Source organism: Drosophila teissieri, chromosome 2R (assembly GCF_016746235.2).
Source record: "Drosophila teissieri strain GT53w chromosome 2R, Prin_Dtei_1.1, whole genome shotgun sequence".
Classification (NCBI taxonomy): Eukaryota; Metazoa; Arthropoda; class Insecta; order Diptera; family Drosophilidae; genus Drosophila; species Drosophila teissieri.
The window spans coordinates 8,471,270-8,611,761 of NC_053030.1; the positions used below are offsets into that span (position 1 = coordinate 8,471,270).

Sequence of the window (140,492 nt, forward strand, 5' to 3'; positions counted from 1 at the left end):
TTGTAATATCTTTATAACATTAAACTGAAACCAACAAACAGGAAATCGTAAAAATGTTCTGTGTAGTGTTTTTTTTAACTGTTGGGATCCTGCGTCATGGGTATGCGTCCGCACATAAAATGTTATTGCGAAAAACTATTAAATTTCTCTAGAGATGAAAATATGATCAGAAATTTAAATCGATTTATTAAAAGCCGTCGCAGTTGTTCGTTCAAGTGATTGCAGTTGGTGCGTTACTTGGCCAAAAGGCAGGAGGACCTACAATTGCGAAAAGAAACATGTGTTGCCGAAGGAAAGTTTTGCGGCGAACACCGAAAAGGTTTCCAATGTGCGGCGATTTTTGATTGATGGGAGTGCAGTTTAAACAGTGGAATGCTATAGAGTGCTCTTACAAAGAAAATTTGAATATTTATTAATAAGCAAATTTTTAATTTTAAATTTGAGAGAAAATATAAATAGCATTTACTGGTCTAGTTAGAGTAAAATTATTTCTAAGCACAAATTCATAGTTCATTTAAAATAATTAAAATCCCACTGTGCGAAATTCCTTTTCCGAACCCATGGACATCCGCATCGGCAGTCATATTTCGGTCAAAAGTGGGGAAAACCAAATTTACTATGTACACTTAATGTCTAGACAAAGCTTCCCAATTACCTTATCCGATTACACGAAGATTTGCCCCACGAAGTGTTGCACGTTGACTACTAGAACTCCCCAGAAACCCGATCCAAAAACCCAGGCCGAAACGCACTGCTTTTTGGAAACCCTTGACCCGGCATGCCAGGAACTCTTCGGGAGAAATCTTCATGTTACTGCTACCGTTTGGCCCTTTTTTGGGCCATGGCCCAACCCTTTTCGCTGGAGCGGAAAATGTTGAAATAATTTGGGCAAAAGAAATATTCTCACACCTTTTGCTGAGTAAAAAGCACTTAAGTGCCTTGGCCAGGACTCGGGTTTTAATTGAAGTGCAGTCCAAAGTCCTTGTGTGTGTTTGTGTGTGTCGTTTTTCAAGCAGGTGTAAAGTTAAATCATAAAATGAAATTAAAATAAACCAAAGCCGAAGCTGAGCTGTAGCTAAAGCCAAACGTAATGAAGTACGGAAACACTCCACAAAAAAGGAAAGAAAAGGATTAAGCATGGGCTAACTCGACATCCCAAAGGGTTTCTCCCCTGGTTGGCTCCCCTGGCTCCCATAATTAGCAGCAAGTTGGCTAACAAATTTTTTGAGAAATTTTTCCACAATTTTTTACGTACATTTTTTATGCGGAACGCAACATTTTGTTATTGAAAAATTCATGAGCCTTTGCCCAGTGAATTGACACAAGGACCCAGTGGCGTGGCCCATGCATTCGAACCCCTTTTCCAATGAAAAAGTATGAGATTCTCCTCAATGTTCTTTTTAATATATTGAAAAAATAAAAATGTAGTAGGAAAAACAAAAATGGTTTTACTTTAAAAAAGGATACTGTATCTAACTTATCTAATGTGTTAACCAAACTCAACATAGTTCCGTGTGCACTTAACCCTAGGAAGCCGTACGACTCTGCCCTTGGCCTGCGCAAACGTTTTTGTCATATTACAATATAATTTATTAAAATTCTTATTTGCAACGCAAAGTACCTCCGCAGGATGAGAGAAGGAGACGGCTAGAAAGAGATAGCTGAAGAGCACAGGGTTATAAAAGCAAAAGCTACTCGTTAGTGCTGAATTTTTAATAAAAAGCCACACATGATATCTCTTATAATTTGATATAATAGGACTCATACTTCGTTGCTCTTGTTATTTTATGTGAGTGTAATTGCCTTTTGGTGGCCATTAAATAGATAAATCCCGACCAACCTCGCTTTTTGAGCTGTCCTTTCCACATTTGCATATGGAAAACGCAATCAAAACGCTCGAATGTCAACAAAACCGCTAAGTAAACTCAAACAGAATGGTCGTTGGGTGGTAGGTGGTAAAGTGGGCCGAAAACCCACCTGGAAATCCCAACATTTTATTCGATGGCCACGCATTCCTGTGAACTACAGCCAAATGCACACGCCCCCATATAAATATATGTCTATATGTATATACACGACTTCCGCCGACATTCAGATCCGGTATTCGATGTTTGTTTTTGCGGTTACGCCCCCGAAATCGACCGGCGAAATCGGGTGGGTCAGCGACTTTGAACGCAGGGTCAGGAACTGATGGTGAGATGTGAAAGTTCATGAGCTGTTGCAAAAATACATATCGTTCAAGGTAAGAAGAGAAAAGTTTATTCTCCTGATTTGTTTATGATTCCTTATGGGCACTAACCACTAAAATACTTTAGTTATATACATATTTGTATGTATGTTACTATATATGCATATAAGCCTTTTTCCACGACTTAGAAAATCATGTCACAAAAATAATTATTGATTAAATCATTATGGTTATTTTACCTATTGCACCACGCAGAAATAACATTGGCCAATTTCATTTGAATCGGAATTTTAAGAATAATTTAAAACGTGCTAATGGAAATTAAATATGTGCCAAAACAAAAGTCCATATAAGTCCAGATGCAAACAAGTGAACTGACCCATAAAATGTCAAGGTAAATATGAATCCGAAATTATTATTAAAAGCAAACATTTCTTTTTAACGAGCAAGTGCAAAGTGAAGAACAAATCGGAAATTATCAAAGAACAAAAATGCCACAACATAACCTACTGAGAAATATAGAATAAAAATTTGGACAGGCGTTTTCTTAAAAAACAGTTTTAAAATGGGTCAATAAACACCATGTGAATATAGCCATACGAAATTGATTAGACAGAAAATTCTTCGATTCAATATACTTTCCACCCTTCGAAACTAATTTGGTATGAGGAATTTTCCCAATTGTTCTTTCCAAGCCGAAGCACAACAATTTCCCCCGGAATCTTTCAAGTTCGAAGAAAATTAGCCAGACAAATGAGGCAAGAAAGAAAAACCAAAATGCCAGGAACAGGCAATTAAAGAGCAACCAATACCCCCATTTCCCAATCTTAAATCCTGAAATCCCGAATTTCCCCCCCGACCTGCGGGCAGGCAGCCAGGCAAACGGAAAATTCATTACAAACAAATTAACAAATAAATCAAATTTCAATACGAAAATTTGTTTGCGAAAACAATTTTGAGACGGGTTGGTAAGTTCTGGGGCTAAGTCTGGGCGAGGGGCATGGCTACACATACAAATCGCATGCCACGCCCCAACGCGGAAATCCAGCCCGGAAAAGGGGGCGGGATTGGGGGCGGGCGACGTAGAATCCGTTTGACTGACAGGCGGCAAATCGTCTGAAGCCCGGCCAGCGCACTTGAGAAATCATTTATCTAAATTAATTCCTGTCGTTTACATTTGCCAGAAACAAAAGGCGGAGTGGGTAGTTCTCAGGATGAGCGGGGATTTGCGTGGGGTAAGTTGATTTTAAATGCCAGAGAAAGCAAAAATCAAAGATTAAGACAAACATTTACTACTTGTCCGTTTTTGGGACGGATCCTGAGCTTGAACTGCCAATTGCCCGGAAGCAAGACAAACTCACGCCTCACAAACCCAAGCCCACTGGTAAATGACATGAATGCGCGTTTCTGTCGACATCGCGTTAATAACTCATTTCGAAATTCCACAACGAACTCCAACATACGTAGTACGTAACCCACAACTGACATACAACAAAAAAACCGGAATAACAATTAAAATTGTTCTTAGACTCGAATGGCAACATTTTCAACCCTTTCAACGAATCCCCAACTCAGTTTACCCCGTATTTTGAAACGCGACGGGCGGTTTTTCGTCCGAGGAAAAGTTTTGATACATCAAAATCGCGAGGGAAACGCGCGGTTTTTGACGTTAAGCTCTGGGAAAGATGAAAAGTTCCATGGAGAGTGAGAGTTTGCGCCAACAACTATATACAAGTATATGGAACTTAAATGAGAGGGAGAGTGCGATAGAGACTTGTACTTGCTGTTGAAATAATTGGTTCTGTCAGAAGCAGCAATTATAATGCCTAAGCCTCTCTATAAATGATATATCAAATGGAATATTTGATTGCACACTTCATTTGCTGTCGTCAACAATAATCTGGTATAACTTAGTTAGATAGAACAAGTTGAGTTGCAGCGAGTTTTTACAAATACTTTTACCCTATTTATGTTAATCTATACTTTAAACTACACTTTAACAACTAATTTAAAATATTATTTCATTTAAGATGCATCCTTATCCATCGTAGGAACTTTGTATATTTTAAATATTAGGTTAAGTACATTATTTGGCATTAATAGACTCTGTAAACAAAAGTAATTACTGTAATTAACAACATTAATTTATTCCCTTAAGCAAGTTTTGATGCGGAGGCTCCAGGAGAACATTATTCACAAACTCAGGAGTCTTGCGAGCATAGGCCACCACCAGTTTATAGGGAGATAGGAACTTCTGATCCTCGTTTTTCTCGCCCTGCTGCAAATTCATGGATATAACAATGTCTATGAAGTCGTCCAGGAACTGTTCGTGCAAATCTGAAGGCATTCGCTCCAGAAAAGGACAAATGGCCTTAACATTATCTGCAAAGTAAGCACGGAAAGTGAGTTAATAAATAGTTTTAATATGATTAGTGGTTTTAGTTTACCTTTCAGAGTCCTGACACCTTCATAAACAAACACCTCGTTGCGTATTTCCACATTGTGTTGTACGAAACCCACATCGTTTAGCAGCTGACTGAATTCCTCGCCAGGATTAAGACTATGGTGAAGCGGGGATATAAAACTCTCCACATCCTGCATATAAGGCGACCACTTTTCATTCGTTTTAAGAATCTTATAGACTTCGTACACCGGATTGGAGGCCAAAAAGGCCAGCAGGCAGTCACCACCCTCAGGCTTCAGGAGATTGTAGATGTTTCCGAGGGCGCCCTTCAGGTTTTGCACCCAATGGAGGCAGTAGAACGAGGTTACGTGGTCGAATCTGCCACTCAGCCCCTCGGGCAGCCGCTCGCAGCCAATGTCCAGGACCTGGAACCTGGTCCGCTCCTCCCGCTGGTAGTGCTTGCTGGCATAGTGCACCATCTGGCTGGAGATGTCTGTGCCCACCAGCTGTCCACGAATGGGCAGCAGTGGCCTCACGAAGTCCATGAGCACGTTACCGGAACCTGAGCCCACGTCCAGGAGGGCATCCTCGCCATCGGATCGCCACTGCAAGGTGGAGGCAAACTCGTCCAGAATCAGCTTGGCATCGTGCCTTTGCACCTGGTTGGCGTGCTGGTACAGAGCGGCCTGATTCATCTCGACAACTGATCGACGATTGGGGCCGATCTCAGCTTTATATACTCATCGCTCGTGATGTCACCAGTTCACAGATTCTAATTTTTTGCTCTCGCCACAAATCCCACTCTCCAGCTTGTGACGTCGAGCTAATTACGTACGCGTATTATTTATTTTTAAAGCTCTGTAATTTTATCGGTTCCGTTTGGGGAAAAAACTACAAAAAGAGAACGCGTCTACGACAGCTAGAAAATACACTGGTCCACAAAGTTCGAAGACGCACTCATAATGTTAACATTCGACAATTAGGTAATTTATTCTAATAGTTCCCAAGCAGCTAATATAAATTAACAAAGTAGATTCACTTCACTAATAAAACATATGTTAACTACTTTAAAATCGAATAATTTCGTTCATAACAAGCCTCGTGCCCATTTTTATCTTCAGAAATCGGGCATGGAAAGCTCAAGTTCTAGGTCAATGGAGCTTTGCTAATGCTTCCTTCATAGAATTATTATGACTTTTGAAGTACGTAACCAGGCATTGGCATGCAAATCACCAACGAACTTGAGCAACACCCCTGGAAGTAAATTCCACACGAAATTAGCATAATTTTCATGAGCAGTGTACCAGCCTCCAATTGAACAATGGAGATAAGCCACAGCAAATGAATGGGAATGCCCAAAAACGATCCTAATTTTCGATGAACCCGAAACTGCAGAAGTACAAAATGTTGTAGGTGCATTCAACCCGCTGAAGAATCAAAATAAGTAAAGTCAGTTCGATGACCTACCCTAAGATCGGTTCCAAAACCATCTAATCTATTTCTGGCTAAATATATACCAATAATTTGATGTTCGAACTTAAAATAGAAAGGGGAAATTATTATTTTGACGATACGGTTGAGCCCCCCCTTCGATGCTCCGGGAAATATAAATTCATTAAAAACATTTCATTTAGCTGCAAATTACATTTGTGTAATTGCTGGCAGGGCCAGAAAAGCTAGCCAGAAGCTCATGATATTTCAAATATTTCACATATGAGCAGAACGAGCGTTTGATGTCCCTGCGATATGAACATGAGTACATACATACTCGTACATATTCGACTCCACCACTCAGGTTCATATCCTGCATTCTCCAACACTCGGCACATCACATCCATATAAATTCATTTGCCAAAGTGACATCAAAAGCCCCCGCTCGGATTCTGTTTCTGGCTTAATGTGTGTGGGCGTTACGGCTGGTTAATTGCATTTGTCGCAGACTCTTTTTGGCCATATAGGCAAAGGGCTGAAAGGGGTTACTCGGCTCGAAATTACCGAGAAATAACCGAGAGCTGTCGATTGGCTCGAGCTGTCACAGAGCCACGGAAATCAATTAAATCGGACGAACCAAACCGAAACGACCAAACGGAGGGCTGCAGCATTTCGATTCACATGGGAGTTTGAGTGATTCGAGTTTCTTGGCTTTGAGTATTTTAACAAAGTTATCGGATATAAATCAATTATTCTGCGAGATGAAGTCGAGTCTTTGGGCTTAAGCTGGGATACACAGATTTGTATATCGTTTTGATAAATCGGTGCATTTAAAAAAGAAATATTTTTATAATTTAACAAGTAATTATATATAAGCATGTATGTATATTAATCCTGTGTGTGTAAAGCTAGTTTAGATTTACTTGTAACTTCTTGATTTATAACCATGAGATTACTTTCCAAAGCATTATGCATTTTTAATAGGAAATGTGACTTCATTTTTGTACATCAATTTCTGTAATCAGCATTTGCTAAGTTTAAAATTGTGAATCATTATACCTTTACTTAAGCAATTATTTATTATTATTATATTATTATTTACTGATTCTTTAAAAATGTTTTAGGTAACTGAGTTTATTGGTATATGTCTATGAACTTTCTCTAACTTTAAAATAAGGTAATTTACTTTTCTTAATATACATAAGCTTACATGAATGACTAGAATACAAACTAAATATAGAGGGCAAACTTAATGTAACTATTTACTGTTTAAAAGGGTTAAGTCAGATAAGTCAACATATATAAAACTCTTCCCTTAACCAAACCATTTCTTCAAAAATAGGCAACAGACGAAATAAAAAACCAGAAGGAAAAGTTGACGGAATCTCATAGTTTTATGTGATTTCCAATGGATTCACGAACACCATGAGCTCCTCATAAACCAATGAACAACCCTTGACTCCAACTCCAGTAGCTGCCCCTTTCTTCCCGAGAAATTATTCGCACTTGAAACTATTTAAATGTTATCTAACTGAACAGTAGACTATATAGCAAGCCGTTCTGGTTACTTGTGCATGTGGTATGGGGGTTGGCAGTAGAAACAACAAAAACTCCTGCATATGCTAAAATATCAAAATAACAAACACAGCAAGAAATTCGTATATGTTGGCAGCAAAGGGTTGAGGGTGAAATGAGTTTTTAATGTCCCACAGGGGAATTCTTCTTGAGCTAGAGACAACCACACATACACAGAGAAATATCTGCATCTATTCAAGGCAGTGTTTCAAATAAATCCTATTTTGGCTTAATTGGTCTAATTATAGATTGTTGTTCTATTGAACATTAAGCATCTGCATGTCTTGTTCATTTGAACTAATCAATCCCCATTCAGTAAGATCCTGGGCTATGTTTATCGTATGAAAGTTTATACCACCAGAAAGGTAATATATAAATAATAAAAGTGAAATTTTAGTTAATTCGTTTGCTGATTTCAAGAGCATTAAAATGTATGCAAATTTTCGTAGTGTAAAAGCCAGGATAGCAGAGTGGGCAATGCGGATTTAAAATACAAAGTAAACGGCGATTTGTTGTTATTGATTAGAGCGGACAGACCCAGACAAACATATGAGCTCATCCTTGGCTTCGCTTCATCTTCTCGATTTCCCCACGAAGATTCAAGGGGCGATTTTCCTGTCTCCCAAGACGACGATGCCCGCAAACTTGATGAGTATTTAAAAGTTTTCCATTGTGTGTTTGATGAATATTTAATTAAGCATAAAAGGAGCGGCGCAAGAAATGGAAGAACTTCGGCAAAGGGTTGCTACAGTTTCACTGTGTTTTTCTTTTGTTTTTCATTTCCTTTTCGCCGAAAACATCCTTCCCATTTTCCCGGCATTGTGTGGCGAGCTTAGAGAGTGCAAAAGAATAAAATAAAATCAATTAACGCTTCCTTGTTTCGATTTCGCTTTTGGCTTCCTGTTATCTTTTAATACACTTTCTCAATACAAATTGTACTAAACATTTTATATCTATATATATTAAACGGAATAAGTTATGTGTTTACAATTTTTATAAATATGTTTCCAAAATAAGTGTTTACTTTTCTAACATAATTTAATTTCCATAAAATTGTATTTTGAACCAGTTGAGTATCGAAATTGTGAGGAAAGGAGGCAAAACATATAAAATAAATTAATTAAATAAGGAAATACATATAAATATGAAGGATAAATATCAGAAAAAATAGGTAATTTGGGCTTTTGATAATTAAATTTTCAAATGTAATTTCTTATTGTGAGAGTACCCAGAATTCACCAGACTGATGCTTCTCGAGTGTTTATATAATTTTTATTATATCAGTATTTTACAAGCACAAGGCCAGGCTCAAAAGAGCAGCGAAAATAATTAAATAGTAAAGAAGGCAGTGCGCCGAAAGAAAGTCCCCTCCCTCCTCCCCCCACCAAAAATCCAGCCCACTCAACCCTTTGTGCCACTTTCTTCCCCACACATTTTTTTCCTTTGCCCGATGTTCGGTGCCCAAAGAAGCCCACAAATAGCCAAAAGCTAGCGAGTGTTGATGGCAGCCGCAGCCAGCGAAATCCTTTTTCATTTTATATATGTATGTATATGCATATTGCTTCTTATATTAATTTGTTTTTCTTTTTCGATTTTTTGTGGGCGTTGGGAAAATTAATTAAAAATTAAATGAATGAACGAACGCTGGGATAATGAGCCCCTAAGCTGATTTTGCGCTTAAAAGTATGCAATGGGAAAAAAATGTCGAGCTGCCCGAGCATGGCATTCAATAACAATTTCCACCCCCCTGCCACGCCCACCTGAGCTGTACAGGTATTTCGCCCACCCAACAACCCACCCACCAAAACAACAACAAAAGGAAGGAAAAACTTGCAATTTTTGTCGCATTTTTTTTGCTGCTGTTTGTATTTTATTTTCGTTTAATATCGACAAAGAGCCAGCGGAAAAGGAATCAGAGGGACGTGGGGGGGGGCAGTAAAAAGTGAACAGAGAAATATTGTGAAATTTTCTTTAACGTAACAAAATATTTTTATAAAATAATCAAGTCTTCCTTTTGGGCTGTTTTGTTTGCAGCAAATTATTTTTAGCTTTGTGCAAGAGCGAACGTGAAAACTGTGGGGCGTTTTTTTGTGTTGTTTGGGTGTAAATTAAAATCGCCCGCATTGCGCTTTTTTATAATGAGCAAATTGTGGGTGGGGCAAACCCAATACTGAAAGACAGAAATAAAATTAATTAATAATGGCAAAATACTTCAATGGCAAACCCACAAGAAGCGATGATTAAAGGAAAAATATGATAGGACTGGGGGAATTAAAAGGAATTCGGTAATTGATACTTTTTGGAGAAGAACTGTGCCATTCTATAGGTAAAAAATATCTATTATACCAGCCCTTGGCTATACTATTTTTTATTTGAATTACAAGTTTTTACTAAGCTGCCCGATTTGCTGGCAAAAGTTTCGAATTATCCTTGGCTCCGGCTATGACCTTATCCCACAGAGACTGAAAGTCAAAGTCATAGCACCCCTAAACCGCAAAACATTCCAGCTACGAACCCCCAACTAAATTTCCCCCTTCCTTGAAGAAATATTAAGACAAGGACAAGAAGGGCAGAGCGAGCACTATCAAAAGTCAATTACAATGCAATTATTGTTAGCCCCAGCCAGTGGAAAACCAGAAAACGTTTTCAAAAGCCATTGAAAACTTTAATTGAAAATATCAAATTATTTTCGAGTTAGCGTCAGCATAAAAAAGTCGAAGCGCTCGTCTTGAGTTCGATGAGGTTTCAAGGAAGTCCTGCGATACAGCCGACGATACACTTGTGTGTATGTAAACCATTAATTACTTGGCCAGATTGTAGTGAAAGAAAGTTGGTGGTGTGGGGGGAGGGGGCTTTAAAAGAAAGTTGCCGCATAGTCAAGAGTCAGGCCAAATTGTAATGAGTTGGCATTTTGTGAAATTCCCTGAGACACAGGCAGACCCCACTGAAATATCTCGTTGTAAAGTAGCTGAAATGACATTAAAAGGGCCAAACCAAGCTGAAAGGACACCCGCATCCTTATGGACACTAACCAGTTGGAAGGAAGAGCCAAAGAAAGGCCTACACACACATATGGACCTTCGCCCGAGCTGGGGATAATTCTTCCCTTCAACCCTTCGCCCATCGCTTCATAGTTTACAATCTTATTATCTCGGCTTGGCATCTCGAGGCCCACACTCAAACACACACATTTTCGTAAGGCAATTAAAAATCTTCACACTGTCGTCGATGTCCCATGTCCTTTTGCTGCTTTTCCTCCGCTTTTTGTCTGTTTTGTTATCCCCTCGGCCCAACTTGATTTTGTTTATTAAACATATTTTGCATAAAATTCACTTTATTTGCAGTTTATTTCGTAAGAAAATTATAAGGTTTCACACTCTCCCCCTTTTTCCGAGCGACACGCTTGATAGTTTTCCCCCCGGGACGAATTGCGTTTTGGAGGAGGGATAGTGTTCTTTATTCTTTGATTATGTTGGATCACGTTCTGCAGAAAGTTATTTGCTGGTGAGAGTGGTTTGTTTGCCTGGGATTTTAGTTGTTGAAGATGCATTGCTAAGACTATGAGACACAGATATGAATTTTCGGGATTCTGGAAATACTTACGGGATTAAGCAAACAACGATCAGTGCTAATTTAAAACAAGGAAGGAAGCTAGTTTTGCAAGTCGCAGTTCATATAGCCCTGCACGGCTTCATTTATTAAAAAAAAACATAAACTCGACTCCCCTGAACTTATATTTACAACGTGAAAGTTATGTTAGAAACGTACAAAAATCAGTTTCGTGATTTTATAATAAATGCAAACCACATTTTATGCTGCTCTTTTCTTGCAGCCAGCAGGGTAAATCTTAAATATATATTTTCTTCTAATTCCATAACCATAACCCCCGTTCATCGCATAATCCAATTTTGCCACCCCGCACCAGCATTTCACGCAACTCTTATCTAACAGATTCACTTCAGCATATTCCAGCAGCACCCCGAATGCATTCACACATGAAAATCCCATAAAAATTGACAATAATAAGCCACATATCATCATTTCACTCTCCACACATATGCACAGACGTACGTTCCACTCGATAAGAAGTCAGCAAGGCCTGGAAATCAACCAGAAATCGAAGGCTACCCTCCGAAACCCAAAGCCAAAAGCCAAAAGCCGAATGAAGGAGAAAATCCCATAAAAAACAGTTCAATGATATAGAAAAATAGATAAAGATAAATTTGCAAAAATAACAACAAAGGACCTCGGAGTGCGACAGGGGAAATGGCAAATGGAAAACGCGTGGCAGCGAATCAACTTTAAAATAAGCCGCACACGACACTTGAGAATCCCGAAAAAAGGAAGTCGAAGGGCACTCGGATCTTCGTGGTGTTGTCAAGTGAATAATGGGACAAATCCGCAGTGTAAATATGACACGTTGCAAAATGGCATTCGATGATAAAATAAAAAGGCATCTGAGGGGCTAGCTCCACACTCGAAAACAGGGCCAGGAAATTCGCAAACGGTCTGCATGTTATGTATGTAGAAGGCAAATATATTTTAACTGAAAGTGTTGAAATACAATATTTTCTTTAATTTAAAACAGTGTTTAAGATCAAGCAATATCAACACCATTAGGAGAAATACCAATTAATTATAATATTTTATTACTATTTTTGTTTATAAACGTTTTTTTAAAATAGAACAAAAATTATACATATTTTTGCTATTGTAAGTTATTTAAATTTAAATTAAGTATTTTTTTAAAAATAGCAATACAAAAGAAAACGCATTTTTGCAAGTGAACATACTCATAAACTCGCACATCTGGAAGGCTGAAGTCACTGACAGACGCACATCCTTCGGGAAAGGTGTTTTGACAGGGCAAGTCAGAAGTGCAGACACAACAACAAGGACGAAAAAATCAACCAGGAGCAATGGCAACAAGGGGTTAATATTTGTGCCGCACCCTCACCGAAGCGTATCAATAAAAAGATCGCTCCGCTGGGCATTCAAATTGTTTGTTTGATAAGCCAGTGTGAAGAAGTACGAGCACTGAGCCGAATTCTAGACTACTAAACCACGTTTAAACATTAATCTAAGTAAATTTTGTAGCTTATAATTTAATGAATAAAATACACTTGTTGAAAAAGAATACATATATTAAATTGTTGTTATGTGCTTAACATTCTCGATCATTCGTTACTATTTTTTTCAGTGTTGTAAGTTTTTCTGGGGCCAGACTTTTTTTTTACCGAAGTTAATACAAATATTACGCCTTTTTATGCTGAAAGCAAAAAGTGAACACCAAATGTGGCATAAACATTGCTTTTGGAAAAAGGGTTGTTGGCCACACCCACCCATTTCTTCAGCCGCCCGAGAAGCCGAGAAGTTATGACTTTGTGTCATTGAATCTTTATGTGTGCATTCGATATGCATTAAAATTCAATAATCATAAAAATAACACGCAAAATAAAGGGAAAATCCAGCACCCCGACTGAACAGCTCCCCCAATTAACCCTTGAATGGCAGCAAAGGAAATTGTCTGGCTCTGTGTCTTTCTGTACCAATATGAACGTCACATAAATCTTGGCAACACTACTACTAAGTCGCTATTAAGTAAAATTGACCACATATTTTATCTCATATGCGCACGCAACGAACGTATACGAAAATGGGGAGGGTCAGGGGTCATTCGAATGGTGAGTGGTGCGGGAGCTGGTGAGCCAGGACAATGTGCAAGTAAATTAAACCAAAGCTTCCAGAAAGCGCAAATTAAATAACTTTGGGAAAGGAAACAATTGAACTCGGAAGTTAAGGAAGTAAATTAACAATTAAATATGATAAAATGAAAGGGAAGTAAGAAAAGAAGAAAAGGAAGCAAGAGTATTTTTAAACATAACCGAACAAGCCTTAAAGTATTTTATTTTATTTTAGCGCTGCCTATTGATTGCTAACAAAATATGGTAAATTCTTACAATACGGGGAAAAATAAGATAAAGTTTACACAAAAAAAAGAAAGTATTACATAGGGGCTTAATAGATCAACGAGATTTGATTTGATATAAAAGGTATCAATATGGAATTTCATATATTTATGTTTTATGCATTAGTTTTTAATAAAGTGCCAAGAAACCATCTTTAAAAGTCCCGCCAAACAAACGGTGTAACCAATAAGCTATTTTATTTACCAGTCTGGCAGCTCAGCAGCATTTTTAGAACCAATCTAAAATACCAAATAATATCGATAGCGGCAATAAAATGCTCAGCGCATTTCGCTTTCTTAATATGTATTTTCATGTAATTGGAATTGCAAATATAAAGAGTTACACATTTTCTGTATAAAAAATAAGACAGATTTGATGCATTTCGCACCATTGGCAGTATCCACATATGCCGGCTCCTCTTTATCGATAGCCGCAAAGTAGGAAAACGCCTATCGAACTATCGCGAGTACGCCGCACTCGCAGTGACGTGTACTCTTTTTTTTTTAGCAAAATATAAGCCGCATCTCTGCACATAGTTTAGTTTAACAGAACCTACTGACAAGAAGCGTTGATTAAGAATTTGTTAAGATAAACCCGCGAGAGATAGACACGTAAGCGGTTTCACAAACTCAACAAAGATGAGGCAACTGGGTAAGTTTCCAAATTAACCAAATTTCCAAAGTAACCAAATTATGTTAATAATACATTTCAATACGCCCCCGCAGCGAGCATTTTGTTGCTGGCTTTTGTCGTGGGCGGCGCTAGTGCCTTCTATTCGCCCACCGACGGCGTCGTGGAGCTGACGCCCTCGAATTTCGACCGGGAGGTGCTGAAAGACGACGCCATCTGGATCGTGGAGTTCTATGCTCCATGGTGCGGCCATTGCCAGAGCCTGGTGCCCGAGTACAAGAAGCTGGCCAAGGCATTGAAGGGCGTCGTGAAAGTGGGCTCCGTGAATGCCGATGCGGACAGCACGCTGAGTGGCCAGTTCGGTGTACGTGGCTTTCCCACCATCAAGATCTTTGGCGCCAACAAGAAGTCGCCCACGGACTACAATGGTCAGCGAACCGCCAAGGCCATCGCTGAAGCCGCTCTGGCGGAGGTGAAGAAGAAGGTGCAGGGTGTCCTGGGCGGCGGCGGTGGATCGTCTTCCGGCGGTTCCGGCAGCTCATCCGGCGATGAGGTCATCGAACTCACCGAGGACAACTTCGACAAACTGGTCCTGAACTCCGACGACATATGGCTGGTGGAGTTCTTCGCCCCCTGGTGTGGTCACTGCAAGAATCTGGCACCCGAATGGGCCAAGGCCGCCAAAGAGCTGAAGGGCAAGGTCAAGTTGGGCGCCCTGGATGCCACCGCGCATCAGAGCAAGGCCGCTGAATACAATGTGCGTGGGTACCCTACCATTAAGTTCTTCCCTGCGGGCTCCAAGCGAGCCAGTGATGCCCAGGAGTATGATGGAGGACGCACTGCCTCGGACATTGTGTCCTGGGCCGGTGACAAGCATGTGGCCAATGTGCCAGCCCCCGAGCTCATCGAGATCACCAATGAATCCACGTTTGAGACTGCCTGCGAAGGCAAGCCCTTGTGCGTCGTGTCCGTTCTGCCACACATTCTCGATTGCGATGCCAAGTGCCGCAACAAGTTCCTCGACACACTGCGCACGCAGGGCGAGAAGTTCAAGCAGAAGCTTTGGGGCTGGGCCTGGGCTGAAGGTGGTCAGCAGTTGGCTCTGGAAGAGTCCCTCGAAGTCGGAGGATTCGGCTATCCGGCCATGGCTGTGGTCAACTTCAAGAAGATGAAGTTCTCCGTGCTCAAGGGCTCCTTCTCCAAGGACGGCATCAACGAGTTCCTGCGCGACATCTCCTACGGACGCGGCCACACGGCGCCTGTTCGCGGTGCCAAGAAGCCAGCGATCGTGTCCGTGGATCCTTGGGACGGCAAAGATGGCCAACTGCCCACCGAGGAGGACATCGATCTGAGCGACATCGATCTGGATAAGGACGAGCTGTAAGGCTGTATGGATCGGAGACCAAGACTGTGCGGCCCAAGCTCAAATTTCCACTTATTAAACTAACAAACACTTGCATTCTGAATGATATTCATTAGTCAGCCAGCGTATCTAAATATAAATAACTCTAATTATCTATTAGCTTTTTTTACCATCCTCACATAGATCTAAACGAATCGAAACCAGCGAACACATAAACTATGTACTACAAAATGAATAAACTGTGCAACAAAACGTGTAAATTATGGGTGTGAAGTGTTAATTGGGTTCGGAAAAGCGCAGGGAGTTGGTAATAAAGTACACAATGTTTCGTGCTTAGCGAGTTTATAAAATGCATTAGTTCTAGTTTGCCGTAAAAACAAATTGGTAAGAACTTTATACTTACATTTGAACTTTCAAAAGTTATTTCACTTACGTATAGTTTATTCTTCAGTTCTTTTATTGGAAATGAATCATCAAATGTATTTATGTTCTTCAAAACTCGATAGCAAACTGTCCAAGTATCAAAATTTGTTACCCAATGATTTATTCCAACATAGCGTTGTATTAATATAAATTCGTAATAAATCAAATACCTTTACGAACAGGATCGTTTCAAGTCGGTTTGCTTAGTTCATTACAACCCCAAACTCCAATAAAAAGAGTGAGAATTTCACCGTTTTACCGTTTGCGGCGGCAAAAGCATTTATTTTATGTAAAACTCACATAAAAATGTCCAAAAAGATTTGTATATAAAATTTGATACTCTTAATGCTAAATAACGTCTAAAAACGTATTTTGACACAATATATAGAAGGATACTCATTCTGGTCTAAATGCACAAACTGAAGATTGCTTAAATGTATTCGTGGCGGCAGATTGGCGCTTAAACTATGATTGGCATGGTATATTTATTAAGTACTTGGTTTCGCTTTAAGTACAACCTGTGTATAAAGGGACGGGAACCAGCATTTTGAAATGTATGCAAAAATTGGGAAATTCGGGGCATCACAAAGAGCTCGTGTGTTAATACGATTCGGACTCTGAATGCAAATTGGGTTGCGTGAAGACGGTACAAAAAGATCTGTGAATTCCCTGGGATTTCGAGAGAAACAACCAGGCAACGTGACTCAATTGCCACAATTTGGCTCTGTCCCACAAAAAAGAACTGAGAACAAAGCTGTGAGTAAACGGCTAAAACTACCTGCATGAGCAGCAATAAAAAAGGCCAAAGATGCAGGAGGGACAAGGAAAAAGGGCCAGAGGACAGGACAGGCCAAACTTGTTGAGCTCGGGATTAAGAGGAACAACAGATAAAGAAAGAGTCGGGGATGCGTAGGAATCCCAATTTACAATTATGAATGATTAATTCCCTTTCCAGCGAACTCCTCAACTGGTTATTGCTATGTACTCTAGAAACATCAAGGTAATGTTACGAAATTCGATAAAAATATGGGAAAATTCAAAGCAGCCAAATATCTTGGTGTACTTGTTTTAAAATCGGAACTTCTTATATGTTTAAAAAAGGCAAAGGGTATAAGAGGTAAAATTCGAGATATTTTTGAAGACCTAGGACCTAAATCTGTAGTCATACTAATGGATTTTGTTTCTGGCTGGCATTCAAGTCTTTTTCGAGTTACTAAATAGACGTACTACTAAACCACTATCCTCCGGGTGTCCACACCTCGAATCAGGCCAACGTATGGTGGTGTTTCTGGTCGGGATAGTTCTCTATGGACTGAATGGAGCGCGATGTGGCGGCGGTAATGGTTGAGGATACGTCCATAAACCGATACTTCTTCTCATCGCGACAGAGTAAGGGGTAGCAAATGATGCCGTAGTAGAAGACGAGGCAGAGAACGATAACGGTGAAGATGATGGCGATGATGCCGAATGTAGAGATTCCAGGTCGACTGTCTAGATACTCCTTGGCCGTCATCGGGGGCTGGGTGGTGGTGGGCGGCTCCGTGGCCTTGTAACCCCTTCGATTGTTCCGCGCTGCACTCGCACTGAAAACCAAGCAGCTGGCGCCTGCAACAACGAGATACGTTTTCGTAAAATCTGATCGCGGGGCGATTTCTTCATTTTTCTCCCTCTCTTTAGCTCACCTAAAACCAGCACACACAACAGGTACGAACTGCGCGACATTTTTAATTTATTTCGAAATCACGATTGAGCACGAACGCGCAGCGAAAACAGTTCGTTTGCCTTTCTTGCTTCTTGCTTTCTTCTCTTTTTGGCCACGAGAACGGGACGCAGACGCAGAAGCAGAACAGAGACTCGAGAATCACACAAAGCAACAAGAAGCAAGACAAAAACCTTTCGCGTTGCTGCTAGGGACGGACTGTCGTTGCTTATCGATACATGGCGATAACCTGCGCTGTCGATGTTTCAAATCGCAGCATTTGGAGAAAAGTTTTTCGTATTGTTTATGCCGAAATTTATAAACAAATATAATATAAAATCATTGAAATATAAAAATTAAAAGAAAAAATAAATATTATGGCTTTGTGGGTCTATGATTCATATATAAATCAGTGAACCAATTATATATAATAAATTTACGCTATATTTCATAGATGCGTGTTAACAAAATTTTAAGAATAATACTGTATATTTACAAAAAAATATATTATTATTAATAATTCATAACTATCGTCGCAACAAACGAATAAACTAGGCCTTCTGTAAAACTATTAATCCGTGACTATTTCCCTTAAAACGATATCATACCGTGACTTAGTCACGCCGCCTAGCAACCATCGACCATCGCCAGCCAGCACAGTTATCGATAACTCGACGAAAATTTGGTTGCCGAGCGTGTGTGCGCTGCCCTGTCCGTGTACACTTTATTTTCAATTGGTGAAAATTGTTATAAAACTAGCGAGGAAATATGTGAAAATAAGAAAAAGCCCAATCTCGACACTCGAACTGTGCGTGCACAATCGAATTGGCGACCTCCTGCTCGCGAAAACCAGATAAAAAGCATAAAAATAACAAAGGCGTTAGCAAGCGAACGACGGGCGAACGAAGGCAAATAGACGCTTTAACCAATCGTTCCCATACAGTTGTGTATATTTAGTCATTGCACCTGATTAACTTGACGCAAGTAAATGGAAGTATAAACTCAAAAACGGCCAACGCAGAGCAAAAGTACAGTGAAAATTGGTCGATTGTCGGCGCACGAAGACGAATACGAACAAAAGGAAGAAGAAGCGAACGAAACAAACGAGAAAGAGAAACGAAACGAACGGCGATTTTGCATTCGTGTGTGTGTTTGTGTGTGCTCGAGTGCGCGCGCGTGTGTATGTGTGAGGGTGGAATATAAACAAAAAATAATTAACAATACGAATATCAAGAACGATTGCTCTACTTGGCGCAAAGTAAAATGTCACATTTGCCACTGGATGCACGGGCCATTCTCCAGTATCTAAATGATTTGGGCTATAGGAACATATCAGCCGAGCAACTCCGTGAATTTCTAAAAGGTAAGCAATCCGTACTAGTGTGCGTGCGTGTGTGTGTGATTGTTTTTGGTTTGTTGTTTTTTATGCACAATGTTTTTTGGTTGCGGCTTTTCGGCTGAATTTCAAACGATTCGTCACCATTTCAATTTGTTTTTATTCACCCAACGAACGTGCGTACAAAGCACAGGCGAGAAAAAGAGCTGCGGCACAGCCAGAAATACGTTGCAATGGAAAAAAGGGAAAAATAAAAACGAGTATTACTTGGAAATTGTGAATAACACACTATACATACCCATGGCACAGTGGTTTGCAGCAACAAAATTCATTCGGACCACACATTTAGGAATAATCGAATAAAGGCCGCTCGACATCGAAGGAAAACTGCTTTTGCAAAAGTTCATGTTCTTTGGCATAAATACATTTCAGTGGAAAGCCTAACACATGGCTCTTGTGACCCCACTGTTCTGTGTGTTTTTTTTTTTGCTTTTGGCTTGCTAGTCATAGTTGTTGTTGCTGCTGCCGTGGGCCTGCTTTTCAGCGTTTGCCAGTGTGTTTCGGCCTCCACCACATTGTAAGCTTCATCCGCAACTTCACATGAATTTTATCCACGAACATACATATGTACACGTACAGCAGCGGGTAAAACGTTAGGAAAATGTCAATATATTTGAATTTAAAATAGGAATAAGAAAAATGATCTCTTCAAATATATAGATTTTAGTACCGAATGCTCAAAATTTGGACTGATCAAAATAACTATTTCGGTTATATTAAATTGAATGTGCTATAACTTCCACCGCAACTGTATACATGAATTGTGTGTGTGTTGTCTTTTTCCCCTCCTCTCTTTTTGTGTTTTGTGCGTTTTTCGTGTTATTTTTCGCTTTATGCTTTATGTCCTCCTACTCTTTCTTATTTTTTCCCCTTTGTTGTTGTTGCTACTGCGAACGCTTGAGGGTTGCCACTAGGTTTTCTTTCGTTTTTCTTTGCGCCAACGTTTCGTGTTGTAATGGCAAATATAAGGCGAGGGCAAAAAAAGTGCCAGCGCAGCGTGCTGATGTGCTCGTTTTTCGGGTTATATGTATATATTGACGCGCGTCAGTACTTATGGCTAGTCATATCATTTATTTGCAAGTATTTACTAGTGGGTGAGTACAGAGCGCGGCAGGGTTGCCGGACTAATTATCATTTTGAGTTTAATATCGGTCATCGGCCATTATGCCTTTGGCAGCTCATTCGCATTGTTTTTTGGCAGACGTAAAAAACCAAAACAACAAATATGAATGGAATGCGATAAACCACATATTGCGCAAATGAGCAAGAAAGAAAACGATAAGATATATATTTATGTATATTTGTTAGAAGTGTTTTTATAAAGTGAAATAATAATTGTAAAAATGTAGAAGATACAATTTTTCTAAAATATGTAGCTTATAAACAAGCACAAGCTTGGAATGACTAACTAAAAATAAATGTCAGACCAACAGTTAGGTTTTCCTTAAATACATTTTCTTGCACATGTGTTTCTTCGTGCCTGTTTTGTAATTTCGCCAAAGAAAGATTGTAAATATAACTGGTTTTTAATCAAATGCAGCAACAGAGTAAAATGTATGTTGCAGCTATGTCACCACCAATTTTTCCGCGTGCTGGCAACGCCTCGCTAAGCGAAGACCGACCTGGCAGCTCGATGCCGCAGCACAGCTGCTGCTTCTTCTTCTTCCACCCGCTTGGGTTGTGTTTCTGTGGTCCCATTTAGTTTGGAATTAAAATAAATTAACTCACACTTAACACTCGATGGCCTTTTAGGCAATACATACCGAAATGCATCCAAGTGCAGTTATTGATTTGATTTGTGTGTATCCGAATGCAAAATTGCATAACACACATCGGGAAACGTACAAGGAGCAAGAAGAAGAAGAACCACCGGGAGTAGGATTTCCTTCCCCCACAGTGATTTATTAGTTTTATTTCATTTCTCGTGGCAAATAAGTTAAAAACGCGGTTGGTGTTGGATTTCAAGCTACGGTCGAATTTTGAATAAATAAAGCAAACTTATTAAATCTATGGTTATAACTACAGCTTCAAACTGGTATAACTTCAACGTAACTCATATTGGAGGGAAAATTAATTAGTGCCGTTCTTGTTTTGATTAAAATGTTTTTAACTATTTAAAAAAAACACTGTAATAAGTTTATTTTCTTATTTGTTTAATTCAAACATTTTTTGTTATGTTCTGCTTTAAAATGTATTCTTGGGTGCAATTGGAAAATCTTAAGTTTCAATAATTTACACTATACATAAAGCTTACACTTATTTTTCACTTGATGTATTTTCTAGAAAATTCCTAATTCAATGCCTTTAATTTGTTAAAATTCGACTGTAGGTCAGCCCTTCAAGATACATTTTAATTAATGGCGTTTTCAACAATTTCTTTTCTCTTTAATTCTGGGTCCGTTGGCTGCAGCTAATTTGCGCCAGAAGGTATGCAACCGCAGTCGGACAAACAAAGCGCCAGCAGACTCGCAACAACAACTAGCCACTCAACAGCAGCAGCTTCCGCAACAGCAGCAACTCCTCCTAAAGTAAAGGTTATTAAGAGCAAACGCCCTCTGTGCCACTTTAAGTTCTACCTGGACATTTGCGATCATCAGTTAGCAAAGCGCATTGAGTCCGACATCAAGGCTTTGGGTGGACATCTCGAGTTCTTTCTCAGTGACGATATTACACACTTTGTCACTGATAAGCCAGAGATCATCAGCGGAACTCCCGGAACACCAGGTACACCCAGCACACCCACCAATCACTACCAACAAGATGATGGTTCGGCAAGAAAACCGAATCAGCGGCAATCAAGAGCGGATGCAATACTAAGTCGTGTGCGGAGGAGCACGGTTGGGGTGACAAACAGTGGCAATAGCACACCCACGACATCCCTAAAACGGAGCTATACCATCTGGCAGACGGATTACGCCCAACGCTTTATAAAGCGCATTCAGACCGAGCTTAAGCAATACCTTGAGGGTAAGAAGGAAGGTGGAGGAGCATCAGCATCAGCTAGCCCCCATCACATACAACTGAAAAAGCAGTATGTGAAGATCGAATCCGTCAAGCGTAATTATAGACCTTACTACCATCTTATCAAGCAGCCAGACGACTGGCCAAAGATAGATTTAAGCAGCGAAGACGGCGCCTTTCGACTACTAACAAAGTCGAAGACCAAGGATAAGGAGCAGAGCATGACCCGCAAGTCTTTGGGTTCACGCACATCACAGAAAGACAAACCAGCAGCTGGGGAAGAAAAGCCACTCCAGCATCCTTCTCTGCAGGAACTTAAAAAACAGTCTGCAATCCCGAATAGTCCGCGTTCCAATTGTCGCGAACCAATAGATTCGAGTGAAAAACAAGGTGGAGTTTGTGAGATCTGTAAATTGGAGTACGATATCCTGAATATTCATTTGCAAAGCAAAGATCACGAGCTCTTTGCAAAGAATTCGGATAATTTCCTGACTCTAGACACTCTAATTCGAAGTTCAGCGGATGTGAATAGGTTCCTGGAGGAGGAGCCCGCCGAGAGTGAACTTGACATGGATGTCGACGAATCGTTGAGTAATGAGGAGTTGCAGAGTCCCCGTCAGAGGCCATCGCCAGCGTTGCGCGAGAAGTCCAAGAGGATAACCAAGGGAAAGCATTCGTCGGAAAAGTTTCAAGGAGTAGCAGTGACGTCACCTCAAACGCCTTTCCCTGGTGGCAAGAAGGTCCAAGGAAATCTGCCTGGTAGTCTTTCTGAGCTTCAGCGTCAGGAACATCCAACAACAGCTGCAGCAACGCCGACAACGAATTCAGGGCGAAGAAAAACACAGAACTCCAGTCTGTCACCTCCTAAGAGAGCCATGTTGCCGCCTTCTTCTATTTATAAGGTTGTAGAAACCAGGGAGGAATGTGCTACGCCTCCCAGAGGCCGAGGAAGACCTCCCAACCAAGTGGATTCGCCCTCACTGATTGTAAAGTTCCAAAAGATCCGACAAACAGAGTTACAACGACTTAATGGAGAGGCAGAGAACTTTATGTTTCCCAGGACAGCGGTACCTACCACAAGGAGCAGCAGTGAGTTGCCCACGGATATCGATCGACAAACCACCTCGGATGTAAGAGGCAGATACAGTATATCCTCCGCCAGTCTCGACACCAGCACCAGCGAAGCAGAAACTAAGGAATCTTCAGGACTACCTACTTCTAGCATACGCAAGCGAGCTCAAGCAGTGGGAAGGCGAAGAAAAGTAGGAGGAGCAGCGGCGCAGGAGGTTTTCCAGCGCCAATTATCAACAGGGAGCAGTAGCAGCAATAGCAACCAGCAGCGCTTTCCAAGCGCCCCCATCCAGCCAGAAGAAGGGCCTCAACCGCAGCCACAGCCGCAGCTAAAGATTAAGATAAAGCAGGAGCAATTGGTGGCCACCAGGAAGAGCAGTCGCACAGCCACGGCTATTGTGACAGCAGCCACCGCCAGCAGTCATCAACAGCAGCAGCTAAGGCAGACAACTTGCCGCAAAATGGCCAATAAACTGGAGGATAGGATGGGGGATCTAGAAAAGCCCAAAATAAAAATAAAGAAGGAAGCTGTCGAAGTGAAGGAGTTGGAAGATCTGGAAGACATATTGGATAAAGAATTAGATGAGGAGATGGACAGTAGTTGCAGTAGTGGCAGCGATGAAGACTACATTGCTGGTACCCAACGTAGAATCACGGCAGCTCCTAGGAAATCAACGGATACTCGCGAACAAAGAGCAGCTAGGCGGCTTTCCAGGTTAACCATAAACCGTAGTGCCGGAGAGCTGGAGTTAACCGAGGTCAAAACCTCTCCGTCAAAAAGTCGCGCAAAGAGCCAGAAACCGTCAAGTCCCACGAAAAATAAAGTCAAACAGCAGAAGGCAGTGCCACCAGCGATAGATTTATTCTTTGATTGCAGTAAAAGCGAAAGACTTCAGGAAATGCAGTATACCTTCGAATCGTTGCCAAGTGGAGAGCTTTGGAATAGAGTTTTTCTGCGACAGGATGCGGGTGAAGAGAACTATTACACGTATTACGGTAGCACTAACTACAGGAAACTGCCCTATGAAATGGGTCCCATACCCATGGCCAAAACATTGCCAGCACACAGTTGTGCTTTATGTCGCGCGGCCAGCGAGGTGAAGCAGGATAAGGAAGAACAGATCAAGCAGGAAGATCAGAAGCCCACACCCAAGAAGGAAGTTAAGAAGGAGGAGGAAGTCCAGTCCTCTTCCTCCTCCGCGACCTACAAGAACAAAAAGCTCCACCTTCTCCAGCGTTACCAGCAGGAACAGGAGCAACTGCAGCAGCTGGAGGGAAGTTCCCTTACCACTGCCACAGCCAAATGTGATAGCAAGGCGAGCACCCCAGAATTGCTGGAAAGGGAGTTTGCCTCGGGTTCCCTGGGGGATAGAGTGCAGCTGATAGAGAGAGTCAGGAGCACATCCAGTTCAAGCTGCAGCAACAGTCAACGAAGCGGCATAACCTGCAGGAATAAGCAGCTGGCACGGATTGCCGAATTACCACCACGAAAATCCCCTAGAGAACATGCCTCCACTTTGGCTTTGGTCAGTTGCATTATACGGCAGCGTCAGGACTCACAAAGTAAAACGAACTCAGAAGCAGAAGAGCCACCCCCTCCTGTAGCTGCACCAAAGCTTAAAACTCCTATAAAACAGGAGCCAGTAGTACCTTCATCTCCCCGAACTACTCGTTCTCAAGCTGCCACTCCTGTCGAGGAACTTCGATTTGCCACCGAGATTAGCGAGACGGTAAAGAGAATAAGGCGGGGACAAAACAAATATGATCATTCCCCGCCAGCGCCAGTTCCTACGCCCGCAACTTCTTCGCCCGTCAGAAGTCGCCGCCTGACACCTGCGGCTCGAAGTGCGGGTCAGATGTATTCGCGCCGCTTGGAATTCTCAACCAGTCAAAGGCAATCCTCAGCGAGTGCGCTCTTGGGCAAGCGCAACAGAAGAGTGAATCCTCCGGTAGCAGGCACAGTGCGACCGACTGCCCAACATCTTTCCGGGACAAGTGCGTTTCGCGGAGTCCGCAAATTGCCCAGCAAGAAGGGCTTGCTCGAATACGAAATGGAACCGTGTGCCCTTAAAGCTTTGGATCAAGCCCGTCAGTATAGCAATCCTGGTTTCGTTGCCTGGCAGTTAGACAAATATCTGGAGCTAGCTGGCAAAGAGTACGATATGGAGGAAGACGATATGTCAGCGGAGGTGGACACAGAAGAAAGAGAACAAAGGCTTGTTAACACCCCACAAACTCCACCACCTACTGATTGCTTTACGAGCGAGTTTGACCTGTGTGATTTAATTCTGGGAAGTGCAGGGAGTGCAGACGAAGATGAAGATGTTTCCAGAGGAAACCCACCTGGTCCCGGTCGACGGATAAATAATCTCAATCTATATGCCAGCTATTATAGGAAAAAGAAGAGCCTAAAGTCCAATCGCACGGGCTGGCCAAAAGCTCAGAGAAGACGGAATGCAGGCGGATTAGGTGGCAGTCGATCGGTGCCAGATGAGCGAATTAATTTCCAGAAAATGGGTCTTGCTGAGCTTCACCCTATAAAGCAAGAGCCTATGGAGACGGAAGAGGAGCAGACCACAACCACCACAACAACTATGACTTCTGGGACGAGAGGAAATCTGCTTAGCAAAGACGATGAAGATGATGAAGGAGGCGGAAATTCGCCCTCTGGCGGATCACCTGCCGATGATAAACAGAATTCCCGGGAAGATGCCGTGATGACTCCGCCAGCGACCGATGTTGATGAACAGGCTGAACCGCAGGCGGACGAAATGGAAAGTTTGCCCGACGAAGATGAAACCATGGCGGATTCTGTGGATCAGCAGCAGGATGTTGAGGCGGAAATCGAAGCAACCGATGCGGATGTCGAGGAAGAAGAAGAGGAGGAGGAGGACGAAGATGTTTTCGAAGATGCCTACGAAGAGCAGGAGATCGGCATGCAGAAAACGGAGCCTCCTGAGAAAAGAGCTCGAATACCTTCCATATCTGTAACCACGCCCCCCGAAGCCTCTGCACAAAGCAAAAAACTCTTGCTTACCCTGCATAATGGTCAGCGACTTCAGGCCACCTCCACACCGAGTACCGGACAAGTTCAACAGCAGCAGAGAAGAACTCCCCAGCTAAACGGAAGTCTAGGCAGCTGCATTTCGCCAAGTGAGAAACTGGGTGACAATTCCGACATATTCACGGTATCCTCTGACGGCCTGGATACCGATTTGGATTTAAGCAACACCCAGGCAGGCGATTCGCACGAGCATTGCCCACACCAGACGACGCCGAAGCGGAAGTTTGACATCTCCAAGTATGCGCCACCGAATAATGGAAAGGCGGCGAGCAGTTGTGCCGCCGAAGCAGCGACGGCCGCCGTGAAGTCATTGGCCATCTCGCAGTTCCTGAAGAAGGAGGTGCGTGTCACCTGCAGGCGGCTAAGGGCGCCATTCCGACGCTTTCGATACCGTCGTTGAGCACCCTGTGTCATCTAATCATCATCCAGATCAAGAAACGCATCATTCAGCACCAATCACGTTTAGCTTTTAGTGTGTACAGCGACGAAGAGTAATAAGTTTCAGTTTTTAGGTATTTTTAGGCCACAAATCCCTCCAAAACCACAAAAACACAGCGATTTCGATTCAGTCATCTTTCCAGTTTTAATTTCTGATTCCATTTGGCGAAGTGAGAATTAAATGAATGATGGGTACATTAGAACCCATTTAATATACTCGTTTGAGAAAAAGCACCACTGCCAAAATTGTGAAAAGCGAATAGCATTAATGTTTTCTGAAAACTCTAAATGTCAAATCAAGTCCGTCAAATTTAATCGATCGTGAGCAGTTTTCATCCCATTTATCAGCTAAGTGTAGCATAATTGAAACTCACACAAATCACACACGGAAATACGTACATAAGCCTTAGTTTAATCTTAGTTTAGCTCAAATTCCCTGCCCCCCAAATAATTCTCATCAACCAATTCGGACTATTCCAAAATCTCTCATTTTCAACCTAGCCTCTAAGTAGTCAAGTTTCCATTTATCGTTTTTGTTTTTAACTGTGGAAATCACCTATTAAACTGTTTTCATTTTCTTAGCTATGTACTATTATCAAAGTCAACGCTCAAGCTAAATAAAAAAGAAGAAAAACGTAACTATGTAACAGAAGAAAAATAACTTTAAACAAAAAACCAAAAGCAATTGTAAAAATATTAAAACAAAGAGTAAATTAAATTAAATATTCAATTAAAAATACAAAAGAAAGTTTTAATTACTTGAATGCACATCGCATGGGTCGATAGATTATTGTAACTCTCTCTTCTGATCTAGGACAAAGTTTTATTTCCGTAGGCCGGTGTCAAGTTTTTATAACCTTTCAGATTCGGTTAGTCAAAGTAAATAATACTTTATGCCATCCTAATTTACCGCACCTATCTCACTACCCTATCTCATACCCACTATCCTCATTTCCCTGCTAATGACCACTTCTTTGATCCGATCCCATCCCAATATAGACTTGCGCAAGCTCATCAAGCATGAGGAACGCCTGGCGGAGAACGCAAAGGAGAGCGATTTCAGCGGCCTGCATAAACGCGGCACCGTCAGCTCGCGTGCCAAACTGAGTGTGGAAAAGGATAAGGAGAATGCGGCTCCATCGTGTCCGTGTCCATCTGCCAAGGAGAAGGAGTGCAAGACTGACCAGGACGATCCTAGGGAGCGGTCCGGTGGTGGGACCAGCTTTGCGGACTTAGCTCGCCTTTTCAAAGAAAAACTCTTGATGGATGCTTCCGTGCCTCCCATGGCGGCTCAGGATGCAGCTCTCGATAAGCCTCAGGTGAACGGAAGGCGTCGCAGCCGCAGCCAGACCCGCCGGGCAAAGGAACCTCCTATGTCTAGCAGCGAATCGGAAGCTAATGAAGACCGTGCTAGGATGCAACGCCGACGCCGGAGCAAGTCGCATCCTCGTAGCGCTTCCAATCGGAGATCTGCTGCGGGTAAGTTATCTTAAACACCATTTTTATGAAGCTTTAATTGTTATGCCCATCTTTCCCTATTTAGTTCGACAACGTGGGAAATCCAAGAACTGCGATCCGGTGTCATTATTTCATTACTACCAGAAGGAGTGGGCTCATTTTCGCAGCCAGATCCCCGGCGAGAATTCCCGCACCGGAGTACGCAACAAGCCAATGGGCCTGAAGAAGTGAAGATCATTTTCAATGCGACTATTATTTTTAAAATTCCATACTTCATTTGATTCCGCTGAACTGCAGTGATTACAGCACTTATTTATCCTTGTATTCATTCTTAACTCATTATTCTAAGCACTTCTTTAAAACAAACTGTAGAAGAAGAATAAAAAATCTTGATGTGTTTAACTAAAGGTTTAAATTTTAATTTGTTGCTGAATGTGTATGTAATTAGTGAACCTCCCCTCCTTTTGTAATCAAATATTTTTAGCTCCACGTGAGGTGTTCACATTTTTAGACCAGCTGTCAAAATTTTCATTTAAAATATTAGTTTTTCACCTGCTATTGGCAAGTGAACACTGTTGTTGATAAGAGGAAGAGTAGAAATGTTGGAGAGGCTCCGAAGATCCCAGATAAGACTGGATTCCTCCGCACCCATTGGAAACCGAACCACCACGATGCGAAGAACCCGTCGACTGAGCTTTAATATCGAAGCTAATGGCTTTGTGCCGCCGCCAAGGACTCGAAGAAGACGAAGAAGGGATCCATACTTTATAACTTATCCTCCGTTGTATGACCCCATGCAGATGGGACACCAATGGGGATTTGATTTCCGCAGCAACGAATTGCCCTATGCTTATGGAAATTTATTTGAGCCCCCTAACCGCTTAGATGCGGGTGAAAAATACGAATATGACACTGTAAGCTCGCTTCCGCCAGAAGAAACGTGCGATACCACTAAACCGCAGGTTGTTCATGAGCTTGGGGATGTGTTATTGGGATTAGACAGCTTATTGCAAGACAAAAAGGTCAAAATACTGGAAGAACTTCAAGAAAAGTCGAATAACACCGAGAATAATGAAGATCAAAGCTCTAGCTCTCAAGCCAGCCATCCTTCAGTTCTAAACCATGTTATGTGTGAAGCAATTGACCGGATAAACAACTATATAGGAAATTATTTGAAACAGAAGGAGATGCAAGTCAGCTTAAATCAAATAAATAACTTGCGGGGAAAGCTACCAGCGGTCCAGGTGTTTCAGCTGCCTGTGCAGCCGCTGATTGTTCAGTCGTTTCCACCGTATCCTTCTTTCGATAGCTATCCCCTACAGGAAAATGTTCTTCAAAAGAAATCTCATCTCGAACGCTTGCCTTGGTTGAAGGAGCGAAAACGCAAACGCCTGTCAAAGTCCACTACCTACGTGCACATGCAGAATCAAGGAAGTAGTACCGAGGATCTGCCAAAGATCCTGGAGGCGTCAAGTTCGCCGTTAAGAAGAAATAAACTCACACAAATCTTAGAAACATCCAAAAAGGATGCTGGCACAACCATGTGGTGTCCGAGGGAATGCTGTGGAGAACAGTGCGGTGCGCTTAGGAGGCAGGAAGACTGTTACTTATCACAAGAAAATACAGATATTGCGCATTCCCTAAACTCAACTGAAGGTTTTCCTCCTCCATGTCTCAAGGCCCCACCACCGAGTATTATATCAGACGAAGAAGTGGACGATCACGAAGAGTATTACCATTCTAATGGAGAGTCCATGTACCTACATGGTTCCCCTCGAACATCAAGTTATAGATCTAGCTGCGATTATCGCCAAGAAGGGGGAAACCTTACCTACTCCTATATGGAGGAAGAGGAGCAGGTGGATGATGATGACTGGTATCGAAGTGCTAGCGATAAGCTTGCTGAGTTGGAAGTGGAGCAGGACTACTATAGGGAATCGGAAAACGAAATGCTAAAGCACCTTGAACCCAACAGTGAAAATAGTTGTGTAAATATCATAGCCACTAGCGATATGGCGGTCAGCACTACGGAGCTCAATGTTGAAACTCAACGAACACCGATAAATATTGTGAGGATGTGCAAAGCGTCCTCCTTAAAACAGCAAAATAATCTTAGAGATGGAAACCAGAAGGGATCTTCTCCAGGAATCCATAAAGTTATGTTTGAAGATGTCCAATGCAACAAAGGAGTGCAGGTCCAACCAAACTTCATATCGACGGGAACGGATCCAATAAGGAAAGTATCTATTTCCACGATATCCAAGGTCAAGGAGAATTCAAAGCAACAAATAAAGCCAAAAGACAGGATCTATCAATCTATAAACATAAAAAGGCGCCACCAAGAGGAATAAATAATATAGGACCAAAATGACCGTAAAGCAATCTTTTACAGTTCTATCAAATTTAACAAATTTGAAATATTGTATACTTTCGACTCTCTTTCAAACAGATCTTCAAAGGGGCTTGGGCTAGGACGTTGGTAGTGATGAAACCCAGATGCTATTATGTTCTGTGAGCATCAGACTCAAAAGCCGGAGAAGAACGCCTGTCGCTGCAAGAACTGTGTCCTACGGCACTCCGATATACTTCCGTGGCCGGAGCCCATTGGATTCATGGCTGATCGCAAAAATGAGAAGGACAACACCAATCGCATGAACACATTTCAATCAGCAGACAGTGTGGTTACCATTGGAGAAACTAATGAGAAGCAGATCGATCAGTACAAAAACCACAACCATAATTTCAATGAAACGGCTTATACCCCAACTCGAAGTGGGGTCAACTCTCCAACTTACGAAGGGGGTCCTTCTCCCACTCAGCGCGGTGGCACTACTCCAGATCCCAATGAAGGTAATACTCCACCTCGAAAAGGACATTCACCATCGCGGACGACAACACAGCCTCCAGCTCAACCCACCATCCTGCTGATCGTAGTCAAGTGAGTAATTGGAGCTGGTTCTTTAAAAGCCATAAGGAAATATTTTTTGTAGCAAGAACGATCCACCACCGTATGGCCAAGGAAATAGTGCGGAATATCAAGGCCACCGATATTCAGATTTGGGACCAAGGGGATATCCAGGTCCGGGACCGAGGGGATATCCAGGTCCAGGACCCAGGGGATATCCAGGTCCAGGACCCAGGGGATATCCAGGTCCAGGACCCAGGGGATATCCAGGTCCAGGACCCAGGGGATACCCAGGTCCTGGACCCAGGGGATATTCAGGCCCGGGATCTAGAGGATATCCCGGTCCGGGATCTAGAGGACTTCCAGACTCGGGCGGTGGACCACAAAGGTAACATCATAAATGATTTGGGCATACAGAACTAAAAAATGTACCGTTAATGTGACTATATAATAACACTATACTTTTTAAATTGTTTAATATCAATTATGTTTTGTTGTTTAATCAGCAATTATTACCCACCGCCCGGACCTGGAAATGGAACTGGACCCAGAGGAAGACCAAGTACTCAGAATGCCCATGAACATGCCTACTAGTAAGTCATAAGACGTATACTGAATATTATTTATTATACATGCGGTTACCAAATATCTGCATAGTATAGAAAATATTGTTTAAGGTTTTTATACTGCAAAACTTAACTTTTTCACAGTGACAGACGCCGATATAGCGAAGCTAATCAGCCAGGCTGGAATAGGTAGAGTATAATTCTTAAATTCTAAAGGTAAAAACATACAAATTGGTTGTTTTACAGATACCGAGATGACTGGAGGGGGCAGCCAGGAAGGTAAAATATTTGCTATACTATTTAAATTTGATATTTATTCCATTCCTATTTCAGATACTCGGATGGTGCCTATGTCGGGGAGCACAATTTCACTCGCCAGCCCGAACCCCGAATAAATTGCCAGTGCCCAGAGTCTTCGGCTCCCTCCGAAACACAAGCATTTCGTCCAGAAACGGATAGTCACACACGCACCAAAAGAAGGAGCCTGAAGCGCCTGGTGGGCAGCGGAGTCGGATTTACTTGTAGTTGCCAAGGTCAAAACCCGATGGCAGGTAACCTGGGACCTCTCAAACACGAAATAGAAAATCAAGAGCTGGGAAAAAATGGAGGCATGGGAACACCACCCAATACGATCGACTATGTATCGGATAGGGGAAGCCCGCCGGATATCCGAGAAGTAATTGTGACCGATGCTAAAAACAAGACGTACAAATGCATACAGGTATGATGTGCGGCATTCGCGGTAGACCACACTGAAAACATCTTTATCTCCGACACAGGTTCCAATTTGTATCTCAACTGGGAAGCCGGATACATGTCGCTGTTGCAAATGCGCTCCAGCTCCCGACACGGGAAACGATGAATCCTTCGACGAGGACGCGGAGTGCACCTGCAATCAACAGGGCAAATGCACCTGTGTGGCCGGGAATGAGTTGCCCGAAGAGTTTGGCTGCGAGTGCGATCTCACCAACTTGGAGCAAACTCTACGAAAGCTCATACCCAACGCCGAGTGCTTGTGCTACTTGAAGAAGAAGCGCCGCAGAAAGCGAAAGAAGTGGTCCCCCAAAGTCTACTACGACCGCTTCGCCAATCCTCCTTTTGTCCTGAATCCCAAGCCTAGATGTCTGGAGTACGGGCGCAGTCCATACTACAACCCGTGCTTTAACTCCTGCAGCTGCGCACCTGTCGCAAAGAGCTGTTACACCTGTGACTACAACTGTGGAGGATGTTGTCGCTTTTGAAATCCCCCAATGAAGTTAAATTCCAGCAACCTGTACAGATCCTCAACACTTACTGAGCTTACGCCAGCAAGCTTCATATAAGTCGTTTTCTGCCGTCATTTGACACTTGTTGGGGATCTCTAAGGAAGCTAATAAAATACTAATAATTGGGAATTATAATTAAAGATCCCTTTATCAGAGAAATGTTTCCTTGTGTGTGCCCCTTTTGAGCCCCTTTAAAATTTTTTTTATTTTTTCCAATGCGGTTGCTTTTTCCTACCTGTCAGATAAATCCAACAATGTAACTGAACCTCTGAGCTGCCATTCTTGAATAGCGCTCCTTGAAAATGACTGGCCTTGCCAAAAGGCGGCGTACTGCTCAGCAAATCCTCCTGCGACGAGCCCTAGCCAAAAGTGTTAGCGGAGGGCATGTTTTGACCGAATCAGGGCTGGACCATGGTGGTGTTGTGGTATCTCCCCCTTCGAGAAGAGATTCCACATTGGTCGGCGAAATCCAGGAGAGATCCTCGTCGAGAGCACCAATGAAACTGCACAGGATTTTGGCATCCAGTCCGCTTAGAGCTCTCCGGGAGAGGAAGACGGCAGGAAATCTGCCAGGATGCGACCTCCAATCGAGGGACTCACGTTCGTGCGGGAAGCTAAAGCCAATTGGTATGTCTATTAATGCTGAGTACATACCACATACAAAGGTCTTACCTACTCTTCTCTTTCCAGAGGACAACCGAACTTTAAGTGGTCACAGCTTGAAAACCAGAGAACTTTCCAGGGGCAGCTCTCGGTCGCGACATAGTACCAGCAATTACCCATCCACCTGGCACCTTAATATCAGCAAGGCCAAAGAGGAACTGAAGAGAAATTCAAAAGGATCTCTGGAGGAAATTATCAATTGTTCGATTCTCAATCGCACCCCCTATGATCATCAGCTTAATACACCCCTCAAGTCGGATAATTCCTGCCAGTGCACAATCAAAAAGAGAGCTAGAAAAAGAGTAAAGAAAAACAAGGCAGTTTCTGTGGCCGAAACCCAGACAATCAGCGAAAATGAAATATGGAATTACTCTGAGGAAAGGAAATCCCCAGCTTCGGTTGGATTTCATATACTGCAGAAGAGGGTCAACAGTGGCGAGGATTTTAAACCAAATCGAATGGTTTCCAAAACACCATCAAGAAGTAGTGGCAACTCAAGGATTTCTTGTGGGTGTAAACAACACTTTTCAGGACCAACTCTCAAGAACTACGACAGTTATAGTCCCTCGGAAACGGACATTGAAGTGGGGGATGAGTACGAACCAAAGATCCCGTGCCGGTGTGATTATCTAAACAAAATAGAGAAGGTAAGCAAACCCCCTACAAATATTGGGACCAAGTGGGGCCTTAAAATGCCCAGCAATACGGAAGTCCAAGAATATATGGCTAGGGGAAGTCAAGAATACGTACCAGTGCGCCAAAGCAAAGATATGGATCAAGATAGGGGAGTTCAAAGAAGAACTTCCAATTCCCAATATGAAAATAAAAGAGGAAAGGTATGCCAATCAATAAGTTGTAAGGCAAACCACAGGATATTAAAGAGTCAGGGTGTGAATCACTCAGAAGTCTCGTACGATTCCTTTATTGAGCCACCGAAGGAATTTTACGAAAGAAATAAATTACCTACACAAACCAGCCTTTCGCTTGAAAAATTTGGTCATCGCAATAATAATGTGGAAAGTGGAGAAATGTTGGGTGAACGTGGAACTCAAAATGAATATCAAGACGACGTTAAAACGTATAGTAGAAACTCTCCACATTTGTATCAAACTGCAACCAATGAATATCCGTACTATGGTCATAAAGAATACTCGGCGAATGATTCGGATACTCCAAGAAAAAGGCACGACTCACAGGACAATTACAACCAGATGGATAAAAGGTCCTATAGACAAGGTATTATAAGCATATACGTGATTAAATAAGTTTTAGCTAAACTCATATAATATTTATTTCAGCTAAAGCCCCAGGACGATCTAAAAAAACTTCTCGAAGTTTTGATACTGAAGACTCATTCCGTGGTTCCTTTGAAATGGGAAATGGAAGATATGCTGACACGCGCAGTCCCAAATGCACTGTGGGTGTCACTCAGACATCAGCTCTGTTTTTGGAAGGACCCCGCGGAAATGATGCCAACTATCAGAAAATATCTCATAATGCTGCACTGCCCAGGCAACAAGTTCCAGGATTTAATCAAGAGCAACGAAGATCAGATAGATCCAAAACAGGTGCACGAAATCTGGAAAGTATCAATCAGTCCAATAAGGCACAGCAACCAACGCCAACTGGGTTAAGTTTAGTAACATCAAACACGCTTATAATTAAATCACACGAAGATCAAATCCAATCAAATTCTGTAGAGCTTAAAAAGCGAGAAAGGCAACGAAATCAGGATTATATTGAACCAGCAAAACCGGATAAGTCCCAACAGCCTCGTCTCGCTAAAAGAGAGGCTGTTAAACCACGTAATCCAGTTCAATATAAGCTACAAAAAGCAGAAGCTAAAAGTTTCAAACTTGTGCATTCCAATTCCCTTATAATTCAATCCCAGGAAAACCAATCCAGCTCATTAGAAATTGCATTGCCCAAAGTGACTGCTCCGAAAAATAAGAAGCCAATTTGCACGAAAAAACGAAAAAGTAGTAGATGTTGCAGTTGTTGCAGTAGATGTAGTTCTCGAAAAAGATCTGTGAAGAAGCCTTCAGCATACGAAAAGCCAATAAGCAATGTGTGTGAAAAATGCCCATCCAAAAGATCAGTTGCAAAGAATCAGGATGGAAAACGCAAGTCAATACGTAAAGAGCAAGTTCCAAAACATGGGGACGCTTGTGACGTGAGGGAAATTTTAAATATTCTCCAAAAAACCGTGGCAGGTCTCGAAAAGCAAATAAATTCTAGAAAAGGATTCGGACAGTGTGAAAATTCCAAGACTGCAGATGGAGGCCGACCACAACCTAATTCTTACAAGCGGAAAAATGTCCATAAACAAAGAGAAGCATTTCGTCAACCAATTAAACCTATCCAAAATCAATACTACGTTAAGGAGGATAGCTCTCCACAACTTCACTATTATGAAAGGCCATCGAATTTAGGTCATAAGCATGTTTACAGCAAAAGAGCTGCTTTCAACTTTGGAAACCCATCGAACACTTATCAATCTAATTCGAATGCATATTTTACATGCCCTTGTCCCTTAAAAAATGATGCACTTTACACACTTCAAAGCACCGCAATTAATGAAAGGACACCTCAGACCTCCTTTAATAATGGATCCATAGCTAATGAACCTTATACAAATAATAAATCATCTAGACAAACAGATTATGATTACCCAATGGAAATATGCGAACGAAAGAGTCAACCATATCGAACCCAGAAACCATTCAACGAACCTACCAAGTTTGTTACCGGCAGTCAAGGAAAAAGCAATTACCCAATAGCGGACAATAAGAATCAAAGCCTAAATGAGAGTTTTAATAGATCATGTTTGAATTCCCAGTGCATTAGAAATACTCCCCAGATGCAGAATTGTCAACAGAATGTTTCGACAAGCCAGCCAAAAACGGATTCACATTATAGCCAGAATTCAAAAACAACATCAAATTCAGAAAGACATGCTCCCAAGGAAATACGCATGGGTCAGCAATATTTTCCTGGACCAGAACATGGACAAAGAAATGGAGGAATAACGATTCAGGACCGCAATAATATTTGTCAAGAAACTTATACAGCATATGAAGGAAGTGGTGTTCAAGAGCCTGTACAAATATGTAATAATTCAACTTGCCCATATGCTTTAGAATACTTTAAATCATGGAACAGTCAGATTAACCCCAACTCGAACAGCCTTGATCAAACGGAAATCGCACCGAGATACAATCCTGAATTTCCAGATACGCAAACGGGAAGAGAAAATGGGATTGCGCCTAATTCAGAAATATGCAAACGACCCGAGCATTGCCCATATGAAAACAATCGAGGAGTAGTAACCTTCCAAGTCAGCGATCAATCCTGTAATACTCTTAATAGAGTCAAAAACTATGAAGACCCTACACAAGCATGCGATAATCCCTCTTGTCCAGAAGCCGGTCAATTGCCCAGTTCGTGTGAAAATCCAGTTTGCCCGAAAGTTAATAGTGCTATTTATTATTCTAAGGAAAACTACCAGCAAGAGGGCAACCCGTATTATTCAAAGGAAAACTACCAACCAGAGGGCAACCCGGACTCTGGTCTTAACGAAACTTTTCCAAAGACTGGCCCCGATTATAATTACGAAGACTTTTGCGGAAATCCATATTGTTCGGCAAAGAATACAATTATAAATGATACAGCTAGATCTGAACCAGGCGAAGATTGTCAGAAACCCAAAGATCCTTCGTTGGACTACGCAAATGAACCTGAAAGATATTCTAACAGGAATTCCCATAAACATCAGACCGATAAAGTTTTGAATCAACAAGTTGGTTCTAATAATCCTAGGAGCCAAAGGACTAAGCATTATTTCCAAGCTGCGAGGTGCTCACCAAATTGCCCTTTCAATCAAGGTGAAATAAGACACGGAGGTCCTCGCTTTACAGTAGTGAATAGACACAGAAGAGATAAAATGGTACAAGGACATCGAACCAGAAACGACGACGACTATGTTTTATGCGCAAATGAAAATAGTCCCGAAATACAGCGAACGTATAGGGAACCGGAAAATTTAGGAATTCTTCACAGATGTTCCCGTCCAGAAGAACCCAACTAGAGCAATACCCACAACACGAAGTCGAAGGAAATTCCTGCATTGAAGATTGTCCCTATCAAAAGTCTTTTCCCAATCCAAAAATTAGAAAGAACACAGGGGCTTCAACGTGCGCCAATTCGAGTTGTCCAGATAATTTAACATATAAAGTAGGTTCGAACAATGATATCCACTCTCCACAAAATAGACTTATATCCCGAACTTGCAATGTTGAAAAAAATACAAAAGGGAATAATTCTAAGAATTCAGATTGCACTGATAAGAAAGATTTCAATAATGATAGAAAACAATATCCAACAAACGCCAAAGTAGGCAGTTCGGAAAAGAAGTGCGGAAAGGAATTTTGTAAAAGTACAAGAGAAATTAATAGGACACGGAATGAAAGTGGATATGGGGATAGTAAGTCGCGTAAAATCAGTTCTGCAGGACGATCACCTCAAAGCGAAAAAAAAACTAAAGACGCAGAAAAATCTCCATTTCCAGAATACGAATTTCAGGAACATTCGGGATTATATGGTGAGAATTGTTATAATCGGCAGCGATACGAATATATTCCCCAAAATCACACTGCTTATAATTTTCCAGTCTGTGAGAATCCAAAATGCCCTGAAAGATTGGGAGAGCCTTTCCTCCTCAAAATGGGGAGATCGAATATATGACAAAGGTGCCCGGTAATGTACATTGTCTTAATAATCAGGGTACTTATAGAATTCCTAAAGAATGTGAAGCTACGATCAATAACTCACGTAAAGTGACTTCTGAAAGGCAGACAGCATATAGTGAACGAAACACAACCGGTCAAACAAATTTTCAAAGGAAAAATGACGATATGGAGGTACAGCGCAAAAAAGCCGCAGAGTTAAACGCTAAAAGTTGTAATCACCGGCTAAAAGCTAATGATCTTGAAGTATGTAATAATCCAACATTCCCAGATAGACTAAAAGAAACCGTAGGTAACTGTCATTGTCCAAAGAAAAAGGGTATTTATTGGACAAACGAAAAGATGTTAGAGGCTCGGGAAAAGGATCAGTGTGATGTAAGCTACGATTCAGAGTCATGTTTTGAAGATTGTCCCTACCGTCATCGAGTTCTCTTCACCGATCTTCGTAAATGCAAAAATAATTCCAAGAATAGGGGTCGTCAAAGTAGTGGAAAATCAGATGATTACTATAATGATCAGATTGAAACTAGAGTCTGCCACCCATGCAAGATTTATGTCCCTCTTAAAAAGGATCGTCAGGTACTCCATAGGCACTGTAATTTACCTAAGGCTGAAGCAAAACAAATGCACAAATCCAAAGAAAACTCGGTGGTAAGAACTGTCTGCATTACTCCTGAAATACCTGCACCAGTTTTTGCCCAAAACAGACATAATCCTCTAGTCACAGATCCCAGTTTAAACAGCTACGACAGGCATATTTTGAAAAATTTCGAAAAATTCAAAGAGGAGGAGAAAAAGAAATCTGGAAACTGTGCCGAAGAGTGCCCATTCCTTGGTATAATTGAAGACAAATCCCTAATATTGAAATCTTCCTCTGCTTGCATATGTGAAATAGAATCCCAAAATCACTTCATTTCATGGAATTGCAAAAGTGACGAATTAATAGAAGACAAAGATACGAAAGGAAAGAAATCGAAATCCTCCATATTTAGTAGTTGCTTGAAACCACCGAAAAATGATAATGAATCAAGGACTGAGCAGGGAACAGCAATTGGAAATGAAAAAGCTCTTTCTAAATCGAAACCTGAAGAAAAAACTCCTTCAAGATCGATTTCCAATAACAATAAAAAGGACACAACCCCTCCAGCGAAAAAAAAGGAGGATAGGGCTTCAAAATCTAGGGGACTTGCATGTTTTCAACGAATAGAAAAACCGAAGGAGAAGTTCAACCAAAGAGAAAGAAAATCCCCTTCACAAACAAAATCAGGCGGGTTTCTCTGTTTCAAAACATACCACAAACGGCCGCAGGATGAAAACTTGGAAGAAAAATCGCTAAGGGAAACTAATGTAAAACCAGCCAAAGCTAGAAATGATCAAAATATTATAGAAGAAAGCCGTAAAAAGTCCTCGAGCGTAGCGGATTTTTCACTTGGTGTAGAAAACCGCAAAGACCAAAGGTTTATGACAGACAAATAGAGGAAGTGCCCGCGGGTACAGACTGTACTTGTAGTCACCATCCACCTTACCACGATGAAGACGTTCCCATTCCGAAATCTGAAGATCCCTTCCGCTGTCCATGCGCCCCCGAAGAAATCGACGATGGCGAGGTTAGAGTCCTATATGACTCCAGTTTCCGATTCCAGAAAGAAAACTGCAGCTTGACAGAAGTCCCGAACTATACACATAACGATCCTCAATACGCAGGACAGAACACGGCGGAGATCAAGGAGCAGGAGGTCAGTTACTGTCCATGTGCCAGTGCCAATGGGTTCTACAAAATTGTGCGGTAGATATGATTGAGAGTTTCTTCGAAAACATGTAGATTTTCGAGAAAATTCTCAATCATAATTACTTAAAGTGGGCAACTTGAGACTAGTACCAAATTCATAATATTATTTGAATAAAAGTTGAATGAAAAAAAATTTTAATATTATTAAAAAAAAAATTAAAATCACAAATAATATAAATATAATATTTGAATAAAAGTTGAATGAAAAAATTGATCTTTTAATATCTATTACGTTGTAGCAACCAAATGAGCAGATCTGAAAATCAGCTTGACCCACATGTGTATCTATATACAATTTTAAAAACACGTTAAGTAACTTTCCATTCCGTTATTTAATATGCTTAGATGTTACATTAATGATCAGTTCTTCAGTATTTAACCGTAAAAACCGCCGAAACCACCAAATTCTTGTTGCTGCTGGCCAAAGTTTCCATTTCCGGCAAAACTTTCCTGCTGCTGCTGTCCAAAGTTTCCATTTCCGCCAAAACTCTCCTGCTGCTGCTGCTGTCCAAAGGAACCGAAACCACCAAAACCTGGTCCAAAACCACCCTGCTGTTGTTGCTGCTCAAGCCCGCTTCCATATCCACCGAATCCGAACTGGGGACGCGCCGAGGCTATGGCAAACAGAGCAAGCAGACAGAAAATCTGGAAACCAAATAATATTAATGAGTCTGTCTAAAATGTTTGAGAACTATGAAAACACTCACCAAGAACTTCATTTTGAAAATACGTTCAGCTTCGGTGAGACTGGAGTACGAGTATCGAGTATGAATCGCCTTCAAGGATAAAACTTCAACTGAGCTCATTTCTAGTGAGTCCTGGTATTTATAGGACACGTTTGGCTACCTAAGTGCAGCCTAACAAAGCAATGATACCAGGTACTTCACATCCTAAATTTCTCGTTTCTAGAGAAATTGGGTATACTAACCGGCAACAGGTAGAGTCCTAGAACGTCGGATCAACTATAAAAGAAGAAGCTGAGATTAGGCATGCAATTCTAGATAACGGTGTTTTTTTAGGTATGAACTTAAGTTGCATACTGTCAGATGGCGACCGATTAACAGCTGTCAATGATTATTCTCAGTTGGTTGCAATCGTCATGAATAGACCACGCCTGAACACGCTTGAAATAGTGCAATTTATTCGAAAATAATGTCTGGGAATACGATCGCCATACGTCGACAAATGTCATCAGAGCAGTTAATTCGATTAACATGGACCGTTTCGCACCGTTACTCTATGATAACTCGCATCCAGAGACGCCGTACGGTGCGTACAGAAGAAGCTATTGCTGCTGTAGAGCGTAGCATTGAGGAAGACCCGAATGAGTCCATCCTCCATCGAGCACAGGAATTGGATCTTGGTTTGCGTGCTTACAAAATCCAACTCGTGCAAGAATTGAAACCAAACGATCATCAAGCAAGGCGTAGATTCGTCGAATGGGCCCAAAACGAGATTGCTGTTGTTCCCGATTTTCATAAGCGAATTTTGTTTAGCGATGAAGCGCACTTCTGGTTGAATGGCTACGTCAACAAACAAAACTGCCGCATTTGGAGTGAAGCTAATCCTCAAGTGTATGTCGAAACACCGTTACATCCAGAAAAACTGACTGTTTGGTGCGCTGTATGGGCTGGTGGAATCATTGGTCCGTACTTCTTCAAAAACGATGATGGCCAGAACGTTACAGTCAATGGTGATCGGTATAGAGCCATGATTACTAACTTTTTCATTCCTGAATTGAACGACCATAATGTCCAGGACTGTTCACAAGACGGCGCAACGTGTCACACAGCTCGTGCCACAATCGATTTATTGAAGACACTTTGTGACCGCCTAATTTCACGTTTTGACCTGTGAATTGCTCCAAGATCTTGTATTTAACACCGCTAGACTACTTTTTGTGGCTATGTAAATCATTGTCTATGCGATAAGCACAAACGCTAAACCATTTGAAGACAAATTCGCGTTATTGCGATATACGCAAATATGTTGGAAAAATCATTGCAAATTGACGTCCAGATTGACTACATCCGAGCACCGTGCGTCATATGCAGAAATATTTAAAATGTAATGCCACAAGATTATCTTTCATGTCAATAAAATTCATGTCAATCGAATAATCCATCGTTGTTTTATTGCAATTTAAAGTTCTATACCTCTAAAAAAAACACCCGTTACATAGACGGAGTTTGTTTTCCTATCCCTAACGTCCACTCTAAACGTTATTTTTTATGTCTTGCGAACTTCCACCGCTTCAAAACGCACACATTTTAGACACAGTTAATTATTTATTTTTATTTTATTTTTTCCATATTCTATCGATATGTTACAAAATGTATGAAATTACTTGTTGAGTAACGGGTATCTGATAGTCGGGGAACTCAACTATACCGTACTTTTTTGTTAAATCTGTATTCAAAATCTGGTTATGCTTAACTTTTGATTATAAGAGATTTCTAGGACTGTACGAGAATAGTTCCTTTAATCCTTTAGTTCTGAACCCCATATTTTTTTAGCACACTGATCGATGAATAGTTTCCATGGTCCACAACAGACCCAACTCCAATGCCAGCCAGTTCTTCATTACGTATGCCGCCCATACAACTCTTGACCTGAAATACACGCTCTTCTGCCGTGCGATTATTGGATTCAATGCCCTGGACGAAGCTGCCCGTCAATCCCAAGAACTAACGTCCCCATGTGGACAAGGAGATCAATGGAGTAACCATAAATGCCAATCCTTTGGCGACGAGATAGAGTAAACACAATGGCGATCATACGCTTAAAATGAAGTATATTTAAAGCACTTAAGGTTACGCGATTTCTTCGATTACAGACTAATTGATTGAGAAACATCAAATATTGTGCAAAAGTATCTAAAGACTAAATCTTAACAAGTCAGCCAAGTCACAATTGTTTATAAAAAATTGCATTGTTTATGTATAACTCTCACGACGACTTTTGCACTTCTTTTGGAACTTAAACTAGACGGATGTATCAGATGTGTTTAAAACGACCAACTAGAAGGGATAAAACAAATGCTAACAAGAATCTCGACTACATGGACCTAGCGGATTATGTGGATTTGCCGTTTGTGAGTGATTTGGCGGGTTTCGGATGGTCCTTCATGTGCTGCTCGAACATGCTGCGAATGTCGGTCAGAGCCTGCGATATGTTCTGCGCGAAGCGATGCACATCCTGCAAAAAACAATTCAATTAGCAAGGCTTCATGTCATGAACCAGTGCTACCTACCGTTTGCTGGCACGTTGTCTTCGCTGAGATGTGGAAGAATATCAGGTTCTCTCCGGCAATAATGTAGGACACACCGTAACCATCATCGGCCACGGGCCCAAAGCCGCCTCCAGCACTGATGCAGTTCGGATGCTTCTTCAGGTCCATCTTCGGCGTCTGGCCGTGCGGAGTCTGACTAGTGGACAGGCGCCAGGGTTCGCTGAGCACCTCGTTGAGGAAGGGTGAATCCACCTCGAGGTACTTGGAGACCACATACAGGCAGAACAGATGCCTGTCGATGCCACGACCGCACATGGCATCCTGGTAGCCCAGCTGGTGACGATCGCAGGCAGCCTGAAGCATCTTGACACGCTCATCGTTCTGTACAGCAAGGATGTATGGATTAGCCAGTGATTCAGTTACATGTAATTCTAACATCTTACGGTTGTATTTGGGTTCTGCATGGCCTTGACCCAGGCGGAGGACTCAATGGTGCAGGGACGCACTGTCTCAGTTCTTCCTTCGCGGAACAGACGGGTCATGGAAGCCTCATATGTCAACGAGAAGCGACCGGCATCCCGGTAGTAGGCCAACTGCAGAGCCATTTGTATGTAGGCATCCGGTGAGATGCGGCACTTCTTCATGAAGCCCTTGCCGTAGTCCTGGTGCACCAGGATGCGTAGGTTCACCTCGTTGATTAGCTTAGTCACATCGATGGTGGCCTCTTCGATCTGCGCCAGGCAAGGCTTAAGATCCCAAGCGAGCCTGGTGGGTGTGGGTGGCTGGAACTCTGGGGTACCCTTTGTGTTACCAGATTCATCATATCTACAGGGTTACCAAGGAATAGGTTAGCATTGTGGAGAGATTTTTGGTGGGGGAAGGTATTGCAAGCATCGTAAATCAAAGTATTGTTAATTTTGTGTAATTGTTGTTAGTCACGAAAACAAAATAAACTGATTGTGTGCCTTTGGGTTGATTGGCATTCGTAAATACAGTAAATAAACGCAGTGAGGAATAAGTAAAATTATATACATGTCATAAATGAATAATCCCTAAAAAATTAGATCATTAAGTGTTTTGCACTCGCATACTAGACTTTGTATGTTTCAAGTTCCTTGAAGCTAGTATTTACTGTATGGCGAGATCATCAAAGCTTTTAGCACCTAGTGATCTCTCGTGCTCAACCCAAAAATTACTTGAATAGCTTTGCTTAGTGCTTGTGTGCTTTGTAGTTAAGTGTTTACCCATAAATATCATCACCAAATATATACTCCCACAGGTGTCCCAAAACCGGTGCATCGGCCCTATAAAAAAAGTGTAGATGGTGTAAATAAATTGTTAGGCCACAACCGGGGTTAATAAAAATAATAATTGAATTGGGACAATGGGTGATAGGTGATAACTGAACGCAGCCAACCGAAACCGACAAATTGCAGGCGGGCATAGGAATCTAAAATCATTACCCGTCCGATACAAGATCGTCGACGATCAGGTTCTCCCACATGTGTGAGGCGATGGCAGCGTCGGACCTTTTGGATTTTGGATAGTTTACAAATCGGTTCAGATAGTTGAGTATGGCAAATCGGATAAATTTGATGGGTGCTGAAAGAAGACATTGGGTGCAGAATGCCACTTACCAGGTGTGTTCGGCGTTGAAGCCAACGCGACCATTGGTGCCCACACAGACAGTGAAACACTTGTCAAACCAGCGGTTGTAGCCATTGCCGTGCAGCAGCTTCTTGCCAAAGTTGTCCAGCAGTTCCGGACGCGCCAAATCGAACTCGAAGGGCTCATCGTCCAGGGAGAGCACGAAAGCGGCCGACTCGATGGTTCGCAGAGAGGTTTGATTGGCTCCCCACGAGAAGAAAGTGTTGCGAGCCTCCGCCCACTTGGATCGGTTCCAGGCGGTCAGGGCGGCCAAATGTTCCTCACCCTCCACGGGAGTGGCTTTGCCATTCAGGATTTCCTCAATTTGCCTACAGAATAATACCAGTTAATAACTCTCTCGCTCTGTTAAAGTTGTATTCCAAGTCACTTACACCTGCAACTCGCAAGGACGCAGGATGCGACCCTTGTAGTAGATGAGCATCTTGTAGTAGCAGCCCTTGTGCAGAACCACAATGTGGTTGGAGTCCCTGTAGTGGATGATGCGATCGGTTTCCAGGCCAGGCACGCGTGCCGTGTTGAAGGTACGTTCGTACTGCCAAGAGCACAGAGGAATCATGCCCTGCACCATGATCTAAAAAGAATTAGAAAAGGTTTAATATAAGGGATACGCTAATGGTTAAGTAGGGACAAGTCTATGACCTACTTATACAAATATTCGTCCCAACAAAGCAAATGAATATGACTAATGCTTATTTAATGTCTGTATAAAGTAGTTAGAGAACTTCATGAACTGTGGCGTAAAATCTTTTGAATATATAGTAGGAATTTACCCTAACGCAAGTTCAAGTGTCGGTTCAAGCACACATTAAACACTATCTATACAAATATTTTATAAAATGTTATTCTAGCCAATTATTGTTACTCACAGGCTGCAGTTCCTGGTGCTCGATCAGCCGACGGAAGTTGAGGAGCAGGGAGATCACATTGGCCGCACGCGCCGCCTGTTTGTTGGTGAGGTTCATGAAGATCGCATCCGTGCCGTAGAAGTTGCTGTTCACGCAGAGGGGACTGCGACCACGAAGGTAGACGTACTCCTCCCACCAATCCGAGACGTAGTTGGTGGACCACCAGCTCTTGAGGATGAGGTACCACTGCAGCTTCTTGCCGATGGTCTGTTCGAATTCAATGGCCAGTCGCTCCATGCGCGTGTAGTTTTCATCATCCAGCAGCGGACGAACACTTCGCAGGTACCTGGTCATCGTGTCCTTAACGGAGGGCAGTGGCAGCCTGGGCAGAGATCCCTGGAAGCTGTAGAGGCCCGGCTTGTTCCAACTGGATAGAACCCGCACCACCGCCACCCACAACATGGTGGGCAGAGAGACGCGACTGCCAGGAGCTCTCGACTCGTACATCCAGCCCTTGTACATGAGCAGCAGCTTGAGAATGTATCTCATCGTGAAACAGATCGATAGCCAGACCACCAGAGCGGCGAAAAAGCAGGCGGTCACCTGCCAGTTGATTGTGTTGGAAGGCAGGTGCACCAGTATCCGATTGGTCAGATTGAATGGAGCCTGGTAGCCCGCGAAGTGTAGACCCAGCGCTATTGCTGAGATCAGCCAGAGGCTCTGGATGTGCGCCGGATAGACGCCATTGCGTACGCCGTTCTGGAAAGAATTTCCATATAATTTGGTGTCCATTTGAATTTCAGTAGACGCATGCGGTTTGTACTTACCCTTGCGCGACCCAAGCGCTTTTTCCAGGAACGTACTCCCGAATTCCACACCAAGTTGAGCACCTCGTGGTCATAGTTGATGTCGAAGCCCTCGTGGGTGATGGCAAACGAGAATGCCACGGCGGCATGGGCTTCAGCCATACCTGCAGGCTGCTAATGATATCCCAAGTACAAGAAAGTGCTGCGAGAGACAGATAATGGGTATACATAAGCACTAGGAAGAAAGTTTCAGCTAAAGTCTCGGGAAATCTACCGCTCAAACCTTGATTTAAGAAAAGATACAGGAGACACGCTAATAGAAAAACTCATATTTTCGCCAATTAAGTTGAACGCCCAGTTCTGACTCCCGATAACTTGTTTCTTTGTGGTCTAGATGGGTCGCAGTAGACATTATCTGATAAGGTGGAATGGAAATTGCCAGACATACACGCCGCCATGTGATTCACGAACAAAAAACATCTTGGTCAACGTTCTGCCACTCGCGCTTGAGTTGAAATGCGTTTTAGATTGTAGATACTTCACATTTGTATCTCTGTTTTCATAAGTGTTTTGTTTGGAGCCGCACCAGTCCAAAGTTCAATTATTGCGCGCTTTATATACATATATAAATTAATTAGTATTCAGCTTTCGATGTCATAACACTCTACATGCAACTGATGATTGACGTCACTGAGCGCAGCTTTATTCAGCTGGGGCTAGGGTTATCATCAGCGGGATTAACTATAGAGTCTGTCTGTGATTGCGGCTCTGGGCAGCAGTCCATCGAATGGATGGCATTCAGTTCTAGAACGGCCTCCAGTGGCAGGCTAGAAGCGAAGACAGAGTTCACCTTTCCTCACTCGCAAGATAATTGCTCCGATAAATAATTGGCAAGCTTCGCCAGCTAACTGCAGTTCTATACATTCACTCGGATTGGATTCGCTAATAAATTGCACAGCTATTTGATTGCTATTGTGTTTCGTTTGAGTGGCTATTCAACGTTTCGACGCAGCTTTGGAACTCGACTACGCTGCATACATGCACAAATATGTTTATTTATATATATCTATTTATAAAATGAATAAAATTCCCTCAACTTCTCCCAGCAAGCCCAATATTACACTCCGCTCTGATAAACTCTGATAAACGCCTAAGGAAAACCTTGAATCGATTTAAGCACCTTGGTGAAGGTCAGTGCATCCGATCGGATATCTATTGTCCAAACATATCAATAAACCAGAAAGACCACCAGCTCCAACTCGAAATAGCCACAACAAGATACGATACGAATTCATTTTCGTTTGACCCACTTTGTGGCGACGACTATGCGGCGTATGCTTAATAATAATAACTCAGCACCGACCACTACCGGCATTTATTTGTTTGCGTATCGGCGAGAGAAGCAACAATAACCACTACAAAAGCCACCTCAACATAGGAAAATAAAAAGCACACAAATAATGTATGCGCGATTTGTTTTCTTTTTTAATAAGATCTTGTTGTTTTTGCTGGGCACGAGGGGCCAAAGTCCACGAATTATTTTTTTCACACTGCGATCTCTTCCTATACGGGGTCCACATCTACAGTGTTAATTATATTGCACAAATTTAAATTTGAGCTATTTTCTAGATCGAGTGGGCTCGACCTTGTGCCTATATGTATGTATTTACTTGTGAGGGGGGCGGGTCCAATGCCGGGTTTTATGTAACCACTGAAAGTTCCCCCCAGCTGATAAGGTTTTTAATAGATTCTCCAACTATCAAAAACATGTGCCCGAATTTGGGTCACTTAAATGGGATCGAGATAAAGACCGGGGGAAAAGATCGCCAAGCGAAAAATACTAATAAAGAAGCGGTCCACGTAAGCCGCAAAAATGCAACCTTTGCGGATTATAAACCCATTGCTTTCGATTGCGCTGCGCATTGTTTACGCTTTTCCGACCTTCAGCTGGTGGTGGGAGATAAATAAAAGAGGAAAACAAACCTTCTAGTCGAATTAAAGCAATTCGCAAAACGTAAACTGTTTCCGGGTTGTGTTAATTGCACGGCGATGTGTGAGCGTGGTATTTATAAACGTTGTGGGGGAATTGGTAAATGACAATTGCGAAATCCTAGGCCAGATGCACACACGAAAATGATGGGGAACCTGGGGATGCTACGGATCCCCTTCTTATAAAGCGACTTGATCGGTTGGACGCCGAGCGTTGACTGAATCGACTGTGAGCACAACGCGTTCGTTAGGGTCTTAAAAGCACTCGGAGCGGAGCGCCGAGACAGAGATACTACAGCCCAGAGTCGAGTCGATGTGCTTTTCAGGTCTGGCACGGCGTTGTATGGTATGGTATAGTATGCTTGAGTATTGTTGAGTGTGGTTGAGTGTGGTATGGATGCGTCACGAGTCGAGAGGCTCGTCGTAAAGTGGAAGGGGGGTGCCCAAGTGTGTGGAGTGTGTTGACCGGCGATATTCCGGGAATACGGTCTCTTCAGATCGATAGGCCTTATCTTGTGGCGAAATGGATATGTGATTGGGCGCAATAAACACCTACAAGTGTGTGCATATACATATAAGATGGGTGTACTCATCGTTTGAGGGGTATGTGCAGTTAGCCTGGTTAATACGTCTCTTCAAAATTTGTTTTGAACTTGGCTAGACAAATTTCTAGGAATCTAGGTCGCCTATCAGTCCGCTTATCAAGATTCGATACAGATATATTGCAATTATGTAAAGGCGCTCATACTTCTTATAGGCCAACTCTCACTAAGGCTATAGCCTATGAACACATAGATTAATTCGATTGAATATGTAGATCAAAATGATTAGCATTCTAGTTTGCCTGGTTCAATAAAAATAACAATAAACAGGGTTAACAATTAATTTATTTTAAATCTACATACATAGTTGTAGATAAGATACTTTCCAAGTCTAAAGGGCATGATAAAACGAGAGGGTATTTGGTGCTATCCCATATATCTTTCGCTGTGCTATAAAAATAGCGTAAATAACTCATATTTGAGATTGCAGTCGGCACGAATTCGTAGTATCAGGGTTCATATCATAAAGATTAGGTTTAAAATTCGGCGAGGGGACTTTGACCTCACCGCAGATGGCACTGTATCTGCATGTTGTTTAGGTAAGCAACTTCAGATCTGAAGATGGGCTCTCCACACCTGTTCTTATCGCGGTTACATGGCGAGATAGCCTGTTTACTTGATAAACCCGCTGAAAAACAAGTCTTACATATACGATCTGATTCTATAACCGAAAACTGACCAATGAGCAGGCGTGGATAAGCTGCAATTGAGCAAGGCGATAAAACCTATCGCTCACTATTTATAGTTGAAAGTCCAATCATCGCAGTGGCGGGGGGCCTGTGAGAACTTTAGTGGTACGCAATTTCGGCGGTCTGATAAGGATTGCTCGAGCACGCGGTTCCGATAAGAGGTGAGTGCTGTCAGAATAACCTAGTGCAATCAGTGACGCGTTGGAAGTGTCTACCTGGCATAAATGTCGCCCTCTTATCGCACGACTGGGATCTTCGTACCCCCCGATGAAGATCTGCCCAGATTGGAGAATTTGAATTGAAAGTAACCACCGCGATGAAGACGATGAAAACGAGATGGTGCAGTAATCTCTCGGTGCTGTTGGTGGTGCTGTTGGTGGTGCTGGTATCTGTATCTCGAGTTTGGACTTTGAACCGCAGCAAACTTGAAATGTGCGGCGGCTACGAACGACGGAGGCAGCCACGCATGTCTAACGAGAGCGGTACAATCGAGGTAGGTGGCTCTGGAGGGTCGGGCTGCGAGGGGCGGCACAAAGGCGCTGGGAACCAGTTGCGACTGGGACCCCTTGCAAATCATTCACAGCTGCCGTGGCCGCGTGCTATCTTTGAGATACTCGACTACAAGATACCCGCTTTTACATTAATGCAAGTAAGTTTTTAGCAATGAAAGTACTTTGTAGGAATAAAAATATTTCTGAAGTACTATCGCACTCAAAAACGTAACACACTTTTGGTTGAGTATGGTCGTTAGAAACGGTCATAACGCACTACACCTAATACTTTTGTTTGACAACCATTTGAAATGCTATTTAACAGTTCAAAAAACGTGTAATTGCCATGCGATTTAAACAAGCAAATGATTGCTCAAATGATTTAGCTCTATACATACTCACTACTAATAAAATAATTACTATGACAAGTGAGAGAGTATGTTAAATGATTATATTAGGGTGTGTTTTAAAATAGTGTAATATCTACTAACTTTTTATGAATTATGCCAGAAATGAAGTTAATAGTATTTATGCCTAAGTTCGTTTGTGCTTCGTGATGTATTTAAAACACATATACCCTGTAAGTCTACGTTTACCGGGTATGAAAGCGAAACACTCAATGCAGGAGGTCCATAGCTAATGGTTTCGCTACTTTCCATAACAGTTAGCACTCGGATTCTGGGTTTATTATATTGACTTATTGTTGTTCGCTTGCGTCTGAGCTTTTCCTTAGCATTTTCCCTTCGAAATGAGAATGCCAGAAGGAGGGGAAGAGAGGCGCAGAGAGCAACACCTGCCCGTCTGTGCTGTGTATGTGGGTGTCTGTTGTGGGTTTGCTTTACAGATGTTTACGTCGAAAGCTCTCTCAGCATGTTTCGCTCTCCTCCCACTCAGGGAGAGAGCAACAGAGGGAGAGCGTGCCCCGTTAAGCCTCTCCGGAAACTCGTTTCGGACTTTGAACCGCTGCGATTAAAGCGTGTTTTGAAAAACACCAAACAACAACTATGTCTGCGTAACGAAATAAAAAAATTAAAACAAACAAACAGCAACAACGCAACTGCAGACTCGACGAGGGTTTTGTAATAAATACAGTGCTATTTGTTTAGTGACCATTTCGGGCAACAAGTTTTTACCAGATTTGTGACCCAATTTTGCCAAACAGGTTGTGGAGGCTTTAGTTTTTAGCTTTTCTGGGGCGGGGGCGGAAAAGGGGGCGTGGCCGAGAGAGTGCGTGAGTTTCTGGGGCAACGGAATTTGCACACGGCAAATTGCCCGCCAGACTTACATTCTTGAAACGGCAACCAATTGCAATTGCAGTCTCCTTCTTCAAATCAAAATGCTAAGAAGGGCGAAACAATAAAAAGCGCACAAAACGTGGCAAGCAACAAGAACAACACGGGAAGGACGACGGACGACAGGCAAATGCAAAGACGCGCGCGCAATGTTAATGTTGTAAGCGTTGCGGTGGCGAAAGAGAGACTGAAACTGCGCCTGAGAAGCAAAAGCGAAACGGAAGCAGCGGCCAAAGAAGAACAGCAACAATTCCACCATATGATCGGGCCAACAACAACAACTGCGGCCCAGTGGTGGCGGCTGAACAACTTTCAACAGGGTTAAAAGCCTTCAAACATCTGCACATGCCTGCATACATATAAACATTTGTACTTGGTTATGATTTAATCAAAATGTACACAACCATTTCAATGACTTTTTAGTTGCACAAATTTCAGGCGTACTCCAGGTACTCGTCTAGTTAATTAACTATTCCCCTTTAGGGTAAAGTTATCAATAAAATAAAATTGGTACTAATTGACTCTACATGTATGCTTATCGTGCTTCTAATTAGTAAAAGACAATGTGTTTCTGTTCAATGAATGAGATATATATGTGTCTTTAAATGGAACGCTTCCATCTTAATTAAGGTCTTAAGTAAACTGTCTGTTAGCCTACGTACGAAGTCCACTATTCGGTTGCAGGAGCAGCCTGCTCCTCCTGCTGGTCCTTCTCCTTGCTGGACAGACCGCGTATGCTGACATCGTAGACTACCTCCTCGATCTTCTTGACATCATATTTTAAGGCATCGAACCGCTTTCGCAGACCATCGTTCTTCAGGTTCAGCAGACGGAAGCCCGTGTTCAGGTCGCCAATAAAATGGGAGATATTCAGGGGACGTTCGTAGTCGCCCATGGTGACGGAATTGGTGGCAAAGCGGGAGAGTTCCGATGCCAACTGCAGGATGCCCAGTAGATAGTCCTCCACATCCAGGTGAAAGCCCTCAGACTGGCTGGTCTTCACTGTGGAGTAATTAACTATTATTTGGTATCCTAAGGCCCTTTCAAATCTAGCTTACATCCCAGCATTTCGGCCACTGTTTCGCGGGTGACCAAAAAGCCCGCCTCCAGGTAAATAACCAAGGCAATGAGGAAGATCAAACGCTGCGTAATGTAGGTCCAGTGATCGGAGTATCTGCAGAGGCGGAGAATTAGACACCCACAATAGACACCATGTATTTCACCATCTGACTCACCTGTAGTACTGCCCAGCTGGCACCAGTTCGGCCAATTTCTGGTACTTTTCGGCACACGACTCGATTTGCTTGCGGGCCAAACCGCAGGCGCCACTAACTAGTTTTCAAGGAAAGTAAATAAGTCATATGATAACTAAGCAAGCTGTTATTATTTAGCATAGTACTTACTCTGGCTCAAATCGCTGTGGATTATCTGCAGTTTAATCTGCGCTTCCTTGGCCAAATGCTCGATTTCGCGCACCACAATGCGGATGTTCTAAAAACAATGGTTTAAGATGGTGACTTTTGAGTAACTAAAGGATTACCCACCTCCCGGAGCTCCTGTTCATTGTCTATGTACTTTTGGTAGTTCGAGAAGATGTCCAAGTTCACAAAGTTCGACATTTTTACTTAATAGTTAGCTGCTTTTGTTGCTTGTTTATACCGGCGATAGGGATGGGAGTAAAGCCAAGCAATAATTCCAGCTATTGCTATCGATATGTCCAATTGTTATCGCTTGCCCCAGCCAGTGCTGGTTAACGCCCTTCTTGTCATCTGCAGTTTCATTAATATTGTTTTGTCCATCCTGTTCCAATTAGAATTTAACTAGGCTCGTGACAAAATGTCGTATGTAAGTGTTTTTGGGCTTAGGAAAGTGGATTAAGTGTAAATGCTGTCGTTCATCCACAGGGACAAGGCTATAATCCGTATGCCCAGCCCGCTGGTGGCTATGCCCCGCCGCCCGGAGCATTTCCGCCGCAGAACGCCCAGGTTTCTCCGCAGGCACAGCAATGGTTCGCCATGGTGGACCGCGACCGATCTGGAAAGATCAACGCCTCCGAGTTGCAGGCGGCCCTGGTGAATGGACGTGGCGATCACTTCTCGGATAATGCCTGCAAGCTGATGATAAGTAAGCTGAATCCCTCCCAAAAGAGGTCCCAAAGTTTCCACTCCAGGAACTGTGACGTCAGAAGGTGCACACTAATAATGTGTATACAGCAGACCCTTTATAAGACGAACATAAGTTCAACTAGTTTCGTTGGTAACATAGTAACACAAAAACCTGTTGTCTAGTAGACCTGTTGTATACCAAGAACCAATGAAGGGCACATGAGTATATATTTAGGTTATCCTGAAAGTTTATAATATGTAAGCTTTAGTCATGAAAGACTTAAAAATTCCCATGGTTCCCCTTCCCGAAACTGTGACGCCAGTAGGTGTGCACATATCTACAGAAGAGCCTCTATAGGTCGAACACCGGGAGTTGAGTCACCGCGAGTAGAGCTTTAGTTTCTGTTATAAAGGTTCCACTGTATTTATAGACTCAATTTAGGGTACATGCATATTTGTTTAGATCACCTGGAGCGGCAGACACTATTTCGTTTGTTTACCCTGCGACTTATGTATGTATGTTGTGTTTTTATCGCTTCTTTTTAATTTACTCAACAGGCATGTTCGACAACGATGCCAGTGGAACCATCGATGTTTATGAGTTCGAGAAGCTCTACAACTACATCAACCAATGGCTGGTAAAGTATTTCTTACATCGGTACTAGGAATTCTGACTTATTGTGGCATCACTCTTACAGCAAGTGTTCAAGACCTACGATCAGGACTCCTCTGGACACATCGAAGAGCAGGAACTAACCCAAGGTAAGCTGACACAACAGCTTAATCTCCACTTCCTTATGGAGTGTGAGTGGCCTTCACACTAATGATCACACTTGTTTGCAGCCTTCACGCAGATGGGCTTTCGATTCTCGCCCGATTTCATTAACTTCCTGGTGAAGAAGAGCGACCCCCAGGCCCACAAAGAGGTGTCCGTGGATCAGTTCATCGTGCTTTGTGTGCAGGTGCAGCGCTTCACGGAGGCCTTCAGGCAGCGCGACACTCAGCAGAATGGAACCATCACCATTGGGTTCGAGGACTTCCTCACCGTGGCCATTGGCTGCTCGTACTGAAAGAATTATTCAATGCAACCGCTCGCCGGGAATGCATATCCACAGTCTTGCACACACACTACAGCCATCAGAGGATGACCATTAATTCCGCGACTCGTGCATTTTTCCTCAAATTTCGACGGTGTTAGCTTTTTAATATGTAAATGAATCACTCCACAGTCATATTGCAATCTCCTGGTATCAGAATCAAATTTCAAAAGTATTTGTTATCGCAGTTCGACTCAATCATAGTACAAAGTCTCTTGCGCCTATTAATAAACTATACACACGTATTTTTAAAAATTAAAATATATGTGTTTTATTTAAAATGTAAACATTGTATATGAAAAGTTCATTATAAAATCATGTCTTATGCTAGCAGTCACACTGCCCACAGTTCGTAATCGTGTCTTCGTCGATCGGTGAAGATCACGTGATATGCAGTTAGGAATTATAATCTTATGTAGTATACAATCATAGAATATCGGGCGACTCAATGTGACGGCACAAAAGCTTAATGGTCAAATACAAACATTAATATCAGTTAAAACATTTAGGCATAATAAGTGTTTGGTTTTTGGTTTGGGAATCGTATGATGTTCCAATTTTTTTTGGTCATAGGTTAATAATTTTTAAGATACAAAAAACTCAGTCTTAAAGTCCATAAATATATGAAACGAATGTCTTCAGGGCGAGGAATAGTTGTTTTTCAATTGGTTAATGGCTTGTTTAGTAGCTAGTTCAATGCAATTGTCATCTAAACTAGTTCAGTCATAGTGTATCATTGTAAATGGCATCGATTGAGCTTATCGAGTAGTTACCAAAGGTTGAGTCTTAGTTGCTTAATCAAGCCAAGTCAAGAGATCGTTGGATGGCAGAGGGTTTTTGGGCAAGATGTTGGGAACTTTATGAAAATACGCACATGGCGAGCCCTGGTAAAATACTTATTTTTTCTGGACAACAGCGTGATGCGCTTGATATCTTAAATAGTAGAGGCCTTAGAAAATATTTGAGTGTTTGATAATATTTTGCACACGTAATCGTAGGTATAAAATTGACAACTCGTGGATCATAATTTTATACAATTTAAAAGTTACTAACTGATGCTTCAACGCATGTTTGCATCGTTAGAAAAAGGCCTTAAGACTACTTTGATTATATGCTTGATTAGATTGGTTTTCATTTGCTTACATTACATAAATTATTACAAGTAAACATTAAATATTTGGGATGACACATGAATGACAAGAAATAAAATTCGCAAATGGACAATCAAGACACCAGTCGTATAAAATGTAATATGTTAAATGGAAGCATCACTCGGACCCCGTACAAGTTTATTTGGTATCAAGCTCTCCCTTCCCATTGAAGTCGATGATCAGCTTGCCCTGCGAGTCATCGGACATGGAGCCGCTCATCCCGTTTTCGCGAGTCATCGAGTACTTCGATCTCCTCTTGCTGGGCAGCTGGGGCAGATCGGTGTGGTGTTTCCGCACATGGACACCGAGATTGCCGCGCTGCTTCGACTTGTAGGGGCAGTAAGGGCACTGGTGCGATGGCTCCTTGCCGCCGCACTCGACATTCTCGTGGCGCCGCAGTGTGGACTTCCAGCGGTACTTCTTGCCGCAGTGACGGCACTCGTAAACGGGCTCGCCATCCAAGCCGATTCCATTGGGACTGGTGGTGCTGCCATTGCTGCTGCTGCCCCCATAGTCGCTGAGGGTGAACTCCAGGTTGCGGAAGGCCTGATGGGCATCTAGAATCGAGTTGGTGGATCCTCCATGGGCACTGGCATTGAACATGCCCATGCCAGAGCCGTTGCCGAACTTGCCACCGCTCTGCTCCATCAGGTGAATGTCATCGAAGGCATGATAGCGACCCTCTTCGTCGTCCTCGGTCGAGTAGCCCGGTTCGTTTTCGCACTCCGAGTGGCGGAGGTCGCGCTCTTGCTGCTTGCGCAAGAGGTTCTCCAGAATCTTGGTGGGTGTAATGTCGTTCCCAGCGGCTCCGACATCGTTTTCCTCTTTGATGCGGCGATGGGGAGTCTGTTGGCGCAGGATCTCCTGGGCACGCAACTGCTGCTGGAAGCTGTGCAGTCCATTCCGCATCAGGGCCTCGGCAATCACGGCTGCCTGCGGCTTCGGAGTCAGAGCCACCGAACTATTGGCCACCAGCACCGATGTGGGTATGGCCTTAACAACGCCCAGTTGTTCCGTGGACGACGCCGCTGTCTTCAGGGTGAATTTGGGCCGTGGATGAAATGAGGCGGCGGCGCCAGCGGCAGCACCCACCACATGCGTAGCTGTGGCGTTCTGAACCCGCATCACTTCATCAGCATTCAAGTTTTTTGAGGCCGTCTCGGAGGCCGAACCATACACGGCAATGGCCGAAATAGCCGAGGGATCCAGGATCTCGCCGGATGTCGGGGAGACCTGGCGGTGCGGCTGCTCCGCCTTGGGCACCTTGGCCGACTTGGTCTTGTAGAATTCGAAGAGCATGTCGGATACCTCGGTAACGGACAAGCGCTTGCGCCGCGAGCCGGGCAACTGGATCTTCTGCTCATCCCGCTGCTTGCCATTGAGAATGCTGCGCTGGAAACTGCGCTGAATCTCGGCGGTGGAGGCCACATCGGGTGCGGTGTTCTCCTTCCTGCTCAAATCTGCAATTGGAAACATAGTTGGGATTAGTTATTTTAGTTTCTGGTTTTTGCGTTCGTATCACTCCGTCTGAAGTTCCTTCGCTTTGATGTATGTCAATCATTTTGATTGAGCTGTGGCAAATGAAAAAGCAAGTTGTAACTCTTGGACTGCTGGGATTAGGGCAAAAATGGTGTTAGATGAATGGCATGCAATAAATAAGCAAAATACACTACTAGTAAATAAATAAATAAAGCAAAACACATAATCTTTTTTTTTTTGAAAATAAACAAACAAAAGTACACTTCGTAAAAATTTTATTAATTTGGTAAACACATGTTTGGCATAAACAAATAAAATTGAAAAGCTCGGCAAATGAACACATTGAGTTTTGTTTGATGATGGATGTTGATGGTGTGGCTGATGTGTTGGTGGTTTTATGTGATGTGTGACTTTTTTTAACCAAAACCATTTTACAATAACTCATTACCTGAGTCATCTAAAAAAATAGAAAAAAATAGGTTAGCTATGTGTTGAAATGATTTATATTAGGCACTGGGTTAATCCGCAAATTGGTTGCACCTAAAAATAAAACAAAAATTGCATATTAATGTTATTGTTTGATAATGGGTGGAATATGCTTTTTCACTGCTTCTTATGTCTGTGTATTTATGTGAAAATAAAGCCTGGTATTAAAATAATATCTGAAAGTGCTCGAAAAACAGGCACATATCTAGACACTTATCATTGCCACCAGGAATATTAGAAAATACATTTGTTAACACAACACACTTTTAAAAGCACAATTCGAGTGCAGGCTGCTGTTTTCGCTTTTGGGAGTCGGCCTGGGCCGATACAATTAACTTATTTTAAGTTTTAAATTAACTTCAGTTTAATATCACTGTGGCTTTTGCAAGCTTTTTCAGCTTTGTTGCTGCTTTTCGCTGCTAATTTGCATCTCAGCCCACGGCCAACGCACCAAAAAGCGTCCACACGGCAACACAATCGACACTGCACTGGTTGTCTGGATCTAGCTTACGGATTCTCAATCCTCAAGTCTCGATTCCGAAACGCAGCTGCATCTGAAAATACTTCTCTGTCTGCATCTGTGTGAGAGTGTGTGCGAGTGTATCTGTGTGCGAGCGCGTGTGTATCTGTTGCACAGCAAGTGTAGCCTGCCTGCTTTTTGGGATCGGCTTCATTTCGAATCCTTGATTTATTTTCGGGTTTTCTACCTAAACGGCTCAACAGTTGTTGTTGTGGGTTGACTGTTGTCCCTTCTTCTCTTTCTATTTGTGGAAAACTGCAATGCCGAAAACTTTCTCTGAGAGGAAAACCACTCTCTGCTTCTCTAAGCGAGTAGAGAGAGTCAAAGCATTTCCAGCAGGCGCAGTAGAATACATATAAACACAGCTTCCGGTGGTGTTTTCCATGTTTATTTTCCGATTTCAAATGCATCTGTTCAAATTACATGTACGATGTTCAAGGTCAACGGAGCCAAAGTTGGATTAGATGCGTTTCAGAACCTAGATTAGTATCCCCTACAAGAAATCTTTATAGATACATTTTTGAATTTTAAACTTGTGGATTTGTATTTACTTAAAAAAAAACATGAGGATCGCCCCAAGCCCAGGATATTTTTATACTTTTTGGATCCCCACTAAAATTTCTGACATGACTAAACAAAATAACTTTCGGTTTCAGGAATATATGTAGATCAGTTTTTTTTAAATGCCTAGTTCAACAAAATGTACAACTCTAAGAAAACTGTTACACAAAAGCACTCTTTTTATATGTTTACAGTTGAATATAATTATTGCTTAGTATTTAAGTTCTCATATTCAATTTGTACCATATTAAAGATTAAGACTCTTAGACACAAACAAAGCCGTCTTAAGTCTTTTATAGTCGAATGTTCCGTGTCTAGTAATTATCTTATCATTCGTAGCTTTTATTCTATGAATCAGTTTATTGTTGATATGAAATGAATGACAAGATATAGAATGACTTTTCCAGAAAATTGTAATTTAAAATGCATTAGCAATCGACTGAAGAAAACTTAAGAACAGATAGGTCATAAATAGACGCACATATGTTGGGTTTTTCCAGAACTCCAGCTTGAAGACGCTTCCTTCTGGAAATATCTTTAGATGCACGCACACACACAATTATCTTGTCGATCAAGGTCTACCGACTATTTTCCAGGAATGTCCCACACAAATAGCTTGAAAACCAGCCCCTAAAACTTGTGTGTCCTGTGCATTTGGGTAGATACTTCGAATAGATCGGGCCAGGCTTTGCGAAGGCAAAGCCCAAAAGGAGAGACCGATAGGGCAAGCAGGCAAAATTGGAAAAATTGGAAAGATCGGGAAAATCACGTGGGAAGCCCGACTGCGAAAGCCGCACCAGCGGAGATACAGATACAGATACGTATATACACATGTACATAAATGTAGATACAAAGCAGGCAGCAGGCAAACTGGGTTCAGGCAGTGGAAAATGTGAAACTTATTTTTAGAAAAACACACAAACACATCAAATAGATCCTGATTTATGTGTGCGCAAATGTTTTTCCAATGCATTTCGGGATTTGTGTGGGCGAGAGCGTGAGATGCACGGATGGTATAGAACGTGTATCTATGAGATACATCTCTCGTTCGAGGACAAAAGACCCTGGAGTACAGTTAGTGTGTGGTTGGCCGACTCTCGAGGGAAGGAGTTTTCCTTTTGGCACTGCAGTGCAGATTCAAGGGCACCAACCACCCAACTATTGTTACCAAAACCTGTTTGGTTAAAGGATTATTATTATTCCTTTCGGGTATTTGCCGATCCATATCAACTTGTCTGGATTTCCGAATCCCAGTGCAGTTTTTACAGGAAAATTACAAAGACTGAATGGCTTTGAAATATAATCAGGTACTTGCCAGAATTTGCTTCCATTGTCTGAAACACATTTGCCAATTACCAGATAAAGTAGAAAGAAAACTGAAATAATACAAAAACAAATTAAAAAATAAAACATTAATAAATAAGGAATATACCAACCTTTTTTTAGAAAAAACGCCCCGGCAAAAGTCCACAGAAAACTTTAACGAAATTATATAAAAAATGAATACATAAATGAGGCATTAAGCACAATAAAAACCTTGGGTATTTTCTACCTCCTTTTAATATCAAGCTTTCTTTTTTATTAGCAATAAGTATAAAAACTGTTTAGTTGGACCTCGTTTACTGTATGGATAATAACCGCTACCTATTATCTACCTTATGATACAGCATATTATTTACCAGTAATTTCTAGTCAAAAATGCTTTTCCAAAAGAGTATGCACTTGACTTCACCTCTTAGAAATTGGGCAAGCTTTCACTTATTTAATAGGTATGCAACAATTATATTTTACGTTTTTTGGTCATTTAAATTTGGTTGAATTTCTTTTTAAGCCAAGTTAGTATTCATATGGACTCGAATAAGTTCTCGGAATTGAACTCTTTTAAATGATATAAATTATGTATCAATTGTAAATACAAAACTGTCAGTTCGGATAATAAACCATTTTCTGGAAATAAATTGGATTTAGTTGAAATGTTTGTTTTCAAGGTAAAATTGGATTCAGTTAAATAGCAAGCATTAGAGTTACTCCTTATAAACATGAACGAAATAGTTATAGAATGGTGTAGACTGACATGAAAAATACATCTTCGAATCCGAATGAGGTAAAACTGAAAGTGTGTCTAAATGAGCACGGAGTGCTCCTTGCGCATATGCTCGTTAAGAAAGGCCTGGGATCGACAGACGCGGGAGCAGAGTGGACATCGGTTGGACTCGTATTTGGGTGACCTCTTCGCTGCGTAGCGCGGAAGCTTGCGTCCGGGAACCAGGGCACTGTTGTCTATGTTACTCATGTTCTGGACAAGGTGCTGCAGCGATCTAGCCGTGGAAATGGAGGCCAGTTGCTGCAGGGCTATCATGGCATCCGAAGTGGCCATGGCTTTCTTGAGACTCGCCGCATTATCCAAGTCCGTGGGCTCCTCATTCTCCTCGCTCTGCTGCTCCAAACTGACCTCTTCCGCCTGTTTGGGCCGAACTGCAGCCACTTTCTGCTTTGAAGTGCTTGGGAGATCTGGCGAGGAACCGGAACTTTCCTGGGTGCGCAGATTGTATTTCCTTTCCACGGTGATCACTGAAACGAGAGAACAAGTCCCAGGAAATCAAAATAAAAATACAAATCATAAGACTTAACAAACGGAATTATGTAAAAGCTGAATGAAATGGAACATAAAATTAATTACTGCGCGAGATACATTCAAACAAATCAGTCCCATTCATACATACATACACGTATTTACATTAAAACTGAAAGCTATAAGCCAACTTAGAACTTCAAGAACTAATATAAAAAGATTCGCATTCGATAGGACAAGACATTCGCTTGTTTTCCACTATTTATTTACAAAATCCGTATATTTTATCTTTTGGCATCAACGAGAACTGGTCTAGTAATATTTATAATTATTTTTTGTAACAAAACTTAAATGAATTCATCAAATTCGTGCTCGATTTTGATCTCAGACGTAAATGGGTAGTTGGAATCGTCATCGGTGACCGCGGGAGTGGTCGTGGCCACCTCATCATCCATGTTGGCATCGAGCGACAAATTCTGTCCGCTCGTCGTCTTTGGCTTTTGCTTGGACAGGGGCTCTAGGAAGAGTTCGGCATCGTGAAGTTTCTTGTGGCGATTGAGGTGGGACCGTCGCTTGAACCACTTGAGGCAGAAGTCGCACTGGAACCTCTTGAAGTCCTGGCACTCCTCGCGCTGGTGCAGCATCAGTCGGCTCAGGGTGTTGTAGTAGCGGCCACATTGGCACAGGAGCTGATTCTTCGGGCCGTGACGCACGAAATCTGGAGACAGATAGGAAAAACAAAGATGGGAATGCGATTGCTTAGGCCTTTCCGTACAGCTAGCTACACTAGGCACACACTTCAGAGGGGTTTCAGTACAGACTAGTTTGATGAATACAAGGCTAGTGGTGATGAATACAACAAATTGGTTTTAGTTCGACATTTTTATTGGCTGATAAATGATTGGACTACTTAATGCTATACGAGTCAATTCAAAAGTATAGACCTTTTTCGGTTGATCCAGCCATCGATTTGCCTCCAGCCTCATGACCTCAATCCGCGTGTGTGTCCTAGAGAAAAGAGAGAATCCTATTAGTGTTGGGTTTCAATGTGTACATCGCTGTTGATTTAATGACACCGTCTTCGATTTGATTGTAAACATTTATTTATTCGTACTTTCACATACATGGTAAATACGCAGTGGTTGGTTGGGTAATGTTTTTAAAACGTCATCTAGGGTATCTAGGGTATAGTGTTCGAGTTTAAAATACTTAAACTTACGCTTGCTTGGCTTGAGCTGATGCGAGATTTGATTCTACAATTTGAGCAATTCAACTTGGCCTCGACTCGACGGCGCGTTTCGATACTCAGTCCAACTAGCTTAATGAATTATAGATTACATTTCGAGATCATAACTTTGGCTATAGTACAAACAGTTTACTGACTACTTGGGCCAAGACACATTTTGGGAGGTTTAGAAACGTGAATAGAAGTGCTTAGGTCGGTTCTAAAACACTATATACAAGGGATCACTTGAGATATATTCTCTTGTACATGAACTGATTTGCTACGTACTTTAGAGGAACTAAAATTTTCGAAACTAAAATGCATTGACATCCAAACAATTTTATAAACCCCCAAAACTATCTGTCGCCCGTATAAATTCATAGGTTTAGAGTAAGAATTCATCACACAATATGGTAACTCACAACAACAAGTGCTAAACTGAGACTACGAATGCTAAAACATCTTAGTATAACTCGATCTAGGTTCCAAGGATTGCCTCCCCGGAATCGGCATGTTTCTGGTTCATGTGCTTGCGCAAGTCCGACCTGTACTTGCACTTGTGCGGGCAATGGGGACATTTGAGATTCGGCTCCACGCCACACTCGTAGTTCTTGTGGCGCTTGAGGGATCCCTTGATCTTGTAGGTCTTGCCACACACATTGCACGCGTACTTGCAGTCGTCCTGTTGCAACGTCATGGTGGTGGCTGTGTGGATGATATTGGACATTCCGTTTATGTACAGCTTTTCCTGCGGCTGATTAACCGCCTCCCCATCACCGTGCATTTTTTCAATCACATAGCCCTCGTCGTCGAGCAGATGCTCCTCCTCATGCTGGTCGACCTTCATGGCCTCCAATTCGAGCTCCCGCTCAGCCTCATCGGCATCGGCCAGCAGCAAGCCGGACTCATGTGTGGACACCACTGTGGTGGTGGCACTCTGCGGTGCCATGGCAATGCTGGTGGCCCCGTACTGCATCACGTCGCGCAGGAGCATCTTGTCCTCCAGCCTGGAGGTGTCTATTTTGATGTACTCCTGGCGTGCATGCGTCTGCGGCTGCTGGATGGTCAAGTGCTGTCGATGTTGCTGCTGATGCGACTGATGTTGCTGCTGATGCGGCTGATGTTGCTGCTGATGTGGCTGATGTTGCTGCTGGGGATGCTGCTGATGCTGCTGCTGGTGTTGCTGCTTCACAATCTGTATGGTTGTAGCCTGCGGCTTGTGCAGCAAACTGGTCGTGTTGGTGTTTGTGGTGGCATTCTTAGTCAGCGCCGGTATGGTGTACTGTATATTGCCCACCGGATTACCCAGATCGTCGGGAGGCAGCTCCACCACCACAGTGGCTCCCGTGAGCAGACTTGACCCACCATTGCTCAGAGTGGTGGCCGTGGTGAGAGTCTGATTAGGTGCAGCATTCGCGATCGAATAGGGCACCGTCTCCAGAATAGTCCAGTAGCCATCTGCAAGAAGGCGGGGAAAGAGAAAAAGACACTGGTTAGTCATCCGCCGGATGATTAACTCTAGATTGGTTTCTATAATTACTTGTAAGCATTAACAAGTGTGTAAGCTGCAAGGCCGTCCAATTGGTTACTTGGATATGTTTTTGATTTTGGTGGAGAGTGTGGACTTGATTGGGGGATTATAAACGTGGGCTTGTTTGGGTTTTGCTTTCACGCATATATGATTCGTATGCTTTATTCTTAATTGCTTGCATTTACAATGTATTATTAAAACATTTACAAATTCTTGCTTTACGTTTGCTATGCTTCATAGGACACCAAGAACTATCATTACAGTCGTTTATGTGGTAGGTATATCGAATTTTTAAATGTATAACTGAGGAATATATATGTGTGTGTTTGATTAAACGTGGCAAACTAATGGCGCTTTAAGTCTTTGACTGCTTTGCATGCGAAAGCCCTAATTGCTGGCAAGAATATTTGAGTTTTGAGAACACCAACCACAGTAGAACTAAACATTTAAGTTTTCCATATAGTATCTGCATATAGTACGTATCGTTTTTGTGTGTATAAATAAAATGGTCTTTGACCGTTTTGCGGCTAACTTAAAGACAGTTAAAATGAAACGAAAAGTTAAAAAAACGGAATGCGCTCAGAGAAAACGGTATATAAATTAAAAGATAAAAAGTTCATTAAGTAATTTGTGCGGGAATGTGGACCAGCTTTTCCACAACAATTGGGTTCGGTTGGGTTGGGTTGGTTATGGTTTTGGAGGTTTGGAGGTAGCTACTACTTGGACAAGCAACTATTGTCATTATTCATTTGGTAAACATTTCACATTACGCCTCTCGAGCGGCTGCTCTCGGGTTGTCAAAACTCCGCTTCCTAGCCATCGTCGTCGTAGTCCTCGTCATCCTCCTCGCTTTCCTGCATAACCGGCACCGCTGTGATCGTCAGATCCCTGCCGGCGAAGTCGAAATTGATCTCGCAAAGGGCGGCAGCGACATCGCTGTCCATGCCGCCGGCATCTCCATCACCATCTCCATCTGGATCACCATCGTCGCCATCGACGGCCTCCTCGTCGTTGCTCATATCGTCCTCGTTGCGTATCACATACAGGCTCTCCTCGTCGTCCCTGGATTGCTCGTAGAGCATGCAGTGCTTGCGCTTTGCGTGCCGCAGGACGTGATCCTTGCGTCGCGATCGATACTCGCACGACACGCACTTGTACTTCTTCTGCTTGAGGCAGTACTTGCGCACATGCTCCTGCAGCTTCTGATGGGACTTGTAGTAGCGGTTGCAGTGTTTGCACTGCATGAAGGAGTCCCGATGTAATCCTCCGCCACCTCCGCCACTGGAAATCGCACCACTGTTCGACGTGTTTTTCGCATGGGAGATGGTGGTGCTGCTACTGGTGGTGGTGGTGGTGTTATTGTTGTTGAGATGGTAGCCGTAGAACTCGTCGTTAGCATTGGCAGTTGAGCCCGGATTGGCGCTGGTTGAGGTGTCCACGCCCAGAAGACTGCCAAGGATCGGGTAGATGTCTGCTGGTCAAAACACACGGGATACACACAGCATGGAGGTGTCGAATCAAAATAAAAGGAGAACAAACCAAAAAATTAATAGTGGGCCGATAGCTGAGCACACATCAACTTAAATTAGTTAAATTAATCAAATAATATCGAGAACTTAGTGTTTGTTGGCTTCTACCCAAGAGACGCTGAACGATGAATGTTGTTGAATTATGAGTCTAGTTGATTGAGTTGTTGAGTTTTGGTTCATTTGGTTCTGGTTGATGAAGTTTTAGCAGCTTTTGGGAGGCGGTTGATGATGTTTGTTTGATGAAGATGCGGTAATGGATGGATGACACAATCCCCAGCAGAGTTACACGAATGCACCACATATACAAAAGCCACTCAAGCACTTCTCTAAACAAAAGCATCGAAACATATGTACAAAAACAATAAGATTATAGAGATCACAAATCAAATGTCGGTGTTGTTGTGTTGGTGTGTTGTTGTTGGTGTGATTTTCAAAACTACAACAATACAGCAAATTAAATTACATATGTTCATATCATATATTTGGTTTTGTCAGTATAACTAAGCTCAGTTCACTTTCAGTATAATAACATTGATTAGCAGGTGGGGCCACTCAAGGTTTCCGCCGGTCTCCTTCTGAATTCTCCGCCCTTCAGTTGTTCCAATAAACCTAGAAAAAGAGAAAAGGTACTATTAGTTCGAGTCACTAATTATACAAGTATTTTACTGGATTCTTTCGTTGTTGCGCTGGAAAAAGAGAGTTTTGAAACAGCATTTAAAGGTAGTTTTGGATGTTTTCTATTTTTTAATATATTTTTAAATTTAGTATTTATTTCTTGTTTTGTTTTTGCCTGTTTACTTATACAAATAAATCGTTTTACTCGTTAAACATTTAAAATAGTTTTACAAATTTTGTTAAGGCGTTTTCTCGGCTTTATACACAATTACATAATTAAATTTACTTTGAATTCGTTCTAACATTTCTTCATTCCATTTAAATTGGTTTAAGCACACTTTTCATAGTCTAACTGGCATTTTGAATGTCGTTTTCATTTTCATAAATATATATTGATTACTATTTTCAATTTGTTAATCTAAATTGCAGTGCAAAAAGCAATGTGATTCATTGTCGTATTGTATAAATTTTTGTAAACTCTTTTCGTTGGCGCAATCTTAGCTAAATAACAAAATGTTCCAACTTCATCGGTTTGCATTTTCTTTTTTTAGATGCATTTTTACACATTTTTCTGCGCTTTGCTTTCATTTTCAACATTTACTATTCGTTAAGCGTGCGTAAACAGCAATCAACAATCATTTCTAACTTCATTTTTTGTTAACTTAAAGATACGTTTTACTTGATTTATTGTGTATGCGTGTGCTATTTATTGAATTCCCCATTTTGTATTATTAGTTTTTTGGAAATAATATTAGAATAAACAAAAAAAACGAACAGAAAATGTAGCTTAATGAAGAGAAACAAAATATCAGATTTTCTTAGATATATCTCGCATCTATTATTTATGTGTGTTGTTTGTGTATTGTGTGTGTGTGTTTGAAAAGAAAGCCTTTCTCTTGTCCATTACCCAACCTATTGCCCTCCCACTTCTCTCATCTTATCAGATCCGATCAGATCAGATTAGATCAGATCTGACCTATGCTTCGTTTCATTTCAATCACAATTAATCACATCGATTCCTTTATATGTTTGTATGTTTCTTTGTATCTATATGTAGATATATTTTGCTTTACATATAATTTTACATTCACAGCTCCTTGTTTACAACATTTTTTTAACGTGTATTTTGTGTGTTTGGGGTGTGTTTTGGGTGTTTATAAATCTTTGATATTGTTTATATAACAGAATAAGATACATATTAGTAGAAATAGAGTTATCTGGGTTAGTACAATTTCTCGAAAAATATTTCACGACCATCTCAATCTGTTCTCAAACTCGAACGAATCGCCTGCGAACGTGTTTGGGGTGTGTTTGGTGATTTAGTGTTAGTAAATTGTTAATCAAATTATATTGAAATTTATCACATGCTTTTTTTTAACATTTTAACTATAACGACTCGAAAGTGTTGCCATTTCGGACCAAATTCAACTGCATGGTCTCGTGTGTCTTGGATTTAATTACAATCGTTAATATTTGGTTCATTTCGAGTCCATCACATGCGCTGTTGATAAATTATAAAATATGCATAGTAGGTGAATCCATGTGCTTCGCCTTGCTCTTGTTGTAACAAAAATTAGATGTAATTAAAATTATTATGTTTATAGATAAATAAGAACCACAACCTTAGAAGATAGTTAATTAGATCGCATCTAGAATATTATTTATACAAAACGGATACAAATATTGAATTTCGTGTAGTGCTCTTGTTATACATAAATCTAACAAAATAATAAGCAAAACTCTCAAGAAACTGACTAGCGCAAGAAAGCGATTAAAAAATATACATAGTTATTAAAGTAAGAATCAAAGATGATAACCAAAGGTTTCTTTTAATTTATAACGAATTTAATTTAGAATTTCCTCACCTAATTCGAATACTGAATGATAAAAATTTTGTTTTTTCTTTTCTCTTCTTGTTTCGTTTCGTTTTTGTTATAACAATTTAAACAATTTCGTTTAATATTCGTACATATTTTTTGTGTCGATTTGTGTCGATTTGTGCCAATTTGTTGCCTGTTGTTTAATTTACTTCTTTATCACATTTTTTGTGTGGCACAAACTTTGAAACTGACAACAAATTATGGTATGCGCCCCCCTAAGTGATTTTCATTTTTTGTTATGTCAATATTTTGTTTATGAAGTACCTAAGCAAGTTTGTTATACATTTAAGCTCTTTGTTTGTATATCAACAATTATCAAAACTTCAATTCGTGTTTTTGTGTCTGTGTCTGCATGGGTGGAACAAACGTTCGTTAATATATCTAGATGTTATCGTTTTATAACAAGACCGCACTGCAATATCTTAGGATGCTCTTCCAATTTTGACAAAAGAAAATTATTTTTAACAAGGAAAAATATACAGTAATGATTACTATTAATTACAATGAGGACTATATTCATTATATCACATACCAATTTATATTTCTGACTGTGACTCGATGCGAGTTCCCCCAACCCGTTTACTTTGCCAATTTCTACCTCCTTTTTCACACTCCCATATGCTGCTCGTTTATATTTATATTAACGTTATTTAAAAATAATTAATAACTGCTTTAGTTTGCTTTAAAACGGTTTGCTTTGCGTAGAGGCGCCTGAACCCAAAGCCACGCTAATTTTGATTTGTTTATCTCTTTTTGGTCAAATTAAAATTCCGCTATCACATATCGTGGTTCATAATTAAAACATACTCGTAATTTAAAAAAACGTTTATGGAATGAGCACAAGATAAATTAATAAATTGTTTGCTTTGTTTTTTGTTTTGTTTTTGTTTTGAAAAAGAGTAAATAGAGATCGTTGAGTTTCTACTACTAGCTATAATTTGTTATATATAGTATATGCGTAATATATTGTGGCCTTTGGGGTGCGTACGCGTGCCTAAGCAAACTTTTAACATTTTTATCGATGTGAGTTTGTGATAATAAGCAAACAAAAAATGTGAAAAGGTAAAGAACGCCGACTGCTTTTCATATCAGTTTTTTTTCTTCCGTTTTTTTCTTTTTTTTTTTTGGTGCCCGTTTCGTATTGCACATGATCTAGATCTAGTCGATTCAGATTGGGAAACGCCTTCTCTGGGGTCTAACTTAAGCTCTACATGTTGACTCTGTCTCTGACTGTGTTTTCCGTGTCTCCCTATTGATATAATTCATATCGTTATCAGCATGAAAGACGCGCGAGTGTCCTGCACTAGAAATTATACTATAATTAATGTGAATGTTTTATATTTTGTTAGCGGTTGCGGTTGCGTTTGCTGTTGCTCTTGTTGCTGCTACAATAAAATGCATAATTTCCCCCATTTTCCGTATTTTCACCAAAATCAAGAAAAAGTTCATTGAGATCATTGAGTTTTCCTAAGGATTTACACACATCATGCAACATGCAGCGGCGCCTGGACTCTCGCGCGCCCCTCAAAATACATCGCCTGCTTCAATTCGTCAATTCTTCAACACCTCAATTCCTCGATTCTTGCCAATTCGAACCCAAAGTAATTAGAACTTCAAAAACTTCAAAAACTGTTACGGACAAAACTATCAAGATGGATTAAATGTGAACAAAAAAAACTTTAAAATGATCTAAGAATTAGAATTTGTTAATGTTCCTCTGTATATACATAGTTACGAGTTAGTGTATTTGTATATATATATATACATATATATATTTATAACTGAATATATATGTGTAAAAACGACTATATGTTTCAAGATCATTTGGAAAATTACACAAAACCGCGCTCTGGACTGGACTGAACTCTGTGTGATTAGGACTTTGGTCTCAGACTGAAGCAAACCCGGCACTAAGGACCCGAAACCTGGAAACCTGGAAACCTGTGGTAGAACCCTCTATTCTCTAGATCCCCGATATACCGATACCGATACTGATCCCGGATCCGGCCGGGCAGTCACTAGTTTGAGAGCCTGGCGTCATCGGAGGCCGTTGCAGCATTTGTTGTATCATCGATGTTGGTGGGTGCGCATGTGCAGCACGAGATTGTGTTTGTGCTTCGACTTCTTGTGACAAATGGGGCACTCGAACTTGGGCTCCACGCCGCACTCGAATCGCACATGTCGATTGAGACTGTGCGGCCGGGCGTAGGTGTTTCCACATCTATCGCAAGCATAGGCTCCACCTCCGCCACCGCCTCCACCTCCACTGCCACCGATTCCACCTCCTGCACCGCCGCTTCCTCCGCCACTGTTCCAGTTCCCTGCCACTGATCCACCAGCTGCTGCAGCTGCTGCTGCCGCCGCCGCCGCCGCTGCTGCTGCTGCTGCCGAAGTGGAAGCTCCTCCTCCGGCGGCTGTTGAGGCACTTGTGTTGTTGGCCGCCAGACCAGCGGCAGCCGCAGCGGCCACGAACTGCACAGCCACACTGCTGGCCGAGTCCTGGCCAGGACCACTGCTACTACTGTAGCGACGCGTGGGCGTATCGGGACGGGACACCTTAACCGGCACAGCCGGATAAATTAGCTGCGGCAGGGCTCGTCCATGAGGATGATGGCCGTGGTGAGGGTGGTGGCCAAGGGGCAGGGTGGCCGGAGCACCGCTTTGGGCAGCAGCCAGCAGTTTGGCCAGATCAATGCGCAGATCGCAGGGCTCCATGCTATCCTCGTCGTTGCTGTCGTCGTTATCGCCATTGCCATGGCGCGGCTGCGTCTTGGGCACCAGCAGGCTACCCGGACAGTGGGCGGTGGGCGTGACTCTGCCGCTTTCGTGCTCATTGTGATCCTCCTGACCGCTGCCCGGCTCGAACTTGATGACCGGCGTTCCAATGGGACTATTGTAGGGACTGGACTTGATGCCCAGCAAGTTGTAGCTGCGACGGTTGGGCGACAAACGGCCGAATTCTGGGAATAGTGGTTAAAATATAAAAATAGAAGAAATATCATTTTAGTTGGTTGAATTTGCAAGCTATTTTAAAGGATTTTTATCAGTTTTCTGTTGAGTAAAAATCATAATCAGACCTATTACTAACTGAAAATAAATAAAGTATGGAGTTTTACCGTAGTTGTTTAGAGTCGTTTGTTTACTTGGTTTTGAGTTAAATGTGTTGCTTTAGTGAGACATGGTGCTGTATGGAGTGGAGTGAACTGGATTGGAGTGTGTGTGGTGGTGTGTAGATGTCAGTGTTTCTGTGTGTATGTGAGCTTGTGTAAGTACGCTGCAAAATTAAATTTTTATTAAATATAAAATTAAAACACAATGAGTACATCGAGAATGTTGAGTAAAACACTTTAACGGAGCTAAGCAAAAATAAACATCAACTTCTTGTTCAAGTTACAAGTGATAAATGGCTTCAAAATCAAAGAGTATCTCCGATAATTATTTAAGAAATGTATGTTGGGTGGTTAGTGACAAAAACACTTAATAGTACTAGTGGAGGGCAGGACGCATTACTCGCAGGACTTGGAAATCTACTCCCGGTTTCCAGTGCCCGAAGTTTTCTCGTCTCGCTTTATCGCTTTAGAAATACGCATGCAATATTAAAATGTAATGGAAATCATAATACAAAAGTCAGGTAAAATTAAAAGGTATCGATAGAAGTATTTGGAAAAAAATATCTATACAAACTAAGTTTTTCTTTGTTCATTTTCATATTTTAATTTGTAAATAAATTAATGCTATGTATGCATTGTAATTTGTTTCACACGCTTCACAATCGCTAGGAGAAGGCGGATAGATAGATATATAGATATATAGATGGCTAGATAGGTAAAAGAAACTTAACGTTAAACCTTCGACAATACAAACGAATGGAGTAATACTAAAAAAAGATCAAACTACAAATCTAATAGGTCTCATACATTGTTATGTAAATTATAATTACTTCGTCTAACAAATACATATATATATAAAGTCTAAGTAGGATACATAATTATGCATATCTATAATGTATAATAGTATTTATATAGGTTGTAGTAGTTAAGCATGCAAACAACAATAAGAGAGGGAAGAGGCAACACCATGAATCGCGTTGTTTGGCTGGCGTTCATCAGTCAAGACCAACATCATCATCATCATCTTCATCATCAACATCACATCAATCCATCCACCTGAAATATAGATCTGATTAGTATAGATTCTAAGTAAGTGAGAGCATTGCCTAAAAACTGGTATTTTGAATGGGGTGGGAAAAGGTTGGAGAATATGGGGGATGTGGGGGATGTGGAGTGGCGATCGAGTTTTTCCTGGATGATGAGGAATGAAGAAAGGTTCTATATTAAAATAAGTACAACATGGGGTTTCGGTATTTTGTTTTTGACATTTGCTTTTAATTGTATTTCGAATTTTCTTTCGGGTGTGTTTTGGTTTTAAATACATTTAGCCGGCAATAATTACGATTCATCAGTTTATTGGAAATACATAGTTGTAATCGTACTCAATCAATATAATGGTATTCTCTCTTGCAACTTCATAGAGGTATTTGTCTTTTTTTTTCCTTTACATTACAATTTGTTAAGGTAATTTGATGGTACAACTCTCGGGTTTCAGTGCCGTTCGTGGTTCGTGATTCTGTTCATTAAATCTAACAATTTTCAAAGCATACATGCGCTGATGATATTTCGAATTAGGGTTTATAAACATTGTCTTTATCAATTAGGTTTAATTTTTGTCTAAAATTGAAAATATTATATCTCATTATCGTTTCGTTTTGACTAGATAATCATTTTTAGTTAATAATCATTATTATATAAGCATAACTTAGTGACCAGAAATAAAGTTTTTAAAAATGTTTCTAACAAATTAAAAAAATTATTGCGTATGCAAACATAATACAAAATCAAGAAGTTTATCATTATTTTTATAATTAAGTATCTTTGGAGGGGCATTTGCTTTACCTTCATGCCATGCATACAGTTAGGGTTTTTTATTTAAATTATAATATTATTACAAAATTTTCCCTTCATTTTATTTATTTTTTTGCTTGTAGTGTTCGTAGCACACCTAAAACAAATTTAGCTGATGACTAGTTTTATATATCTTCTTTTTGGTTTGGTTTCGTTTTTTTTTTTCTTTCTTTTTTCTGGGAAAAAATTTACACATATTTATAAAGATTAGGTTTAAATTTGTTGTGAGAATTTGCTAAAGCAATACAATATTCTTTGTTTTGCATGTATTTTTGTTCAATGTATTGCAAACTACTTCTAGTTTCCTCCACGGCATCACCGGCTTCGTTCAACGAAAATAAAGAAATCGCAAGGGGTCCCGGTCCCCACAGTTCCGATGGGCCCATAAAACTCAACTCGAAGGATTTACCAAGATTTGCACTAGCAGAATATTTGTTTCCAAAGCCGTTCCTTAGCCGCGGCCTGCGTTTTGTACAAGTCCAAGTCTCTCCTAAGCACTATCGTTCTGGAACACCAAGGTGTAGGTGCTGCTGGTGCTGCTGCCACTGTTGTTGTTGTTACTGCTGCTGACCGGAACTGCGGTTCCATTGCCAACACCCACAACCACAGGCAAGTTGCCACCGGCCCCGGGTTTCTTTTCCTCCTCGGCATCCTTCTCGCGGTCACGACACTTGGTGTTCAGGTGACGCTTCAGATTGCTGTGGACATTGGTGGCATAGCCGCACATCTTGCTGCAGAAGTAGCGGGGTGGCAGGCCGCACTCGTTCTTCAAATGACACTTCAGACTGTTCTTCCACTTGTAGGTGCGATTGCAGTTGCGGCACACCCACGGCTTCTCGATATCCGCATTGTAGATCATGTCGGCGGAGTGCTCCAGCGACTCCTTGCGTGTGCGCTTGTTCTGGACCAGTACGCGATAACGATTGTCGTCCGAGTGCGACCAGTGCAGGTCGAGATTCTGGCCCTTCACGGGCAGTCCTAACTTGTTGCTCATCAGTGTGCAATTGGTTGGGGTCAGGGAGCCACTGGTTCCCGCGCCCGACATCATCTGCTTGGGTGCCGAGATCGTCGTAATGGTGGCTGGTATGGCGGGCAACTTAATCTGCAGCGACTGACTGGTGGGCTGAAGCTGCAAGTGTTGCAGATGCTGCTGCTGCTCGAGCAATTGCTGCTGCTGCTGGGCACTTAGCACGATCTTCTTGACGGCACCCGCACTGCCACCTCCAGGGAGCAGAGATCCAGCCATTTGTTTCTCATTCGATTGTTTGGCGTGCTTTTGGGTCGCCGCAGCTGTGGTCAGTAGGTCGTCATCATCGTCGTCGTTGTCCATTAAATAGCTATCCTCGAACTCCTCGTTCTCGATCTTCACCGCATCATAGGTCCAAGACAACGGACTGCCCAGCTTCAGGTCATAGTCGAAGGTGTTCTCGTCCTCAATAGCCTCATTGCAAACGGCATCGTCTTCATCCTCGTTGAGCGGCATGCTTTCGGGGTTCTCGATCTTCACAATCACCTCGGTCATGGTGTCATCGATGCTGTCCAGCTCCACGCCAGCAGCCGCCAGAGCAGCGGCCGAGGCGGCATCCACATTGCAGTTGCTCGACGAGCTCTTGTTACCATTGTTCGCCGGCGTGATGCAGGCAATGGTTGTGCGTCCAATGCTCCCGATACGGGTCACCGTTTGGGTGAGCGTCTGGGTCAAACTGCTGTTGTTGTTGTTGATGTTGCTGCTGGCGATGGCCGCCGCCGCCTGCTTGGCTGCAATTGTTGCTGCTGCTGCTGCAGCTGCCGCCGTGGACGTGGTCGTGGATGTGGTCGTCGTCGAAACCTTGGGCCGGATCGGCGTCGACGTTTTGTTAGTGGTTTTAGCATCGCTTATGAGTGATTTTTTGGACTGAGTTAGTTTGTCTGAAGGTTAGTTGTTTGTCGGTTGTTTATTTTTTTGTTTTTTTTTTGTTTGTTTGGTTAGTCATGAAATAGAAATTGGGAATGGTGGAAGTTAGTAAATCTTGTCAATAAATGAGTGTAATCGTTGGATAATGAGTAAGAAACTTATGATGTGTCTGTGTGTGCTCAGCAACAAAACAAAATGTAAGACTGTAAAAAGAAAACAAAGTTATTGGAAAGTTCAAAAATAGGATAAAACCATAATATGTAAATGACAAAATCAATCAAATAATGCATAAATCAAGAAAATTGCAGACTGTGCGCTGTGTAAAATACCTGAGGGCTCGTCTGAGGATTTCTCAATGATGGATTTGTCGGCCAGCATAAGCCAATTACGGACTCGAATCCTGGACTCTCCACCTTCGTTCTGGCCAGCTTCATCTGAAAGTGTCAGGTAAATAGGTTGATTTCATTAGTAATCATATATTGAATACAAGTTATAAGCTATTAGTCAAATTTTTATGTGTACCTATACTAGATGAGTTTCCTAACCGTTTTTTATATTTCAATAATTTGTGTGTTTCGAAATAAAATGTTTCCAAAAATGAAATAAAAATAGTGTTATATTATAAAAAAATTAAAATCAATACTTACAAGCAGTAAATAAAATGATAATAAATCTGTGTGTAGAAAATAAAACTTATAGGCGTAGACATCAATAAAATATTTATCAACTCACTATTGCAAACAACTTTCGTTTCTTTTGCGTTTTATTACATGGAATTTGTATATTTTCACATTGAATTTGGGTTTTTTCATCAATTTACAAAAAAGTTTTACAAACAATTCATAGAAAAATTAAATATATATATTATATATATAAGGGTATGCTAAATCTGTTTGTTTAATGAGTATTTGTTGTCTTATTAAGTGTTTTATTTATTAAAAATTATTCTCTATTCATAAAGGTTTATGTTTTCCTATTGTTCAACAATATTGTTTTTTGTTTTTAGAAAATTTGGAATTTTCCACTTTTGCCATAATGTTTCGATTTTAGAATTTTAAAAATTGTTTCGTTTATTCTTCATTGTATAAAGAGTTGCTAAATTAGCCCAACACCGCAATTATTTAACCAATGTTTTTTGTTTAAGAACTTTAGTTTCTTAAAGAAATTATTTTATACGTAAGCATTCGAGATTTTTCGTCTTCCCCTTCATGTTCTATTTTTGTAATAAAGTTTTAAATAATCAGAGCTCTAAAAATAATTGTTTTTTTTTGTTGCACAGTTTTACTGGCCGCACATTTCTGCTTGGATATAGTTGATCTGTTCTTGTGAATGTTTGTAGTTTGTCGTCATTAGTTTGTTTCATTAAAGCTTAATAAAATCATCTATGGAATGTATTTCGTTGTAGTGGAAAGCAAGTAAATAAAAATAAATTACACTTGACTACTTATAAATGTGCAGCGTAAAAGTAAAAAATAAAAACACATATTCATATCATATTCATAAGTTATCAAAAAATAATAAATATAGTGCATGTGACGTATTTTGTGGCGGTGTTCTGTTGGTTGTTGGTTATTTGTTTTGCTTTGTTTTGTATCTGTTTCTGTTCCTTGATTTGTGGTTGCTATTGTGGTAGCTCAGCTACCAATTTTTGTCGCGATTTGTATAGTTTTGGAATTTGGGTCTAGCCCTCACTAAGTACCTGAGTTTAAATGTCTAACAAAAACCATTTAAATCCCGACCTCCCTCGGTTGGATGACTTTTGACTTAAATTCCTGCCTTAACCTACTTCATATGGCTTTAAACATTTACGAATATTGGTATATCATATATTTTAAAAGAAAATGTTTGCAGATTGCTTCTGTTTTTCCATCAATTTTTCAAGGCACTTTATCCGTTGACTATCGAACGTCTCGCCTCGCCTACATTAAATTCTATTATAAGTTGCTGAGCTTATCGAATGTATTGTATTCTCCTCTAGCTTAAGACATCGTCATAATAGCAAAATATTTCCACTTGAGGTAAAATGTTGTATGAAGAGGCTGGTTAATTGACTGACTGACTGACTGACTGGCTGTATGGGAACCTAAAATTGAATCTGTTTGGCACTCTGTACGGAATATCTATCTATGTACTTCCATTGGGTTCAACCGCATGTTCAAGTACATCCTTTGAATGTTCGGCTTCAGCTGATGTTTTGAAATCTCTCTACAATTCCCACTGGGATATTGCCTTTTAAGCCTAGGTTTCTTCTGTTCGCTGATGTGCTTGAAAAAGAACCTTTCTGGTTTAATTGATTGTTTAATTGGTTGTTTCTCTTTAACGAGTAATATCTTAATATGGTCTGAGTTTTTTATCCACTGAGTTTGCTACTGCTACGGTTACTGTTACTGTTACTACTTTATATATTAGTGTATATATATATATATATATATTTATATTCCTCTTGCTAAGCCTATTCTATTCATGAAAAATTCTTAACCGTTTCATTGTACAAGTTTTGTCTTTCATATTTACGATTTGTGGAATGTTGCAATATCTAAAATTGTTTTTGTGTAAAATCATTTTACTGATCACTTTGCTGTTTGCATGAAAAATAGAAATTATAGATTTTTAAATCGGTCTCGTGTAAACAATTAATAACAATAACAAAAAAATATTTTATGTGAAATGGCGTAAATTTTTGTGCTTTGCAACAAATTGTTTTCGGTCCATTCGAACAAGTTTTTTTTCGAAACATCCAGGCATCTTACAAAACTATTTCATGTTCGTTTTTTTTAAGATTTCTTTTTTTTGTTTTGTTTTAAGCTTAATTTGGCACACTGATTCCGTTTTCCCGAGAGCTTGGTGTGTGATTATTTATATTTTCTTGTAATTTTCTTTCGTCCTTATTATCCCTGATTGTGTTTTTGCCTTTCTCAACTCTAATAACTGATCAACTTTAACTCTTTATACAAGTCTTCTTCAATAGAGTGTCTCTCTACGAGAAGTGGGGATGCAACTCCACCCCGCTGACCAGAGCAGCTGCAGCCGCCGCCACGGAAACCGCCGTCGCTGTGGCTCCACTGCTGTCGCCATCCAAGCCGCCGGATCCGGCAAAGTTCTTTACATCCTCCAGCTTGAATTTCTCCTTGTGCATGCGCTCCATGTGCCGGCCAATGTGCATCTTCTGCTTGGCCCGGTAGACGCAGAATGGGCACTGGAACTGCGGCTCCTTGCCGCACTCCCACTTCTGGTGGTTGCGGAGCGAGGACTTCAGCTTGTAGACTCTCCCGCAGACGGGACACGGGTGTCCAGCACCGTTGTCCGCACCGCCCAGCACGCTGTTGCCGCCGCCACCGCTGTTGTTGTGGCCACTATTTGAGGGCGATTGACCTGATCCTGTGGACATGCTAACGCCGGCCGCCGTACTGCCGCTAATCAGATTGTTCATTGCGCTGATGCTGTTCAGGATGTTGATGTGGCATAGTCCAGCTGGGCCGCCAACATCCGCAAAGGTAACGGCTCCACTCAGAGTGGCCGGATAGTCGCTGCTATTCCCGTTCCCCGAGCTGACCTGATCCTCACCGAAACTCAACTCGGTGCCGGCCGCTGCGGCTGCCTGTTTCTCGGCTACGGCTTTCAGCATCAGGGCGGTGGCCTCCTCTTCGCTGAGATGCTTCAATTTCCCGCCGCTGCTGGTTTTTGTGGGCTTTCCACTGCCGTTTCCATTGCTGCTGTGATTGCTACCGCTGTGAGTCCTGGCGGGCGTTGAGGCAGCCCGGGGCTCACTTTTGCATCCCCCATCCGTGGGCGTCTTCCTGCCACTGGCGGTCACATCCTTGGCGGTCATACCGGCTGGGCCCTGCTGCTTGTCCACCGACAGGTCGGTGGGAAAGACCAGAGGCTGGACACCTTCTCGAAGGGTCACCAGGGGCATGGCCAGGCGGGCATTCCACTCGTTCCAGGTGAGTCCCGCTATACGCGTAATACTCAGATCTAGGTTATCATTTCGTTTCATTTATCACAAGTTCAAGCGTGGATTTGTGTTGTTTTGTGGAGTTTGTTTAGTTTACGTTTTATTTGGGGGCAGCGCACAACATATGAAAATAAAAACGAGAAAAGAAAAACAAAAGAAAAGAAGAACGAAAATAAATAGAATTACTTTTGACTGGACACAGGGACAACTGCAAGTAAAAACTCATTTAAATCGAAAAAAAAATCAAAAATAAAAAACAACTTAACACTTAGGAATTTAGGTGTTAAGTCAAGCTGGGCAGGTAACCAACACAGAGTGACACACACAAATGAGAGTGGAGAAGTTGGCTGGGGATGATCTGGATGAGGTGGACGCGCAAAGCAAATAAGTTAAATTAGTCAAAGCGTTTAATGGGTGAATATACACGTGTGTAAAACATGGTAAGGAAGTAAGCATTAGGATGTCGTGGCATGATTCAAAATTAGTGTACAAATTAATAAACATATATACAGTTAAAAGATAAGATAAAAGAAAACTCTCTCTCAATAAAACGTTGAGCAAATTAAGGCCAATTAGTGCAGGGTGTAAACATATTTATTTTAAAAATAAATTTAAAAAACTAAAAAGAGGGTAACTAAATTAATTGAACTGTAGCTGGAGAGTGCTGCTTGGGTGGGTTTTGTAGTTGCTGTTTGGATTTTGCTTGAACACATCGATAAACACGGCTGGGAATTTGGATTCAGGTTGTGGTTCAGGTACAGGTTCAGGTTCAATTCGGGTCTGGTTACTTTTTAGTGGCATACAGAAACGAACGTTTAGATTTTGGGCTCTTAGACATAATAAAGTATTGGAATGGCAATTGTTTCCCTTTACAATTTGGCATGTGGCATGTTTTTACTTAAGCTTAGCTCAATGCGGATGTCTGGCAGGATTTGCGAGTTCCAATCCCAGTTCAAGTCCCGGTCCAAGGGTCAATCTAAAAGAAAAGAGAAATATATTAGGTATGCTCGGAAAAGTGAAGATCATAAGTGTTAGCTAGCTAACATGGGGCAATCACTGGCTGAAGTCTCATCGGTCACCTGGAAAGAGAAATATGTTAGTATGAACTTTTTGCAATATAATATTCTACCTAGCACAAAGAGCAATGCTTCAAATTTGGATTTGTGGTTTTTATATTTTTTTATTTTGACCTTTTGTTTTTACAACTATTTTTCAAAATATAATTTCTATAGAATAAGTATTCATAATAAATGTTTAATTTCAATCAAATAATTGATTTACACACAAAAACTGCAAAAAGACATAATATGTATATTTGTTGTTCTAATATATTTGCTTAGATTTTTTTATATTAATTTTTTCTGCGGAAATATGTTTCAAAGGGTTCACAATTTACTCAGCTAATCCGATGTACATTCAATTTTACTAACTTCGAGTAGATTGTTAAGTTTTTGTAATTTACAGAAAAATAACTTCCGTACATTCATATTTTTGAATGCTATCCATATATTATATATATAAAGATTTGAAAACGCATTCTTACAAAATTATTTTTGCAAGCCTCCGATGTAGATAAGTTTACAATTTTCTCCAATTTTTGTATGTCGGTTAGTTTTGCTTAAATAGGTTACATGAAATTTATGTGCACCAACGTTGAATTGCAGTAAAAAATTTCCAGGACTTCAGTTAAGATTTTTCTACATAACTTAGCTTTGAATCAAGTTTTTTTTATATATATTTTCGCATTTTTTTGAGAGCACGCACACATACATACTGAAGTAAGTTTTCAATTATTCTTAATGCTAGTCTACTGTCCATTTATATAGTTGCTCCTATATTCTTTGTGTTATTTCCATGAAAATACTTGCACATTAATTAAAGTTCTTGTTTCCATTTTGTCGACATTTTGGGGCTTTGTTTTTTTGTAATTTTGAAAATTACTATGAATAAAAAGACTTACATAACCAATTCTGCTAAATATGAAGACATAAAAGTTAAAGCCTGATGAAATTAAATTGAGTGCACACAATGCTTGTTTTAAAAGTGTAACTTTTGAGAACCGAGTGGAAGTCAACATATAAACTTAATAAAAATAATCAACAAATAAGAACTTTAAGATTAATAGGGTGTACACGTGTATAAAATGATACAGAATAGTTTTAATAATAATGAAACTGGTCTTAACCTCAAAAATGGTTACTTCTTTACACCCAACAGATGTGTACTCACAATCCTCCCAACTTTCGCTTAGATCTTGCGGCCTCGTTTGCTCTCTAGCTGCGGCTTCTCCGGATGATGTTTGCGCACATGCACTCCGAGATTGCCCCGCTGCTTGGCCTTGTAGCTGCAGTACGGGCACGGATGACACGGCTCCTTGCCACCACACTCGACGTTCTCGTGGCGGCGCAGCGTTGACTTCCAGCGATACTTCTTCCCGCAGTGGCGGCACACATACCGCGACTCTGGATCATCGCAGGGACCCAGAGACGAGTCGCTCAGCGACAGTTCATAGGTCATGCCCGACGGATCGTGCTCCGACTCCTCCTTCATGGGACGAGTGGTGAGAATGGTGTAGCTCTTGCTCGAGTCGTGCATAGCTAGCTCTTCGGGTGTGATTGTCTCCACACCATCGTCGTCCTGCAGCTCAATGCTATGGTGCTGATGATGCTGCTGCTGGTCGTGATGCTGCTGGCTACTGCTCGACTGCACCACGGTCTGGATGTGATGCGTCTGCAGTTGGCCGGTATGGATGTGATGCGTCTGCTGCGTCTGTTCGTGCTGATGCACCGTCTGCAGCTCCTGCGGCTCGTGCTCGATGGTGGTGATGTGCGTCTCTCCGCCGGAGGTCTGCATATGCTCAGTGATCTCCGAGGGCGCAAAGCCAATGCCGATCTTAGTGCCGTCGGGCAGCTCGATGTCATCGATCTCGGCGTACTTTACTAAGTCACTTATGATCGCCGCCGAAGCATTGGGGTTGTTCAGATCGATCTCGCTAATCTCATACTTGGTGCCATCGGACAGCTCGTGATGTTGATGCTGGATGGGCTCATGGGTTTCCACGATCTGCAGGTTTTGTACCGTCGGCCCGATGATCTTTCCACGAGAATATCGTATCCTCGAGGCTATGGGCTTCGAATCGGCCAACTGCACATTGCGCAGGCCCACCAGGTTGATAGTCTGGCCCGGATGAGCCGTGATTATGCTTTGTACTTGGGTGTGGGTCGGTTGGACCGTCTGAAGCTGGTGGTGATGCTGCTGTTGGTGGTGCTGCTGCGAGGTCTGCGGCACCTCCTCAATGTGAATCGTCTGATGCTGCTGATGGTGCTCCTGGTGGTGCGGCTCCTGCGATACGTGCTGAATGATGTGATGGGGATGAATGATGGTCGAGCTCGTGTGCGCATGGTGTGTGGCAATTGTTGTGGTCGCCGGTATGATCTTTTTAATGTTGATAAGTTCTGGAATTGGAGAAGAATATAAAATGACTTATTAGTTAAAAACAAAATACAATGTATTCAATTTCCTAGCCACTTGTTCACATTGCATTTAGTCTGCTTGTTATCTAATTATTTCTAAAGTTGTTATTTATCTTCAAGAAAACTGTAGTTATTCAAACACTACTACTTAGTAGTACTAAGTCTCATTTGGTTAAATAATGTGGCAATCTTCTAGTGTTTCTCGATTATTACAATTACACGGTTGGTTGGCTAGTCAGGTTGTGGACTTACCGCATTCCGATGACGGCAACTTAATGGGCGTGCTGGTCAGAGTGGTCAGGGTGGGTTTGGGTTCCGAATGCGAAGCGGCGGCGGCGTTCAAGAGTTCCGTGATTGTGGGCGTGGGTTGTCCAGCCGGTCCGGTGACAGTAACTGCCGCTTGGGCCTGTTGCTGTGCCACCGCCTGGTTCTCCTCCAGCTTGGCAGCCGTAATGTTGCCCAGCTTCTTCACGTGCAGCACGAATCCATCCTTGTTCTGGGTGATGACTATGTCGTTGCTTTCCAGCAGGCAGTCGTCCAGCTCGAATTCATCCTGTGCTCCTTCGGTCTGCTCGCCCTTGTCCTGCTTGGATGCTGCAGAGTCGAACGAATAGTGGTTAGTAAGAGGTTGGGTTGCAAGAGTTTACCGCTTAGTGGAAGTAGTTAAGCTCAGCTCCTGTCACTAATAGTATCCTGTTGAACTTTTTGTTTTTTGTTTATTACATCTAAACTTGGTGAAAACAAGCAAACAAACTTCGGGTTCCGTATTCGTTTTAGTTCTTAAGCTATTTTCTTAAACTTAAAGCTTTATGTATAGGTGTGTGTTGGTGGGTTGTGTTTGCTGTACAGCACAATTAAATGAGAACCAAGGACAAACAAAATACCACAGCCAAAAAAATGAATAAAAACCGCGCCCCTAATAAGGCTTAACTAACTTAAGGACTACAGAAGAATTCAATAATGACACGTTTCAATTTTGGTTACAAAGGCATTTTTATTATCATTAGAAGTGGGCTCTGGTCGCGTCCCCTCTTCCCCCTTCTCAACTTACCTGCTCGAGATCGGATCTAAAACTAGTTATTAAGGTAATCAAGGAACTTTCCCCCCTTCGCCGAATCGAAGAGACCACGAACTAGTGATCGACTCGCCAAGGAGACTCCCCGTCTATCCCTGGCCCCATCGCTCGTTCCCACAGAACCCACAGAAGTATCACTAAAGTGCTCCGGATGCTGCGTCTTTACGTGCATGTTAAGACTGTGCTTGTAGCGCGCCACGTAGGAGCAATGGCGACACTTCTCCGTGGGCAGCTGACCACACTCGTAGCGGAGGTGCCTGGAGAGATTCTTCTTGTAGGTGTAGGCCTTTTCGCAGCGTGGACAAATGTGCGAGTTGTTGGACGGCGAGACATTGTTCAGCGAGGTGACCGATTTCACGGATATCGTCCAGGAGTTCTCTAAAAGAGTTACGAGAAAGAAACGAAATAGGTTAGCGAATTTCTAATATACAAAGTGAACATTTTTTGGACGCGAAATCAAATAACACTTGGGGACTGATGGAGAATGCTATATGTATGATATATGTATGCATGTTTTGTATAACCAACTACCAGTTCAATTGCGAAGCGATAGATAGTTACTGCAGCAGAAAGTTACATCGGTAGCTAGAGGAAAATTACAATCTAAGCTTAAACAAAAGGAGAAATCCAATCTTACCATTATTTCTTTCTCTTCATTCTTTAATATATTCTTTGTTTCAATTAAAAATAAAATCTAGAACTTGCTTTTAATTTGAGGCAATGACTTGGCCCACAGCTGCAGGTAGTACCGTCTACTATGGCGTAACGGTAGCAATGGTTTATGTTCTCCTTAGGAACAAACCATTGACCTGACTCTTGAACCTTCGAGATAGATAGTTCATCTGTAAGTAGGAAAATGGATTAGTTCAGGCAAACAAATACAGCGTGGCGACCCCCAAACTGCCCAGTAACAATTATTAAGGTGCTTGATTCTGTTATTTTGGGGTTTCAACATTTCAATATCAATCTTTATTATTCTTGTTGTTGGTTTTTCTGTTACCACTTTCTTCAAACAATGTGTATATAAACGATTCCATATATAATGCCATTTGTTCAGTTTTCGCAAAAATAACAATTTTCGGGGTTAAATGGTTTCTCGAAAAATTAAAACATAATCTCAAATGGCCTTAGCTTGGTTTTGGTTACATCAAATCTGGTTTTTGTGTTTTTCTCATTGTTTAATCCTACCGCTTGTTATTATAATTATTAATAATTATTAATTGGTTTTTGTTTTATTCCATGGTTTTAAGGTACTAACAATATCAGCTTCGTCAATGAAAGTTTTCTTGCTTTTTCTCTGTTTACGTTTTCTTATTATTCATGTTGTATAAATTTGTTTCATAATTTCGCCTTATCCGTGGTTTCGTTAACAATAAATATATGTATATATCATTTATCAATTTACTCGGTTTCATTGTTGTTAAATATTACGCTACAAAAAATAAACAACTTTCGTTACAATTAAACTTTTCTTACGGTTCTTCTTGTTCTGGTAATTATTGTTTTTGGTTTGATTATATATATAATATATATATATATATATTTATATATATATCCGTTAATCATTTTAGACTGTTATGGCAATTTCTTTGTTCCAAATACACTTTTACTAAAACGTTTTCTTGTCTGGTTGCTGTGTTTGCTTTGTTCAGTTTTTGTCTAAAATATATATATATTGGTATATGTATATGTCCTTGTATATATGTGTGTATATATATATATTTTTGGTTGGTTTCTTTGGAGTATATTTTGTTCATTATTTTGTAACTTACATAGTTAACTCTAATTTTTTTATGGTTTTTTGCAAACGGTTTTCTGCTCTTAGTCAATAAATATTAATTAACAATATAACAAAAGTTAAAACATAAAGAGTTCTCTGGTTAAATTAATGTGAAACGATATATGTTTGTATATGTAATAATAATATTAAAACAGTGTTATAACTAATTTAAAGAAAAACGATTTAACAAAAAAGTTATTGCGAAACATTCCATGTTTCATTCCCTTTATCTAAACTTTAACAGCAAAAATAATAATAATAATTTAGCTACTCGCAACAAGGTCTTAGTAAATTAGTTTAACAAAAAACATTATTCATACAAGTAAAGCGAATAATTCTCAATTAAATTTTTACTAATTTGAAAGCAATATTTCTTCTATTCCTTCAAAGAGTCCAACAATTTGTCTTGTTCGCTTGGAGGTTGGATTTGTGGTTTTCGGTTACAAAATGGTTCTTTAGACTATTCATTTCAAAAATTGACTTTGGCAAATAGCCGCACAAGACAAATTGTCAACAAACTTTTGAAGTATTGCACTTGTGGCAAAATTATCTAACCAAATTGAAGTAAATCAATCAAAATTTTGCCTTTGGTATTAGTTAATTACGGGGGAGGAGGTGAACATGTGCTAATACCGATAATTGACACTAAACTCACAAATCGGACCAACCGAAGGCTGCAAGGATAGTTGCCAAAACGAAGGATTTCTCTTCCAATATTACTAAGAATTAATCATTTTTTTTAGGCAGATCGGTCGGTTGCGAGTTTGGATTAGTGTCAAATCGGTCTTAATCTGCAGTTAGTACTTCACTATAATTGATTTTCATTCGTTTTTAGCTTCCTTTATACTGTGTATAATTTGTCTAGTTCATTCGAGTTCATATAGGTAGGTTTCTATTGCTGTTCTGTTTGTTCTCTATATTCTGTATTTTTATTTTATTTGTTTATTGTACTGTCATATACATGTGTCTTGCATATATGCTTAGGTTTATTTTCTGCAACCCAAAAATTAACAATCAACAAGCAACAAACAATATATTTCTTGCGCTCCTCCTGCTTCCTTACTGCGTTCCTAACTAGAAATTATGTTTAGTTGCCTCCTGCTTAGGTTATATATATGTATTCCGTATAATTTCAATAATTTATCATTTATCATTTATCATTTATATATATATATTAAAAATTTGTTTGATAATGGCACTCTCGTAGCATTTAGTTGTCACTTCTGCCGTCAAAAATTTCACTAGACTCAATCTTTGAACTCACAACAAAAATGTACTATAAATTACACTTGTCAACAGAATCGATTTTCATCTTCGAATGCAACAACAAATCATATTGGTTCACATATACATTTATCATGTATGAGTATATTGTTCGATCTCTTCTATGGCTTCTTCATCGTCGTCGTCTCTAAAGCAGCATTGAATTTTACTTTCAGTTTTGGTGGAGAATTTCTAATGGCACAAAATGTTCTATTTCTTCATATTTTTTTTTTCTTTTCTCTGGTAAAAAATCCTTTGACCGATTGGCACACACACTCGCACAAGGCTACGCACACACCCACACACACATACACGCACCTATATCATACAAATACAATTACTTTTGGCGATGTGAGTACACGTTACCAACATCTAATCCTCGTCACTGACTAACAATTTCCGTTTCCTTAATATCCTCTTTGTTCAACAGACAACATTTTTGCTAATATAGCATTATATATAGTTCTATATGTGTATATTTTTATGTAGATGTGGTTGTTTCCTCATATGTATATGTTTTGTATATATGTATATAAACTCTCTTTACTATTTTGTTGTTCTTGGAACCATGTAACAAATCTTCCTGCAATCCCTTTCGACCATCTGCCTCTGCTAAACACTCGTGATGCCTAACCAAAGTTGACTCTATGAGACTTAAAGTGTATTACTTGCTGGATACATACAGTGGGGCCTCTATCTGGACACTGGTTTCTTCACTCCAGAAGTATCACTGTACGTAAGCAGCGTGTGTGTTGGTGTGTCTGTGTACCTGGCATAATAACAACTTAAACAATAACATAATAACATTTAGTTATCTTTTGATGATCTTCTTGCTCTGCTCTTATTGTTTTTGATGTCATCCACTCGCATTTCAGGTTTAGTTAATTTCGTGGTTGTGTGGCATAACAAGAATCGTATTAATTATATTATATATTAGAAATATATATAATAGATATATATTTGGCAACAAATAAACACAGTACGTTTTGTTATATGCATTTCTGTTATTTTTGTTCTGTTTCTGTTCTGTTTTGTTCTATCCTCTTTCCATTTGTCGGTTGTTATATGTATATGCATTTCTCTCATTTGTTAATTTCACTAAGTTTTGCTTGGTTTAGTTTCTATATTATTTATATATTTTAACTAAAATTACGTAGTTTTGGTTAGTTTGACTAAAATTGTTTTGCTCTTAGCTTCCTTGCGTGTATGTTTTGTTTTATGTTTTCTTTAATTTTTTATGTTTTGTTCTTTAACTTTTGTTTGTTTGCCTCTCTGTTCTATTACTTAGTTTAGTTTCTTTTTTTTTTGTTTCTTTTCTTAGGTTTTTTATCTGGTTTTACATTTTACTAAAATCCTATAAAATGTTCACTGACTGCATTTAATATATGTGTATATATTGTTGTTCTAGCTTGTTAAATATTTCGTTTTTCACTTGCTCTTTAACTAAGTATTCCGTTTGTTTCATTAATGCTCAGTTTCAACAATAATTCTCATCATATATACTATATATATAGATTGGTTGGTTTTTTTTTTGTTTATCCATTTTCTTTATAAATGATGTGGCATCCAATAAATTCGTTTTGTTGTTTGTTATTTGTAATTGTTCTTGGTTTTATCTAATTGTTCTATATATCCTTTTGTTTGTTCTCATTGTTTGTTGTTGTGTTGCAGTATTGCGTGTGTTTGTGTGTGTGTGTGTCTAATATACGTGTATATAATCATGTTCATGTTCATCATTTCAAGTCGATCATCAGATCAGTTGATCTTCTGCCTATTGGGATAACGCTTATTCTATTTGATTTTAAAGAAAACATTATCTCATAAGTAATATTTGACACAGACACCGCTCTCAAGGTGTCGCTTTAGGTGGGAGCTTTGTGAAAATGCTTTGCCGCACATCAGACAGCGAAATTTTTTCTGTCCACCACATTCATATCTGGGGAACACGGAGTCATCGCATAAATATAGAGAGAGAGGCAGAGATAGACAGGTATCAGTATCAGTATCAGAATTGGTATCACAATATCATCAGACAGACCGACCACAGATCGAGGACTATAGATCCACAGATCCAACTGACTATATGGACACTCACCTGATATGTCGTTGCAGCGAGCTGGCGTCCTTGTAGCTCTTCAGGCAATTGAATCTCGGGCACTGGTAACGTCCGTCGGGATTTATGAACTTGAACAGATCGGAGAACTTGAGCTCGTACCAGTAGTCGCGGATCAGGGCTTGCGCCGAACTGGCCGATGAGCCACCAACTGGCGGTGGAGTTTGGCTCGAGTTGGATACATAGCTGCTTGGAGCTACAAATTAGATGTTTAGCATTTGTATAGAAGGAGAAGAAAGAGAGATACATTTCATGAGTGTCGGGATGATCCATTGGATTTTGCCATTGGCAAAACAAATCTGTCTTACACAACTAGAGCACATATTTCGTTTTGAAAAAGTAACAAGATTTCAGTAGGAAAAACGATTTTAGATATTTTAGAGTTCGTAAACAATTTTGTTCGTAAATAGAACGAATTTGGTAACGTTAACTTTTGCACTGAGTATTATAAATTAAAAATAGTAATAGTAATAGTAATACATTGGTGATATTTACAGTTAGTGTGTGTTGCGGGGTGGTTTGCTTGATTTAAATTTTTTGTATTTTGTGTGGGCGTGGCATGGTGAAGCGTGAGCAGAGCTAGCAGCAGTAGTTGCAGATTGGCTTGGTTTTATTTTTTGCTGGGTTTGCTTTTTTATTGATTGATTTGTTTTTTGTTTGAATGAGCGCTGTGGGATGATGACTGATCTTGACTGAAGTTGATGCATATGATGGTGATGCTTGACATGGGTCTGCAATGAAACATGTTTAGTAAACTGGACGGCAGAGAGACGAGGAGAGAGCAACCCACTAGATATACAAACGGTTTCTTGATCAATACAATTTTATTCGAGTTACAAAAATATTCATATTTATATATATGCATATAAAAAATACTTAGTTATGGCTCTGACATATAAAAATAGTGGCATTTTGCTTATAAATGTATAATATATATACGTTCAAATGACTTAAGTCGCTAGCTAAATATCATTTTCGCTTGTTTTACTCGTGTGTTCACAAAATTCGATTCACATTCATCAACGGTTCACAAAATATATAGTAACTGCTTAAGACTTGGGCTTTAAGTTATTCCTTTCTTCTTTGACTGCTCTGTAAATATATGCTTGTTATACATTTGAACTATGTGTTTGCGGCTGTTTAGTTAATAGTTTTAGTTAATTGTTTGTTGTACTTGTACTGTTGGTTGCGTTTCATTTGTATTCATTTGAGATCCTTGTCTGTTATCCTATCTGTTAGTCATAATCCTAGCTAGCAAAGGAACTTAGATTTTATGAACTTAATCCACAAAAGTTTAGTGTTAATTGATTTTCGTTTTTTAAATTGGAATTTCGCTGATTTGGCATGGCCTCTCTTAACTACAAACTAGACTATATCTTTTCGTTTTTGGTTTTGGTTTTTTTGGTTTCTTTTCTTAGGAATGCAAAGTGTGCGGGTCGCCGACCCCGAACTACTCTCAGTAGTTCATCCCCTCCCTGACTTAGTTTCGTTCACGTTTTCTCTTTGGACTTTTTGGCTTAGTGGACTATCAACTAAAGACTACCAATTTGAAACTTAAATTAACTTAGGAAAAAGCCAGACTAGCTGAAGCATAAGTTATGATTGCGAAAATTTCTGCGCTTAACTTAAGTCTAAACTACGAATGTTAAATAAGAACCCACACAAGTCGACTGCAATGATTTGAATTTTAAGCAGGCAGGTTGCTTGGTTTGTTGGTTGGTCGCTTGGTTGCTGCCCGCCTTTGTATGCCATCTACATAAATTAACCAAATTTATGCAAATCGTGTTTACCATACATAAAAAACAAAGTGAAAGCTGAAATAAGTTTTTTCCGCTGCCGTTCGATAAGCAAATGAGCTCCTGGGCGAGCTCAGTAGATCATTGCAGTCTGTCCTGGTTGGTTGGTTGGTTGGTTGGGCTTTGTTATAAGAACTGAATTTGTATGGAACTGAACTTCAAGGACTGGATTAGAGATGCAGATAATATGGTGTTTGGGGACCATCATCCCCCTATGCGGTGGCCTCCCATTTGGTGGCTATTCCCGTGGAGGCCTGCATCTGAAAGGCCAGCGGCAGGAAGTCCTTTTTCATTTTGGCAAAGTGGGTCTTGATGTGCTTGGTTAGGTTGTCGCTCCTCTTGGCCGCATAATTGCAGCTGGGGCACTGGAAGATGGGTCTTTCGGTGGTGAAGCGGCACTCGAACCGTCGATGGCGACTGAGACTCTTGCGGGTCTTGTACGACTTGCCGCACTGATCGCAGGCGTGCTGATACCAGGTTAGTACGAAATCTGCAATGTAGATGTGGGTGCGGGGCGGAGAGAGGGGCACACGAAGACGGATGGGTAAGTGAGTGGGTGAAAGTGATCGAGTTGAATTGGTTGATTGGTTGATTGCTTGATAGTTGATATAGAATGATACGTTTCCTGATCGTGTATGACTGACTGTGACTGTATATTTTTGATATCTGTATCTGTATTGGATGGACTCTTCTTTACACATTTCGATTTCTGTACTTTTTGAGCAAGTCAAATTTGCTAAGCTACAAAAAAATCAGGAAAAAATCATATGTAAATATTAAATAAAAACTCATAATAATTACGACTTAAAAAACATGTCAAGCATTCCAAAAACAAAAGGTTTATAACTATTTTGACGGGAAAATAAAAAAATATATATGTAAACATCGAGATTTCTTAGAATTAGAAAAGTTTAGCCCATAATTAATATATATTCGTAAAAAAAAAACCCAAGTTGAACCGTCTTAGATACTAGAAAAAAGTCTGTGTGAGAAAAAACATCAAGTGTTAAGTAATTTATTTTGGTTTTGCAAACATTTCATTGAAGGAGACACAAATATATTATCAAATAGAGAAAGATTAAGACTAGGAATTGGAATTGGAAAAACCACACAAAAAGCTCCAAGGACGCACACGCCCATACACTCGCCAAAAAAACGCACACGCATTTGAGACACAAAAAGCAGACACATGAGAGAACCCAAGCAAGAAAGTGGAAAATAGACACGAACTATGCTGAGAACATGCTTATAGGGCGATATAGTGCGCATCGGAACTTCAAAACAATCAAAAGGCATTGCAATTGAAATTGACACAATTCAGCTATATTTTACTTTAGTACCATCCCGAAACGCACTGTATCGCACCGTATGTACGTGTAGATCAAGTTGAAACCCAGACAAAAACAATTCGAGGCAAGATTTTACACAGAACTAAGATATATATCATAGAGTATATATATAAGAAAATATGTATGGTATATAATACTGTGACAGACTTTGTTTCTTGCAGATCGTTGCGCTGCAGCAGACAGTCGAGTTTTCCAGGACAAGATACGGTTCGGTCGGCTTCATAGATAGTAGTATGTGATAGTAGGTAGTAGATATTGGAGTAGTAGTGGTAGATGGAGTAGTGGGGTAGTACAACAGTTTTGTTTGTAGAGACATCTAAAAGAAATTTAGTAATAAAAATAGGTTAGTGAAAATTCGCACAATTTCCGGAGCAAAAAAAGATGACAACACTGAACACATGGGGGGATGGAAAACAAAAACATACACGAAAACAAAAACATTGATGGATCGTGGGGTATGAACAAAGGATGAAGTGGTGGCGATGGTAAATTGGGAATGAGAAAAGGCTATAAAAATAAAACTTTCGATTGCTGCAATTGAATTGAATACATAAATATAGTATATTTGGTGTATTTGGTGTTTTCGTAATTTATTCAATTAAAATATAATTCTCATTTTTGTTTCGTTTTGACTTTGGATAAATTAGGTTTTAAAATTAGGTATACATGCTAGAAATGTATAGTATAGCAATAACTTAACTAGGTCGTACATTTTGGTGGCATATCATTTGGAATAAGTGCGTTACATGTATAAATCAACCTGCATGGCTTCCTCTATTCGTAAGAGGAGAGTTAGGTGGTCAGTTGAGTATTTTGCGTTTTTTGGATTAAATCAAATTGAAATTACTCAACTTGTAGTAAAAGATTTGATATTCTCTCTTGACTTTTTTGGTTACATCTTAAATGACTAACAAATAGTTTAGATGCTGGACTCTTTTTGGGCAAAGTAATCCCATCCCTGTCATGCTGAAAAGCGTCTTATATGTATAGAAATTCGTGACGGTTCGAGTTAGTTATCGTTCGTCTTAGGAAAGATCCGTTGGATGATTCAACACTGTAATATTGACAAATTTTAAGACACATTTTGTCTAGGGGCGACTCACAAAAATACATAATTAAAATTATCTTCAAAATGGAATGTCTACGTTTGAGATTCTCGTACAGGGCAATACATAGAGTAAAAGGGGGCTTGGGGCAAAAACGTAAGAATACAGTATGCAAATACGCAGAGCCTTGGCTCTTGACAAATGAAAAAATTGAGAGATTCTTTTGGTTTCAATAAATAATATAAATAGCTAGAAAGAGCTTAGTTATTGTTATAAGCAAATGGCATCGTGTTCATCAATCGCTCCTTGAGCAATGAATTCGATATGATCTGTAGGCCCAGCTTCATGTTCCACTCCTCGTTCATCAGGTGCTGCACCTTGCTGGGCGTCACCGGTTCCGGCTTGATGCCAAGAGCTGCAGCAGCCTCGACTTGTGCGGCCAACGCTTCGTCATCATCTGCGTCCTCGGGTCGTCCTCCTCCGGATTCATTGTTGTTCTTGGCTTGGGCCTCAGCGATGGCGGCTGCTGCTGCTGCTGCGGCTGCTTGCTCCTCGACCACGGCTGCTGCGGCAGAAATGGCAGTGATGGCACCTGTCAACCCATACGTGGGTATCGGCATGATGTGCGGTGGCAGTGGCGAAGTGCATCGCGAGCCCGACAGATTCTCGTTTTCGTAGTTCTCCTTGCGCAGCGAAAGGTTCTCTGGTATGGGACTCTCGCAGCCATTATGGGATCCAGCACTGCCCACACTAGCCCCACAGTCACCGGTGGAGCCTCCTCCGCCGCTACCACCCATCTGCTGAAGACCGGCTAGACCGCCGCCGGACTTTAGGTCTAGCGAGCAGCCGAGAGAGGAACGCGAACCACTGCCCGTTGTCATCTGTGCAATTGCCGGCGGAATGCCGTGCTTGGAGACCAAGTGGCGCACCATGTGGTACTTGCGACGGAATCGAGAGCTGCAAAACTCGCAATTGAATCGCGGCGGAATGCCGATGCATTCGTCGCGCATGTGGCGCTGCAGATGGCGCTTGCGGAGATAACTCTTGTTGCAGACAGCACAGTGGAAACGCTCCTTGTCTTGATCCTGATCCGCATCATCGCTGCCAAAAACGCTGTGCTTGTAGTCGTACTTCAGGTCTGTTGGGTTCGAACCAAATCGAATCCCGACGATCGGTGGTTAGTGGTGTGGTGTGATGTGATGTGAATGGTGTGTATTTGTGTGGTTTTGGTGATGATGTCGATTTGGGTTTGATTATTTGTGATTTGGGAAGATTAAAGTCGTTTCGATTCGATTTGATTTGATTGGTTTTTGGTTTTGATGTTTTGTGGGGTTGTATGAAATGAAAATGAAAAGAAAATAAAAAGAAACATGTGTGAAAAATCATAAACAAGGTCCAGAATTATGCTTAATTGTAATTGCCATAAACAAGACTCAAATTTTCGCTTTCAATTTTGTTTATGAACTTAACTTAAACTAAACTTAAATGTTAACTTTTGTTGCTTTTGTTTTGAGAAGTTGAAGGAAAACTAATACAAATTATACAATTCAATGTCTAAATCAAGTTTACATAATGATACAAATTCTTTTTCAACATAAACTACTGGAGAAGCTACTCTAAACAATTGTCAAGAAAAACAATAATTAAAATAAATACATTTAAATACTTTCTATAACAAAAATACAAAAAATAAGATTAAAAGAACTATTTATAAGAATATCAAATACTTATTGGATAAAATGGTTAGCAATAGTAAACAAAACTTTTAATTTAAGGTTAAACCTTTTGAATTAACTAAAAACCTAAAAGTTTAAAACTTTGTTTTAAATTATTCAATTGAATTTTTATCAAACATTTTGATTTTTATATTTTTCCTAAAGGGGTTGTACTAAACACGGTAATAAATGTTTTCTGAGGTCTGGTGTGGTTGGTCTCCAAAGGTAATTCTGACATCATTGGCTCTAAAAAATACATTATTCAAAAATTTATATCGGTGATAAAAAATCAACTTTCATTTCAATAAATATTCGTACACATATATTTAACTTCAGATATTGACTTAGCAGAGACACAGAACAATAGAGCGAGATTAAACAACGTTTCTTAACTAGAATAAGGATGTTTTATGTAGATGTATACAGCCAATTTGATCTCGATCTTGGAATCACATTCCGCCTAAATCCTAGACTTTCTTCAGCTGATGAATGCCGTGCTTCTGCCTAAGGTGTAGCTTCAAATCGTATCGCCACGAACAGCTAAAGTTGCAGAACTCGCAATGAAACTGAACACTGGTCTTTTTGGCCGCCAAGGATGAGCTGCTATTGCCGCTACTGTTGTTGTTGATGTTGGCGTTGCTGGGGCTGCTTGTGTTGCCGCCGCTGGCAGAAATGTGATTACGTTGCGGTTTGTTGGCAGACGACGAACGTATGCCGCTATTCAGCAGATTGGCCAACTGAAAGGAGGCTGCTGCTGCAGACATGTGACAACCACTGCAGTTGCTGACGTTGCAATGGAGCTGCTGGTGCTGTTGACCGGTCACTTGCAAGTGGTTTACAATGGCCTCCGCCTGGCCAGAGTTTCCGCATTTGTACATTCTGCGTATCGTTACTTCTGGCTCGCATATCTCAGCAGCAGCACCACAGTTGCTATGGTTGCTGCTGTTGCTGTGGTGGTGCAAGTTCTGGTGATTGAGGTTCTGGTGGTTTGCTGTGGTGGCTGCGGTCTGATGCTCCGCCGGCTTCTTGCTGGCCGCACTGGCCGCTGCTATAACTGCCGTGGCATAATTACAGTAAAGCGTCCTTAAATCTGTAAGAATTGTGATTGGGTTTTTGTCTAAGATTTGCTGAGACTGTTTAACGATTCTTACAGAGAGTACAGAGTCATAGAAAGGAGTAGAGTGGAGAAATAGAGATATGGCGGGTGGTGTTGTGTGGTTCTGTTCGTGTTGTCCTCGCTGTACTATTATTTTTCTTTTTTTTTTACTTGATTTGATTGGTTTGGTTGGGTTTCATTTTTTACAGTGTGTTTTTGTTGCTTGGCTTATAACTAAGCTTTGTATTATGCAATATATAATGTGGATTAGGTTAACCGACGCCGCCATTACATGGATATACATTTTGCCGAAGTTAAAACTTAAGTTAAACTTAAAGGTAAACACAAAAATAATCAACTTTGGCACCAACAAAATGTTCGAGAAAATGTTATTTACCAAAAATTATCAAGAAATTAAATTACAATTGAAACTGGGTCTCAACTTGTTCCTATTTGTCTCATGCATCAATTGAAAAACGCATTTGTTGTGGTTTGGTTTATAAAAAACGTTGCATTTATTTTTAGTTAATAGCTTTCTCCTTCTTTATTTTATACAAAATATATATATATATATACTTTCTTTTAATATTATTAGATTAGTTCTCAACTTTTTGATTTAGCGCTGGAAAAAGAAATACTCATATATTTTGGTTGTGCGACAGCCAAATAAATGTATAAAACATATAAATGCAGGAAAAATAAAGGATTTTGCAAGCCAAAAGGTCAAAGTTCAACCGCTGCTCTTTGGTTAATTCAGTTAGTAGTAGAGATTTTTCAGTGGACAGGATAGCGTTCGTTACGCGTCTTTTACTCGAAATGGAGGTAGAGAGGAGACCCCGCCCCTCAGTTCAAACCGCTATCCCTCCTACAATCCCTCCCCGTTAAGCAGTTCAGTGGAGGAAGTGGAGGTGCCGCTGGCCACCACTGCAGCTGCAGCTGCCACTTGCTGAAGAGCCTGCTGTAGAAGGGCCTGCTGCCGCAGTTGCTGGCGGTAAAAGTTACTGGTGGTCGATTCCTCCGTTAAGTGCGATTGCTGGTGCTGCAAGAGTTCCTCCTCATCGTCATCTTCGACTAGTAGGCGTGCTGATGATCCTCATCCGCAGCGGCCACGGATCCATCGTCCAGCATGTCGACCAGATCTACTATTTCCGTCTCGGGCTTCTGATCCTCTCCTTCGACGGCAGAGGCTGCCGCAGCTGCAGCTCTTTGCTGGCGCTTAAACAGCGATCGCATGGCTATCTCCGGATGCTTTTTGCGTACGTGCTGGCGCAGATGATCTGCTCGCTTCGTGCGATGACCGCATACGGAGCACACCATGCTCTTTCCCTTGCCGCACTCTTGGCGCAGATGGCGCCGCAAGGTTCCGTGCCTTCGATAAGTTCTATAGCACTGCGGACACGTAAAGCTCTCCTCCTGACCCCCACTTCCTGCTCCGCCACCAATACCATTTCCGCCGGCTAATAATCCTTGAAGTGATCGAATTGCGGCGCATGAAAGTGGTGCAACGATCCCGATCCCTGGTGATAGTCATCGCTGCTGCCATCCATCAGTTCCAGCTTGCTGCCGTTTAGATGATTCTGCTGACTTGAGGACGAGTCGTCGATCAGCTGCAGGCCTGAAATTTGTTTTTGTTTTTCGTTTGGTATTTTCAGATTTTCTCAGTTTCGAATTCATTTTCTATAATTTTCCTTGCGATTTTCTTTTACGTTTATATAACGTTAAACGTTAATTTTTTGGTCAATCATGCGATTACTTCATTATCGAATGTTAAATTGGTTTCGTTTAGTTGTTTTTTTTTTCAAGGCAAAACAAGCAATTTGTTATGTTTAGTTTTTCAAAATGCCAGATTAGTTTCGAAAGCATTATTATTTTGGTTTCGTGGTAAATTAATAAATTAATTTCTGCTTGGCATTAAACAAAAACAAATTTCAAACAGGCATATATGTATAAAAAACAATTGCACAGCAGCATGGCAAATCAAAAGGAAGGAGCGGGCGTTAGGTTAAAGATTAATCTTAGGTGGAGAAAGACGTAGAAAGGTGGGGATTTTGACAGAGCAGACAGATACCTCGTCACGAGAAAGAAGTTTTCCTTTGTTGTTGTTTGTTTGGGTGTGTGATTTATGAAAAAGGAGCGTAAATGAAGGGCAAATGTAAGTGTGGATCTGTTTGTCGAGCAAGCAAAAATATAACATATACAGATATCATATGGCTTTATATGGTGGTTGATCATGGGACGCGCGAAACAGAAGTCGAAGAAACATTGAAGAAAAGAAGAGTTCCCAGGGTAATTCATAAATTGGCATCATTAGCTTAACGTTTTTAATGGCTCTTTTTGATCAGTCTAAAACAAATATTTGGTATTGTGCTTCTTGACCTTGCAATGCCGATTCAGCGAGTCCTTGCGCTTGAATCCCGCATCGCAAACCTGGCACCGGAAGTTCTCCAGCATACCGCACTCGAACTCCAGGTGCCGTTTCAATGCGGATAACCTGGTGTATGCGTTCGGACACTGTGGACACTGGAGCTTGCCATCGTCCCGCATATCCGCATTTCTCGCCAGATTCGCCGCCGAGCTGCTCCGCACCGTTGGCGGTGGAATGCTCTTCTTGGTGGTGCTGCTACTACTGTTTGCCGCCTTCCTCCTCCGCGATCGCAGCTTTCCACGTCGCAGTTGCACCACAGGTGTAACCACTGCAAGTGGTGGCGAAACTGGCGGCGATTCAACGGCCACGGGCGGCGGTATCGGTGGCGGCGGCATTTCGCTGTCATAGTAAAACATTTGATTCAAACTCAATTCGAGCAGACCTGCAATTAAATGTTTGAGCAAAGAGGAGATAGAGCAACAAAACACACAAAGTCACGAAAACAGAGAACAGAATGCAAAAAGCGAGCAATCGACAGACAAAGCTTTATATTTCAAACACACAAACTTCGAAAATCACAGTGTTGCCAACTCCACTATCTTAGCGTCAGATGTCGAGTCTTTGTCTAGTAGGTACATATCGAACCAAATGCATTTGTACAGAATAATAAACAGAAGTATACATAAACTGATAGTTATAGCGTTATTATTTCTTGATTGTTTCTGTTTAGTAATGGTTTTAAAATCACTTGAAAAAGCCGTCCAATTTTAGGAGTTTTTAAGTTAACTACACAACCTTAGTAAATGTTTTACAAATTTTAACAATTCTATATCAATCGCTAAAAGATACTCTCATTATCCCTGCTTTAAGCAATGTAGTTTCCAATGATCATAGAATGCTAAATACTCATCGAAGTCAAATAGCTAAACTACATCTAGCAGTCAGTCTATATCTACAAGTCATGAACACAGCATGCCTAATTTAAGCAATGTACTAAACAATTGTCTCTAAGTTAAGGATAAATGTACTTTTAAAATAATAGAAACTCTTGTATTTTCTACTTCAATTGATTGGCTTGTATAGTAAGTACGTAGAATAGTTTGCTGGCAACACTTGACTCCCTTCAATCACTCAATCGAATCCACTTCTAACCACTCCACCTGCTCCACTCAACTTCCACTTATTCGCGATGTGAGATACAGAAGAACCACAGGTTGAAAATCGAACCCAAGTTTATTGCAGTTTTCATGTGGGGTGGGGGTGGGGTGTGTGTTGTGTTCTAATATGATGAGTGTAAAGTACGGGTGTTTTACATCGATTACACTTTTATCCTTATATAACGAACTATTCCCTCTTTTGGGCGCCCTTGTGTACATAGTAGTAGTGATCTTGCAGCTTGAAATTATAGTGGAATCGACGGTCGCACATACGGCACACATACTTCTTCGGCTGGTTGCACTCTTTACGCATGTGACGCCTCAAGGTGCCCAGGACCTGGTAGCGACGTCCGCACGTCTGGCACACGAAAGGAGCACTCGCCGCATCCGACGCTTTGCCTTTCGATTTCGATTTGGATATGGATGCGGTGGTGGCCGATGCGGTTGTGGACGTGGAGGGAACACTTCCCCCGCTGCTGGCATTTCTAGAGGAAATGGAAAATCGGGAGGAAGAACAGCGGTTCATCATCGGCTTTTGGGTCACAGATTGATCATGAAAGGATCCGAAATCCAAGCGCCAATCGCTAGTCAAAATTTACCTGCACGATAAAGAGTTGGTTGCCATCGCCGTGCGCTTACGCCTGGACATCATGTGCGTTGAAGTGGCGGAAGTGGCTATAGCCGTAGCGATGGCTAGGGTGGCCTTTCTTCTGGCCAGACGCTTTGAGCTACCGCGCACCGCGGTGATTCTGGGCACAACCATTGTGTCTGCAACCAATGGACCAATATTTCAAATGCGGTGTGGGGACAGAAAGAGTTTGAGATTGAATTGAGGCACAAAGAAATAGACTCCAAAACCAAAAACAAATGAAAGAACAAACTGTGTAAGCTAATCCTCTTGCTGACAAACAATAGTTTTTAGAAGATAATCCACTTATGTCCAAATTTGGCTATAATTTAGTCATTTTTTATTCTACTATTCTATTTAAAGAAAGTTTTTATATCTCTCTTAATTGTTCATTGATTTGTGACAAAATCGTTTTTGAAAAAATAAATACAAAGTAGCACAATAAATTACACGCACGAAACACAGATCCTAAACACAAATTACTTCATAAGCATAAACAATACAACAACCTTAAAAAACCATTTCTTAGCAAGTTTTTAAATAGGATGTTAAATATTTTCTAGATTAATCTTTTTGCTGTAGAAAAAAGCTCTTTTCTGTGCTTACCCCAATCTTTCAAAATATACAATCTAAATGCAAGTAGAACAACAAATGTGGAAAAGGAGTAAGCGCAAGTAAGGTAAAAAAAAGTCCAGAAAAGACACATAAACCAACTACAACCAACTTAAGATGAAAATAATTTCTTGTACATAAACTACATAAAAAGCTGGAGCTATGTGCACTACTCGAAGGACACATGTAGAAATATGTTTACATTTTCGCAAAAACATTCACACACAACAAACAAAAGGCAAGGACTGAAAGTAAATAATTTGTTTTTGCGCTTGTGGTTTGCGTGATGTGATAAAAGCTTTGGACTCATTGCAAGTTATACAAAAAAAAAACAATATTATTATCTGGCGACTGTGCCTGTTTTGCGTGTGTATGCCATGTATGTGCCTGTGTAAATTGGGTCAAGGCCATGTGAACAGCTTTCAACTGGGCCAAAACCAGAAATAGGGAGGGATATAGTGGGTGTTTGAAGCGAAGAACTTATTTCATTTATAAACATTTGGCAAAATCAGGCAATACGATTTCAAGACTATCTAATTTACGCAATTAAGTTAGATAATTGCCATTTCTAAACTAGTGATTCATACTGTTATAATACAAATTGTGCTAGACATTGTGCTAAGCAAAATAAGTTTCCTGCAACCCAACAATTTTGATTCAGCACTGAATCAAGTCAAATCAAATGTCTCTAATAACGACGTTCGATAGAACGGATACTTTGCTTATACAACCTGAAGTCATGCAAGATTATAAATTCCCGTCATAATGAAGCACTCTACCAAAAGCACCGCGAATAAAGAGGTTTTTCGATCACCAATCAGCAACTTTCTGCGTGTGGAGAAATTCTCATCGAAAAATCCCAAACTTGATTATTTATGCAACCATTCGATTTAATTGTCCCAGAGAATCGCATCGTATCATTATTGACTTTACACGGATGCAGAACGACATTATAAAAATAGCAACGGCGAAGAAAACGGCGAAAACAAACAAAGTCAAGCAAACGAGATACATTCACACAGATATGAACATTAATATTACTGCTTCAGTCGTCAGTCCTCATCACCACCACCAACCTCACCCCCCGCTCATGTGAACAATGCTGATTAAAGAAAAAATTCACAACCTCACACATAGAAACACATTATAATTTAGCCGACCTTGAACTTGAACGAATGCTTCGGGCATTGTTGTAGCATTTGTTGTTCTTGCTGATTAACAATTAACAGAACGGGCGTAGAGAGAGAGATCGGGGCGGTTGGAATAGGATATGGGAGCTGAACCGCAGTTTCATGTACATTAAAATTAGATATTACTTTTTGGATGCCTCACCCCGCTAACGAGCGAAACGAAGAGTTTATAAATTAATTGGGCAAACGAGATTGTCAAAGAACAACTAACCAAAGGAGGGACACACAGAGGGGAAAAAAGCTTTTAAAGCTTTAAGAATTACTTGCTTTTAATGACCACTAATAAAGCAATTGGGGAAAACCCAATGATTTTTTGCATCGAGAGTATTGATTTTGCTTTTGGATCAGTTGAAGAAAGCGGTTTAACACTAATAATATATAGTTAAACTTCGTTTTCCACAAGCCTGGATAGTGTAGAGCAGGACCAAAATCCACATTTCTTGCACAAATGGATCTTTCAACGAAAAACAAACGAATGTAGAGTTTCCTACTATGTTGAATATATTCACTCATCAGAAAAATCAAAACATCAAAGATGTTAATTATCTTCTCCTCTGGTTTTTCATTTTGCAAACAGAATACATGTAGAAACGCAACAAATCAGTGGTCCATATGGATATGTATGTAGGGATTGGTGGAATTTCTTTCGAGAAATTGTGTTTTTCTGTGTTTGGTGTTTGTTTGGCAACGCTTCAAGCAACTTTGAAAAACAAACAAACGCCAAACGCAAAATTAAACTTTAAGAAAAATATATATACAGTGTAAATTTAAGGTGTACACTTAGAAATAAATCGGAAGAGTAGAAACTGGAGGTAACACTATAGCTTACCCTGGAAGTCCATCCACTCTTTATTGAAGAAATAAAGCGCTTGTAGATATTTTTTTTTTATAATAGACATTACCTGGAACGCTGTAAAATGATTTTGGTTTCTATGAGGTATGAATGTTGATCTGGGAAGGCGGATAAATTGGTATAACATGGAGGATTATTGGGAAGGGTTGAGGAGGATAGGATATTTCGGGAGTCGAACAAAAATGAACTTAAAATAAAAAATTTACTTCATTCTTGTTTTTCACTTCGCCCAACCGATACCGTTGGGCGGAGCATACTCACCTGAACACGCACCTGAGATTTCCGCGACGCAGTTGGATGCTTGACTACAGTTGGATCTCGTCGAGTTGCCCAAAGCTGCAAATGTACCTCACCATCTCGGATGGTTACTGCTTTGTTTTGGCAACGACTTGAGACCTTCGGCAGCTGATCCTCCTCCAAAGCGGCGATCCTTCAGTAGCAGGTTCCATCCGTTCAGTCATCGGGTTTAGTTTTTCACTTTTCACTTGACTTTAGTAAGGGGTTTTGAATGTTTTTAACAACGACGTACATCTCTAGTTATGGGAAAAAGAATCCCCAAACTTACGAAATGTAAACGCGTAGGAAAGTTTCGCGCGCGTATCTTGCATCGGAAAAACTTACAATCTAGCTTTAAAACTAAAAACAAATCCGTAAGGAAAATAAACAATCAATAAAAGTCCCGTCAACCAAAATAAAGCAAAATATATATGTATATATAGAGATAGTACTAAAATACAATTTAAAACTGCATGCGTATTTTCGTAATAATATGTAGAGTAAAAAAAAAAAAACATGTGTAAAAAACATTAGCACGCGCTGAGAGTTCTAGAGTAGACAATCAAAATGGAATGGCACAAAGTATAGTATGACAAATGAAAGATTGAATGTGTTCGTTTGCGAAAGTTCGTGGGTGTGGTGGGATATGCTTTGAAAATGCAAACAAAGTTAAGGCGAACAAACATAATCGAGTTTTGCTAGAAATGCTGGAAGTGTGGCCAAACTTTGCAGTCTTCTGACGCGACTGTACTGAGAGAGCTTTCTTTGTGAAGGGAAAACACATGTGGACGGAGCCCTGCACACTCACACACACGCACTATACACACAATGGTACACGCACACAAACAGCAGCTTACAGAGGGAAATAGCGAGCGAGAGAGATCAAAACGCACACAAATAGAACACTGTTGATACGTAAATTTAAACACTAACTTAAAAGATAAGGGCATTTCTTTGAGATTTCTGCCTAAGTCAATGCTGCAGTGTGGGTGGTTGTGTTTGTGGGTGAGTCAGTGTGACCATGGTTTATGAATTATTATGAAAGGTACTTTCAATTTATATTTCCTGTTTCATTACTCTGCAGCTAACGGCATAATGTCGGAAAGAGAGGATTACAGGTGGGGGGAGAGAGAGGAAGAAAGATAGGGCGAGCAACTAAAAATGTTGGGAATGTATAATTATGCGATTTATATATACGGTAAGGTAAAATAAGGCAAAATTAAGAGTTAATCAAACACCAATTGTAATGAAACGTATTACGAAAATTCAACAACAAATGATCATACATGGAATCATACATATATATATATAGATAATGATAAAATGAGAATGTTAGGGGATGTAGGTGGTTGGGTTTTGTGGTATATAGCAATTATATATGTTTGTGGTGTGTGAGTGGTAAATGTTTCTCATTTTCTTTTCAGAAGTGTGTGTGTGTGTTAAAAATTAATTATAATAGATATGTACAAAAAAAGATTACTAGTTATACGAATTATGTGTGTCATAATTAAAAAAATATTAGTTTTGTAAAAAATCATATTAAGTAAAGAAAGAGTTTTTAAGTAATACTTTCAACTTGCACAAATTATTCTTGTTTCGGGTTAATTTATCTGTGACGAATTGAGCGACGCAGGCAAAAACAAAATATTATCAAAACCAGCATTTCAAAATCTCTCATGAAAAAAACAACTTAAAAAAGAGTCGTAAATTCTTGCTCTACAATATACATTTTGCTGTTTTTCATATTGTTTTTTTTTTTCTCTGCGCCAAACTCTCGTTCACAAATCTTGTTATTTTGGGTTTGTATTTGTACTTTTTCTTGTTGCTTGCTTTTTTCGTCTGCTATCTTGTTGAAAATTATATTTGAACAAATTCTACGTCTTTTGCATATTTTTTCTTCTTCAACGTTTTAGAGCTTTTTTCGGAGCACGACTTTTGTAGTGTACATTAAAATGGGCAAAAAATAAATTTGTATATTTAAATGTTTGTGTGATAAAAATGAAGTTGTGACCTTGAAAAGTTGGATTTCAATCTTTAATCTGCATTTGAATTTAAGCTTGTTGTTTGTCGTGCTCGCTAGTTCGAAAAAACATCTCGTCTAATACTTCTAGGCTAAGCTATACTTTTTGCTTTTTCATTTGTTCATAGCTCATATTATCGATTTCAGAGGCAACAAACACTCACCTTGGGGATCCCGTTGCTGCGCATCCTGTGCCATTAGTCCAAGTTCATCCTGAGATCTGTCGTGCTGCCATGTTGCATATGCTATTGGAGAAAAAAACACTCATCAGTTAAAAGGAAACAAGAAGAAAAGTCTAATGCAAACTCACTTTGACTAGATCCTTCGCCACCCTGGCTGGTGCCGGCTGTCTGGTCCAGCTCTTCCATTGTCATGTCCTCCTCGTCCAGTGTCAAATCCTCAACGTTCTCATCGTGCGCATCGTCATCGTATTCGGCTTTGGGTTCAATAACCATTTCGGAGCCCACTGATGACACGCTGTTGTCTTTGATCTTATGTTTGTGATTCGACGACGATTTGTCCACAACGCTGGCCAGCTGCTTTACCACAACTCCGGCATGGACGGCGGATGCAGAGGCGGAGGCGGGATTGGGTCCGCTGGCGGCGTTTGATCCGCCAACGGCACTACCCTCGTCAATGTCCTCGTCATCGCCTTGGACGCCTTGGGCGCCTCCTTGGCTCTGGGCTTGTACATTCTCGGTGTTAATGGCATCGCTTGTGGTCTGCGCCTGCTGCTGATGCAGATGGGCCTGTTGTACGGCGGCCGCTGACGCAGATGCTCCGCTCGCTGGGGCGGCTGTCGAGGATGTTAGTTTAGCGCTTTCAGTCTTTTTGGTAACGTTGGTGCTGGTCAATGGCTGCTGTTGCTGGGTCGACGACGCTTGGCTGCTGGTTCCGGCTGCAGGTCCGCTGGACAGCTGGGTGGTGACCAAAGCGGAGACGGCCAAACCGGCGCCTGTCTGCTGGAGGATTGACTGATTCGAGGCGGCGGCTTGTAACACGGACGAGTTGGAGTTGTCGTGGGCATCTGCAAAAAGAAGAACCAATGTGTATTAAATAACTTTGTACTTAGGAAGAAAGAAAGATTTTTATGTCTTGCAAAGTGACAGCTTTAACCATAGTTTTACAATATGTATAGTAAAGCCATTTAAATGTATTAATTGTACCAAAGTTAAGATTTTTGATAAGCACGAGTTTCGTTTGAAGAACGTTCCCATATTTGCATTTTTTTTATATTTAGCAATATGTAAGATAATCCTAATCGCTTGACAACTCACCATTCTCCATGCTGCGACGTCGGACTTTTCGACGACGACGCGACGGACTCGATGAGCCCTCGCGTGAACCGGACACATCGCCAGACGTGTCCATCGCTCCGCCGGTGGCCAGTCGAGCCCGCTTCGTCTGCTCCAGTGTGTAGGCACCGCTAAGCTTACCGCCGCGATGATGGCCGGAGGACTCAGGCTTGGGGGCTGCTCCGCCGCCAGTGCGATTGTCCGACAGGCCCTTGATCTGCAGCGACTCGGCGGCCTTGAGCAGGGCGGCGAGCTGATCCTGCGAGATATTGACCTCGCCGCGGTACATGTAGTCCATCATGGCGCGCAGCTCTTGGTACTTGACATCCTTGAGTATAAAGATGGGATGTTTGTCGTACTGTTCTTGTAGTAAGGTCTGCGGAAAGTATATTTTTAACGTTAACAGAGTTTTGGGATGAATGTAGTTTGCTAATACTTACAGCAAAGTAGGGACTGCATGCTGACAGCACCACCTTGTGGGCCTTGAGAAATTTGCCCTCGGCGGCTAGCGTGCAATCGACTAGAGTCTCGTTCTCCAGCAACGTGTCGAACACGCTGATCAGTGTGCTCTGGTGGTTGTTCCACCGCAAACAAAACTGCTGATCGTCATCCATTTTGGTTTCTTGGGTGGTTGGATGGGGTTGTTGGAAATGGATCCTGGGGGTTTGGGCCCACGACCTTGGGGCCGAACGTCGCGCGCTCTCTCTGACTTGCTTTTTTTTTCGCCACTCGTTTTTTGATGAATATTGGATCAAACTTAGGTGTCTAAACAAAAAGTCAGCTTTCGCCTTTGGTTCTTTTTGGAGTTTTGTGTGTCAGCAGTTATGCTGCAAAGAGAGAGAAGACAAAAAACAAAATTAGTAACGCAAAAAACTCGCAGTAATGCGGCCCAAGGTCAAGTTCATGTTTAATTTCAGCGCAGCAATAACAATATCTTTTATCTCTTTTGCGCGCTTGAAATTTCAGCTAGATTATTATTGTTGCTTAGCATTCGCACATACACATAAGCCCGCAAATAAACACCCACAGCGACATACTTGTATGCAAATTTTGCACAGCGAGATGCAGTTATTTTTTTAAATTTCCGAGCGAGTTTCTGCTTCTTGTTAATTTTTCAACTTTGCTCTTTCCCTAGACTACACACGCTCTCGCCTAAAGAGAGAGCTAACGGATTTGTGTTACAGTTGCTGCTGCTTCTGCTTCCCGACTGCGTGTGTTTTAGTGTTGGAGATCGATGGACACGATAAAAGCCGAAGAGACTTCGTGACGACCGAAAAAATGAAATGAAATAAAAAAAACGAAGCATGAAACATAAAGAGGGGAAGTTTCGCAGTCGGCGTCGCTGCAGCGCAAACACATATTTGTGTCTGGGTTTTTTTCTCGTTTCCTTTTTCTCCGTTGTGGAAAATTTCACAAGTAGACACAGACGAATATTTATGAAGATTTTCATTTTCCCCCCTATCATCATAAACACCAACACACTCGCACTCGCTGACTGATAATTTTTAAAGTTGAAGTGTGGAGCAATCGTTTCAGTTTTTTATGGTGTGCGCATTTAAAAATAGAATGTTTTTCATTAGAAGCTCACAAACACACACGCACACAAGCCAACAAAGGCACCCATCATATAGATATGGGCGCTATTTCACAACCTCTCCCGCTCGCGATTATGCTGCTTCATTTCCACAAACCACACACACTTACTGTTGTGTTGTAAATAATTAGCACTGCAAAGGTTGGTTTTCCTATTCTAGCTCCGCTTCGGCCGTCGGATGTTGAATGTGTGTATGTAGAATTTAGCCAGCAAACCGCACGCGTTGCCTCGCGATCTGCCGCACAAAGCAGAGAACCAAACAAAATCCCCGAGCGCACGAAACCGAATGAAACGACGCAAATGTGACGGCGACTGAGCGACCCTCGAAACGACGCCTCGCTGCTGGCGCTCGATTTACGCTCTCTTTATCTCTCGCCGACGGCACGGACGCTCTGCAAACGAAGTTGCTGCCAGAGCGAGAGGACGGGAGCGAGCGAGAGTTGAACGTCGAGCTCTCTCGCTCTCTCCTGTTTGGGGGCACGTTATAAAATTGCCAAGTAGGCAAAAGGAGCGAGCGAGAGAGGGTAGGCAGAGGTAGGCAGCGGCAGCGGCAGAGGGAAAAGGAGCTCACAAGGAAAAAGGAGAACTGCAGCGGTAATAATCGTGCCAAAGTGAAATAACGGGAAATACACACACACTTTCACGAACACAGACAGGTAACGAAAATTGGCTGGAAAACGTTTATACTTTGATTTTTATGCGTTCATTTATGTGTGCTTCTAGTTTATTAGTTGTGATTTAACATGACTGGATACAACCAACCAGGGAATATAACATTGAAATGTCTACTTATGGAGAAGTACATAAAATATTACTGAAAACTAACTGTTCTCTGCGGCAAAGAGCAAGTGAGATGGCCATACACAAATGTCTACGTGACTAGAGGCTCCCTTTTCACGACCCTTTGTGTTTTCCAGTTTCATTTTTTTTTTTACTTTTCGCCAGATCCAGGCAAAAAAGAAACTAGACAGACGTGGGGGAACGAGACAGAGAGAATCATCCCCAGGCTATGCGAAACCAGCCATTTACCGTTAGGCGGAGGGATCAGTTTTACGAGATTCAGTTATACATACACACACACACGAACACATGGCCCATATGGAAGGAAGGTGCAAGGCATGCGCACAAAATACACATAAAGAAAAACTATTAAGGATAATGATGATCAATTCCATTTGATTAGCCAACGATTTCGTGTCATAAATTTACATTGCCTATTAAACAATCAGCAAAATACATTAACTCATGCTTTCATTTTGTAGGAACTCATATGGTGTAAGTGAAAATATCATTTGACCTGCTTTTTTTTTCTCCGCATGAATCACAGCAGAGAAACGGTGAAAAACGACATCCAGCCTTACCCCAATGATGATGCATTCGAGGGGTTTTCCACAGACACAAACACCAGTACGCAAAGAAATACATAAGTCGGACACAAACACAAAGAGAAGTAGGTAAAAACTGCAGGGAGGCGAAAAAGGATCTCTCTCGCTCTCCCGCTTCCTCTCCCTTTTTGGAAACGAATGACGCGCGCTCTTTGCACATTGCAAGGTTTTATTTTTGCGCAGATGGTGGAGGATTATGAATTGGGATCCTGTGACCGAACAGAGCGAGAGCGAGCTATGTAGCCAGTGAGTTTGTGTGCGTGTGCGGAAAAGTACAGTTGGACCCAAAGGCACCTCGCACTTCTTTGGGGTTCGGTTTTCCCACGAGAGAACCCACAACTGATGTACTAAATGGGGGTGGAGTAATGAGCACTTGGTGATTGGAGACCAAATCAAGAGAGTGAGAGACTGTGCTGAGGTCTACTATCAAACGATGTCCAAAACTGTGTTTTGCGGAGCATTGTTAGCGAAAATCTCAACTGGGTTTTCATCTGGCAACTGCATTTGAAAATGTCTGGCAAAAATAAGTCCAAGACACTGTGTAAACTGCTGTTGCAAATCGGTAATGTGTTGCAGGAGAAATTAAGATCATGGTTTCTGTTTAAAGCAAGTTGTGATAACAATGCCTTAAAGTGCTCCCAAAAAAAGTTGATTCTGAAAACCCTAAAATACCAGAAATTCTGTGTTGAGATCTACTATCAAACTACGTTCAAAATTATATTTTTACGAAACGTTGTTAGCGAAAAACTCAACTGGATCTTGGTTTAGCAACTGCCAGATTGTTTGAAGAATATTTAATGCATTTTTCACACTTTTTATGGGCGAGCTGCTGACAAATAATAATTTAAATCCCTTGCATAAACATGTATCTTGTGATGAGATCTACTATCAAACTACGTTCAAAATTTTCATTTACGAAACGTTGTTAGCGAAAAACTCATCTAAATTTTGTTTTAGCAACTGCTGGATCGCAAGAAAAATGAATAGTTTCACACTTTATAAGCTAGTTGCACTGAATGACCCAATCTATGCTTAATATTTGCTTGTGCTGAGATCTACTATCAAACTACGTTCAAAATTTTCATTTAAGAAACGTTGTTAGCGAAAAACTCAACTTTTGTTTTAGTCTTGCAACCGCTGTAGTACGAAAAACTGATGGTATATTTTCCGCAATTTGATTGGGTTGCTTTTACTATCGGCGATCAATGTCAGATGTTAGATTAATGTAGTTTCTAGCATGGAGCGTGAGCTGTTAAAAAAGCGTAGATCGGTATCGGTTTACGATGAATAAAGATAGGAATTGGAATTGGAATTGGAATTGCTACCATATTACCATTTCCATCCTTTTGTCATAAACTTGTTTTAGAATTCAGCCATTTGGCTTGGCCCAGCTAGGCTTCATTAATTCTGGCTTCAATGCCGGCAGACTTTTCGAGTGCCAGATGGAAATGAAAATGGGATGCGGTGATGTCGGTGGGAGGGGTAGGGGGAGCGGGATAATAACAATATAAAGGATGTCGGGCGATGTCGGTCCCCTTTTTCTAAGCACGCGCCAGACGGCAAAAGGTGAGCCCCGGGAGAACCGAAGCGGACCGGTTTGCTTTGCGGGAAGGTAGGAGGATGAGGGAGAGGGTCCTGTAGGCCGGCCGGTCCGGGTTTTTTGGGGTTGCAATCAACCCCTAAACTAAGCCGATCCCCCCTCTCCACTCTGTGTGCAATGTGCGCTTGTGTTTGCAGCGGTCTCCCTCCATTTTGTCGTCCTGCCGGCAGATGTTGGATCACAACTGTCATCCCCCGTCCCTTCTTTCGTTTTGGGCTCAGCACAGGAAGTGCCGCCAAAGTCTGGAGCCCTCTGCTTCAGAGTAATGAAAATTCTTGGCCAGCGACAGGGAGATGGAGAGAGCTCTGAACTTGGGAAGAACCATAATGGGGCTGCTTTCAAGACTTTTGTTCTGGGTAGTACAGCGGTACATGTATGCGTGTGTGTGTGTGTGTTCTGCTGTGCAAAAGTCAAAAGAAAAACCGGTTCGGCAGAATGTACAAGAACTGTGCCATTTCGAAAAACGAAACGGAGGAGCGGGTGGTCGCCCCGTTCTCGGCTGGCAAGTCGAGTTTTGTGTGTTGGTTTAGAGATCCGAGATCCGATCCGATCCGATCGTCGCTTGGCAGAAAAACCAGTTTAAGAAACTCATTTCATTTCATTTCACATCGCTGCCAGAAAAATTGCCAACACACACACTGGGCCGCCAGAAAAACAAATTTAAAATGGAAATAACTTAAGAATAAGGAGGGGGAGAAAGAGTGACAGAGAGAGAGCGAGGGCCACGGGAAAAAGAGTGTATGTGGAGGCCAAGAACAAATATAAAACTTCCCCCACAAGATTTGCATAAAGTGGAATCTTTTTCTGCTCGAACGCATACTCACACACGCACCTACACATGTGTGCGTTTGTGAGACATCAAATTTGTATATTTACGACGTAAAAATAAACTCGACGACGACTCGACGACTCTCGCACTGACTTTCAATAATTTAATTTCTGGCAGCTGAAAATGTTGCTGAATAGCAACGCAGAACCATCAACCAACACACACACACACACACACACACCATTGAAACTCTGGCGGTTCGAAGCCCAAAAAACGCAAAACTGGGGGAAAAACACCTCTGAAAACCCCACGTAGGCCGACGTTCGTCCGTCCGTCGCTCATTTTATTTTTATTTCTTTATACACCCTTTCTGCCCGTCGCCTTTCTGTTTTCCCCGCTCTGCACATGTAGCAGCAAACAGGCTGCAAGCGAAGATTGAGAAAAGCCAAGTCAAGTGTGCAATGTGCGAGGCCTGAATCTGAGTCAACATCGGATCGTGCGGGTAACCACCGAAAATAGGATTAGTTATTATAATTTCCTAGAAAGAAGCTGCGTTTTTTCCCAGCTGGAGTGCCAACGAATAGCACAATGTCTGCTTCTGAACGCATTGTTTATCATTGCACTACAATATAATGAAACGTGGATATTCTTATTTAATAAAAAAAAACTTAAAAATTTTTTCTTTTTGTATTACTAATAAATCTTGTGATCAAAGTTTTAGTCACTTTATACGTAATACTTGAAAACGAAGAATTGCAATGTGTTGAAACATAGCGTTTCCCATTTCCACGCTTCTTTTCCTTTTCCGCTTCGGTCGGTTCTGTTCGGCCGCAGAAAATGTCGTTTTGCCATTAAAGCAGCGAAAAATGTATAAAAACAACCAAAGCAAAAAACGTCAACCACAAAACTTGTTTTCTCGAAAAGCTATTTAAAGTGAATGTTAAGGGCTTGTTATGCGCGAATGTATCTGTATCTGTGAACGTATCTGCGAGTATTATACATTCGTGTGGGAGCGGAGGAAGTCGGTGCTTTGGTGAGGCTATCTATATCTATCATGGGCACCAATGTAGATCTGCCCCGCTGATGATGTCGTTTATTCTTTTTTTTTCTAGATTTGTTGGGCACGCTGCTTTGGTTGGTTTTTTTTGGGGTTTGAAGGGCATTACAACGACTGGTAGTTATGGAAGTTAACGATAAAAAAAAAAAACGGATTGATTGTTCAACGGTGCCGTAAAACTAGAAAGGGGATCTTTCGATCTTATGTTACAAGCTTAATACTTCAATTTATTCAGCTTCAATAAACCTAAGACCTAAGCTATCACAATTAAATCCAACTATATATTATTTTAGTTATAGTTTGTAAAATCACAAATTAAGTTAATTAGTTTCTTCTTATAAAAGGCGTTCTTCCATATTTAGAAGTATTTAAAATGAAGCCAACTACGTGAAAAACTTCCTTTAAAAAAGCCATATTAGTTTAACAATTTGGGTTTACCCACCCAAAACTTGTTAAATACACTGCCCAATTCAAGTGAAAGTGAAAAAAGTGAGCCACCGAAAATAATCAACAATAAACCGCGAAATAAAACGCACAAAAGTTCAATGAACTTTTTTGCTAATGGCCACAAAGCGAATAAGTAATCAAAACTAACAAAAATAAAAGTCGGCCAAAGAGCAGGCTACAAAAACGGCCGCTCATTATTTCCCTGCCTTCTTTTTATTTTTTTTTTTCTATATTTTTGCTGTTTACTGTAAGACAAGAACATTAAAAATAGTGGATGGATAATAAAAAAAAGTGCGACACATATTTTATTTTTTTGCACGTGCGTGTGTAGGTCAGAAATTCGATGCAAGGTCACGGTGTTTTAGAACGAAAAAAAATTGATGACTTGAAAGAAATGTACAAGTTTAAATTGTAAACAAAGAATTAAGGCAAGAAACCAAAGAGAAAAATACAGTTTCTGCTTTTCTACACTTGTTGCGCAAAAGCTTTTTTTATATCTCATTTATTATTGTTATTATTCTGCACATGTGCGTAGAATGTAAACAAATGAAACTTTTGCAAAAGTCGCAAGTGAAATTTGGCAACGTCGCTGCAGTCCCATATAAAAAGATTAGGCGACACGAAAATATGAAAAATGGAAATGTGTAAACGTGTCGAAAAGAAAACAACAAAAGCGGCGTAGCAGAAGTGTAGCACAAAGTGGAAACAAAAATATGTGGCGACTGCTCTCTCTCCCCTTCCCACTCCCCCACCGACATCTCTTGCTGAACCGTCTGGCTCTCCCAATTTTCTAAGTGTGTGTGAAAAGTGCAGAGAGGAAATTTCACGCTTGTTGTTTTTGTTTTTCGTGAACAAACATAAAAACGGACGAGGGAGTATGACAAAATGAGCGGGAGAGAAAGAAAAGGGGAGCCAAAAGAGCGAGAGAGCCTAGCATTGAACAAAATATTTTATGTGTGGGGGAAAAACCAAGATGGCGGCCACCAAGACTTTGGGAATCTATCGAAATGAAAAACGTGCTTTTTTCTAGGAGTTTAGAATAGAAATCAATTAACTTAACTCGTTCTTGACAATCTTTGTGTTTACTAATCACAAATTTTAACAAGCTTCTCTTCTCCACAATCAGTAATGAAAAGCTTATATAACTTTCCAACACACACACACACACACACTCACACACACATATGTACACGTGTATTTGTTGAAAACATTTTCACTGCAACACTTGACCTCATTTGCATGGAAAGTGAGCCACTAGCAGTGTGTGCGTGTGTGAAAATTAATGAAAACCGCCCGTCATTTACTTCAGCGTTGCATTTTGTGGGAAAGCTCTCCCTCTCCCGTTCTGTCTGTGCCTGTCTCTTTTCGTGCACTGGTGAAAAGCTTTCTCCCGAGAAGTCAGCATAGGGAAAAATCGATAGAATCACCACTGGAAGTATCGATTCGATATGCAAAAACACACACAATCTCAGCAAATAATTGCCAGGTACAGTTCAAATGCAAGTTCTTATTGTATATTATTAAGCGGTAGTTTTAACATTATTGATCAATTTTATATACACACCGAAATAGAATCACAGGCAGCACGTAGTCGTCAATAAACTTTGCACATATCAAATTTTGGTGTTGCTTTTCCAAGCCATATATATATGGTAAAATATATATAATACTAATACACACACACACGATAACGCGACGGGGGGAAAAGCAATAAAGTTGAATTTATTTTTACTGTATGTGATGGGGCCCTGTATGCATGTGTATGTATTTTCCTTTCCCGCTGCCGTGGAGAGCAGAAAGAAAAGAGTAGGCAGCAGCAACAACGCACCACACACTGAAAATTGCGGACGCGCGAAGCCACTGAAGAAAAACTGACGACTGACGCGACTTTCCGCTGGCGCTCGAAAAAACGAAAGGTGCCCAAAAGCAGAGACCCCGAAGAGCGCCGAGAGAGTTGGAAACGAAGCCGAAGCGAAACCCGAAGAGTGCGAATGAGAGTGTGAGTTCGAAAAATGAGTTGACGTCGCCTGTTTGCCTCCCCTCTTCATACATACGTGTGCTTTTTGTATGCTTGGCGCGCAGAGTTGCCAATTTACAAGAAAAGATCGACAAATTTGGGGGAGGTAAGGAAAAAGGACACATCATAGAAGATAATTATCTATTATCCATCCCTTAGATCAGCAGTTTACAAAAACGTTTTATTGCACTAACTAACAGCTAAAATATTTGCAAAATCAACAAAGTATAAATTGAACTATTGATATTAGGTAAAGAATTGAGTAAGTTTTACCTTTAAATTAGGTTTGTCATTTAAAATTCAAGATCACGCGGACGTTAAGTTCTCAAATAATATGCAAAGATTTTTTAATTTCACTATGCTTAAAGCCAGTCAAAAAAAATAAACCACTATGACATCTGTGCTATTTTGAAAATGGAAACGACAATGTTAAATATAATTAGAGAAAGAAAATATTAAGTGAATATTTATAATACAGAATTTTGACTTGCTTAGTCTCTAGGTGGTAATTAGTATTTGGCATTACGACTTACACGTGAGTCGTACGTACTAATTAATAAAGTTGTTTGATAGAACCTTGTATGCTGCAAGTGACAACGAATGAGGCTGGCAACTCTGATTGCACATACATATGTGGCGGAGTTCGAAAATATCATTCGCAGTTGGTATTGTGTTTGTTTCCCACCAAGGGGCGAGATTTTGTTGTTGCGTTAGCTTTTGGTTGCTCGATTTTTGTTTTTTTTTTTCGCAGCAAAGCGAAGCCATAATGTTCGAAATGGTAAAAATTACCGTTGCCGAGCAAGCTCTCTCTCTCTCCCGCTCCGACACCTCTCTTCCTTTCGCGCTGCAGCTGTTTAAGGGTGTGCGAGGGGGATGCAAGATGGTCTCGGCTTGTGTGTGTGTGTGCGTGTGCAATGCATTTCCCACTAAAAAGCGCAAATTATATTTTGTGCACTCTCCAAACGTTTTTATGATCGGCGTTGATTTATTTTTGGCTTCCAGCATGACTTCATCGCCGCGCGTTTTCTCTCTAATTTCTGGGTACAAATTATGTGTACCTAAATATGTACCTTAATTTTTAACGGTTTCATCGGGTTTTCGGCTGGAAAATTAACATTCCTGTGCGAAATTCTACACGCACGCCAAATGCTCTAACCAATACTAATTGATGCGAGGAGTGTCTCTGTGGCCAAAACATAAATTCTACAGATCTTTTCAGCGGCTACAGTGTGTACATGTGAAGTGAACGTATGGAGATGATAGTCCCCGCATAACATCACGTCGTTTGACAATCGCTCACCTGAATTTCCATTGGAGTTTTCATGGCAACTCGGTCACGTTCCCTTTCTCTCTCCCTCTCTCTCTTTCTCACACGTCGCACAGGAGAGGGGAAAACACTCACAAACACCTATGAATTATTATCTATTTCGTCTCTTTGCAAATGCAGTTGAACTTTAATTACAACAAATTATAGTTATGCACTCAACACAAAAACATATTTTACATCACATTGTAGTTTTTTCCGAATGTGTTTTTCCAATCAGTACTCCGCTTGAATTTATGCAATCCGCGCTGCTTTTTAAGCTACTAACAATTTTATCCTGATTTTTTATGTGGGTGGGAAAGCAACGAGAATTTAACGAGCGGAGCGACGACGATTTTATTCCTGAGAGTTGCCGTTTGTTACTGAAAAATCGCTGCAAAAAAGTTCGAATAAAAGTCGAAAAAAGAAATAGGCATTGAGTGTGTGTGTTTGTGTGAGCACGAAGTTTCTGCTTTTGTTGTTCTTTCTGCTGCATTCGAAAAACCGAAGATCGTTCGTGCGCTAGAACAAGTGAGTGCGAGCGGGATGGGGACACTCCACGATACAGTTGATTGCTTTTTGCAACTGTCTGCTTGGAAAAAAGCGTTTTACGGGGAAACGAGGGGAAGAAAAGAAAGAAGAAGGGGTGGTGGCAAAAGGAAGTCGCGCTAAATGAAAAGGCAAAGAAAATGTGGTTTTTTCGGTTTTTACATAAGAAAATATGGCATATGCATGGAGTTCTATGTACATACATACATATCTACGTACAAAGCTTTGTTGATCGCAAAATAAAACGTACAGTGCATGGAAAATGCTGGAAAAAGTTTTGTGATACTTACATATGAACATATTTTAATCATCGATAATTCGAGTTTTAAGTTACATGTCATATGTTTGTAATGACATTTGTATGTATACCTTCATATGTATGTAAATCATTTCTCAATATTTAGGTTGACTAATCATAATTTTATATAAATTTAGATGATATTGTAAATCATTACTTAAATAAATATGCACAAAAAATTTAACAAATTATGCACTTTCATGGTCGTAAGAAACACATATTTACATATGCACTTAATTAGTAATTAGAATTTAAAATATCAAGACCAACTCTTGGGGAAACAATATTTACATATTTTTCAATTTGTCTCTAAATAAACATTTTTTAAGAAGCTCACTAGCTACCTAAAATGATCTCACCATGGATGCAGAAATTAAAATTTGTAAATACATAAAAGCTAAATTAGGTAATTTTACTACAAATGAAATAAATGCTATTAGCTGAAGAAGATAATTCACCAGACACCTGTCATTATTTTTAGCGAGGCAATTAAAATTCCCGGCTGGGCCAGTAGAAAGGTGTCAAGAAAAGATTAAACTTTCAATTTATGGTTCCACTCCTTTTTTTTGCATTTTGCCATTTTGCATATCTGTTTGTTTTGCCAATTGCTACTTTCTAATAAAATCGTCAATGTACACGGCATACATACATACATACATTCGTATAAATCTTTGCCCATTTTTTTTTACCACCGTCTTGCATTAGCAATTGCCAAAACTTGATTTTGATGCTTAAATATAAATAATTACTTGATTTGAGCAAATATATGTACATACATACATATGTACATACATATGCATGTATAAAAAAGTCAGCACAAGACCATAATTACACGAAAAACAAGAACAACAATAATGCTTTTACACGGCGACAAATATGGCTTTTACTTAATAAGAATATTTTTACTGGGAAGTAGAATTTTAACTCATTTATTAAGCTAAGTATGTACATATGTATGTATATGTACATTAATAAAAATAATCAAATATTTTGTAGGAAGAGATGCACATAGTGTCATCGGACTTTTTTGGGGATTCATGTAAATTAAAGATCAAACAACCGAATTCGAACGATGTACATATGTATATTTTATTGCTTTATTATCATTATTTTTAATACATTTTTGGCAACATAAAAGTAACTTCTAGATCCATTTGTTTCTGATATCTATTAATTAATAGGCCATGAAAACAAACACAGAACTCGTTGGAACGGGAAAGGTGGTTTGAAAGATCTTTCATTAATTTTTTGTTGCAGTGTAGCGCTGCCGACGGCGACGCCCGCGCAGCAGCTTAAAAAGCTGCGCTCAAAGAAATTAACAATAAAAGTTGGAAATTTTGTTCAACGCTTTTTGTTTATTTTTTAATGCTTTTTTTGTTGCCTCTTGAATGACGAAGAAAATATTCGCCGAGCGAAGAAGAAGCAGAGGAACAAGAGTTCCAAAACTCGTTTTCTCGCATTCGAAATTCCAGTGTTCGTGTGCATGTTTGTGTGTGTGCCTTGTATTTTTGGCAACACTTCTACGCTGCTGTTTTTGTTGTTGGTTTGCCGCCTGGCAAAGTGAAAATTTATGCCGCACCCCGCTCAAAAAAGTAAAACACGACAAAAAAACCCAAAAAACTGGAGTCTGTGATTTCACACAACACACCAAAATTCGAAGCCATTTCCAAGCCAAGCCGCCAGCAAATAACCAAAAGTCAATATGTAATTGAAATTTTTTCCGCCTTTGCTTTTGCTCAACAATTTTCGTCGAACACATTTTTGTGGCTTTTCTTTCCACACACTTCGTTGCTTGCCCATGTGTGTGTGTTTGTTTGCCTGTGTGCGTTTGGTTGCTATTTTTGATTTCCATTATGATTTCGCGCCGCTCTTTTCATAGCTCCCAATTCCAATACCAATTCCAATTCTGATTCGAATTTTTGAGCTTCGCTTCGTTTTCATTTCGAACTCGAACTCGAAACACAAAATAGAATTAGCATGTGTCCCTTTCTCTATCGCGCTCTATCTCTCTCGCTCACTCTCTTCAGAGCAATTTTCGCGCAGAGGAAAAAATTCCAAGATAAGCTTTTTTATGCTTTTAATGACTTTGATCGTGTTAGACCTTAACTAAAAAATGCAACATTTCTACAGCCCGAATTCAAAGATATTTTGTACTTGGAGTTACGAATAAAATTACAAAGTTGTATATTAAAGCAGACTCATCACCCCGCTAATAAAGTAATTCATCTTGCGGTTTGCCTATCGAACTTTTTCCCAGTGTATGGGTGATGGATGGCCTGTGCTTTTCTAAAAACGCTCGCTCGCAATCGGAAAAGAACCCCGTAAGCCCCCGTTGCTCAGCTTCCCGGTCCGAAAAAATAAAAAAAAAAACTGAGGGGAGCACAAAAATTGAGGCTGCCAAAAATATTTGTTGTTAATGGAACTTTCTGGTTTTCTTTCGCTTGCAAATCGAAATTCTTTTCTTCTTATGCTCATTACTTTTTGGGTCACAGAGAGCGAAGGAGATACGCAGATGGAATTGGCAACAATAGCGACTTAATCCGAGTGAAAGGAAGCCAAACTCCCCCTGAAAATACCCAACATCATCACCATCACCATCATCATCATCGCTATCGGATTGCCAACTGCGCACATTTCCACTCCCGATCCGCCCAAGACCATCGATTTTCCAACCCTACACGAAAACCCATCGACCCATAGAGAACTGGAGTGGAACGAAGCTTTCCATACCCCGCACATCTGATGCTTTTGCGTTGGCATTGTGCAGATATAATCCGAACTCGATGCTGCTGATAAACTTAGGGATTAGCCTGGGAATGTGAGACTGCAGCTTTTGAAACCATTTGTGGGCTCTTTGTCATATCAGATATCATGATCATATAGTAGTTGCTTTAATCCTAAAGTTCCCACTCTTGGTATATCATATACTAGTTGGTTTCATCTAAAAACCCCGACAATTGCCCATAACTATGTACATACATATGTACCCATGGAACCAGGAACTATTTTCTTTCAAATCGGCAGTATAGTTCCAGAACAACATGACCTACAGATAAGATTATGGTGTTGCAGGTTATCTTACATTTCCTGGTGTTGTTTGCTACAACGAAAACCGACAAATTTACAAGAATCAAGAACTATTTCATGAACTTTTGACTCCTCTATGTGAACTTATTTACTTATGTAAGGTATTTATCTTTTTATGTACTTAGTGAGTATATTTATATACTTATTATTACCCTTACTAATTGAAACTCATGCTGCTGAGAAGATTAAGTAGCACATACATTGTATGTATTATATGTATGTGGACCAAATGCTTTGGCAAAACAAAGCAACAAAATTCGCTATACTTAAGCTAGGCCCGAAAATAGCCAAGTCCTGGGAAAACTCCCATCCCCCCTGCTCCTTTTTGTGGCAGCAAGGACGCGTTGTGAGGGGTGGGAGGATGCCCGAGGGGGTGCAGGCGTGGCGAAGGGAGGGTGGTAGGGTGGTCGGTTGGTCGTTTGGTCGGGTGGCTGTCTGGTAACGACAGGCGTTGCATAGCCCAGAAATCGAGCGGCAGCCAAGCATGATCCCCTCCGAGCACAGTTGCAACCCTATAGACCTCCATCCCTTCGAGCGGATGTTGCCGCCGCTCCCTCCCCGTCTGCGTCCCCCTCTCCGTCCGCTCCCCTTGTCCTTTTCCCATTTCCTTTGGGGGGTTGCTCGGAGCAAAGAGCTTTTTGAGCTCGCTGTCAGGACCAAAAACCAACCCCTAAAACCCCGAGCACGGTGAACGGGGGGGAGCGACCGTCAGATCACAAGCGGATGGTCGGCGGGTGGTCGGTCGGTCTCGAGTTCGGGAGGGTGCGAGGGTGGCACTGTCCTTTTTCCTTTCGGGGTGGAAATGCGAACGCACACACTCAGCAGATCCTGCCGCCAGGGGTTGGTGGTCCCACTTCGTCCCCCCTTTTTATTGCGTTTGTGCAAAAACGAAGCGAACCTAACCGAAGCTGAGCTGAACGTCAGCTGCGATCTCACAGGGGACTTGCCACTTGGCGAAAAGAAAAAACTGTTGAGTTGCATTCATCCCCTACACGGCGAATTAATCATGTCCTTGAAAGCGAGAAAATGCTACAACTTCGTCTAATGCTCGGGATTAAATTGTTTATCCGGCAGCATGGATAAATATCAACAACAAACAAACTCCCTTACAAGTATTAAGTTTGTATTTAGACTGTTCAATGTACTAGTTGAGTTGTTTACATCTGTTTAATTATTTTCATTGTAGCAATCAAATATTTCATTAAAGGCAAATGTTATCTCATGAAGTTATTATGATAATAACATCTGCAAAAATCTATTTTTTTTATATATTTAGAACTTGTTAACGCGTACTTTCTATGGACCATTATGCTGAAGTTATATTCCTTAATTTTGTAAAACTTTCTAGGTGTAAAGCTAATATTCTTCCGATCTTTACGATGATTGCTGGCATAATGGAAAGCTGTTCACTTGGATATAAGCCACATGTGCATTTACAGGTTTCCAAGTTTTACGATCCGTGGAGGCAAAATGAAAACATCCACAGATGGGCACTAAAATAGGTTACCGATCGCCGCTTTTGTTGCTCAGTGTGGAAACCGGGTGCATTGGATCCAGCTGTAGGATCCAGTTCCCCAAGGGTTGCATTCGTCGATTTTCCCGCCCTCCCCAAGCAGAAAAAAAGGGACACAAAAAGGAAAAGGAAAAAAACAGTGAAACCCAACAGCTGCAGATCAGGATCTGGGATCTGGGATCTGGGAGAAAAACCACCCCTAAGTATGCATTATGCACACGATCGCTGCACGCTCCCCTGATCAACTTGATCGATCAATTCCATGCCCTTCCCTTTCCCTCCCTTCCCCTCCCATCACACATGCCCATTCCACCCTTGGCCGCACGAACGAGCACACACACAGATACTCACCCATACGGAGGCAATGGGGTCGCCACTCAACTCCATTAAATTCAATTGACAAAAGGAAATGAACATGAGCATGCAAAAAGCGAAAAGCAAAAAAAAACACACACACAAACACATCCACGAGCAACGAAAAACAAATGCACGTATGATATACACGAAAAACAGATTAATGGAGGAACAGCACACAACACAACAATGGGCAGTAGGGGCGCATAGAATGGGAAAACTCAAGGCACTTTCGGGGGGTTCCTGCTCGCTTCTGGATGGGATCGGTGACGCGGGAGCCCAAACGCCGCACATCTGCTCTCGGCTTCGAGGCTTCTCCGCTCCTCGGCTCCTCGGTTTCCGATGGGTTGCATGTGCGGATGTGGATGTGGATGTGTATGCGGATGGGGATGCGGATGGGCATGGGGATGGAAATGGGGATGGGGTGAGTCTACTGTATGTTCTTGTGGCTTCTACTACACAAATTGTGGCCATGTTGCGCCCCCCGCTGGCTTCGCCTTTTGCATCCGCAATTTGCATTCGCATGTGAATTTCATCCGTGGGGGAAGCAAACAAGGCGATTACGATCCAAAAGTGATCGATCTTGAGGTACCCTAAACGTAAGACCCCAAAACATAGTAGTAATATTAACAACTATAGATTAATTTGTCCTTCAAATATTGGATTTGGTTTAAGATTCTGACTGTGTGTCTTATTTTAGATATGCTATACCTTCAATTCATTATATATTATTTTCTTTATACTAACAAACTATTGTTAAAGATTCCATCCAAGTGATCTTTAAAACCAATTATCAAGCGATCAAACCAAATACTATATTATAAATCTTCATATGGGCACAAAAAGTGTGAACTTATATGTAGCTCTAACAAAACAAAGACTTTGAAGATCTGATTGATTAGTGATTGAGTGTAGAAAAGTATGTATATATTAACAAGGAAGTTTATAGCCTTTTCCATGCTTTTCAAATAATAAGTATCACTCTCAGTTTGGATTTCCCATTAATGATGAAAGCTCTATGAAAATGTAAGTAGATGATCGAAGTTGAGGGCTACTGTATGATGTATTTAGCTCTTTTGCAACATGCACATTTAAACCCAAATGTTCTGGCTTTAACTTATCTAATTTCTGAAAGCTAGAGAAACTTTAGTTTCACATTTTTCGGCGTGATGACGCCATTCGCTGGGCACGTTTGCACCGCGGCTCCTTCAAGGTTAGCCCTCTTTTTGTGGCCCGGGGTGTAGAGTTGGCGTCCCACGCATTTTGCTCGCTCTCCTTTGCATTTTCTTCGTCGGCTGTCTTGTTTGTCACTGTGTGTGTGGGTGTGTGTGTGTGTTTGCATGTAAATGAGTTTCGAGCACAATACGAAAATAAACATTTTTTGTTCTTGCACTTTTTGTTTTTGTTTTCCCCGTGCAATTTCTGTGGCTAAAATTAAACGCGAAAAAGGAATTTGTATGGAACAGCTGTATTCGCCATTCCGCGGAATGGAAGTGAAGTGGAAGCCCAAGAAAACGAGAAGATGGAGGTGGGAAAACAAGGTAAAAACCCAGCATACTCATGCACTCAATCAGTGACTCACACATATCTGCGTTTTAACATGGCTTATTCGAGAAAAGTGCCACGGAAATCGAGTTAAATGCTTGCTTAACCCTTTTTTGCATAGCAATGTATTGGAACTTTATAACCTTTCAATTGAATAGAAAATATCGTGTTCAGAATAAAATGTTTGAGTAGTATTTATTGTCCTGTTTTTGAAGGATATTTAAATTAGTGCCAGAGTCTAAATAGATGTGTTTAAAAAATAAATATAATAACTACAAATATTATTTCACAAATATCTTTCATTGACTTTTTATGAGTATAATGCAAACTTTATATGGGTTAAAAGAAATTTGGTTAAGTCTAGAGATCTCCAGAGTTTGGCATTTAAAAAGATTGACAGACTTGAGGTGCGGCTCAAGTTTTCACTTCACCTCAGCTTCGGAAATGGAAAAAAATGTTGCCAAAAAAAGCAGCAGAAAACTGAAGGCAAACAAGTTTTTAGGTTTTTCGATCTTTGGCCACAGCTTCCAATTTTCATGATGTCAGCCAATTCTTCGCCAATTTTGGAGTAAATCTAGAGTAAAGCGCCTGGCATTGAAAACAACATTTATCAGGAAAATATACGTTATAAAATAAAATACAATAATGTAATTTATAGTGAAATTAAATCAATAGGTGCCAGAAATAACTACTTACTTAAAATTATTTATTTCATTCAGCTAATGGCCAATTTCTCGGGTTTCTTCGTTCCGCTAATTATGCGAAGAATTTCGGGATGCGCAATTATAGTTTCCAAATTATGACTGTTGCGGCTGCGGTTTTTTGATGAAACACGGTTATCGTAAGCACTTATTTTCGTACATGCTGAAAATCAAGTTTTGGCAATTGTTTTGGTAACAAAGAAACACCAAAGGAAAAAAAACAAAAGCCGCGAATAAAAGTTAATTACATATAAAAAAGATTTATACACACATAGAAAGTTGCATGCAAAAGGAAAAAAACAGCATGTTTAAAAATTATTTTGATGTTGAGCTTTTGGCGATCCCGAGCTATGGGATACATGAACACGTACAGTGGAGCTACCATAAGTAGGACTTGAACAATTTGCTGAAAAAGTGGTGGGCAAAGATCAAGTTGCCTAAATAACAGTTGTACTATTTATATATATTTGGGTATTGCGATTTACCTTAATTTTATATAAATCGTTTAATAAAGTTGGCTTAAAAAAGTATGAGGTCTTCAATTTAAACGTTTTCGGGCTTGCAAAGAATACTCTTCAATAAAGGTAATATCATAATTATTTATGATATCAGAATAAATAACTTTTATTAAAGAAATTAAGCTCTTTGAAATAATATTTTTAAATGACACTAAGTACATAGAAGGAAGAAGCAGGAAGATCTCATAATAGAGAAACCTATTGTAATGGATACAAGATTTACATAAAAAGTTCGGTTTTCAGGGCGTTACGTTTAGGGGAGTTGGACTGCGGTCCGGACATGTGAGTGTGTGAGTGTGTGTTGTACATTTTCGGAGATGGGTGTGGGCGCCTCACCGATTCGCCCCGAGGGCGCATCAGCAAAAAGTAATGCTTTGAAATGGAATACACGGCCAGACAATAAAGTAAATTTCACGTTGTCATGTCGGCCCACAAAACCTACAAAGCAACAACAAGAGGCAGTTGTAGGAACAGCCAAATGGTGAAACCCAAACCCAAAAAGTTCACTTCGGTTCGTTACAATGCGCCGATGATGACGATGATGATGATGATCCCCGAAGCCGAGACCATTTCCACCCCAAAAGAGGTCACTTTCAGGGGGGTTCAGGTTTTAGGGGTCGGGTGGCGGGAGGGAACATCGATTGTGGCAAATAGAGCTTCAGGGCCAGCAAGCAGAAAACTACCCTGAAAATAACGTTAAATGAGAGGCGTACGCAATCCCGCTATTCCAATTCCACATTCCACGCAACAACAACAAGCGAGCCCCAGATCGAAGGGATAAATGCGTGCGCTCTCTCTAACGCTCTCTCTCCCTATCTCTCTAACCCCCCTACGGCGCCTCTCTTTTTTCGGGGGAGTGACACAGAGCACGAGATCCACACGAGCCAAAATCGTGCCAAAAGGGGGTGAGAAAGCACGGGGGGATTGACAAAGAGAGTACCAGAGGGAGAGAGTAAACAAATGCGAGAGAGAGAGTCCGTGCCAAAGCGCCACGAAGTATGCTCATGTTTTGCGCTCTCATTTTCACCTTTTGCCTTGGAGCGTCTTTACTTTTCACTTGTGTTGCCAGGCGAGCTTTTCGCTTAAGATGGTGGGAGGAGGGACGAGGATGGAGGCGAAGGTAAAGAGATGGAAACGGAGAAGGATTTGTTTGAAGGAGCATTAGCTCATATGCTTAAAAATGGCTACTTTGTGGATGAAATGAACTCAGCTTTATAAATATTTAGAGTTTATGAATTATTATTATTATTTTATCTAGTACTAGCTTAAATGGATTAGGTTTATTGATCTACTTATATTATATTAATATTGGTTAAACCAGAGTTATTGTATTTTATTTTTCATAATATTTTTTTTTTCAGAAGATTTTATAGTTATAGTTTTAGAGTTAATTAAAATAGGTATACTATTATTTTGACCATAACTGTTTAAAGCACGTATAAGATTGAAACGGAGACTTTCGTATTCATAAACCAACTTTAAGGCACAGCTAATTTGTTGCCGCAATTAAATTGCACCGACTATTAAATCTAAATTGCAAACTGTTGGTAACTCTTTACCAAAGTTTAAGCGTTATGTCATAGCCGAGGTAAAAAAGGAATATGGAAATGGTGTCACTTTCATGACGAATCCACATGACATGACCTTGGAACTCTCATATTCAAGATGACACGTTGTTCGAATTATAAAACACAAATTAATATTAACCTTTTTGACTCTTTACATCAGCATTTCTAAGATCTTGAATTAGTTTTATGATAGATATGGTTCTTATGATATAACGTCTTTCAAATCAGCACTGAATAGCTAATTAATTAAGAAATCGAACTTTTAGGACTGCCTTCCCTAACAAAACCCCTTTTTCATTGTAGAATATTGAGAATCCAATGCTGATACGTTTCCGAACGATCTCCATTAGGTTGTAAGTGTTTCGATTGGCTTTTAATGCATCGATTGGGGATCACAGCTACTTAAGTTGAGCTGAATATCAAAAAAAGCACTAAAGTGCTACACCTATCGCCACAACTACATATGTACATATGTACTTAGACCCCCACTCATACAAACATACAGACATACATATAGTATGCACATATGCACGTGGATAGTTCTAGAGGCTAGCTCTCTACCTTTCAGTTAAACACACCTGGGCACTGCGGTTGTGTGTGTGGGTGTGTGTGTGTGTGCATCCATTGAAGGGCTTCGCTGCGAAAATGAAACACGTCAACAAAAACTGCAACTGGAATCCAGATAGCAAATGCCCAACAAGTGTGGTTGCAATTATATGTCCGTCCATTGACAAAATGAATGAAATATTGCTTAATTACTACTTTTTGGAAAATTTATTCATTTGCTTCGGCTCACCTTTGTTACTTATATTATTAACATTTTTTAAGTACTCAAGACACACGAGGGACTCTGTAAGTTTTGTTTAGGTGAATATAAATTATAAATCTCAGCATATCATTATAATTGATAATTGATTATACGTCTAAATCATAAGTCGAATGCGATCTTACAGCCATTGCCACTCAAGTAGAAACACATTCTTTATTGGATTAGTTTTAAAGTTCATTTTTGGCACGCTTAAATGTGTTAAATCATTTAAATATTCATGTGTCTTTGACGCCTCTATACAGGGATCATCCTACAATAAAAAGTATCTTTTATTTTTAATTTATTAATACATACTACTATTTTACTTTCTTTATAAAAGCTTAAACTTGTTCACTACTAAGTCTTAAGTGATAAAAATGAGCATATCTACTAGTTATTTAAAAAATATCTCAAGCTTAATAAACGTTTCCGCAACATATACGATTCATTTGCTATAAAAAATTCAAAACGTTGAGCACTTACAAAAAATACAACTGACTTTCCAAGTCAACAATGAGTTCCCAACACAGTGCATCATATGTAATCTCAGTTGGCAGTGTTGCAACTACAAGGTGCTATTGCGTTGGCCCCCACTGTACTTGCATACGAACTTTTTATCTACGCGTGTGTGCATAAGTTAGTAGGTAAAAAAGTTCTAGGGCAGGTTATAGTTTTAACTATTGCAGTTTTTTTTGCAAAAACCTCTAAAGTGAACATTAGATAATGAGCGCTAGAGCGCCCACGAAAGAGATAGCGATAGCCGAGGGAGAGAGAGCGATAGGAAGAGAGAGAGAGAGCTCGACTGATAAATCTAATGTTTGTCATGTGAAGCGAACCGCTTTTCAGGGCCTTGCAATTTTTATGCACTTATGACATGAAATTGCTGTGCACACACTCATAAAAGCTCTTCGACTCCCTCTCTCTCGCGCGCTCTCGCCCTCGCTCCCTCGCTCTCCCTCTTTTCGGCGGAAGGGGTGTCGGCAGGGGTGGCAGAAGGGGCGGGAAAAGGGGTGGCCAAGGGGTGAGTGCATGCGCACCATTCAAGAAATGCATCGCACTTGTCGCCCAACACGCGCACTAATACAACCGCACACACACACACACACACGCACACATGCACACACATTTTCTGCCCACAGACTTACATAAACTTTTCCATAGAAAAAAAAAATGTATAAACCTTCCAAATGACGTCAATCGCTCTGTAAATTGTGGCTTTTGTTAACTGGGTGTTGCTGCTGTTGTTGCTGATGCTGTTTTTGTTGTTGTTGCTTCCTTTCCATGCCAAAAACAGAAGTTTTTCGGCTCTTCGAGTGGGATGTTGTATGTATGCCCATTGGCAACGCTTTTATCTGCTTTGGGAGCCCAGTTTGTGGATCATCGACCGTGAAATCAGCGCTATTTATGTTTGTTCGCTCCACCGATCTTTCACAACTCAAATTTCCACCCAAATGCTCCAAAAGTGCTGAAGTAAAACTATTGATTCTCACATCGAATGTATTTACTTATTCTTACATGTGCTGATCATCAATTGCATAAAACATTCCAGACCTATAATTCACATGTTTTCAAATAATTAGACATAAATGCGGTAACTAAAGCCCGTTATCAATAGAAAATTGTTTAACAATGCCTCAATTGTCTTTGCAATTTTTATTTGTTTTCAGTACAACTTACAAGTATTCACTTCCTTAACTAGAGTTATTTACTTAATGACACTCAATAATTTTGTTAACGTTACAAAAAAAAGTTTCAAAAACAGAACCTTGTATGTGTTTCTGTGGTGAAACTTAGAAGATTACGCTTGTCATTCCAGTTTTGATTTAGAACCACTGGCGCCACCTGTGGGCCGCACTTGGCTCTTTTTCTAAGCAGCGCAGAAGGGCAAAAAGCTGACCTTAATATGCATTAATTGTTGCAGCAGCGCGGTTCTAATGCGCTCACTCTCATTTTCCGGCTCCCTCTCTCTTTCTCTCCCTCTCTGCCACTCTCTCGCCTCCTTTCTCACCTTCTCTTTCTCTGTGCATTTTCCATTTACGTGCTTTATGCTTTTTTTGGAGCAGCGCGCCGTTTCCATTTCGATCCCAATTGCCGTTGTTATTGTTGTTGTTGTGGCCTCTTTGTTGTTGTTGCTGTTGATGTTGTTGGTGTGGGGGATCTTTTGTTTTGTTTGTTTGTCCTTCTCTGTTGGAAAGTATGTATGTGTGCAAAAGTCACATAGCTTACATATACTCCTGCATAGCAGAGAGTAGGATAGAGAGAAGATGAATTGCTTATTGTAGCTTATCTTCATTCTGTCTTTTGTAGCTTTGTGGTATGTGGCTTTGTGTGTGTACTCATGATCTACGCGTCGTTAGTCGATTTATGAAAGCGAGCGTGTGCAGTTCTTACAATAAAGTGACACAGAAAATAAAACATCAAAGTGCCTATTTATTTCATGCTGGTCTGACAATATTTAAATATATAATTGAATTCCACAATAATATTAGCCAATTACCATAGGTTATGGGCCCAGACACAAAATAGCATTGAAATAATTAAGTCTTTGATTGTTAATAACAAGCTACAATAAAAAGTGAAGAATAATACATGTGTATATATATGTACATACATATATGCATTGAATTGCTAATATATGCATATACATATTTAATATAATTACATACATATAGTTGTATGGCAGTTTAATATGTGCGCGTCTTAAACGTTTATAATAATTTCACAATTTCGTCGCATACACATAAGCGTTTTTTTTTTTTCGCGCGAAAAACCGCGACGCTGTAGCTGGTGTCGGTACCAAATTTTTTTTTCTCTTCTTTCTCTCTTCTTATTCTTGCAGTCACCGCATTTCTAAGAAGACAAACGAATACAAGTTGTGTGTATTGAGTAAAAAGGAAGAATGGATAAAGGAAAGAGAAATATTAAACCTTTTGATGGGGAAAAATATTCAATTTGGAAGTATAGAGTGAGAGTGCTTTTAGAAGAAAATGATTTATTGAGTGTAATAGATGACGAACAAAATATAGTGAATGATGATATTAAAAAGGCACAAAGACAAGCAAAAAGCATAATTGTTGAATATCTGAGTGACTCGTTTTTGTTTCATGCAAATAATGCATGTACACCTAAGGAGATTTTTGCTAAATTAGACGAAATCTATGAAAGAAAAAGTTTAGCTTCACAACTCTCATTAAGAAAACAACTATTGGGGTTAAAGTTAAAGGGTGATACTTCGCTACAAAATCATTTCTATTTGTTTGATAATTTAATAACTGAGCTCATTGCGTCAGGTGCAAAAATAGATGAAATGGACAAAATTTCACACTTACTTCTAACTCTTCCAACATGCTACGATGGGGTCGTAACTGCAATAGAGACACTATCTGAAGCAAATCTGACTTTAGCATTTGTTAAAAATCGACTACTTGACCAAGAGACAAAACTAAAAAATACAAGCAAGGACACAAGCGCAAAAGTTCTTCAAGCGATAGGCAATAACCAAGTTAAAGAAATTAAATATAAAAACAAAGGAATGCACAAAAAACAATTGAAGAATAAATTTAAATCGAAGCCGAAATGTTTTCATTGTGGAAAACCAGGACATTTAAAGAGAGATTGTTTCTTATTGAAACGGCAGGCAGGAAATCTAAATGTTGGTAGTAATATTAGTGGACAAGAGAAGCAAGCTCAAATTGCAACAACCAATTCTCAACGAGGCTTTGCATTCATGATTAGAAAGGAAAACATAAATAAAAATATGGGGCTGATTGAATTCATCCTGGACTCCGGTGCATCAGATCATCTCATCAACGATATGTCGTTGTTTTCTGAACATGAAAACTTGCAAAATCATATTGCCATCGAAATTGCAAAGCGTGGAGAGTACATACATGCAACTGCAAAAGGAGTGGTTAACCTTACCAGTAGTGGAAGGGAAATAACGCTGAAGAATGTGCTGTACTGTAAAGAAATTCCACATAATCTATTATCAGTGAAGAAGATGCAAGATGCTGGAATGACGGTTGAGTTTAACCCGGATGGCATCAGAGTAACTAAAGATGGTAATCTAGCGTTTGATGGAACATGTGAGTACAATGTACCAATAATAAGATTTAACATGAATAGTAGAGTATACACATCAAAAGTTAGAAATAGTGCTGAGTATCGCTTGTGGCATGAAAGATTGGGTCATATAAGTGCAGGCAAATTCTTAGAGATAAAACAAAATGAACTATTTGAAGATATAAATATATTAAAAGACATAGAGCTAAATCAAGATCTATGTGAGGCTTGTATAAACGGCAAGCAATCTAGATTAAAATTTAATAAATTTAAAAACAAAGAAAATATCCAGAGACCTTTGTTTGTAGTCCATTCCGATGTCTGTGGGCCAATCACACCCTCTACTATTGATAATAAAAACTATTACGTTGTTTTTATTGATGAATACACACATTACTGTGTGACATATATAATTAAATATAAATCAGATGTTTTCTCTATATATAAAGATTTTATCGCCAAGAGTGAGGCTCATTTCAATTTAAAATTAGTAAACCTTTATATAGATAACGGTAGGGAGTATCTTTCAAATGAAATGCGTGATTTCTGTGTTGAAAAAGGCATAAGCTATCATTTAACGATTCCTCATACTCCACAATTGAATGGTGTGTCAGAGCGGATGATTAGAACAATCACAGAAAAGGCTCGATCAATGATTAATAGCTCTAAGCTTAATAAATGTTTTTGGGGTGAAGCTGTTTTAACAGCAACATACTTAATTAACAGGTCCCCAAGTAGAGCGTTGAAAGAAAAGAAGACACCATATGAAATGTGGCATAATAAAAAGCCAATCTTAAAATATCTTAGGATATTTGGTTCAACAGTATATGCACTTAATAAAATGCATAAAAGAAAATTTGATGACAAGTCAATTAAAACAATACTTGTCGGTTATGAACCAAATGGGTACAAATTGTGGAATGAGAAATCGAGACAATTTATGACAGCTAGGGATGTTGTGGTGGATGAAATAAACATGTTAAAGTCTAAGTTGGTACATGAAGAAGACTCGGAGGTTCAACTTGAAAGTGTTGATGATTCTTTAAATGAAGAAAATGAAGAGTCAGATTTTCCAATGGTGGAAAATGATGAATCTGTTGATTCAAGGATGAATGTACAACATAGTGAAAATTCCACATGTCTAAAGAATGCCGATCCAGTTATAGAAACTGGTGATGAAATAAAAGATAACAAATGTGAGCAAGAAATCAGACGCAGTGAAAGAAATAAAGGTAAACCTAAACTATCGTATAGATTTTTAGAAAAATGTCTAATGAATACTCAAGTCTGTTTAAATGATATTCCCAGTACAATTGACGAAATTGAATTTCGTGATGACAGATCTTTTTGGGAAAAAGCCATACAAGATGAACTTGATTCACATTCAGAAAATAAAACATGGAGTTTGGTGCAGAAGCCTAATAATAAAAACATAGTAGATTGTAAATGGGTTTTTAGTATTAAACAAGATGAGTTTGGAAACTTAGTAAAGTATAAAGCAAGGCTAGTAGCACGAGGCTTTACACAAGAATATATGACTGATTATGATGAGACATTTGCACCAGTTGCACGAATTACCAGTTTTCGATTTTTGTTGGCCCTTTCAAACCAATACAATTTACAAGTCCATCATATGGATGTGAAAACAGCATTCTTAAATGGAACACTAAAAGATGAAATCTACATGAAGGTTCCAAAAGGGTTGCCATACTGCGATGAGAATGCAGTATGCAAGCTTAATAAAGCTATTTATGGCCTTAAACAAGCCGCAAGATGCTGGTTTGAAGTTTTTGAAAATGTGCTTAAAGATGTTGGATTTGAAAATCTAAAAGTTGATCGCTGTATCTATATTTTAGATAAAGGAAATTTCTTAGATAATATCTATATTTTATTATATGTGGACGATGTAATAATTGCCACTAGTAAATCCGAAACAATGTCTAAATTCAAATCATACCTTCTAAATAAATTTAAAATGACTGACTTAAAAGAAGTTCGATATTTTATCGGAATTAAAATTGATAGAAATAAAAGTCAGATATGTCTCAGTCAATCTGCATATATAAAGAATGTGTTAAGAAAGTTTAATATGGAAGACTGCAATGCAGTTAGTACACCTCTCCCAAGCAAACTGAACTATGAGGCTCTACAATCTGAAGAATCATATGAGGCACCATGTAGAAACTTGATTGGTTGTTTGATGTACATCATGTTATGTACTCGCCCAGACTTAAGTACATCAATAAGTATTCTAAGTCGATATACGAACAACAATAATAAGGAATTATGGCTATGTCTTAAAAGAGTTTTAAGGTATTTAAAAGGAACTGTTGATTTGAGATTGAAGTTTGAGAAAAATGTACAGTTTAGTAATATTCTTATTGGATATGTTGATTCTGATTGGGCAGGAAATGAGACAGACAGAAGAAGTACTACTGGTTATTTATTTAAAATGTTTGAAAGTTGTTTAATTTCATGGAGCACAATGAAACAAAAATCTGTTGCAGCTTCATCCACCGAAGCAGAGTACATGGCCTTATTTGAAGGTGTTAGAGAAGCCTTATGGCTGAAGTCTTTATTGGTTGAAATTAAGCTAGAATTAAATAGTCCAATAGATATCTATGAAGATAATCAAGGTTGTATTAGTATTGCAAATAACCCAACTTGCCACAAGAGAACTAAGCACATAGACATTAAATATCATTTTACAAGAGAACAAGTTGAAAGTAAACTTATTTGTATTAAGTATATTTCTACAGATTTACAACTTGCTGATATACTTACTAAGCCGTTACCATCTGCAAGATTCATTACATTGAGAAGTGGACTTGGACTCTCAGAATGAATTAAAACATAATATTCTTGGATTAAACTACAGAGGAACCAGACTGAACTGGGGCTCGTGAAATAAAGTAACATTTAATTTAATTTAATAAATAAAACTGTTTATTTTATAATTTTGAATTTCTTACAAAGACGAAATAATGTTAATTTTTAGTTAAAATTGTTTGCAAAACTGAATTAATGTAAATAATATGTTCGATTGATCTGATTGGGTTTTACTGGGTTTCCCCAACTCCTCGCAGCGAATGCTGGATCAAAATTATTCCCCAGAAGGACATGCACAGTCTTGTTAGTAATAAAAGTACAGCAATGTAACTTTTGAGGTGGCGTGTTGGAAAGTATGTATGTGTGCAAAAGTCACATAGCTTACATATACTCCTGCATAGCAGAGAGTAGGATAGAGAGAAGATGAATTGCTTATTGTAGCTTATCTTCATTCTGTCTTTTGTAGCTTTGTGGTATGTGGCTTTGTGTGTGTACTCATGATCTACGCGTCGTTAGTCGATTTATGAAAGCGAGCGTGTGCAGTTCTTACAATAAAGTGACACAGAAAATAAAACATCAAAGTGCCTATTTATTTCATGCTGGTCTGACAATATTTAAATATATAATTGAATTCCACAATAATATTAGCCAATTACCATATTCTCTAATTGTGGAACCTGTGCGTGTGTGTGTTTTAGAGATGGCACTGCAAGTCGATGGGACTTTTTTTGGTGGGCTGTGTAAAGGGGGGAAGGGGGGATATGTTAAATCAATACTGATTAACTTGGATTATTTTGGGGAACACAGCGCCCACTTCAATATAAATATTTATAGGACCATTGAGTCCATTGAGTTAAAGCTATCTATGAAAGTTGTTAACGTTAACTGTTAAAGCTTACTTTGAAAACAATACATTACAACATAAAAACAAATTAATATTCATATGAACTAGTAGTATAATAGGTTAATTTACATTAATTTTTTTATTTATTTATTCACAACTTACTTTAACATAAAGTTTACTTAATTTATAAGCATTTTTTTATATAATTTATGTCTCAAACCAATTGTATTTCCCCAATCAATTCATTAAATATGGAAACACTTTAAAGATCCTCTTCAAAAGTTAAAAAATTGTATGTTCTAATACACTGTAAAGTATTTAGTAGTAACGTAAGGATAAAAATCATTGTTATGTATTATACATAAATATTAAATTGTGAAGGTGAGCCTATGTTTTTAATCTATTCTACAGTCTTTTAGATCTTCAGATCTCACGGATCGTCGCAAAAGATTCAGCTTCGTGACATGACAAAGTTCTCTCAATGCATTAAAAATATTTAAACTTGTGAAGGTGAAGCACATGTTTTAAATATCTTCCACAATATGTTGGGATAAGTATACTTATTTATGTATCTTCAGATCTTACGGATCTTCGTGACACGACAAAGTTCCACCCGAAACTCAATGCATTAAGAATATTTAAACATGTCCTGAATATCTTTTACAATATTTTGGGATAAGTATACTTATTTATGTATCTTCAGATCTTACGGATCTTCGTGACACGACAAAGTTCCACCCCCCGCTCAGTCCGTGGTGCAAGTATAGTGCCTAAGCAAGTGCGATGTGTGTGTGTTTGGGTGCATGTAGCATGTTCGTGGGGCTGGCGAGTGGGGTTATTCGAATGGAGTAGGGTGCGTTTGTGGGTTTGGCGGGGGAAGGGGGCGTGATTTCGGCGGCCTATGTGCGCCTATAATTATATGGCATACGTGTACATATGCAGTGTATGTACTTGTATATGTACTTGGACACAGCATAGCTGCGTGTTTTTCGGCGGGTAAATAGGGGCACACGTCAATTGCTGGGACGACCTCAATGGGGTGCCCCCTCCCGCCCCCTCCCAGCCCCTTCCAGCCCCCTTCCAAGGCCCACATTCGATCGATTTTTCCGCACTGGAAAATGGGAAAAGCGGGGCAATTAATTTCCCACCCGATCATGCTACAATTATGTGTGTTTGCTGTTGTTGCCGATGTTGTGCTTCACTATTCTATGGCCGCGGAGCTAGAACATGCAATTATTTTAATGTATTCGGCCTTGGGACTCATGAATGTCAATTGGCACGTAAGTTCTCCATTAGCTATTAGCTTTTACCCGCGGCTCCACGCATCCAAATGCAAATCTGTACGTATACAGATACATATCTAGATACATATATAGATAAATATGTAGATACATATATAGATACATAAGCTTTATAGTTTACGCTGCAAATCAGTCGTTTTGTATGCTAGCTTCGTTTTTATGGTTTTTTATGGGGGCTAGGCGACTCCCACCCACTCGCACACATTTATACAAATTGAGGCAGCGGAAAAAGTGCAACTCATTTGAATGGTTTCGCCTTCATTATGCAAATACGAGCACTGTTGGTGGCGAATATTTATTTGCTCATTATAAATACATCGAGTTTTCGGCATTTTAGCAATCATGACTTGCACGCACACGAGCATTAAACGGGTTTCTAAAACCCAGTGTAATGATCGAGTTTTATTTTATACATCTACTTTGAATTCGAAGGGAGTGCGCGCCAACATATCGATCAAACTCAATGCCTATCGATAGTTTCATAGCAACCAGCTTCCGATGAGCTCACTGTGTAACTAGGTGGCAGCTCTGCTATGTATGTTACATGTAAAATTTAATTTTAACAATTAAAAAATAATTACAAATGGTTGCAGAAACAAATTATAGATAAGTACGTAACGCATCTGATTTCTTAACTTGTTTTTGGTGTAAAGAAACACGTTCAACGTTTTATTTCATAGTTCAATATGTTTTAATAAAACAATTCTACAAACTAAGCAACAAAATCTATTTAACACTGCGAGCTGAAATTGAGGATTTCACATTTCCAAGAATGTTTTAAATGTTTTAAGATACATTATTTAATTAACATAGTCTGTACAATTACCTTATTTTTTAAATATTCGCTTGTTGCGCGCCGAAATCAAAGTCCGTAGCAAAAAAATCAATATAGCAAATACAATAGGTGCAAGCGGGACGACTAGCTGACACAAGTGGCGAAGCAAAGAAGACCCGATAAGGCGATGCCACCTAGTTATAAACTTATCAGAAAATGCATAAATAAATCAGTTTTTAACACAATGGAACATGAAAAAGAATTCAAACTCAATTTAAAAGCAAATAACCCACGGCTTAAAAACAGTAGGCAAGTAGATTTCGGCCTTTAGGCACCTTTTGCTACCTTGCAGCACCTTGCGGCGGTCTGGCAGCGCCACACGAAAATGGCGAACACGAGCACTCCGATGAACGACGAGCTGAAAAAATAATTATTATTTTAAATTCCGTTTTGCCAGCGAAATTCGGTGCGTGCGCGAAAAAGAGTGCGGAAAAGCGCGGTTGGCAAATTTAATCGACGCATTATGAAGCGGTCAAAGTGCGGCGCCAATGCAAATGGTTAGCCAAATGGCAAAAATATGTAGCGACAGCGTGCCAGCCCAGTAAAATCAAATAGAATCAAATTGAAGTTTCTTGCTTTGCGAATTATGAAAAACCAATCGCAATGCGTGTGTGTGTGTACGTGTGGTGCGTCCGCGCGTGTGTTAGTGAGCGAGCGTAGAAGCAGAAGGCGTAGCGCGAAATAAAAATAAAAACCGAACAATAATTGATTTAAAAAAAAGAAAGAAATAAACGGAAAAAGGCGAACAAACGAAAAACAGCAGAAGCAACAAAAAACACACGAGAAGCAGCTGCAAAAACAACACAAAACTGGCGGTCAATACGCATGCAGTACGATAAAAACACAAAAAAAAGAAACTAGAAGCAACAACAAAAACGCAACGTAACGGGAACTCTTTGACGTATTTCCTCTATTATTATGCAAAAAGGCAGGCGGCAAATTGCAGCAGCAGCGAAAATCAAATATAAATAGCGAAAAGGTAAGGACAGCGGCCCCACAAACTCAACTAAAAATAAGAGGCGAACATATTTGTTGTTTGCAGAGTGCAATAAAATGGGTGCAAATAAACGGGCAATGCAGAAGCTGCAAAATACTGCAAACCTTTCAATTGGTTTCAATTGGCAATGCAATTGTTCAGCATTGCATTTGCATTACACCGCTCTCCAACTCTCTCCCCCAGTCCCTCTCTCACTCTTGCTTACTTTGCGCTCCGCTCTTGCGCTCCCTTCGCCCCTTTTACTTTGCAAAGTTTTGCGACGAACAAGAACAATAATAATCAAAACAAAAATGTTTAAAATCCATTTTCTTTCGCCTCTCCTTCACCCACTCACTCATTTCACAGCGCGCTGTCATTTGTCTTGCGCCTTTGCCTCCCCCTCTTCTTCTTCTTCCCGTTGTGCCCCCGCCGTCGGTTGCTCCCCGCCACATGGCTGTCTCGCTCGCTCGCATGCCCACCATGCACGGGCGAAGAGGAGACGTAACGAAAACGAAGTTGGTTTGCCTGGAATGCCACAGTGGGCATAAAAGGGGTTTGCTAATGGTCACAGTGGGATACGTACCAAAAAAGACTGGATTATTTTGTATTATTTTTTATTAAATCAAGTAAAATCTGTATAAGTTTGCCATTTTAAATGTGCTACAGTTTTAGCCATGAAACTATGCAAGGTGCTTAAGCAATTGATTTTGTATTGAATTGTATAAATGTTTACTTGGTTATCGATTACTAGATTGCTAATAAAATGAACAAAAGTATATTCATTATTTTTTAAGGATGTCAGTTAAATACGATGCATTTATATTTCATTTAAACTTAAAATAATAGTATTATCATATTCATTAATGTTGTAGTATAGATCTAATTAGAACCAATAGGCCGCTCGTAGGTCAGGTAGGGTGTAGACACATAAAGTGCAGTAAAGAAATATTAAAGGGCAAGGAAAAGTGAAAAAGCAATTGCAGAGACTTACAAAAAATACGAACACACATTATCCATTTGCCAAATAAACATGCACAGAGGAAGAGGAAGACGGAAAGTGCAGAAGAAGAGACTCCAAAAGGCGGCAAACCGCTGCATGAGTGTTCGTGAGGGAGATGGCTACAATGGAACGAACAATAGCAGGAAAAAAACAACGTGGAATTGGTCTAGTAAAGTAAGAAGAAGAGCAACAGCAACGGGAACAAACGGACCGCATAATGCGCGATTAATGATAAGTCTCTCTGGGCGAAACGAGGAGAGAGAAAGAGAGCGGGAGAGAGGCCCGCCGATTTTCGAGTGGGTGGCAACACCTATTCTTCCTCTTTCTTACACACCTTTTCTTGCCGCGTTTTGTTTTGATTGCGACTCTTCTGCGAAAACGAAATGCAAATACAGTGGAGCAAAAACTTACAACTTACAACTGTCTATAAGTTAAGAAAAAAAGATGTTTGGAAAGTTCAGCTAATTATTATTTTACCATTTTTCTTAACTGGACTTTGAAAGTTGAAAATAGACATAAACTGTTTATTATAAACAACATTTATTTGAGTATCCACTGTATTTGTAAATTTGTAATGCAAAAAAAATCCCTTATCGGACTTATTGTTCGGCATAAAATTGTGGTTGCATTCTAGCCTCCGCATTGGAAGTTGCAAGCAAAAGTTGCCTTCTTTTTTCTCCCCCCTCTCCCGCTCTTCGCCACTCCATTGCCTCCCATTTTATTTGCACGGCAAGTTGCCTCTTCGAGCATCCTTTCAGCATTCCTATTATTCTTTTTTATGTTCCTTCCTTTTTTTGACAATGCCCCAACTAGCAAAAACAACTTGCAGCACCACAACGTGCCATTGAAAACGAGAAAGGGAATTCAGTTCGAAAACACAGGTTCCAGATACTCTATCTACTAATTTGAAGTTTTGTTTGAATGCAGGATAGTTTAATAGTGCGATGTATCCAAGAATATGTACTTGTCCAATTAAAAATATATAATTCATAATTCTACCAAATTTCATAATTATTAGTTTCGATATCCCTAATATTGCACTTATTGCATTTTAAAGTTAAATTTTTTAACTCAAAAACGTGTTTTAAATTGGAAATCTAGTGTATATAGAGCGTTTTATTTGTAAATACCTCTTCATTTAGTTGTAAAATAGTTACTATGTTATCATACCCTTCAAAAGGGCATGCGAAAATGAAGTTTCACTGAAAACTGGTTTCAGTTTCGGTTTTCTTCCTTCGGGCCTGGCCCAACA

The 140,492-nt window shown here is 40.4% G+C and overlaps 14 protein-coding genes, 1 long non-coding RNA gene and 1 pseudogene across 39 annotated transcripts in view; 8 read left to right on the forward strand and 8 right to left on the reverse strand.

The window, feature by feature from the left end:
• Positions 1-4,190: 4,190 nt before the first annotated feature.
• LOC122613286 (juvenile hormone acid O-methyltransferase) lies at positions 4,191-5,287 on the reverse strand. The gene is made up of 2 exons (XM_043787390.1): positions 4,636-5,287; positions 4,191-4,570 (listed from the first exon to the last, which is right to left on the reverse strand). Exons 1-2 carry the CDS (start codon positions 5,285-5,287, stop codon positions 4,329-4,331), a joined length of 894 nt encoding a protein of 297 aa, XP_043643325.1. The 3' UTR covers positions 4,191-4,328.
• An 8,759-nt stretch (positions 5,288-14,046) lies between these two features.
• Positions 14,047-15,820, forward strand: LOC122613245 (protein disulfide-isomerase A6 homolog). The gene is made up of 2 exons (XM_043787337.1): positions 14,047-14,218; positions 14,293-15,820. Exons 1-2 carry the CDS (start codon positions 14,206-14,208, stop codon positions 15,579-15,581), a joined length of 1,302 nt encoding a protein of 433 aa, XP_043643272.1. The 5' UTR covers positions 14,047-14,205; the 3' UTR covers positions 15,582-15,820.
• A 408-nt stretch (positions 15,821-16,228) lies between these two features.
• On the reverse strand, positions 16,229-17,888 carry LOC122613761. Its single transcript, XM_043788132.1, has 2 exons — positions 17,666-17,888; positions 16,229-17,588 (listed from the first exon to the last, which is right to left on the reverse strand). Exons 1-2 carry the CDS (start codon positions 17,703-17,705, stop codon positions 17,248-17,250), a joined length of 381 nt encoding a protein of 126 aa, XP_043644067.1. The 5' UTR covers positions 17,706-17,888; the 3' UTR covers positions 16,229-17,247.
• A 463-nt stretch (positions 17,889-18,351) lies between these two features.
• Positions 18,352-27,854, forward strand: LOC122612398 (protein chiffon). Of its 2 annotated transcripts, none has more exons than XM_043785979.1 (3): positions 18,352-19,045; positions 21,489-26,514; positions 27,612-27,854. In XM_043785979.1, exons 2-3 carry the CDS (start codon positions 21,508-21,510, stop codon positions 27,717-27,719), a joined length of 5,115 nt encoding a protein of 1,704 aa, XP_043641914.1. In that variant the 5' UTR covers positions 18,352-19,045; positions 21,489-21,507; the 3' UTR covers positions 27,720-27,854. The 2 variants fall into 2 exon arrangements, with proteins under 2 accessions (XP_043641914.1, XP_043641915.1); XM_043785980.1 differs by lacking the exon at positions 18,352-19,045 and adding an exon at positions 20,751-21,025.
• A 20-nt stretch (positions 27,855-27,874) lies between these two features.
• Positions 27,875-28,301, forward strand: LOC122614421. Its single transcript, XM_043788986.1, has 2 exons — positions 27,875-28,091; positions 28,156-28,301. The coding sequence occupies exons 1-2, from the start codon at positions 27,875-27,877 to the stop codon at positions 28,299-28,301; spliced, it is 363 nt and encodes a 120-aa protein (XP_043644921.1).
• Positions 28,302-28,570: 269 nt separating this feature from the next.
• On the forward strand, positions 28,571-32,965 carry LOC122612930 (uncharacterized protein CG42266-like). Of its 3 annotated transcripts, none has more exons than XM_043786841.1 (8): positions 30,184-30,306; positions 30,520-31,008; positions 31,061-31,363; positions 31,482-31,568; positions 31,686-31,730; positions 31,788-31,820; positions 31,875-32,262; positions 32,321-32,965. In XM_043786841.1, the coding sequence occupies exons 2-8, from the start codon at positions 30,575-30,577 to the stop codon at positions 32,780-32,782; spliced, it is 1,752 nt and encodes a 583-aa protein (XP_043642776.1). In that variant the 5' UTR covers positions 30,184-30,306; positions 30,520-30,574; the 3' UTR covers positions 32,783-32,965. The 3 variants fall into 3 exon arrangements, with proteins under 3 accessions (XP_043642777.1, XP_043642776.1, XP_043642775.1); XM_043786840.1 differs by lacking the exon at positions 30,184-30,306 and adding an exon at positions 30,313-30,443; XM_043786842.1 differs by lacking the exons at positions 31,061-31,363; positions 31,482-31,568; positions 31,686-31,730; ... (1 more) ...; positions 31,875-32,262; positions 32,321-32,965 and having other exon boundaries at positions 28,571-30,443; positions 30,520-30,659.
• A 7-nt stretch (positions 32,966-32,972) lies between these two features.
• LOC122612931 lies at positions 32,973-40,113 on the forward strand. The gene is given in 6 exon segments (XM_043786843.1): positions 32,973-33,433; positions 33,497-34,705; positions 34,768-37,509; positions 37,512-38,185; positions 38,188-39,621; positions 39,624-40,113. Coding segments are annotated over 6 exon segments (6,765 nt in total). The 5' UTR covers positions 32,973-33,108; the 3' UTR covers positions 40,005-40,113.
• Positions 40,114-40,378: 265 nt separating this feature from the next.
• Positions 40,379-40,823, reverse strand: LOC122614761 (neuropeptide-like protein 31). The gene is made up of 2 exons (XM_043789410.1): positions 40,711-40,823; positions 40,379-40,648 (listed from the first exon to the last, which is right to left on the reverse strand). The coding sequence occupies exons 1-2, from the start codon at positions 40,807-40,809 to the stop codon at positions 40,379-40,381; spliced, it is 369 nt and encodes a 122-aa protein (XP_043645345.1). The 5' UTR covers positions 40,810-40,823.
• A 1,957-nt stretch (positions 40,824-42,780) lies between these two features.
• LOC122614032 (carnitine O-palmitoyltransferase 1, liver isoform) lies at positions 42,781-51,794 on the reverse strand. Of its 3 annotated transcripts, none has more exons than XM_043788488.1 (9): positions 51,611-51,794; positions 46,576-46,756; positions 45,770-46,507; positions 45,275-45,474; positions 44,873-45,211; positions 44,699-44,764; positions 43,679-44,060; positions 43,257-43,616; positions 42,781-43,201 (listed from the first exon to the last, which is right to left on the reverse strand). In XM_043788488.1, the coding sequence occupies exons 2-9, from the start codon at positions 46,714-46,716 to the stop codon at positions 43,079-43,081; spliced, it is 2,349 nt and encodes a 782-aa protein (XP_043644423.1). In that variant the 5' UTR covers positions 46,717-46,756; positions 51,611-51,794; the 3' UTR covers positions 42,781-43,078. The 3 variants fall into 3 exon arrangements, with proteins under 3 accessions (XP_043644423.1, XP_043644422.1, XP_043644424.1); XM_043788487.1 differs by lacking the exon at positions 51,611-51,794 and adding an exon at positions 48,538-48,766; XM_043788489.1 differs by lacking the exons at positions 44,699-44,764; positions 51,611-51,794 and adding exons at positions 44,480-44,539; positions 48,538-48,765.
• LOC122614423 lies at positions 49,885-50,984 on the reverse strand (annotated as a pseudogene).
• Positions 51,795-52,185: 391 nt separating the features above from the next.
• On the reverse strand, positions 52,186-53,319 carry LOC122614174 (translin). Its single transcript, XM_043788693.1, has 5 exons — positions 53,162-53,319; positions 53,021-53,108; positions 52,853-52,949; positions 52,676-52,791; positions 52,186-52,619 (listed from the first exon to the last, which is right to left on the reverse strand). The coding sequence occupies exons 1-5, from the start codon at positions 53,234-53,236 to the stop codon at positions 52,288-52,290; spliced, it is 708 nt and encodes a 235-aa protein (XP_043644628.1). The 5' UTR covers positions 53,237-53,319; the 3' UTR covers positions 52,186-52,287.
• A 25-nt stretch (positions 53,320-53,344) lies between these two features.
• LOC122614175 (peflin) lies at positions 53,345-55,080 on the forward strand. Its single transcript, XM_043788694.1, has 5 exons — positions 53,345-53,462; positions 53,522-53,741; positions 54,281-54,360; positions 54,421-54,484; positions 54,566-55,080. The coding sequence occupies exons 1-5, from the start codon at positions 53,454-53,456 to the stop codon at positions 54,790-54,792; spliced, it is 600 nt and encodes a 199-aa protein (XP_043644629.1). The 5' UTR covers positions 53,345-53,453; the 3' UTR covers positions 54,793-55,080.
• Positions 55,065-116,826, reverse strand: LOC122614172 (longitudinals lacking protein, isoforms F/I/K/T). 17 transcript variants are annotated; one of them, XM_043788689.1, is made up of 9 exons: positions 116,450-116,826; positions 106,721-107,107; positions 106,263-106,656; positions 105,296-106,012; positions 105,150-105,230; positions 82,904-83,245; positions 81,437-82,633; positions 79,132-79,198; positions 76,935-78,561 (listed from the first exon to the last, which is right to left on the reverse strand). In XM_043788689.1, exons 2-9 carry the CDS (start codon positions 106,892-106,894, stop codon positions 78,201-78,203), a joined length of 3,333 nt encoding a protein of 1,110 aa, XP_043644624.1. In that variant the 5' UTR covers positions 106,895-107,107; positions 116,450-116,826; the 3' UTR covers positions 76,935-78,200. The 17 variants fall into 17 exon arrangements, with proteins under 17 accessions (XP_043644610.1, XP_043644619.1, XP_043644621.1 ...); XM_043788685.1 differs by lacking the exons at positions 76,935-78,561; positions 79,132-79,198; positions 81,437-82,633; positions 82,904-83,245 and adding exons at positions 85,662-88,705; positions 88,865-89,078; positions 92,175-92,343; XM_043788674.1 differs by lacking the exons at positions 76,935-78,561; positions 79,132-79,198; positions 81,437-82,633; positions 82,904-83,245 and adding exons at positions 72,724-75,237; positions 75,553-75,657.
• On the reverse strand, positions 62,674-64,494 carry LOC122614173 (longitudinals lacking protein, isoforms N/O/W/X/Y-like). Of its 2 annotated transcripts, none has more exons than XM_043788692.1 (2): positions 64,354-64,494; positions 62,674-64,271 (listed from the first exon to the last, which is right to left on the reverse strand). In XM_043788692.1, exons 1-2 carry the CDS (start codon positions 64,361-64,363, stop codon positions 63,292-63,294), a joined length of 990 nt encoding a protein of 329 aa, XP_043644627.1. In that variant the 5' UTR covers positions 64,364-64,494; the 3' UTR covers positions 62,674-63,291. The 2 variants fall into 2 exon arrangements, with proteins under 2 accessions (XP_043644627.1, XP_043644626.1); XM_043788691.1 differs by having other exon boundaries at positions 62,674-62,906; positions 63,236-64,390.
• LOC122614176 lies at positions 108,286-108,952 on the forward strand. The gene is made up of 3 exons (XR_006325730.1): positions 108,286-108,530; positions 108,598-108,722; positions 108,792-108,952. It is a non-coding gene; the product is annotated as an uncharacterized LOC122614176 (long non-coding RNA).
• Positions 116,827-137,530: 20,704 nt separating the features above from the next.
• LOC122613009 (broad-complex core protein isoforms 1/2/3/4/5-like) overlaps positions 137,531-140,492 on the forward strand; it is a 23,480-nt gene continuing 20,518 nt past the window's right edge. For 2 of the 3 annotated variants that reach the window (XM_043786965.1, XM_043786966.1), the window contains exon 1: positions 137,531-138,243. The gene's annotated coding sequence lies outside the window, so the exon portion shown is untranslated. The remainder of the gene's footprint in view (positions 138,244-140,492) is intronic. The other variant, XM_043786967.1, reaches the window with a different exon arrangement.

What these genes read in the sequence shown, in the direction of transcription:
- LOC122613286 (XM_043787390.1), bottom strand. Translation starts at nt 5,287, where the DNA reads ATGAATCAGGCCGCTCTGTACCAGCACGCCAACCAGGTGCAAAGGCAC. An exon ending in AGGTGTCAGGACTCTGAAAG is followed by an intron (nt 4,571 to 4,635) that starts GTAAACTAAAAC and finishes CTTACTTTGCAG; the next exon opens with ATAATGTTAAGGCCATTTGT.
- LOC122613761 (XM_043788132.1), bottom strand. Translation starts at nt 17,705, where the DNA reads ATGTCGCGCAGTTCGTACCTGTTGTGTGTGCTGGTTTTAG. An exon ending in GTTGTGTGTGCTGGTTTTAG is followed by an intron (nt 17,589 to 17,665) that starts GTGAGCTAAAGA and finishes TCGTTGTTGCAG; the next exon opens with GCGCCAGCTGCTTGGTTTTC.
- LOC122612398 (XM_043785979.1), top strand. Translation starts at nt 21,508, where the DNA reads ATGCAACCGCAGTCGGACAAACAAAGCGCCAGCAGACTCGCAACAACA. An exon ending in CGCAGTTCCTGAAGAAGGAG is followed by an intron (nt 26,515 to 27,611) that starts GTGCGTGTCACC and finishes ATCCCAATATAG; the next exon opens with ACTTGCGCAAGCTCATCAAG.
- LOC122614421 (XM_043788986.1), top strand. Translation starts at nt 27,875, where the DNA reads ATGGATGCTTCCGTGCCTCCCATGGCGGCTCAGGATGCAGCTCTCGAT. An exon ending in CAATCGGAGATCTGCTGCGG is followed by an intron (nt 28,092 to 28,155) that starts GTAAGTTATCTT and finishes TTCCCTATTTAG; the next exon opens with TTCGACAACGTGGGAAATCC.
- LOC122612930 (XM_043786842.1), top strand. Translation starts at nt 28,670, where the DNA reads ATGTTGGAGAGGCTCCGAAGATCCCAGATAAGACTGGATTCCTCCGCA.
- LOC122614761 (XM_043789410.1), bottom strand. Translation starts at nt 40,809, where the DNA reads ATGAGCTCAGTTGAAGTTTTATCCTTGAAGGCGATTCATACTCGATAC. An exon ending in TTTTCAAAATGAAGTTCTTG is followed by an intron (nt 40,649 to 40,710) that starts GTGAGTGTTTTC and finishes TTTGGTTTCCAG; the next exon opens with ATTTTCTGTCTGCTTGCTCT.
- LOC122614032 (XM_043788488.1), bottom strand. Translation starts at nt 46,716, where the DNA reads ATGGCTGAAGCCCATGCCGCCGTGGCATTCTCGTTTGCCATCACCCAC. An exon ending in GACGATCTTGTATCGGACGG is followed by an intron (nt 44,061 to 44,698) that starts GTAATGATTTTA and finishes GTAACCCTGTAG; the next exon opens with ATATGATGAATCTGGTAACA. An exon ending in AGACAACGTGCCAGCAAACG is followed by an intron (nt 43,202 to 43,256) that starts GTAGGTAGCACT and finishes TGTTTTTTGCAG; the next exon opens with GATGTGCATCGCTTCGCGCA.
- LOC122614174 (XM_043788693.1), bottom strand. Translation starts at nt 53,236, where the DNA reads ATGTCGAACTTTGTGAACTTGGACATCTTCTCGAACTACCAAAAGTAC. An exon ending in ATGAACAGGAGCTCCGGGAG is followed by an intron (nt 53,109 to 53,161) that starts GTGGGTAATCCT and finishes CATTGTTTTTAG; the next exon opens with AACATCCGCATTGTGGTGCG. An exon ending in CCACAGCGATTTGAGCCAGA is followed by an intron (nt 52,950 to 53,020) that starts GTAAGTACTATG and finishes CTTGAAAACTAG; the next exon opens with TTAGTGGCGCCTGCGGTTTG.
- LOC122614175 (XM_043788694.1), top strand. An exon ending in TGCCTGCAAGCTGATGATAA is followed by an intron (nt 53,742 to 54,280) that starts GTAAGCTGAATC and finishes TTTACTCAACAG; the next exon opens with GCATGTTCGACAACGATGCC. An exon ending in AGAGCAGGAACTAACCCAAG is followed by an intron (nt 54,485 to 54,565) that starts GTAAGCTGACAC and finishes ACTTGTTTGCAG; the next exon opens with CCTTCACGCAGATGGGCTTT.
- LOC122614173 (XM_043788691.1), bottom strand. Translation starts at nt 64,314, where the DNA reads ATGACTAACCAGTGTCTTTTTCTCTTTCCCCGCCTTCTTGCAGATGGC.
- LOC122614172 (XM_043788689.1), bottom strand. Translation starts at nt 106,894, where the DNA reads ATGGATGACGATCAGCAGTTTTGTTTGCGGTGGAACAACCACCAGAGC. An exon ending in ACGTCGCAGCATGGAGAATG is followed by an intron (nt 106,013 to 106,262) that starts GTGAGTTGTCAA and finishes TTCTTTTTGCAG; the next exon opens with ATGCCCACGACAACTCCAAC. An exon ending in GCTAGAGAGCAAACGAGGCC is followed by an intron (nt 79,199 to 81,436) that starts GCAAGATCTAAG and finishes ATGATAACCTAG; the next exon opens with ATCTGAGTATTACGCGTATA.